Below are 144,179 nucleotides of genomic sequence, written 5' to 3' on the forward strand. Positions count from 1 at the left end.
TGTCTCTGCCTTGCCGGTTCCCCTCTTTCCACTGGGATTCTCTGCCTCTAACCCTATTACAGGGGCTGAGTCACTGACTTACTGGTGTTCTTCCATGCCGTCCATGGGAGGGGTGCGTCACTTGAGTGTGTTGAGTCACTGACGTGGTCTTCCTGTCTGGGTTGGCGCCCCCCCCTTGGGTTGTGCCATGGCGGAGATTTTGTGGGCTATACTCGGCCTTGTCTTCGGACGGTAAGTTGGTGGTTGTAGACATCCCTCTAGTGGTGTGGGGGCTGTGCTTTGGCAAAGTGGGTGGGGTTATATCCTGCCTGTTTGGCCCTGTCCGGGGGTATCATCGGATGGGGCCACAGTGTCTTCTGATCCCTCCTGTCTCAGCCTCCAGTATTTATGCTGCAGTAGTTTATGTGCCGGGGGGCTAGGGTCAGTCTGTTTCATCTGGAGTATTCTCTTGTCTTATCCGGTGTCCTGTGTGAATTTAAATATGCTCTCTCTAATTCTCTCTTTCTCTCTTTCTTTCTTTCTCTCGGAGGACCTGAGCCCTAGGACCATGCCTCGGGACTACCTGGCATGATGACTCCTTGCTGTCCCCAGTCCACCTGGCCATGCTGCTGCTCCAGTTTCAACTGTTCTGCCTGCGGCTACGGAACCCTGACCTGTTCACCGGACGTGCTTGTTGCACCCTCGACAACTACAATGATTATTATTATTTGACCATGCTGGTCATTTATGAACATTTTAACATCTTGACCATGTTCTGTTATAATATCCACCCGGCACAGCCAGAAGAGGACTGGCCACCCCTCATAGCCTGGTTCCTCTCTAGGTTTCTTCCTAGGTTTTTGGCCTTTCTAGGGAGTTTTTCCTAGGGAGTTTTTCCTAGCCACCGTGCCTCTTTCACATGCATTGCTTGCTGTTTGGGGTTTTAGGCTGGGTTTCTGTACAGCACTTTGAGATTTCAGCTGATATACGAAGGGCTATATAAATAAATTTGATTTGATTTGATTTGATTTGATGAAAGAAATAAAAGCTGAAATAAGTAATTCTCTCTATTATTATTCTGACGTTTCACATTCTTAAAATAAAGTGGTGATCCTAACTGACCTAAGACAGGGAATTTTTACTAGGATTAAATGTCAGGAATTGTGAAAAACTGAGTTTAAATGTATATGGCTAAGGTGTATGTAAACTTCCGACTTCAACTGTATATGTGCACTTTGGTTTCCATTGGGGGGTCGATTATTGTTACTATGTCCGTTGGTCGTGTGAGTACCTGTGCTGTGTGTTTTGGCTTTCGTGCCATTGTGGATTGCGCAAATGGTTACGCTGTCTCGTCCCGTGTGATAATCATTGTGCGTGTGTGTTATCTATTTGATGTACTCCTCGCTCTTTTGTTTGGGTTTCAACCCTGTGTGTTGTATACGTTTATGTTTGGTCCCTGTGCCTTTACATGGCATGCTGTAATTTGGGTGCAATAAAAAAACTATTACGCATTCCTGCGCTTGTCTCCCGATCCTTCATGCCAACGTGACAGTTCCATTTGTAGCTCAGTTGGTAGAGCATGGTGCTTGTAACACAAGGGTAGTGGGTTTGATTCGCGGGACCACCAACATGTAAACTGTATACACGGATGACTATAAGTCACTTTGGATAAAAGTGTCTGCTAAATGGCATATATTATTTGGAATAGGGTGTCATTTAGCACTCAAAGGCTGACTCCAGGGATGGAAGTGCAGAGTGTTGGCCCGACAGGGTGACCAGGGATGATCCAAAGGTCTGGGCCAAGAATACACATGCATGGATGATGAGAGCAGAGCTCCCTGAAATCCTTCATGGACCAATGCATTCCTGTTACTCACTCTACTGTAGGTTGGAGGCCTAGCTGTGTTGATACAGGAAACACCATAATCACAACTGGATCTGTAGAGGCAGCCTCTCTCTGTCCAATTAACCTCAGCAGCAATAGACCTGATGACAATAGACCTGATCACGACCTGGCCTGATCAATATATAACCATTCACCCAATGCTTTTCACATAAGCATCCAAACAGAGAGATTTTTCTCGCTGACTCTGAATGACCTTTATCCATATTCTCTACGCCTTATGGATCTTGACCTGTGTTGAACCTGTGCTGAGTTAGCGTTCACACCAATGTTCACACAGTCCTGGTGTCTATCTACGAGTGTGATCTATGGTGCTGATTGCTGATGACAGCCCAGTATAGGTTTGAGAGGCAATAGTTCTAACCCCAGCCCTACCTCTCCGCTCCCCATCCTCCTCTCTCCAGGCTACAAGCCTCATCCACCCTGGATCATTGTTGATGGAGCCATTGATCCCCTTAATGGGCCAAGGTTAATTAAAAGCAATTAGTCATGTCCTGCACCTATATTGTGAGGAATAACCTATAGTCAACTCTTATCTATGCCCGAGGCTCTGATCCTGTTGAAATCTATTCTGCTACTTCATACAATATGTGCACACACATATTAACATCAAATCTAACATAATAAATAATAACTATGGTATGTTAAATATGAAAGATGTCGTCAGACAGTGATATGGTAATACTGTATGTTTTGTTTATATTGTAGATGTTATACAGTACCAGTGTATGATATAATTTGTAATATTCCGCGTGAGACAGGACAACAAGGGTAATCCTTTTATAGCCATATAATGAAAAGAGCTGCAGTCAGTCAGACCCTGTGGATGGTCTCTCACCTGAATGTCAGGCTAAATGTCACTGACTGTGAGCTTTGGCGCCATATCAGAGGCAGGCCTGCAATCCATAAATAAACTCCATTATTCCCCAGGCCCACCACACCATTAAAGATAAGTACAAACAACACCTTCAAAACAGCCTTAACAGCCCTAGAAAGGTTACAAAAGATTGGGGTTCATGTTGTCCTTGAGACACGCTAAGTCAGTGTAGGAAATGAGGTTAATGATTGAGAGTCATGTTTCAGTGACTAAGTGCCTGGCAGTAGAAATTGAAGATGTTTAAACTGAAATAATAACCTTCAGTGAATTTTACAGTTTGGGTTTCTTTAGCATACAGTAGATTGGATAGTAATATGCCTGCCGCCATTTTTAAAACCTGAGAGAGGATCTTTATGATACAGTTGTCGTGTCTTTGGCTATGCCGGATTAAGTGATATGACATGCTATCCTATAAAATCCTTTCTCTGTAATTAATATCACCTGATTAGCTAATCATGTAAATGTAATTAACTAGAAAGTCAGGACACCACAGAAGAGTGTTATAGAGCCGTTATCTTCCGAATAAACTCTTAAAAACTTAGTATTATTTTACATCAATAGCAGTCAATATTAATCGTCACCTTATTTTCAGTCTCATAATGAAAGTTGTAAATTCTTGGTTATCTTCACGAACCCTGGCTAACAAGTTGAATCAGCAATACAAAATTGGGTTTAATTATTTATTTACTAAATACCTAACTAATCACACAGAATTACATATACACAGAATACAAATTATGTCATACAGAAAACGCCCCTGGTGGACGGAGCCGACATGGCAGCTTGTTACACAAAGAAAGGGGGTTGGGCTTGAATGAAAGAGCGGGAAGACTGAGGAACAAAAGAAACAGCAGCTATGCTATCGTAAATACATTATCGTATGCATGCTAAATTACCGCCCATTTGGAAAAGGAAAATGCAATAAATATTTACTCTGAGCTGCGCTTCGGTAGGTTGGTCGTAGATGCTGGCCGGGTTGGCCAACAGATCTTCCTGTCCTCGGAAGAATGTCTCTGGTGGTAAATTGGATACGTGGTGGTATCTTCGTCGTGTGTTAGACTGGATCCGTCGTCCGTCCTTTCCTAGCCCACGTCTACAGTGGCCGCTGCTAACTCAACGGCTAGGAAGTATCACTTCTGTAGTGAATAAGCGTTCAAAGTTCATACCATTCACAACCAAAGCTCACGCCGAGGTTGGCTTAGTTCTGTACTTGACATGTGTGTCCTTTTAACGCAGAGGCTGCAGACCTCACGTAGTGGAACTCTGGTTACATTGTGTCATTGTCTTATATAGTGGCGAGGGGAGGAGGGTGTGTTTCATCGTTTATAACCCCTGTCTCTTCACAGGGGTGGGCCACTGATTAAGCAGGGCACTTTTGTTATGAAAACCCAATTCTCTCATTTGGAAGCTAAAATTACATTTAATCTCCTAACAAACAATGTCAATATCAAACATTTAACTTGCACAACAATTCCATGTGAATTTGATAACTAGAATATGTAGACTTTCCCAGGTACAGTTTATGTCGTCCTGTCATCAGTCATAATGTCTCAGATGACAACCGAACTGACATCCATACTCATTAAGTTCCAACGCATATTTCCAACTGGTTTTATTACCGAAATATGGTTCCTTTTCCCCATTTGTTTGATGTTCCCAGACTCTCTATATTTAACAAAGGCTATTCAACAGTCCTTCAGTAGGGTCAGAGAGAGAGGGGAAGGGAGAAAGGTATTTATGGGGGGTCATAAACCTTACCCACAGGCCAACGTCATGACACAGTTTATGAGATTCATTCCAGTGGCATTGGATTGCATCTAAATTCTCTCAAACAACTTGAAAACCACTTAAATGTGAAACGGGAAATTGCACTTTATCAAAGAATTGGATGTGTCTTACTAATACAAACAATGAAATGTAAAACGAAAATGTAACAAAAATGTATTTTCCACTTAGCAACTATTTCAAAAAGTGGCAACCAATAAAAAATTGCTTTGTTTTATTGTACTTGAGAAAAACTCACGAAAGGAAACATCAACCGAAGACGTTGTTGTTCTAGTGCTGACTATTAACTAAAGGCTTTGAATTATCCCCATAACAATTTAGAACCACTAATTACTGTAAAAGACTGGTCTAAATGAATATGTCACTAGAAACAAAAAACAGCTTTGTTCATAGCTATAAAATGGAGAAAAAAAGTGCTGCAGAGTTTGAAAGCTAGAATCCTTAGTTGCTACATCTATTTTTGAACTTATAAATTAATATATATCCATCTTGAAGAATATCACTTATAAATGCCTCATGAGCTTAGTTCAACTGTTGTACCCCTTCAGAAACCAAAACATAAGCTTGTTTGTAAACAAAGTACATGTACACAAACACTGTATGGCCTCAAAACATGGTTAAAACTAAAATTTCTATATCTTGGATGATTACAGTAGTCCTTGCCTCCATATCTCTGTCTATGAATTTGAGAAAGGTTACATTTACCCAGGCACATCCTTCAGATTTTTACCAAAACAGAGGTGTGGAGTCCGCTTTGTTATTGTTTAATTTAAGGATTCTAACTTTAATTAGGTTATAACTAAAGAATAAAGTCCTATCAAATCTTTGTTCATATGGATGTGAAATGACTAGTCACCCAGGAGAATCATGTTGAGGAGGAATCAACACCCATCCCCCAGCTCTGAAAAAACAGCAGACCTTGTCACAGTTGGGTGGCCCTGCCTGGCCTGGCGCCCCAACCTCCTCTGGCTACTCTGGCTTTACTTGACCGCTGTGTCCACACTTCCACGCCTCTCTCTCTCCCTCTCACAATGTATCAATAATGACTCCACATTCAGACTCAGAGACACACATCTGCACAAAGCCTGTTCTCTATTGCAGGGTTTCCCAAACTCGGTCCTGGGTCCCCCTTAGGTGCAAGTTTTGTTTTTTTCCCTAGCACTACACAGCTGATTAAAATGATCAAAGCTTGATGAGTTGGTTATTTGAATCAGCGGTGTAGTGCCAAGTTTGGGAAACCCTGCTCTATTGGCCATTGAGTCTGACTGGGATGACCTGTGTCCCTAGCAACATAGTTACTGGAGTCATGGTTTGGTACAGTAGACATGCAGAACCTCATTAAAACACATGGGCTGCATCTGAAATGGCTCCCTATTCCTCTATGTAGTACACTTCAGACCAGAGCCCATAGGGATCTGTTCAAAAGTAGTGCACTATGTTGGGAATAGGGTGCCTTTTGGGACACAGACATAGGACTTTCTCTCCTCTATAATTAGTGACTCACTTCTGTCCAGTGTCTGCTTAATGACGTCCAACATCAAGTAAAAAGAGAAAGAAATAGGCACTAAAAAGTCACATTTTTGCCACATAATAATCTTAGGGGCTCAACATTTTCAGTCAATAAAAAAGGTCTGGAGCCAGACATGGTGGCCAGATGGTTTTATTGCCTTCTGCGATTATAGAAGCCAGGCTGAAAAATGAAAGTGCATCGTCACGGTTACCAGCTAGCTACCAGTCCTCTGATCCTCATTGCTAGAGTGACACAGTCGTGGCCAAAAGTTGAGAATGAGACAAATATTAATTTTCACAAAGTCTGCTGCCTCAGTTTGTATGATGGCAATTTGCATATACTCCACAATGTTATGAAGAGTGATCAGATGAATTGCAATTAATTACAAAGTCCCTCTTTGCCATGCAAATGAACTGAATCCCCCAAAAACATTTCCACTGCATTTCAGCCCTTCCACAAAAGGACCACCTGACATCATGTCAGTAATTCTCTCGTTAACACAGGTGTGAGTGTTGACGAGGACAAGGCTGGAGATCACTCTGTCATGCTGATTGAGTTTGAATAACAGACTGGAAGCTTCAAAATGAGGGTGGTGCTTGGAATCATTGTTCTTCCTCTGTCAACCATGGTTACCTGCAAGGAAACACGTGCCGTCATCATTGCTTTGCACAAAAAGGGCTTCACAGGCAAGGGTATTGCTGCCAGTAAGATTGCACCTAAATCAACCATTTATCGGATCATCAAGAACTTCAAGGAGAGCAGTTCAATTGTTGTGAAGAAGGCTTCAGGGCGCACAGGAAAGTCCAGCAAGCGCCAGGACCGTCTCCTAAAGTTGATTCAGCTGCGGGATCGGGGCACCACCAGTACAGAGCTTGCTCAGGAATGGCAGCAGGCAGGTGTGAGTGCATCTGCACGCACAGTGAGGCGAAGACTTTTGGAGGATGGCCTGGTGTCAAGAAGGGCAGCGAAGAAGCCACTTCTCTCCAGGAAAAACATCAGGGACAGACTGATATTCTGCAAAAGGTACAGGGATTGGACTGCTGAGGACTGGGGTAAAGTCATTTTCTCTGATGAATCCCCTTTCCGATTGTTTGGGGCATCTGGAAAAAAGCTTGTCTGGAGAAGACAAGGTGAGCGCTACCATTAGTCCTGTGTCATGCCAAAAGTAAAGCATCCTGAGACCATTCATGTGTGGGGTTGCTTCTCAGCCAAGGGAGTAGGCTCACACAATTTTGCCTAAGAACACAGCCATGAATAAAGAATGGTACCAACACATCCTCTGAGAGCAACTTCTCCCAACCATCCAGGAACAGTTTGGTGACGAACAATGCCTTTTCCAGCATGATGGAGCACCTTGCCATAAGGCAAACGTGATAACTAAGTGGCTTGGGGAACAAAACATCGATATTTTGGGTCCATGGCCAGGAAACTCCCCAGACCTTAATCCCATTGAGAACTTGTGGTCAATCCTCAAGAGGCGGATGGACAAACAAAAACCCACAAATTCTGACAAACTCTAAGTACTGATTATGCAAGAATGGGCTACCATCAGTCAGGATGTGACCCAGAAGTTAATTGACAGCATGCCAGGGCGGATTGCAGAGGTCTTGAAAAACACTGCAAATATTGACTCTTTGCATCAACTTCATGTAATTGTCAATAAAAGCCTTTGACACTTATGGAATGCTTGTAATTATACTTCAGTATTACATAGTAACATCTGACAAAAATATCTAAAGACACTGAAGCAGCAAACTTTGTGGAAATTAATATTTGTGTCATTCTCAAAACTTTTGGCCACGACTGTAAGCTCCCATCACTCTCCACCCTCTCTTTAAAACTTTGTGACAAACACAGCTATCTTCTCATCCAGCAGAGAGATAGAGAGGGAGAGCAGGCTGGGAACAGCACAGCTACGGTAGAGTATAATCTGTGAAAGGCCCTCAGTCTGAAAACCTTCATTGTCTTTGCTCCCAGTCTCAGAGGAGGTGCTCAGTACAAAAGGGCTTTTGTTGTACCTAGTCTTTTACCAAATACAACCCTTTAGCCGAAAACAATGAATATCCACTGATTCATTCAAACAAAAACGTCTGCTTCTTTCTTTCCTAAATTGCCCTGTTCATTTCACAGGTATTTGTCAAAGAAGTTTCATGCATGCAAATTACTTAATGTACTCCACATTCAGCCACATGTATGATTTGAAAAGGTCAAGTGACTAGGGGAGTATAGAAACATTAGATACTGCATGTTTCCAGGCTTACATGATGTCTGCCAAACACGTAAAGAAAGAGAAATGGCCGTTTTATAGAGAAGAGAGGAAAATGGTGAAAAACAAAGGCTTCAGAAGTAAACCCTTAACCCTCTCCATGGCCTGGCCTGCTTTATGGAGTGCACTGAACCAAGTCGCCGTGGAGACAGCACTCCACTGCTGATGTATGGAGAACCTTTTCGCCCCGCTCTCCCCCTCGTCTGGCGCCCCGTCACTCTCTCACGGTCAGAGGTGCAGCACTGACCCATGTGTTCATCTGGGACTGAGAGGCAGTCTTTCCAAACTGGGCAGTATGACCAGATCACGACACCCATCTGACAGACAGCAGAGAGTTGCTTCTCACTCTGCCATGACATCTCTGCTGTAGGTGTTCTGCAGTCCGCAGTCCTCGTTATGGAATAAGGATAGGATAAAGTAATCCTTCTAACCCCCCCCTTAAAAGATTTAGATGCACTATTGTAAAGTGGTTGTTCCACTGGATATCATAAGGTGAATGCACCAATTTGTAAGTCGCTCTGGATAAGAGTGTCTGCTAAATGACTTAAATGTAAATGTAAATGTTACATCACACCAAGAAGAGCTGGCCCGGCCGGCGGCGGCCCTTGACAACATTTTTGTTGTAACTGCGCTGCACTCTCCCACCCTCTGCAGCATTTAGTTATTTCTGAGCCCATGAGCTCAAACAATCTCTCTGTTCAGCTATGTCAGCTGTGGCCTTTGATGTTCTCTCCCTGGCGCTCTGGTTGTGTTAATTAGCTAATAATTGTTGGGTTGTTTATGGCAAGACTCAAGCATAGGGTGGGGTCTACCAAGAATGTTGAAAGCTTGTTGCACCCTCGACAATTACTATGATTATTATTATTTGACCATGCTGGTCATTTACGAACATTTTAACATCTTGACCATGTTCTGTTATAATATCCACCCGGCACAGCCAGAAGAGGACTGGCCACCCCTCATAGCCTGGTTCCTCTCTAGGTTTCTTCCTAGGTTTTTGGCCTTTCTCAGGAGTTTTTCCTAGGGAGTTTTTCCCAGCCACCGTGCTTCTTTCACATGCATTGCTTGCTGTTTGGGGTTTTAGGCTGGGTTTCTGTACAGCACTTTGAGATTTCAGCTGATGTACGAAGGGCTATATAAATAAATTTGATTTGATTTGATTTGGCTGCTGTATAACAAGTTAACAAAAGCAAAACACATTCGCTGACAGATTCATTAAGTGTGAAAAAAACACAAACCAAGAAAAAATACCTCTAGCAGACAGCTGCAAGACAGAGACTGAGCGAGAGAGAACAACTGAAGCCCACCAACAGAGCTATTTACTCCTGCAGCTTGTACAAACATGCAGATAGTAACAATGATGAATTAGGCCAGGGCTATCCCAGTCAGGTAACGTGACGGTAATAGAGCGGGTGTGTTTGGAACGGCCGGGGCCACTGTGGCCAGTCAAGTGATGAACGCAGAGTTAGGCTGTATCGCAAATGGCTCCTTATTCATATGTAGTGGGCCCTGGTCAAAAAATAGTGTACTATATAGGGAATAGGGTGCTATTTGGGATGGACTCCAAGACTGAAAGAGGGGAGATTTCAGTCTGACATACTAGATCTGGTTTCTCTCTTTATCTGGGCTGGAGGGGAGTGAGTGTCACTCTGGCTAAGTTGAATAACAGACAATGATACTCTTCATGCCACCTCCAGAAGCAGGTTAACACAGAGGATTAGATACCAACACTTAGAGTAAGAAGAAGCCAAACTGAAGATCTGAGCTGGCATATGACAGAACGATTATGTAACAAAGGGGCCCCTTTGTGAACATCATGCAGTTTGATACGATACTTTAAAAAAAACGTTTTTTTGAGCATTTAACATGGTAAATAAAAGTGGGATATGAACACATTACACCATATTCTATTTGTCATGGCCGTCGTAAGGATTGGACGAAGGCGCAGCGGGTAAAGTGCTCATCTTCTTAATTTATTTAAAGAAAACACTTAAACTAAATAAACAAACAACGAAACAGTTCCGTAAGGCTATACAGGAAAACAACCACCCACAAAACACAAGTGAAACAAACACAACTAAATATGGCCTCCAATTAGAGACAATGACAACCAGCTGCCTCTAATTGGAGGTCATTGCCAAAAAACCAACATAGAAATAGAAAACTAGATGTAAACAGAGAAATAGAAAACATAGAACCTAAACCAAAAACACCGAAACACACAAAACAAACACCCCCTGCCACGCCCTGACCAAACTACAATGACAAATAACCCCTTTTACTGGTCAGGACGTGACACTATTGAATTCAATCCAAAGTGCAAAGGAAACGCCCACTCTGAAACTTCATGGAATAAGGCTTTATTTTTTCACCAAATCAAGGTCAATAAAAGAATGGGACTCATCTCACAGCAATCACTCAAGACCTCATTAGTGACTAATGGGCTTGGGGACAGGTTCAAGTCAATAAATGAGGAGGAAAACCTGCTAGGATTGTGGGTGGCCAGCAAACAAACCCAACCACCTATCCCAGTACAGGTGTGATCCATTTATCCATCAGAGGGTGGGCCTATTCTGTAGGCCAGTGATAGACAGGGTGCTGAATGGGAGAGGGGTGATGGGAGAGGGGTGATGGGTCAGCAACTGATCAACAAATGTGTGGGCAGTGGAGGCTGCTGAGGATGACAGAGACAGATGGGTTAGGGTCTGAGAGAGGGGAACACCTTTGTCCCTTCAAAGTGGATGCAAATGGAACCCTATTCCCTATATTACATTACATTTTAGTCATTTAGCAGACGCTCTTATCCAGAGCGACTTACAGTAGTGAATGCATACATTTCATACATTTTTTTTTTTTTGTGTACTGGCCCCCCGTGGGAATCAAACCCACAACCCTGGCGTTGCACACACCATGCTGGTGTTGCAAACACCATGCTCTACCAACTGAGCCACAGGGAAGGCTATATAGTGCACTACTTTTGACCCGGGCCCCTTGGGCCCTCCACCCTTTGCTTCTGTCCCATAGGGCAATGGTTAAAAGTAGTGCATTACATAGGGAATAGGGTGCCATTTGAGACACACAGTTCAACCTCTTCCAATGCAATCAGATTACACTTTATGGGCCAAGAAAAAAAACCATTAGTAGCAAAACAAACAACCTGTTCTTATTATACCCATAAAGCTCTTGTTTGTTCCTGATATGTGATTTGAGGTTAAAGATATTGCTGACTATCACTGCAACAGAGATATGAATATAAACCTATGGGTCAACACAGTTCAGTATGATTCAGATAAGATGTTCTTATTACAAACAGATAACTAATTATTTGGCAACCAAATAATTAGTCACAAACCTTTGAGCACAAATATCTGTATAAATCTACTAGCCCCGGCCTGCTAGCTTTTCTGAACGCTGTTTCCCCTGTACCGAACGGCACCCTGACTCACCTATTGCTGCTCTTTTGACCCTATGATCACTCGGCTACACAGCTGATGCCCCCTGGACTGTTCCAATAACACGGTACCTCATTTTGTTTACCTGTCGGCCCCAGCCTCGAACTCAGGTCCTGTATGTACCCAACTAACCCGCTCTGCCCATTCATCGCCATTTACCCGTTGTCTTAGCTCTCCTGATCAACACCTGTGATTGCTTTATGCCTTTCTCTAATGTCAATATGCCTTGTCTACTGCTGTCTTGGCTAGTTCTTATTCTTTTATTTCACTGTAGAGCCCTCAGTCTCACTCAAAATGCCTTAGACAGCTCTTTTGTCCCACCCCACACACATGTGGAGACCTCACCTGGCTTAACTGGTGCCTCCAGAGACAAAAACTTTCTCATCGTCACTCAACGCCTAGGTTTACCTCCACTGTACTCACATCCTACCATACCATTGTCTGTACATTATGCCCTGAATCTATTCTACCACAAACAGAAATCTGCTCATTTTATTCTTTCCCCAACGCACTAGACGACCAGTTCTTATAGCCTTTAGCCGTACCCTTATCCTACTCCTCCTCTGGTGATGTAGAGGTTAACCCAGGCCCTGAAGCCCCCAGTTCCACTCCTATTCCCCAGGCACTATCTTTTGTTGACTTCTGTAACCGTAAAAGCCTTGGATTCATGCATGTTAACATCAGAAGCCTCCTCCTTAAGTTTGTTTTATTCACTGCTTTAGCACACTCCGCCAACCCTGATGTTCTAGCCGTGTCTGAATCCTGGCTTAGGCCACCAAAATTCTGAAATTTCCATCCCCAACTACAACATTTTCCCCCAAGATAGAACTGCCAAAGGTGGTGGAGTTGAAATCTACTGCAGAGATAGCCTGCAGAGTTCTGTCATGCTATCCAGGTCTGTGCCCAAACAATTCGAGCTTCTACTTTTAAAAATGCACCTTTTCAGAAATAAGTCTCTCACTGTTGACGCCTGTTATAGACCCCCCACAGCACCCAGTTGTGCCCTGGACACCATATGTGAATTAATTGCCCCACATTTATCTTCAGAGTTTGTACTGTTAGGTGACCTAAACTAGGATATGCTTAACACACTGGCCATCCTACAATCTAAGCTAGATGCCCTCAATCTCACACAAATTATCAAGGAACAACCCTAAATCCGTAAACATGGGCACCCTCATAGATATCATCCTGACCAACCTGCCCTCTAAATACACCTCTTCTTTCTTCAACCAGGATCTCAGCGATCACTACCTCATTGCCTGCGTCCGTAATGAGTCCGCAGTAAAACGACCACCCCTCATCACTGTCAAACGCTCCCTAAAACACTTCAGCGAGCAGGACTTTCTAATCGACCTGGCCCGGGTATCCTGGAAGGAGATCGACCTCATTCCGTCAGTAGAGGATGCCTGGTTATTCTTTAAAAGTGCTTTCCTCACCATCTTAAATAAGCATGGCCCATTCAAAAAATGTAGAACTAAGAACAGATATAGCCCTTGGTTCTCTCCAGACTTGACTATCCTTGACCAGCACAAAAACATCCTGTGGCATACTGCATTAGCATCGAATAGCCCCCGCGATATGCAACTTTTCAGCTAAGTTAGGAACCAATACACAGGCACTTAGGAAAGCAAAGGCTAGATTTTGCAATCAGAAATTTGCATCCTGTAGCACAAACTCAAAAAAGTTCTGGGACACTGTAAAGTCCATGGAGAATAAGAGCACCTCCTCACGGCTGCCCACTGCACTCAGGCTAAGAAACACTGTCACCACCGATAAATCTACGATAATCGAGAATTTCAATAAGCATTTTTCTACGGCTGGCCATGCTTTCCACCTGGCTACCCCTACCGGGGTCAACAGCCCTACACCCCCCACAGCAACTTGCCCAAGCCGCCCCCATTTCTCCTTAACCCAAATCCAGATAGCTGATGTTCTGAAAGAGCTGCAAAATCTGTACCCCTACAAATCAGCTGGGCTAGACAATATGGACCCTCTTTCTAAAATTATCCGCCGCAATTGTTGCAACCCCTATTACTGGCCTGTTCAACCTCTCGTATCATCTGAAATCCCTAAAGATTGGAAAGCTGCCACAGTCATCCCCCTCTTCAAAGGGGGAGACACTCTGCACCTCAGCCACGCTCAAAGTCCTCAACGATATCATAACTGCCATCGATAAAAAACAATACTGTGCAGCCATCTTCATTGACCTGGCCAAGGCTTTCGACTCTGTCAATCACCGCATTCTTATCGGCAGACTCAACAGCCTTGGTTTCTCAAATGACTGCCTCGCCTGGTTCACCAACTACTTCTCAGATAGAGTTCAGTGTGTCAAATCGGAGGGCCTGCTGTCCGGACCTCTGGCAGTCTCTTTGGGGGTGCCACAGGGTTCAATTCTCGGGCCGACTCAATTCTCTTTTGCTGCTGGTGAATCTCTGATCCACATCTACTCAGACGACACCATTCTGTATACTTCTGGCCCTTCTTCGGACACTGTGTTAACAAACCTCCAGACAAAGCTTCAATGCCATACAACAACTCCTTCCGTGGCCTCCAACTGCTCTTAAATGAAAGTAAAACTAAATGCATGCTCTTCAACCAATTGCTGCCCGCAACCGCCCGCCCGCCCGTCTAGCATCACTACTCTGGACGGTTCTGACTTAGAATATGTGGACAACTACAAATACCTAGGTGTTTGGTTAGACTGTAAACTCTCCTTCCAGACTCACATTAAGCATCTCCAATCCAAAATTAAAATCAACAACAAAGCATCCTTCACTCATGCTGCCAAACATACCCTCGTAAAACTGACTATCCTACCGATCCTTGATTTCGGCGATGTCATTTACCAAATAGCCTCCAACACTCTACTCAGCAAATTGGATGTAGTCTATCACAGTGCCATCCGTTTTGTCACCAAAGCCCCATATACTACCCACCACTGCGACCTGTATGCTTTCGTTGGCTGGCCCTCGTTTCATATTCGTCGCCAAACCCACTGGCTCCAGGTCATCTATAAGTCTTTGCTAGGTAAAACCCCACCTTATCTCAGCTCACTGGTTACCATAGCAGCACCCACCCGTAGCACACGCTCCAGCAGGTATATTTCACTGGTCATCCCCAAAGCCAACTCCTCCTTTGGCCACCTTTCCTTTCAGTTCTCTGCTGCCAATGACTGGAACGAATTACAAAATCACTGAAGCTCGAGTCTTATATTTCCCTCACTACTTTAAGCATCAGCTGTTCAGAGCAGCTGACTGATCTTTGCACCTGTACATAGCCCATCTGCAAATAGCCCACCCAACTACCTCATCCCCATATTGTTATTTCTTTTTTTTCTCCTTTGCACCCCAGTATCTCTACTTGCACATTCATCTTCTGCACATCTACCACTCCAGTGTTTAATTGCTATATTGTAATTATTTCGCCACTATGGCCTATTTATTGCCTTACCTCCCTAATCTTACTACATTTGCACACACTGTATATAGATGTTTTCTATTGTGTTATCGACTGTACGTTTGTTTATCCCATGTGTAACTGTGTTGTTTGTGTCACACTGCTTTGCTTTATATTGGCCAGGTCGCAGTTGTAAACTGGCCTACCTGGTTAAATGAAGGTGAAAAAAATAAAATAATCTAATGCACTGTGACAATTTCAGACCAACAAAATACAAAACATTTGTTTTTTTAATAAAGAATAAAAAAAGCCAGCATATTTACAAAACAATAACATTGACTATGATTCTGGCCTGCTTAGTACTACCCATGTAATTTTCCAGTGAAATACAATTTTCCGGTACATTGTAACTTAAGCTGCTACAAGAGTCTGTGTGTATAAGGCTAAACAATTCACCTTAAGTCAACTGTGCTGGTTTAAAAACAAGCAACAAAATCATAAATATTAAAAAGAATGACATAAAAAGGCATAAGTCACCAACCTTTCTCTCCAGAGGCCTTAAATCAACACATGAATCATCACACATAAAAACCATGAACATATATACATAAGCAGAAGAATAAACCATAAAGGATTCAAATGAAATGAAGGCAGTATAGGCACAACAATAACTTAATCTCTTTCCATTCCAAAGAAGGTCAAGTTGAAAACAAAATCTTTGCCAAAGTAAACATTCAATCACTTTCTTCCACTCCCAATGAAATTACATGTCAAAGGCCAGCCTGTATTTGGACAAATGTTCAAAACAGGGAGTAAGACCAAGCTAACCTCACATTGTGTGTACAGACAAACAGTCAAAAACATGAGAATCTATCCCTGCATTGTATCTAGCCTACGTGCCCACAACCCCTGGGTGGATGTCTGAGCAGTAGCTAAGCTAAGAAAAGTCACCGAGGGGCTTTGTCCATTTTAGTCAGGCACACGCTGGAAGCCTTGAATCAAACAGATAAAAACACATGAGTGTGCTCGCATACACAGATGCTCTATACATCACTGATGTCAAACATTCACCAAGTCCATCCAGGGAAGAGAAGTTAATTAAAATGCTAAAACTTTGAGGTGAGGGCTGGGCTTTGAACATGGCAGGGTTGGAGTGGCCTAGGCAGCGGGTAGCATGTGGAGTGTGTGTGTGATACGCAAGTGTTCCTCCACCCGACCAATTGACTGAAGAGATCTTTCCTTTAACGGCGAGGCTTTGGAGAGGTCACTTTGATCCTTTAGTTTCTCAGGTAGAACGAAGCTACCGGCTGAGCAGGAACAGGAAATGGAAGGTCAATACCAGCTAATGGAGATGGGATCACTAGTGATGTCAACCCTTTAGTAGCTACAACCTCATGTCATGGACTCATTCCCAAATGGAATCCTAATTCCCTATATAGTACACTACTTTTGACCACGGCCCATGCGGCTCTGTTCAAAAGTAGTGCACTATGTACGGAATAGGATGCCACTTGGGACAAAGACCATGTCATGGTGCCTGGTTGTGTACTGGAAAGAATCCATCACAGATCACACTGACACACACTGAGTTTCACTCCTGTCAGCTAAAAACAAGAAGAAGTGTTCACCAACATTGGACAATTGAGGAGTGGAAAAACATTGCCTGGTCTGACAAATCCTGGTTCCTATTGCGTCATGCTGATGGCAGTCAGGACTATATGGGTGTACCTAATAAACTGCATATGGAATACGGTGCCATTTGGGACACAATCTAGAATGTGCTACCAATGCTAAAGAACATGTGCAATACACTGTCCTAAATAGATACAAACCTTGAGATGTATTCCTCCGATGTGCTTAAAAGAGTCTTATCACGTCCCATAGTCCTGACAGTATCACTGTACATCCTGCTCACAACATGTGGATATATTCTATCGTCATCTAGAACCATAAACTTGGCAAATTGCTCCCTTTTTGTCACATTGTTGAATCCTTTTCCCTTTCACATCTGTATAACAGTTTGAAAACTAAAATATAATCTGATTTAGGTGCTCTCAACAGCAACAAGCAATCAGAATGTAACCTTTATGAAAAAGTCATAAAGTCATATGATTACAGGCAATTGTTTTGGGAAATGTCATTGAATATGAGGGGTTTGAATTGATGCAACATATGGGCACATAGTTTAGAATTTTCAAAAGGGATAGAAATATTTCACTAATGAGGGCTGAAATGCCAGACTCATGACGTAAGACAGGTGTTTACATAAAAGCAGAACGACACAACGTGAACCGCTCACATCTGTTGAAACAACGTAGTACAGAGAAACCCTTGCCAAATGAACCCTAGTTCTAAAGTTAAGCAGATAATGACAGCTGATTACTGCCATTCCCAGCCTGCGATCATCTGTTGAGATGCTACGACATTATAACACACTCCATATGGAAGTCAAATGGAAGTCCTTGGGGTCAGAGCACACAAATGAGCCGGGAATGTTCATTCTTGTCTAGAAGAGTCTGTTTATTGAATTGACAAATTCTCTATAATATATCTATTTCAACGCCTGTTAAATTATTGTCTCACCGAGTCATTTTGAGCCAAAAGGTATCTTCCCGCTCCCCTGTAGCTCTCAGACATACCACTCTCTGCGTGAGATCACAGACCCATCCATGTGGGACACATACTCGCTGTCTGTGCCATTGTCATAGCAGTCCTCCGGCAGGTAGGGGGAGCCATTGGTCACAGTGGGAGTGTGAACGAGCGGCCCTTTAGGGTGGTGGATGTTGTGGTTTTCAACAGGGTAGTAGCTGCCCTCCCGGAGGCCCCTGTGGCCGACGCCCCAGTCCTCCCTGTCCTTGATGTCATTGGGGTAAATGATGTCCCCTCCCAGTCCCGGCTTGGGTTTCAGCTCCTGGCTGTCCTTGCAGGTAGAGTTGTGCCCGTCCCCGTCGACCTCCTGCAGCTCGTGGGGCTGGAGCACGTCCAGCTGGGACTCCTTCTGCATGTCGGAGGGGCCCAGGTACTGTTTGGTGTAGTAGTCACCCCTGAAGGTCCTCCGCTGGCGAATGAAGCAAACTCCACCCAGGATCAGCAGCAACCCCAGGAGCAGGACCCCGCCCACAGCCCCGCCCACTATGGTACCCATGCTGCTGTCTGACAGGGAGGCCAGGGTGGGGGAGGTGAAGTGGCCACTTGCTCCTCGCCGCTTGTTGGGGGCCATGCTGGTGTCCAGGAAGAGGGGAGTAGAGGTGGTGGGGACTGGTGTCGTGGTGGGGGGAGGATCTGATGGATGGATAAAGGATGGGTGTGAAAGAGAGAGAGAGAGGGGTTTAATGATGAGGTTTAATGGAGGGAGGGAATGGCATGACAGAATTTTTGTTGGAATGTCAGTTAATAATCTGTAGGAATCAATGTCTTTAGTATGAATCTGATTGGTGACACAGTATAATCATCGAATACAGAACAAATAGAATTCACAAATGTTTATAACCTGTTAGAAAATGACAGTTTACAAAAAAGCTTAATTGAAATTCTTACACGTTTTGAAAGAGCATATTAATTAAATAAGTAACGTGTCTGGACAAACACCAAAGGCTCTGGGCTCTGTAAAGGAGTGAGTGGCTCTGGGCTCTGTAAAGGAGTGAGTGGCTCTGGGCTCTGTAAAGGAGTGAGTGGCTTTGGGCTCTGTAAAGGAGTGAGTGGCTTTGGGCTCTGTAAAGGAGTGGCTTTGGGCTCTGTAAAGGAGTGAGTGACTCTGGGCTCTGTAAAGGAGTGAGTGACTGGTGGAAAGTAAAGAGAAAATGGGGATTTAAGAGGGGAAGACGACTGTGTGTGTGTGAGTGCGCACGCGTCCATGCGTGTGATTTGTTCTTCCCCTCTCTCTGGGAAGTCATGTGAGAAGATGAGGCAGTGTATGAAGCAGTGTGTGATCGATGCGAGGTTCCTGCCTCTGATTTCAGTGGCTAGTTACTGTGATGACACCCAGAGCCAGAGAAGACAGACAAGAGAGACACAGATACAGAGAGCCAGAGAGAGGATTACTGTGTCTGAATATTGACCTCCCTTCAGGACAAAAAGCAGCCTGTATCTCTAGAGACACATGAAGAGCCTGACTACAAAGACACACTGAAAGCTGCACTCGGACTGCATTATATCTCCAATTAACACTGGAATCTAAGCTGCACTAGGACTGCTTTGTATCTCCCCTAAACACTGGAATCTAAGCTGCACTAGGACTGCTTTGTATCTCCCCTTAACACTGGAGTCTAAGCTGCACTAGGACTGCTTTGTATCTCCAATTAACACTGGAGTCTAAGCTGCACTAGGACTGCTTTGTATCTCCCCTTAACACTGGAGTCTTAGCTACGACTGATCAAATGCAACCAGGATGGCAGCAAGCATAGCCTTCAGCTAATTACATTATGGCTGCAATTTACCTGACTGAGTGAGAATCTAACTAACCTGCAATTATAAAGCAGTGACTAAGGGACCAGTGATAATGTAAAGGGGGGATAAGGGGGAGGGAAGATGCAGCTCAAGGTCAGTGAGCTGATATATAACGCCTCCTCCTTAGCCTTAAGACAACCCCCCCCCAACCTCCACGGCTGGACCTCCTCATATCAAATCAAATTTTATTTTTCACATGCTTTGTAAACAACAGTGAAATGCTTACTTACGGGTCCTTCCCAACAATTCAGAGAGGAAAAATGGATAAAAAAAATAAAAATAATACAAGGAATAAATACACAATGAGTAACGATAACTTGGCTTTATACACAGGGTACCATTACTGAGTCGATGTGTAGGGGTACGAGGTCATAGGAAATGATGGCGAAAATATTATGTACAAAAAAAGTTTACGTAAAAAAAAAACACAAAATAGCAGAATTGGTGAGGAGCCCGTAAGACAGCAGCTATCCACTGCCGTGCCATCTCATCCTGGTAGCTAGAGAGGGACATGGTGTATGATGGGGATCACTGAGCACCAGAGGACTATATAGGCTCCAATAGGCACAATATATAGTGCATTCGGAAAGTATTCAGACTCCTTGACTTTTCCACATTTTGTTACGTTAAAGCCTTCTAAAATGTATTAAATCAAAAAAATCCTCATAAATCTATACACAATACCTCATAAGGACCAGGTTTAGACATTTTTGCTAAATTATTACAAATAAAAACTGAAATACCTTATTTACTTAAGTATTCAGACACCTTACTATGAGACTCGAAATTGAGCTCAGGCGCATCCTATTTCGGAAGCTCTTTGCCACCTTCTCCTCCCTCCTGAATCCTCCTCCCTCTCTGCGGATGACTTCGTCAACCATTTTGAAAAGAAGGTCGACGACATCCGATCCTCGTTTGCTAAATCAAACGACACCGCTGGTCCTGCTCACACTGCCCTACCCTGTGCTTTGACCTCTTTCTCCCCTCTCTCTCCAGATGAAATCTCGCGTCTTGTGACGGCCGGCCGCCCAACAACCTGCCCGCTTGGCCCTATCCCCTCCTCTCTTCTCCAGACCATTTCCGGAGACCTTCTCCCCTAACTCACCTCGCTCATCAACTCATCCTTGACCGCTGGCTACGTCCCTTCCGTCTTCAAGAGAGCGAGAGTTGCACCCCTTCTGAAAAAACCTACACTCGATCCCTCCGATGTCAACAACTACAGACCAGTATCCCTTCTTTCTTTTCTCTCCAAAACTCTTGAACGTGCCGTCCTTGGCCAGCTCTCCTGCTATCTCTCTCAGAATGACCTTCTTGATCCAAATCAGTCAGGTTTCAAGACTGGTCATTCAACTGAGACTGCTCTTCTCTGTGTCACGGAGGCTCTCCGCACTGCTAAAGCTAACTCTCTCTCCTCTGCTCTCATCCTTCTAGACCTATCTGCTGCCTTTGATACTGTGAACCATCAGATCCTCCTCTCCACTCTCTCCGAGTTGGGCATCTCCGGCGCGGCCCACGCTTGGATTGCGTCCTACCTGACAGGTCGCTCCAACCAGGTGGCGTGGCGAGAATCTGTCTCCGCACCACGTGCTCTCACCACTGGTGTCCCCCAGGGCTCTGTTCTAGGCCCTCTCCTATTCTCGCTATACACCAAGTCACTTGGCTCTGTCATATCCTCACATGGTCTCTCCTATCATTGCTATGTAGACGACACACAATTAACCTTCTCCTTTCCCCCTTCTGATAACCAGGTTGCGAATCGCATCTCTGCATGTCTGGCAGACATATCAATGTGGATGACGGATCACCACCTTAAGCTGAACCTCGGCAAGACGGAGCTGCTCTTCCTCCCGGGGAAGGACTGCCCGTTCCATGATCTCGCCATCACGGTTGACAACTCCCTTGTGTCCTCCTCCCAGAGTGCTAAGAACCTTGGCGTGACCCTGGACAACACCCTGTCGTTCTCCACTAACATCAAGGCGGTGACCCGATCCTGTAGGTTCATGCTCTACAACATTTGCAGAGTACGACCCTGCCTCACACAGGAAGCGGCGCAGGCCCTAATCCAGGCACTTGTCATCTCCCGTCTGGATTACTGCAACTCACTGTTGGCTGGGCTCCCTGCCTGTGCCATTAAACCCCTACAACTCATCCAGAACGCCGCAGCCCGTCTGGTGTTCAACCTTCCCAAGTTCTCTCACGTCACCCCGCTCCTCTGCTCTCTCCACTGGCTTCCAGTTGAAGCTCGCATCCGCTACAAGACCATGGTGCTTGCCTACGGAGCTGTGAGGGGAACGGCACCTCCGTACCTTCAGGCTCTGATCAGGCCCTACACCCAAACAAGGGCACTGCGTTCATCCACCTCTGGCCTGCTCGCCTCCCTACCTCTGAGGAAGCACAGTTCCCGCTCAGCCTAGTCAAAACGGTTCGCTGCTCTGGCACCCCAATGGTGGAACAAGTTCCCTCACGACGCCAGGACAGCGGAGTCAATCACCACCTTCCGGAGACACCTGAAACCCCACCTCTTTAAGGAATACCTAGGATAGGATAAAGTAATCCTTCTAACCCCCCCCCCTTAAAAGATTTAGATGCACTATTGTAAAGTGGTTGTTCCACTGGATATCATAAGGTGAATGCACCAATTTGTAAGTCGCTCTGGATAAGAGCGTCTGCTAAATGACTTAAATGTAAATTTCCATTGATCATCCTTGAGATGTTTCTTAAACTTGATTGGAGTCCACCTGTGGTAAATTCAATTGATTGGACATGATTTGGAAAGGCACACACCTGTCTTTACAAGGTCCCACAGTTGACAGTGCATGTCAGAGCAAAAACCAAGCCATGAGGTCGAAGGAATTGTCCGTAGAGCGTCGAGACACAGATCTGGGGAAGGGTACAGAAAAATGTCTGCAGCATAGAAGGTCCCCAAGAATACAGTAGCCTCCATTCTTATATGGAGGAAGTTTGGAACCACCAAGACTCTTCCTAGAGCTGGCCGCCCAGCCAAACTGAGCAATAGTGGGAGAAGGGCCTTGGTCAGGGAGGTGACCAAGAACCCGATAGTCACTATGACAGAGCTTCAGAGTTTCTCTGTGGAGATGAGGAAACCTTCCAGAAGGACAACCATCTCTGCAGCACTTCCAGACGGAAGCCACTCAGTAAAAGGCACATGACAGCCCGCTTGGAGTTTGCCAAAAGGCACCTTAAAGACTCTCAGACCATGAGAAACAAGATTCTCTGGTCTGATTAAACCAAGATTGAACTCTTTGGCTTGAATGCCAAGCATCACATCTGGAGGAAACCTGGCACCATCCCTACGGTGAAGCACGGTGGTGGCAGCATCATGCTGTGGGGATGTTTTTCAGCGGCAGGGACTGGGAGACTAGTTAGGATCTAGGGAAAGATGAACGGAGCAATGTACAGAGAAATCATTGATGAAAACCTGTTCCAGAGCGCTCAGGACCGCAGACTGGACCGAAGGTTCACTTTCCAACAGGACAACGACCCTAAGCACACAGCCAAGACAACGCAGGAGTGGCTTCGGGACAAGTCTCTGAATGTCCTTGAGTGGCCCAGCCAGAGCCTGGACTTGAACCCAATCGAACATCTCTGGAGATACCTGAAAATAGCTGTGTATCGACGCTCCCCATCCAACCTCAGAGAGATTGAGTGGATCTGCAGAGAAGAAGGGGAGAAACTCCCCAAATACAGTTGTGCCAAGCTTGTAGTGTCATACCCACGAAGAATCGAGGCTGTAATCTCTGCCAAAGATGCTTCAACAAAGTACTGAGTAAAGGGTCTACTTATGTAAATTTGTTATTTAAGTTTATTTTAATACATTTGTAAAAATGTTTAAAAAATAGTTTTTCCTTTGTCATTATGGGTTATTGTGTGTATATTGATGAGGAAAAAAACAATTTAATCAATTTTAGAATAAGGCTGTAACATAACAAAATGTGGAAAAAGTCAAATGGTCTGAATACTTTCCGAATGCACTGTACACCTTCCATGGTCAAAGGTAGTGCACTGTATAGGGAATAGGGTGCCATTTGGGACACAGTCAATGAGATGCTGCTGGTGGGGAGAAACACTTGCAGCGCCATGTAGGGCACTGTGAAAACATCACAGTGTATCTGAGACAGCCACGAAGGAGAAGGGCGGGGAATGATACAACATGCTCTGCCTGCTACTGTGGCTTAGGCCTAGATGCATCCATGTCCATTGGGGCTTAGAGTGAGAGAAGTGGCATATGCCGGACTCCTCCATGTTGTTGGCTTGGAGAGGCTAGATAATTGTTCAGTGCAAGTCCTTCCTGGACAGGGTGTCAAGCAAGCTTTAGACCACGTCCCAAATGGCACCCTATTACCTTTATAGTGCACTACTTTTGACCAAGGTCCATAGGGCTCTGGTCAAAAGTAGTGCACTAAATAGCGAATATGGTATAATTTGGGGAGCACTCTTAGTTTTCGAGTGAGCAGGACTCTAGTCTGAACTAGACCTACTCACAGATGGAATGTGGTGTAATCATAACAACATACAGGAACTCAAGTCCTTTTGTTCACCTGACCTAGAATTCCTTACAATCAAATGCCGCCCATATTATCTCGCAAGAGAATTCTTGTTGGTTATTGTCACAGTCGAGTATATCCCCCCTCAAGCAGATACCACGACGGCCCTCAAGGAACTTCACTGGACTCTATGTAAACTGGAAACCATATATCCTGAGGCTGCATTTATTGTAGCTGGGGATTTTAACAAAGCAAATTTGAGAACAAGGCTACCTAAATTCTATCAGCATATTGATTGTAGCACTCGCGCAGGCAATACACTGGACCAATACACTGGCTACTCTAACTTCCACGATGCATACAAGGCCCTCCCCCGCACTCCCTTCGGCAAATCTGACCACAACTCCATTTTGCTCCTACCGTCTTATAGGCAGCAATTCAAACAGGATATACCCGTGACTAGAACTATTCAAAGCTGGTTTGACCAATCGGAATCCACACTTAAGGATTGTTTTGATCATGCAGACTGGGAAATATTCCGGGCAGCCTCAGAGAATAACAACGATTTATACACTGACTCAGCGAGTAAGTTTATGAGGAAGTGCATTGGAGATGTTGTACCCACTGTGACTATTAAAACCTACCCTAACCAGAAACCGTGGATAGATAGCGGCATTCACGCAAAACTGAAAGCGCAAACCACCGCATTTAACCATGGAAAGAGGACTGGGAATATGGCCGAATATAAACAGTGTAGTTATTCCCTCCGCAAGGCAATCAAACAAGTGAAAGGTCGGTAAAGGGACAAAGTGGAGTCACAATTCAACGGCTCAGACAAGAGACATATGTGGCAGGGTCTACAGGCAATTACGAACTACAAAAAGAAAACCAGCCACGTCACGGGCACCAACGTCTTGCTTCCAGACAAACTAAACACATTTTTTGCCCGCTTTGAGGATAATACAGTGCCACCGACACGGCCCAAGGACCGTGGCCGACGTGAGACATTTAAACGTGTAGACCCTCGTAAGGCTGCTGGCCCAGACAGCATCCCTAGCCGCGCCCTCAGAGCATGCACAGACCAGCTGGCAGGTGTGTTTAAGGACATATTCAATCGCTCCTTTCCCCAGTCTGCTTCAAGATGGCCACCATTGTTCCTGTACCCAAGGCGGCAAAGATAACTGAACTAAATGACTATCGCCCTGTAGCACTCACTTCTGTCATCATGAAGTTCTTTAAGAGACTAGTCAAGGATCATATCTCCTCTACCTTACCTGCCACCCTAGACCCATTTCAGTTTGCATAACGCCCCAACGGGTCCACAGACAATTCAATCGCCATCACACTGCACACTGCCCTATCCCATCAGGACAAGAGGAATACCTATGTAAGAATGCTGTTCATTGACTACAGCTCAGCATTCAACCCCATAGTACCCTCTAAGCTCGAGGCCCTGGGTCTCAACCCCGCCCTGTGCAATTGGGTCCTGGACTTTCTAACGGGCCGCCCCCAGGTGGTGAAGATAGGAAACAACATCTCCACTTCGCTGATCCTCAACACTGGGGCCCCACAAGGGTGCGTGCTCAGCCCCCTCCTGTACTCTCTGTTCACCTATGACTGCGTGGCCATGCACGCCTCCAACTCAATCATCAAGTTTGCAGACGACACCACAGTAGTGGGCTTGATTACCAACAGCGATGAGACAGCCTACAGGGAGACAGCCACTCGGAGTGTGGTGTCAGAAAACAACCTCTCACTCAACGTCAACAAAACAAAAAGGAGTTGATCGTGGACTTCAGGAAACAGCAGAGAAAGCAACCCCCTATCTACATCAACGGGACAGTAGTGGAGAAGGTGGAAAGTTTTAAGTTCCTCGGCGTACACATCACGGACAAACTGAAATGGTCCACCCACACAGACAGTTTGGTGAAGGCGGAACAGCGCCTCTTCAACCTCGGGAGGCTGAAGAAATTTGGCTTGTCACCTAAAACTCTCAAACTTTTACAGATGCACAATTGAGAGCATACAGTAGTGGCCAAAAGTTGAGAATGAGACAAATATTAATTTTCACAAAGTCTGCTGCCTCAGTTTGTATGATGGCAATTTGCATATACTCCACAATGTTATGAAGAGTGATCAGATGAATTGCAATTAATTGCAAAGTCCCTCTTTGCCATGCAAATGAACTGAATCCCCCAAAAACATTTCCACTGCATTTCAGCCCTGACACAAAAGGACCACCTGACATCATGTCAGTGATTCTCTCGTTAACCTGTTAGGGCTAGGGGGCAGTATTTACACGGCCGGATAAAAAACGTACCCGATTTAATCTGGTTACTACTCCTGCCCAGTAACTAGAATATGCATATAATTATTGGCTTTGGATAGAAAACACCCTAAAGTTTCTAAAACTGTTTGAATGGTGTCTGAGTATAACAGAACTCATATGGCAGGCAAAAACCTGAGAAGATTCCATACAGGAAGTGACCTGTCTGACAAGTTCTTGTTCATCTTGGCTCTTTTTATTGAAGACTGAGGATCTTTGCTGTAACGTGACACTTCCTACGGCTCCCATAGGCTCTCAGAACCCGGGAAAAAGCTGAATGATATCGAGGCAGCCCCAGGCTGAAACACATTAGCGCGTTTGGATAGTGGCCGATCAGAGGGCCATTAGACTAAGGCTCGTGCACGAGGGGATCCCATGCTTTTACTTTCTCTCTCGTTGAATGTAAACAGGCTTTACCGGTCGGAATATTATCGTTTTTTTTGATTTTAAACAGCGGTTGACATGCTTCGAAGTACGGTAATGGAATATTTAGAATTTTTTTGTCACGAAATGCGCCGTGCTCGTAACCCTTATTTACCCTTTCGGATAGTGTCTTGAACGCACGAACAAAACGCCGCTATTTGGATATAACAATGGATTATTTGGGACCAAACCAACATTTGTTATTGAAGTAGAAGTCCTGGGAGTGCATTCTGACGAAGACAGCAAAGGTAATAACATTTTTCTTATAGTAAATCTGACTTTGGTGAATGCTAAACTTGCTGGGTGTCTAAATAGCTAGCCCTGTGATGCCGGGCTATATACTTAGAATATTGCAAAATGTGCTTTCACCGAAAAGCTATTTTAAAATCGGACATATCGAGTGCATAGAGGAGTTCTGTATCTATAATTCTTAAAATAATTGTTATGTTTTTTGTGAATGTTTATCGTGAGTAATTTAGTAAATTCACCGGAAGTGTTCGGTGGGAATGCTAGTCACATGCTAGTCACCTGCTAATGTAAAAAGCTGGTTTTTGATATAAATATGAACTAGATTGAACAGACATGCATGTATTGTATAACATAATGTCCTAAGATTGTCATCTGATGAAGATCATCAAAGGTTAGTGCTGCATTTAGCTGTGGTTTGGGTTTATGTGACATTATATGCTAGCTTGAAAAATGGGTGTCTGATTATTTCTGGCTGGGTACTCTGCTGACATAATCTAATGTTTTGCTTTAGTTGTAAAGCCTTTTTGAAATCGGACAGTGTGGTTAGATTAACGAGAGTCTTGTCTTTAAAATGCTGTAAAATAGTCATATGTTTGAGAAATTGAAGTAATAGCTTTTCTAAGGTATTTGAATAACGCGCCACGGGATTCAACTGGCTGTTGAGTAGGTGGGACGGTTAACACAGGTGTGAGTGTTGACGAGGACAAGGCTGGAGATCACTCTGCCATGCTGATTGAGTTTGAATAACAGACTGGAAGCTTCAAAAGGAGGGTGGTGCTTGGAATCATTGTTCTTCCTCTGTCAACCATGGTTACCTGCAAGGAAACACATGCCGTCATCATTGCTTTGCATAAAAAGGGCTTCACAGGCAAGGGTATTGCTGCCAGTAAGATTGCACCTAAATCAACCAGCTATTGGATCATCAAGAACTTCAAGGAGATCGGTTCAATTGTTGTGAAGAAGGCTTCAGGGCGCCCAAGAAAGTCCAGCAAGCGCCAGGACCGTCTCCTAAAGTTGATTCAGCTGTGGGATCGGGGCATCACCAGTACAGAGCAGGCAGGTGTGAGTGCATCTGCACGCACAGTGAGACAAAGACTTTTGGAGGATGGCCTGGAATCAAGAAGGGCAGCAAAGAAGCCACTTTTCTACAGGAAAAACATCAGGGACAGACTGATATTCTGCAAAAGGTACAGGGATTGGACTGCTGAGGACTGGGGTAAAGTCATTTTCTCTGATGAATCCCCTTTCCGATTGTTTGGGCATCCGGAAAAAAGCTTGAGAACTTGTGGTCAATCCTCAAGAGGCGGGTGGACAAACAAAAACCAACCAATTCTGACAAACTCCAAACATTGATTATGCAAGAATGGGCTGCCATCAGTCAGGATGTGGCCCAGAAGTTAATTGACAGCATGCCAGGGCGGATTGCAGAGGTCTTGAAAAAGAAGGGTCAACACTGCAAATATTGACTCTTTGCATCAACTTCATATAATTATCAATAAAAGCCTTTGACACTTATGACATGCTTGTAATTATACTTCAGTATTCCATAGTAGAATCTGATAAAAATATCTAAAGACACTGAAGCAGCAAACTTTGTGGATATTAATATTTCTGTCATTCTCAAAACTTTTGGCCACAACTGTACTGTCGGGCTGTATCACCGCCTGGTACGGCAACTGCACCACCCTCAACCGCAAGGCTCTCCAGAGGGTGGTGCGGTCTGCACAACGCCATCACCGGGGGCAAACTACCTGCCCTCCAGGACACCTACAGCACCCGGTGTCACAGGAAGGCCAAAAAGATCATCAAGAACAACAACCACCCGAGCCACTGCCTGTTCACCCTGCTACCATCCAGAAGGCGAGGTCAATATAGGTGCATCAAAGCTGGGACCGAGAGACTGAAAACAGCTTCTATCTCAAGGCCATCAGACTGTTACAGCCATCACTAACACAGAGAGGCTGCTGCCTACATACAGACTCAAATCATTGGCCACTTTAATAATGGATCACTAGTCACTTCAAATAATGCCACTTTATTAATGTTTACATCTCTTACATTACTCATATGTATATACTGTATCTTATTGCATCTTGCCTATGCCGCTCGGTCATCCATATATTTATATGTACATATTCTTATTCCACCCCTTTATATTTGTGTGTATTAGGTAGTTGTTGTGGAATTGTTAGATATTACTGCACGGCACTAGAAGCACAAGCATTTTGCTACACTCACATTAACATCTGTATGTGACAATTACAATTTGATTTGACTGCCTGCTTTAGTTTGAGGCTCCTCCAACCTGGTCTCCCGCTGTCCTCACAGTGAGAAACCGGAGAGATCGTGTACCTTGGAAAAATGTGTCTAAGAGTAGCAGTCATTATGTTTGGATATAGATTAGAAGAAAGAGGCAAATGGGGAGCACAGTTCTCATGCTCTATACCTAAAGAATAATAGAGGAGCCAAAAGTAAAGAGAGGAGGAGAGGGAGACGAGAGGAGGGAGAGGAGGGGGGATGGGAAAGCTGCTGGCTGTGTGTTCTCCAAGCAGTGTTCACTTGCATCAGAACAGCCCAGTACTGTGGCCAAGTGAGGCCAAATTTAGAAAAACTGTTTCGAGAGCTTTGGGGGGGGAAATCCTCTGTCTGTTTAGCGAGTCAGACATGAATTATTGTGTATTAAATTAAAGTAAATATAATTAGTAATCTCTTGATGAGTGAACGGAAACTCCATGCAGCTCTTACAGCAGAGCATGGAGCACTATTTCATGAGGAGGGAATATACTAGCGTCTGTTACTGTATCTGTGTGTAATTCATTGTGTCCAACCCTGACAAATAACCTTGGACAACAAACAAGATAAACAAAAAAGGGCTAAATGTCTGCACCCCATGGTCCCATTGACAAGCAGGCATATTGTTGCATATTAGTGCATACTGTGTTCCCAAAAACAAACAGCGTGACACACTCACTCTCTTATCACAGATATCTAATGTTGTCATAACACAACAGTTTGAACCTTTGGTGCTGATAGTGTGTGTTTATGCTGCTGTTTTCTCCTTTGGTGTCATGGTGGGAGAACTCCGTTTGAAGGGTTTAAAGAAGGCCATAGTCTCTCACCTTGTATCCAGACGTGAATGTCATGACTGCGTGGACCGATGTCGTTGTACACCTCACACCTGTACAGTCCAGAGTCATTTCTCTCCAGAGGACGAGTGAAACTAAAAGTGTTGTTCACTATATCCACACCGTCAGGCATCGGCCCATCCAACCTGTTGAGAAATTAGATCATATACAGGGATACAAACATTATCTGGATATTAGTAGCCAGCAATGATCACAGTAGTCGTTTGTCCAAAATGGCACCCTATTCCCATTATAGAGCACTACTTTTGACCAATGGGGTGCTATTTGTGATGCGGTTTGTGTATAGCATGTTGTGGGGTGTAGTGGGTGGGTAAGCTGCTAGCTAGAGGAGCCTGACCTGGTCCAGGAGAAGTGGTGGGCAGGTGGATTTGCTTTGGCTCCACAGTCCAGCTTCACATTCTCCTGACCAACAAACCAGTTTTGATCATATCCCACCACCGTCACCTCAGGAGCAACTGGAAAAGAAGCACAATATCTATGAAAATAATGCTATGATTCTTTATTCTACAATCCTATCATTTTTTATTATTTGTTACTTACTGTAGCTACTTTGTAATAAAGTAGACTAGGGTACATACCATATAGGCCTATTGTACAAGATAGACTATGATCAGGATCCTTTAATAACACAATATTCTTCTATACAAACAGGAGATTCATTTAAAAAATAAAATACCCTAGAGTGCATTGTACATTCTACACAATGGCCAATGTGACCTCTAGCAGTACAGTGATGACAAATGAGCTTTCCCCCCAGGAGAAAAAAGCAAGCAATATACGAACAAAACAAGTGATAATCAAAATGAAAAAGCAGAATTGAAGAATTCTACTGCACAGAGGTTTTGTTGGCTGTGTGAAACCTAGAAAACAAACAACGCATGAGAGAGAGAGACACACAGAGACAGACAGACAGAGAGAGACAGAGAGAGAGACAGACACAGCCTACCTCAGACAGGTCAGAGCGTGGAGATATAGGGGTAATAATCCACTCTCTCCAGCAGCTCACAACCAGACACTACCAGAGGTATTACTGATACCACTGACTGTACTGTAATAACTAAACAATGACTCTGGTATCCAATTTCCCCCTTTTGATTTCTCTGGAGAGTGAGCAGGCAAAACGTATTACAGTACACAGCCGGGCAGGGAACAAGACGTTATCAGTGTGTCATGTTGACCTTTGCACTCTGTTCGTGGTGAAATTGTGCTTCTTTGGCACTTAAAATCCCCTGCCTCTGCATTTGACACGATTTATTGAGCTACAAAGCCTTTCTCTTCCTAACCTTGGCTTTCTGCATCTCCACCCTTCTGCCCCCACCTCTCTTCCACCTGCTGCTGCTGAGGCTTGATCAATATTTCATACAATGCCTTCATTAGCCTGCACTCACATAGTCCAAAATAGATACTACCCACTATTCACCAGTTCAGCTTGCCAAGGAAGCATGCATCAATGATTATAAAATGAAGATGACTCCTTAATGGCCCTTATATGAGCAAAAGAGGGAAGACAGGGAGTCGGTCCGTTCTCTGTGCAAACTGTACTGTAAATCAGGCTATCAATATGATAGGTTATAGATCAGATACAGACAGCATCCCTTCAACGATACATGTGGCAGTTGTCTAAATGTTTATGTAGTCAGAGAGAACATGCTGAAACAACATGAGCAGCAGCTGTCGCTGACAGACAAATCATCAGCCATAAAGCCCACCTATCAGCACAGCAACCCCTCTCAAACAGAACACAAAGATAGCTAGCTACCCCTCTCCTTGTAATGGTGGCACCCATCTCTATATACAAACCATGAAAAAGCTGATCTAGTTGTTCTATTCCAATGACCCTACTGCTCTGCTGTCCTGTACTACCAGGTCCCCCCCAACACTCACACTGCACATTGAGCACGTAGGGTATCCTGATCTCAGTCTGCAGGGCCGGGTGGCGCACCACGCAGGTGAGGGTGTGGCCCTGGGAGTGTCTCCGTGGCTCCAACACATAGCGCACCTGGGTGGTGGAAGCGACATTTTGTTAGACGTGTAAATATTTAAGCATGTTTAAAGAGTGTTAGTGTGAGCTCTGCATGCCTGCTTCATGATCTCTCTCTCGCTCTCTCTATATACATATCCATCCCATGAGGAGGGTGATTGTGTGTGAGACCATGGCTGTGTCCTAAATGGAACCCTATTCCCTATATATTTGGCTTTTGCCTAGAGCCCAAGGGCAAAACTGACCAAAACTGGTCTTTGTCAAAAGTAGTGCACTATATAGGAAATAGGCTGACATTTGGAACACAAAATGACAGTACTGTGGTGTGTTGTCAAAGCAGGAGCTCTGTTCTGTTTGTACCTGGGTGGTATAGGTGCCGTTGGGCTCGTCCTGTATCTGGACTTCAGAGCGGCCAAACAGCTCAGTCTCCCAGGACACCTCGGCTGCAGGCCGGCTGCGCTCCGCTATGCAGGTGGCCGCCACCGACTCATTACCACCATCCACCAGGGCCATTGAGCCGGCAGAGACGTAGACCTTGGGCTCCACTAAGGGAAAGAGAGAGATGAGAACACTAGAATGTTCCCAATGTTGCAATTCCTTTCGCAGCATTGACAATATACATACAGACAACAACAAAAAATTGAGCGAGAGAGGGAGAGGAGAGACAGAAGGAGAGAAAGAAAACAAGCGAGAGAGAGAAAAGGGCATGCAGAGAGATAACAAAACAGAATGGAGAATAATTAGTATTGATATTTTGTATATAAAGATTAATAAATAATGTGCAACATAAAACAGGGACGGAGATGTGGACAGACAGGAGGAAGTGGCCACGATAGACACACGCTGCTGCCAGACTCAGATTGATTTCCTGCATTTCACAGATATCTATTAAAAATTGATGAGCCAAGCAATCTGATACTATAGCAGCACTTTGGAGGGAACTCAACTATTTTTATTGTTATTGTGCTGGAGATGTTTGCGAGAGATGTTTGTGAAAGCAATATTATTATGCAGCATCGACCAAGACATCTCTATTAGAGTGACTTTTGGAGCATCTCCATCAAGCTGTTTGAACTCCATTCCCTTCCTCCTAAACCAAAACAATGGATTTTGTGTTGTAAATGCTGTACTTTCAAACTGCTCCTACTACTCATGGCTTGCTAATATGGTTCATAATGACCTGGAAAGCAGTTTAACACAGACCAATGTCAGACATAATTCTCAGTGCGGTTGTGTGTCTCTGTTTCATTGTGTGGTGTCCTGTCCTGAGCAGGGGAGGTGGGTTGCTGTTAATGCATGCTGCTATTCAGTGCTTTAGATCCACGTGAAAGGAAAGTGACCTCTGTGACATAGCACTCGACCTGTTCCACAAAGCACTACTTGAACTTTTCTAGTGCACCGACAGACATACTAAATATTAGACACCTCTCATAATCACTTACTGTCAACGCTGACAGCCAGTAGGGTTTTCACTAGGAGTTAATACACTGCTCAAAAAAAATAAAGGGAACACTAAAATAACATATCCTAGATCTGAATGAATGAAATAATCTTATTAAATACTTTTTTCTTTACATAGTTGAATGTGCTGACAACAAAATCACCCCAAAATAATCAATGGAAATCCAATTTATCAACCCATGGAGGTCTGGATTTGGAGTCACACTCAAATTTAAAGTGGAAAACCACACTACAGGCTGATCCAACTTTGATGTAAGGTCCTTAAAACAAGTCAAAATGAGGCTCAGTAGTGTGTGTGGCCTCCACGTGCCTGTATGACCTCCCTACAACGCCTGGGCATGCTCCTGATGAGGTGGCGGATGGTCTCCTGAGGGATCTCCTCCCAGACCTGGACTAAAGCATCCGACAACTCCTGGACAGTCTGTGGTGCAACGTGGCGTTGGTGGATGGAGCGAGACATGATGTCCCAGATGTGCTCAATTGGATTCAGGTCTGGGGAACGGGCGGGCCAGTCCATAGCATCAATGCCTTCCTCTTGCAGGAACTGCTGACACACTCCAGCCACATGAGGTCTAGCATTGTCTTGCATTAGGAGGAACCCAGGGCCAACCGCACCAGCATATGGTCTCACAAGGGTCTGAGGATCTCATCTCGGTACCTAATGGCAGTCAGGCTACCTCTGGCGAGCACATGGAGGGCTGTGCGGCCCTCCAAAGAAATGCCACCCCACACCATGCCTGACCCACCGCCAAACCGGTCATGCTGGAGGATGTTGCAGGCAGCAGAATGTTCTCCACGGCGTCTCCAGACTGTCACGTCTGTCACATGTGCTCAGTGTGAACCTGCTTTCATCTGTGAAGAGCACAGGGCGCCAGTGGCGAATTTGCCAATCTTGGTGTTCTCTGTCAAATGCCAAACGTCCTGCACGGTGTTGGGCTGTAAGCACAACCCCCACCTGTGGACGTCGGGCCCTCATACCACCCTCATGGAGTCTGTTTCTGACCGTTTGAGCAGACACATGCACATTTGTGGCCTGCTGGAGGTCATTTTGCATGGCTCTGGCAGTGCTCCTCCTGCTCCTCCTTGCACAAAGGCGGAGGTAGCGGTCCTGCTGCTGGGTTGTTGCCCTCCTACGGCCTCCTCCACGTCTCCTGATGTACTGGCCTGTCTCCTGGTAGAGCCTCCATGCACTGGACACTACGCTGACAGACACAGCAAACCTTCTTGCCACAGCTCGCATTGATGTGCCATCCTGGATGAGCTGCACTACCTGAGCCACTTGTGTGTGTTGTAGACTCTGTCTCATGCTTCCACGAGAGTGAAAGCACCGCCAGCATTCAAAAGTGACCAAAACATCAGCCAGGAAGCATAGGAACTGAGAAGTGGTCTGTGCTTACCACCTGCAGAACCACTCCTTTATTGGGGGATGTCTTGCTAATTGCCTATAATTTCCACCTGTTGTCTATTCCATTTGCACAACAGCATGTGAAATTTATTGTCAATCAGTGTTGCTTCCTAAGTGGACAGTTTGATTTCACAGAAGTGTGATTGACTTGGAGTTACATTGTGTTGTTTAAGTGTTCCCTTTATTTTTTTGAGCAGTATATTTCCTACTAAGTTCCAATACCGGGAAAAAATTCATATTTATCCCGAGAGTCCCGGGAAATACCGCAAAAATCGGAAGTGCCCATTTAAAGTGTTTCAAACCAAGATATGGTCACTATGACAAAGTTCTCTCCAAAGAAGAGCAAATTAAACGGATGATATTTAGTTATGATAGAGCAACTATCTTTAAATCGCCAATGACGTTGTGAATTGCAAAACAGGCCGTTCATAAATTCTGAGCGTTATCATGTTCCTCAATAGCCTAGGCTCTAGGACAGGAGAAGACTGAATTTTCCTCATGCCTCTCTGAATTGTTAACAGACTTCATGTCTGTGACAGAGATACCCATGTAGTGAATTGTGTATAGGCCTATCAAATTTGTGACTGTCTGAAGAGTCACAATGACTGCTCAAAGAGACATGTTCTTGGATAGTCTATACTGTAGGCGTTTCCTGTATTTTTGTTCCGTGTGCAGTCCGGCAGTGTCAATTATGTGTGCACTTTGAATTTATGGCGACTTTGTGTGAAGTAAATACGCTAGGACAAAAGGCTTCCATGCAACAATCTGTTTGGATAATGTGCAATTAAATGTTTTGCTAAATTGATGCTACGCATGTTGTGTATTTGTGTATTTGTGGAACTGCAATAGTGCAATTCCACAGGTTCAGGAGAAGGAAGGTGAGGGAGAGAGGCTGGAAAGCGCTACTCTACTTCACAAATTGGCTCTAGTGGTTAAATCTATGATTCAGGGAGCAGCCAGGCTGCCTTTCTTTTCCATCATTACTCATCTGAATCTATTGCCTGGCTACCCAGACACCTTTCTTCAGCCAAACGCTATGCCACACCCTCTGACGTTAGTTTCTTCTCTGCAATGAGTCTGGATCTGAGACCTCCCCAACCCTTCACTGAATGTGAACACATTTGGGGGAGTTTGATTGGTCCAGAAACCAATGGGTTGGGCCAGAGCCAAAACACACGTGGGTAAAGCGGTGGTTTTAAAAATTGACATTGGCTTTGATACTCAGATTGGTTAGAGGCGACTTTGTTTTGTACAAAGCCCCTCGTGCCACTCATCACCACAAACAACTTCAATGACGGCAGTCTCAGACTAAAGTATGCAGCGAACGACAGAGCAGCAGAATAATTTAGAGTGAGTTGTCAGGCTACTGAACCTCCCCCACCCTGCTCTCTCTTTGCCATGTCCATTTCTCCTTCCCCTCTCTCTGCAGAGGGCAGGGCACTAACAGCTGCTGGACTTCCTGTTACAGTGACAGCGTTGCACACACACACAGATCCTCCAGACAAGGCCATCACCCTCAGACATCTGCAATACCCCTCCTCACAGTGTAACCACACCCCAGAGACTCCCTCTTCTAAAAATATACCCCCCCCCGACTGAGCGTGCACAGAAGCTCTGTTCTGTTAGGGGGGCATCCTGGCACCCCATAGCCCACACCCCTATCCCCTTCCCTCCAGTGAAACAAAATTAGGGGGACATGCTAATTTCGAGAGGCTGTCAGGGAGGGAGGTGAGTCAAATTAATCTCGTTGAGTGCAGATAATGACTTTCCGTCAGACAGGCAGAGTAGGCAGTGGGAGCATTGTCGGCCCCGTCCCATTGCCCGGCTCCTATAGGCTCTGCGCTGGGCGGTATACCATATTTTAACATATACCAGTATTGATGCAAGGACTGGTTTGGATTTTTACTTTACCTTCTGTAAAAGGTATTTGAATGTTTGGTTTGTTAAATGTGATACGCCGTGTGTAACATCCATTTTCATAGTTTACTTCGCTACTTGAATCATCTCTCTCCGCTCTCTCTCTCCATGCCGCTTTCCACACAGACCAAGCTTCGCCCCACCCCTCAAGGAGTACATTTATTGTTCCTCAAATGCGAGACAGACACTTGCGTTCAGTCTGCATAGTCAATACAGCATATGCAACAATGTTGATGAAAACAATGCTGTTTTCACTATGCTTCTTTATATAAATCCACTAGCGTTCTATAATTACACTATTAGATTGTGTTTCTTACATCTACAAATAGCGAGTTTGTCTTTTTTTAGCAAGTTGAGCCTAAATCTTGTTAGCCTCTAATGCTAATCGCTAGTTAGCTAGCTAGCTAATAAATGTACTGAGTCAGAAGAAATGTAATAAGCTATACATACATACAGCCTGATAATACTAGTGATGGTGTAGACCTAAATCAGCATGTTGTTTGTGTAACATTATCTAAATCAAAGAGGAATACGCAAAGTATGAATATGTTAGCTACATCAAATAGCTGTTACCAATTATTTTTGCATTCGATGGAGTTTACCACCTGCTTTGGGCTGCATGAAATAGCTAAGAGAAAACATGCAATGTAGCCAAAGATTATAGGGTCCCCTAGGAAACGCTTATAAACACTTTGGTTCCTACCCTGTCACAATAACTCCTCCCTGGCATTTTTATACATTGTCATGTCAAACAACACTGTATTCAAAGTGCCCACTATTATATTCGAACTATATAATTAGAATAATCGTTGTATTTCCATGATTACAACAGTTCACCCAAGGGTTTTGCTCTAAATCACAAGTCAAATAGCAATTGCAACATTTGGTTAAAAATAAGGCCTAGAGTGTTTGCAAATATCGTGCAGCCCTACGTCGTAGTATGGAAATGATCTCAAATGAGTGCAGGAAATGCAGAAAATGTATGAAAATGCAAAAATACAATTTGGGGTTGAATTGAACAGTATAAAACAATCAGAATGGAAAAAGACCCATTGCAATCACTTACAATGTATGTGTTGCCACTAGGGCTGTTACGGTGACCGTACTACCGCCACACCGGTGGTCACGAGTCATGATGGCAGTCAAATTCCATGTGATCATTTAGTCATGGTAATTAGGCTTCTCCAAGCTCTGATGCTGCTGATGTTCATTAGTATCCTACCAAACTTGCTAACTGCCTGGTACTCCGCACTCAATTGTCCCTCTAATTACTCTGACATCAATGCAAATGTAATCGAAATCTAATCAAACACTTCATGAGGGCCCATGGGCTCCTGTTGCACAACATTTCTATAGGCTATGCAATTGCGTGAGAAAACAGAGTGAAGGACTCTATTAAAAAGAGGATCCCATCAGATTTCTATAGGCTAGGTCTACTATATTTATTTCTCAACCTTCCTAATATTAAGTACATTGTTCATCTTTTCAACAGGAGTATAGCCTACCTGGCTGGCATGAAAATGAACCACGAGAAAAGCGTCTTCCATTCGCTATTTAAGTGCATAGATGACATGTATTTTTTCCCCTGCCCCTGTTTCGAGACAGGTGCATGATAATGGTTCATTCTAAATCAAAACAAATTTCACACATATATTATTTAGTATATGTAAAGACACGATTAAATAAAACATAGTGTGATGGGTGGCAATATTAGCCTATCACTTGCGAATGATATATTATCAATTGTGAATGATGACCAGCTTAAGGCAAACAGCGCAAGATTTTTTTATGCAACTTTTTCCAAATCATAGTCGCACAGCTCATGTAGCTTAGCCCATAGGCCTATATGTTTTGATAAGGTTTGTATCACAATTAAAGCGGCCAAATAACTTCTTAAAATTAAGCACATTAATCCGCTTTACATTGGGTGTAGAGCCCAACTGGCACACACGCAGCGCGTGAGTTCCAAGTTTGGGAAAGATCATTTTCATCATAAAAATACACCTTTATAATAAAAGCATTACATGCATAATCGCATTTGTGTTCACTTTGTGAAAATTGTGTTTTCCTTTTAATGGAACATTCACGCTTATAGCCTACAGTCATGAGCACATTGCTGCGCTTATAATGTGAATAAATATCCTAATAGTTTATCAACACTTTAAGCTAAGCGTTCTCATCTGTTGCATCAGGCTCACTGCTTAAAACAGGGTTTTTTATGCTAGTGGTTGTATTAATTTGTGATATATCGCATCCCACAACTGTCTCAGACTATGTTTGGAATATTTATATCTCGCACAGAATAGGTCAACTTGTATACTATGGGGGATAGTAGATTGACATAGGCTAGTGCTTTTGATGTTCGTTAGGCCTACTCATCTTGTTGACTGACGAAAAGTAAATGTGGACAGTTACATTTAAGTCATTTAGCAGACGCTCTTATCCAGAGCGACTTACAAATTGGTGCATTCACCTTATGATATCCAGTGGAACAACCACTTTACAATAGTGCATCTAAATCTTTTGGGGGGGGGGGGGTTAGAAGGATTACTTTATCCTATCCCAGGTATTCCTTAAAGAGGTGGGGTTTCAGGTGTCTCCGGAAGGTGGTGATTGACTCCGCTGTCCTGGCGTCGTGAGGGAGCTTGTTCCACCATTGGGGTGCCAGAGCAGCGAACAGTTTTGACTGGGCTGAGCGGGAACTGTGTTCCCCTCACAGCTCCGTAGGCAAGCACCATGGACTTGTAGCGGATGCGAGCTTCAACTGGAAGCCAGTGGAGAGAGCGGAGGAGCGGGGTGATGTGAGAGAACTTGGGAAGGTTGAACACCAGACGGGCTGCGGCGTTCTGGATGAGTTGTAGGGGTTTAATGGCACAGGCAGGGAGCCCAGCCAACAGCGAGTTGCAGTAATCCAGACGGGAGATGACAAGTGCCTGGACTAGGACCTGCGCCGCTTCCTGTGTGAGGCAGGGTCGTACTCTGCGAATGTTGTAGAGCATGAACCTACAGGATCGGGTCACCGCCTTGATGTTAGTGGAGAACGACAGGGTGTTGTCCAGGGTCACGCCAAGGTTCTTAGCACTCTGGGAGGAGGACACAAGGGAGTTGTCAACCGTGATGGTGAGATCATGGAACGGGCAGTCCTTCCCCGGGAGGAAGAGCAGCTCCGTCTTGCCGAGGTTCAGCTTGAGGTGGTGAGCCGTCATCCACACTGATATGTCTGCCAGACATGCAGAGATGCGATTCGCCACCTGGTTATCAGAAGGGGGAAAGGAGAAGATTAATTGTGTGTCGTCTGCGTAGCAATGATAGGAGAGACCATGTGAGGATATGACCGAGCCAAGTGACTTGGTGTATAGTGAGAATAGGAGAGGGCCTAGAACAGAGCCCTGGGGGACACCAGTGGTGAGAGCACGTGTTGCGGAGACAGATTCTCGCCACGCCACCTGGTAGGAGCGACCTGTCAGGTAGGACGCAATCCAAGCGTGGGCCGCGCCGGAGATGCCCAGCTCGGAGAGAGTGGAGAGGAGGATCTGATGGTTCACAGTATCAAAGGCAGCAGATAGGTCTAGAAGGATGAGAGCAGAGGAGAGAGAGTTAGCTTTAGCAGTGCGGAGAGCCTCCGTGACACAGAGAAGAGCAGTCTCAGTTGAATGACCAGTCTTGAAACCTGACTGATTAGGATCAAGAAGGTCATTCTGAGAGAGATAGCAGGAGAGCTGGCCAAGGACGGCGCGTTCAAGAGTTTTGGAGAGAAAAGAAAGAAGGGATACTGGTCTGTAGTTGTTGATATCGGAGGGATCGAGTGTAGGTTTTTTCAGAAGGGGTGCAACTCTCGCTCTCTTGAAGACGGAAGGGACGTAGCCAGCGGTCAAGGATGAGTTGATGAGCGAGGTGAGTTAGGGGAGAAGGTCTCCGGAAATGGTCTGGAGAAGAGAGGAGGGGATAGGGTCGAGTGGGCAGGTTGTTGGGCGGCCGGCCGTCACGAGACGCGAGATTTCATCTGGAGAGAGAGGGGAGAAAGAGGTCAAAGCACAGGGTAGGGCAGTGTGAGCAGGACCAGCGGTGTCGTTTGGCTTAGTAAACGAGGATCGGATGTCATCAGCCTTCTTTTCAAAATGGTTGACGAAGTCATCCGCAGAGAGAGAGGAGGGGGGGGAGGGGGAGGAGGATTCAGGAGGGAGGAGAAGGTAGCAAAGAGCTTCCTAGGGTTAGAGGCAGATACTTGGAATTTAGAGTGGTAGAAAGTGGCTTTAGCAGCAGAGACAGAAGAGGAAAATGTAGAGAGGAGGGCGTGAAAGGTCTGCAGGGAGGCGAGTTTTCCTCCATTTCCGCTCGGCTGCCTGGAGCCCTGTTCTGTGAGCTCGCAGTGAGTTGTCGAGCCACGGCGCAGGAGTGGAGGACCGAGCCGGCCTGGAGGATAGGGGACAGAGAAAATCAAAGGATGCAGAAAGGGAGGAGAGGAGGGTTGAATCAGGAGAGGAGGCAGAATCAGGAGATAGGTTGGAGAAGGTTTGAGCAGAGGGAAGAGATGATAGGATGGAAGAGGAGAGAGTAGCGGGAGAGAGAGAGCGAAGGTTGGGACGGCGCAATACCATCCGAGTAGGGGCAGAGTGAGAAGTGTTGGATGAGAGCGAGAGGGAAAAGGATACAAGGTAGTGGTCGGAGACTTGGAGGGGAGTTGCAATGAGATTAGTGGAAGAACAGCATCTAGTAAAGATGAGGTCAAGCGTATTGCCTGCCTTGTGAGTAGGGGGGGAAGGTGAGAGGGTGAGGTCAAAAGAGGAGAGGAGTGGAAAGAAGGAGGCAGAGAGGAATGAGTCAAAGGTAGACGTGGGGAGGTTAAAGTCACCCAGAACTGTGAGAGGTGAGCCATCCTCAGGGAAGGAACTTATCAAGGCATCAAGCTCATTGATGAACTCTCCAAGGGAACCTGGAGGGCGATAAATGATAAGGATGTTAAGCTTGAAAGGACTGGTAACTGTGACAGCATGGAATTCAAATGAGGAGATAGACAGATGGGTCAGGGGAGAAAGAGAGAATGTCCACTTGGGAGAGATGAGGATTCCAGTGCCACCACCCCGCAAACTCGATGCTCTAGGGGTATGCGAGAACACGTAGGCAGACGAGGAGAGAGCAGTAGGAGTAGCAGTGTTATCTGTGGTAATCCATGTTTCCGTCAGCGCCAGGAAGTCTAGGGACTGGAGGGTAGCATAGGCTGAGATGAACTCAGCCTTGTTGGCCGCAGACCTGGAACTCCACGTGGGTCGTGCGCGCTGGGACCACCAGGTTAGAGTGGCAGCGGCCAAGCGGTGTGAAGCGTTTGTATGGCCTGTGCAGAGGGGAGAGAACAGGGATAGACAGACACATAGTTGACAAGCTACAGAAGAGGCTACGCTAATGCAAAGGAGATTGGAATGACAAGTGGACTACACGTCTCAAATGTTCAGAAAATTAAGCTTACGTTGCGAAAATCTTATTGACTAAAATGACGAAAATGCTAGCTAACTAACACAACACTAATCAAGTCGTTCCGTTGTAATGTAATAGTTTCTACAGTGCTGCTAGTCGGTAGAGGTTGGCTATTATACAAAAGCAACTTTGTAGCTAGCTAACATAACATAACACTAATCAAGACGTTCCTTTGTAATGTATTTCGTTTCTACAATGCTGCTCGTCGGTAATAGTTGGCTAGGTATGGAACAATGGCGTCGCGGGGGACGGAAATAGCTGGCTAGCTAACCTAGCTAACCTCGATAATTACTAAACTACACAATTATCAAGCTATGACAAAGACAGCTATGTAGCTAGCTAGCTAACACTGCACCAGTCAAATCGTTCCGTTGTAATGTATTAGTATCTACAGCGCTGCTAGTCGGTAACGGTTGGCTAGCTAGCAGTTCTTCCAATATCTTCAATATGCATTTCGGAATTGGATTAAGACGCGCGCAGTTGTTTTCCCCGATGTGTCGTTCTTCACTTGTAACTTGTAAGAAAGACCCGATCGTGTGAGTGAGAGGTGCTTCGGCACGCAGGGGGGGATTATAATTATTATATTCAGCCCAAGGGCATAATGGCCACTGGCCTCAAAAGGCATAGATTTTGTTAGGGGGCATTACGGCCACACAAAGGGGATGCAGCCTGGAAATTCGAGGCATTATCAAGTGCTTGTCAAACTGTGAATGTGAGACATTGAAGTGTGTACAGCCTGCTCAAAAAACAAAGCAGAGCTCATGCCTTTAATGTAACTTAAAAAAAAAACATCATTAGAGTCGCATCATGCAGCCTTAGAATTAGGGTTGCAAAGGGTCGGAAACTTTCCGGGAAATTTCAAGAAATTTTCCACGGGAAGATAAGCCTGGGAATTTGGGGAATTTTGCTTAAATTCATCAAAACAGCTAGCTTATAACAGTGAACCTTTTTTTGTGGGATACACATAAGGCAATTCTAGGTCTTGTGGCATATATTGGTTAAACTCCCCAATTCAATGGAATTGCAACCCTCTGCATGCACAGTGCATTCTTCCATCACATGTGCAGTGTACTCTACCATCACATGTACAGCTGATTCTCAAGATCTTGTACACGAATGAGATGCTATTGAGCCCACACTACTACACTGTCAGAGCCAAGGACTACATGCTTTCTGGTAAGTTTTGATTACAATACTGGGTGGGGTGAATATTTTTATATGACATACATTTTTTTGTGAACTAGTAAATAGTAGCCTACAGCAAAGTGTGTTTAAATCATTTAACTTGTTAACAATTTCTGCTAGTTAGTTTTTGCTACCATGTGGGTTTTAGCTTGCTTGAGCCTGCTAACTGAGGAGTGTTAATTCACCTGTTTCCATACATGTTTCATTTTAAAACATTACAAAGGAGTTGTTTAATCTAACTGCTTAACTATTTAACTGTACATAGGAATTGTATTTGTTTTTTACTAATTTTTTTCTCATCTTTACAGGAAAATGCCACGGGCACTATCTGATGTGTGGAGACATTTCACTGTAGCTAATGTAGAAGGAAAAGCTGTGTACATTTACAAATACTGTGCCAAATCATATCATATCAAATCATACCCATTGGCTGTGCTGCTCATGCATTAAATCTGCTCAAGGACATCATGGCACTGAAAACAATAGATGCACTCTACAAGAGCCAAGGAAATTGTTATGTGAAGGGTCATCAAGTTATAGCAGCAATCTACCTCACCAAGCAAAATGAGAAGAATAAGAGCACCACATTGAAACTGCCCAGCAACACCCATTGGGTTGGTGTTGTCATCATGTTTGACAGTCTCCTGGAGGGGAAGGAGTCTCTCCAAGAAATGGCCATATCACAGTCTGCCGATATGGACAGCCCCATCAAGAGGATCCTCCTGGATGATGTATTTTGGTAGAGAGTGGTAAGCAGCCTGAAAATCCTGAAACCTATAGCAGTAGTCATTGCACGGATTGAGGGAGACAATGCCATCCTGTCTGATGTTCAGACTCTGCTTGCAGATGTAAGAGAAGAAATCCATACTGCCCTGCCCACTTCACTGTTGCTCCAAGCAGAGGAAACTGCCGTTCTGAAATACATCAAAAAGCATGAAGACTTCTGCCTGAAGCCCATACACACCACAGCATACATGTTGGACCCCAAGTATGCTGGCAAGAGCATCCTGTCTGATGCAGAGATCAACAAGGCCTATGGTGTCATCACTACCGTGTCTCGCCACCTTGGCCTGGAGGAGGGCAAGATTCTTGGCAGTTCTGGCGAAGTACACTTCCAAGCAAGGGCTTTGGGATGGAGATGCAATATGGCAGTTGTGCCAACATATCTCATCAGCCACCAGGTGGAAGGGACTTTGTGGACCTGAGGCTCTTTCCCCTGTTGCCTCCATCATCCTCCAAATCCCACCAACATCAGCCGCCTCAGAGCGCAACTGGTCGTTGTTTGGGAATACACACACCAAAGCACGCAACAGGCTGACCAATACAAGGGTTGAAAAATGTGTGGCCATCCGGGCAAATTTGAGTTTTTTTGAGCCTGACAACGAGCCATGAGGCCTCAGAGTCTGATGTTCAAGAGGTGGACATTGAGGAGGTCCAGGAAGAAGACATGGAAGTCTGAGAGGAAGACAACCCAAGCTTTAGTTTCTAGACTATCATTTTACATATGTATGTTGAAAACGTTTTTGGGAGATGCGATGGATCATTGGGGATCATTCAATATTCCCTTTTGTTGTTCAGTGAAATCATCCCATGTGAAGAATCAACCCATTTAATTAAAGTTCAGTTGGTAACTAAATCGTTTTTTAATCATTTGCAATGTCTACCTATGATACGGTAAAATGTTTCTGTCTCCATATGATACTGTATGGTAAATATATCCAATGCAAAAAACGTCTACATTTAAATGGTATAAATAATTAATTTGCATATATTTCCGTTAATTCCCATATATTCCCGCTAATTCCCATTAATTCCCACGGAAAGTTTCCACCTCTGAATATTCCCCAAAATGTGCAACCCTACTTAGAATGTATTAAAAATCTAAATATATATCCCAACATTTGTATCACAACTAAAGTTACATAAATAATTCTAAATTAAGCATATAGGAGTACCTGTTTCTTTGTTAACCGCTCAACACAGAATAGCTGCATGTGAGCACTCCTTCAAATAATTTGGAGAAAATATCCTTTCTATTTTATTAAGCTATGTTCAATTGTATTCTTCATACTATAAAATCATTTAAAATAATGCTATGGAATTCTAAGCAAATCTTGTCTGCTAAATGAACTAGTGTAGCCCACAGCCATATGGCATAGCCAGATCAGGTATATGCTATTCTGTTCTTCTGAAATAGACTACATTTTCTTCATATCATGTTTCTTTAGACTTGTCTAAAATAAATAATGTATTTATTGTGATGGTGTAGTCTATATTACATGGATTTATTATCCTTTTTAAAATGTAAATGTTCCAAAGGTCTACATCGGTGGCTTGTAGGCTATGAGTGGAAGACAGGAGATCCTAAATGTGTTTATGTTATTAACGGGCCAATTACCATGAGACCAACAGTTATTTGCTTGACAATCACAGGCTGACAGAATTTCATGACCGCCACAGCCCTAGTTGCTACCCTACGGTCACGCACTACTCAAAGCAGATGTATAACTTATATTATTGAAAAAACATAAAAATACCAAAATACCCGGCCTACCATCACTTTTTTCCCCTTCTAAATACGTGATATAATAGTTTGGCCATATCGCCCAGCCCTATGAGCGCAACTGACAAAGCGAGCCAACCAGGACTACAGTTGAACCTTATGGCCAGTGGTCAAACCATGCATTATCGCCACAGTTTTGACAGATCAATCAATCAGTACACTTTAAAATAATCACTGCATTTATGGGGCTCATTGGATGATCAAGTAAATCCTAGAGAATGGATATTTTGACTATCTAATGCAACAACTTCTAACAATAAAACAATACAATTTGACCCTGAACAAGTCTTGCAATGGCACTGCACTTCTGCAAGGTTATGTTCTCTTTAGCTTTTATGACTCAGCTGAAAAGAGAAGATGTTATTGCTCCACATCAAATGCATCTCGGAGGACCTGAGCCCTAGGACCATGCCTCAGGACTACCTGGCCTGATGACTCCTTGCTGTCCCCAGTCCACCTGGTCGTGCTGCTGCTCCAGTTTCAAATGTTCTGCCTGCGGCTATGGAACCCTGACCTGTTCACCGGACGTGCTACCTTGCTGTTTTCGACTCTCTTTCTACCGCACACGCTGTCTAACTCTGAATGATCGGCTATGAAATTTACTCCTGAGGAGCTGACCTGTTGCACCCTCTATAACCACTGTGATTATTATTATTTGACGCTGCTGGTCATCTGTGAACGTTTGAACATCTTGGCCGTGTAATGTTATAATCTCCACCCGGCACAGCCAGAAGAGGACTGGCCACCCCTCAGAGCCTGGTTCCTCTCTAGGTTTCTTCCTAGGTTCCTGCCTTTCTAGGGAGTTTTTCCTAGCCAGTGTGCTTCTACATCTGCATTGCTTGCTGTTTGGGGTTTTAGGCTGGGTTTCTGTATAGCACTTTGTGACATCGGCTGATGTAAAATGGGCTTTATAAATACATTTGATTGATTGATGTCATGAACAGTGAGCTATGCAGAGAGATCTGGGCCGGAGTAGAAGAACGCTTATGGTTTGATGATATAATAATAACTCATAAAGTGAAAGAGGAGCTGGGCCAGACTGTGGAGTTTGCCGCAATGTCAGGCCTAGTAGGATCAGTTGGCATCTTCATTAATGCAGCTTTTTAAGTGTTGTCTTGTTAACTCTTAGAAATCTTAGCAGAAAATCAGTTTCTTAGAAAACTGCGGAAGGTTTCTCACTTCCTCGCCAGCAATAAAAATCCCAAACAAAAGGTAATTCTAATTTTCAGAGTTTCGGTGGTGGTGTATTATTCCTTTTCCATTGTTTACAGGTGGGGGCTTGGGGCTGAAGTAGCAAAGCTCCTCCTACCATTAAAATGTAACCCTGTGCCTTTTGTGTGGTTAGGAGGAAGGGGTGGGAGAGAAAGAGGGGGGGTGTATTACCTGATAGTAGACTGCACTCCTCTTATTAGATTCATATCTGTCCCAGACTACTTATTCTTACAACCGTCAGAGTCCTAAAAAACGTTGTAAGAAAGGGAAGCATTTTTCTTTTACTGCTATGAGCTTTAAGTTTTTATAACAGTGATTATTCTCAGAAGCGGAGCGTACCCACTCACAGTGTTAAGAAATAAAACACCCCCAATAAACAACAACACAGTAAAGGATGGCCGTGGGAGCCCAGGCTCAGTCCCAAATTACACTATTGCCCATGGGCCCTGGTCAAAAGGATTGCACTAGAGAATAGGGTGCCATTTGGGACTCAGACAGAGTAAAGGTAGATGTGGGATAATGGGAGGCTGTGGAGGCCCAGACACTGAGCCGAGTCAGGCAGTGTCCAGACACAGCAGTACTTAATGTAGCCCTCATTAGTCATCTGAGTCTCAAAATGGCACCCTACTCCCTATATTGTGCACTACTTTCACCAGTCAAAAGCAGTGAACTAAATAGGGAATAGGGTGCTATTTGGGACTCATGAAGATACACATGAAGCCTGGCTGCTGCTTTCATCACTGTCCACAGTCCAATCAACCATTATATAGAGATGGAAACATGCTGACCGCATAACAATCTTTGAGTTCACTTTCCACTTTCAGTAAGGTGCTACTTTAATGTTTCCAGACGAGTTGGAACCTTTACGTGTGGATTTGTTTATATTAAGTCTGTAAATCTATGAGGCATTTGGCTCCTACAGTAATAGCTGTATGAATATTTATCAAGGACAAGTCTGAATTGACCTCCGATTATTCATGGGACAGTGAGAAGATTTTCTGAGAAAGGACATTCAGGTAAAATGGAGCTGGTGTTGTATTCTTCATGGTGGATGCAGAGTGTCTGTGTCCCAAATCCCAAATGGCACCCTATTCCCCATTTAGAGCACTCATTTTGACCAGGGCCCATTGGGGCTGCATCCAAAATGTCCCCCTATTTCCTCTATAGTGCACTACTTTTGACCAGGGCCAACGCAGTCTAAAGAGTTCCACATACCTAGTATATTGACGGTGATGGATGCCTGTGTGTTTCCCAATGGGAAAGTTGCCACTTTACACGTATAAGACCCAATGTCCTGAAAACCCACGCCTTCCAGGACGATGGTGGCATCGTGCACAGAGGGGTTCATGAAGGACAGGCGCCTGGCGTAGTCTGGGGAGATGGAGATGCCAAACTGGGGGTTGAAGACGGCCAGGGTGATGGTGCCTGAGGGCAGGCGACGCTCCCAGGAGCTCTGGGTGAGGCTGAGGTTGGTGCCCACCTCCACCCTGCAGCCCAGAGTAATGTTCTTACCCAGCACAGCACTCACCCTCTCTGGGACCAGCACCTCATTACTGCTCACACCTATAGACAGGGGGAAGGGGAGGGACACACTCAGCTAGATATAAACAAACACGGTTACAGGAGAGATCCATGTTGAGAACAGTCATAAAAAGAAAGACTAATCAGTCAAAAAGGAGAACAGCATAGTCTTACTTATTTTCAACTTTTATTATAATTTTTTTTATTCCTCTTTTATTCCTCTTTCATGCTTTTATTCAGAAACAACCACCCCTTCCAAACCATATAAACCAAACCGCCTTGATGAGATCATCCTACATTATGAAAAATACTATATCACGTCAATTCCCTCTCATGTTACTTTTCCTATGGGAATGGGCTGACCTGACTTCTTTCTGGAACAACTAGTCGTGCCGTATGTTTGTGATATTAAGATGGTATTTCAACAGTGTATCAAGGGCTGGGATTGAAGCTTTTTGAGGGGGTTCATCAGGGAAAGGTGTCTGGGTCTAGAACCCCTCAGTGTGTGTTCACTCCTAACGAACAACACGCATTCAGCCTCCCTGTTCACGGTCCCTGCTGCTAATTGTTAGAGCACCTTGCCATATAAAGTCAAAGCATTAACAAGAAAAACATTTTTTTATGGAAGGAGATTAAACATAACAAGCAATTTGACGTTTTTTCCCCTGTTTTTGAAAGTCCCTTTAATCTGTGTCTATGCACACCACATGTTTATTCGGAAGTTATTTTCAGCTTGCTGTAACATGCAAATGTGAGATTTCCATGGGGGCTGGCTGGTTTGGATGCTGTGATTGAGTAAAGGTGCAGAAAGCCAATGGAGAGAGGATGAGCACATGATTATGGCACAATGCTGTCAACAGTGGGAATCAGCCGCTTCAATTGACGGAAATGAGGCAATGACGCCCAACATGATTCAACAGTATTGTGTCCCTCTACTTTTTGTTTTCCTTTGCTTGGAAAGTAGAAGATTCATGATACAAGCCTACTAGGCTTATTTGATTTATAGTAGATAAGACACTAGTCTGTGTAGGGGGTGTACTTGTACATCAAGTTACAGAAACAGGAGACACCGGTAGGCGCCTGCTGCCCTACAGCAGGCCTACTTCTTACTAGATAGGACTAACATCTCATGTTGAATGTTTGCAATAACAAGCTAGTCTAACCATTTAAGAAATTGAGCAACACATGCCTACTGTAACATTTAGAAACACCACAAGCAGCAAACTCTGAATGAATCACTGGCCTACAACTTAATGAGGGAATATGAATTTGAAATAAATGTTAAATTACAGGTTAGTCCTATATCTAGAATCATGGGCAAAATCTATTCCAACAAGGAAAAGACCTGAGTCAAATTTCTCTAAACATAATAACACCAATGAGTTATTGATACCCACATATATTTAAACATTAAGTTTATATGAACTTTTACAACCCTGTCGTCTAGATTGAATTGTTGGGAGCACCCCTCGTTGTAAATCTTGCACTAGCCTTGATGTTTGTACATGAACTGAAAGCCATTCAAACATTCAGTGTAAGGTCTAAGTTTTCTTAACGCAATTTAAAAAGTTATATTTGGGAGATCTAAATTTCCACCTACAAATGTGTGTGGAGTAACCTAATAAAAGTGGCTGGTACGTTGGGATCCTTGGCATGAATATGAGTGGTAAACCACAGCTATGCTATCCTGGCTAAGAGGGAATATAGGCTCTCCCTCTCCCACAATATCAGGGATCATGTACATGCAGACGCACACACACACGCCATCTTTCCACTATAAAAACTGAGGGTGAATGTGTGAGCAATCTGAGCATGTGTGTATGATTATTTGTTATTCTTATCTCTTACTTTTTGGGAGGTATGTTCTTAAAACTGCATTGTTGGTTAAGGGCTTGTAAGTAAGCATTTCACTGTAAGGTCTACTGTTGTATTCGGCGCATGTGACAAATACAATTTTATTTGATTCAGGCATTTTGTTTAGAGGATATTTTCTTACCTTTACTTTATTTAACTAGGCAAGTCAGTTAAGAACAAATTCTTATTTACAATGACAGCCTACCCCGGCCAAACCCGGATGACGCTGGGCCAATGGTACTCCTAATCACAGCCGGATGTGATGCAGCCTGGATTCGAATCAGGGACTGCAGTGATGCCTCTTGCACTCAGATGCAGTGCCTTTGCCCGCTGCGCCACCCGGGAGCAAATGTGAATCATATAGCAAGCCTAGCTGGTGGTGGGGGTGGTGGGGGGTTGTAAGAGCTTTCCATGGCCAAATAGTTGTGTGTGTGTGTGTGTTGCACCACATTGAGTTGTGGTGTGCTGTGTTTGTTTAGCGTCAGTTTGCCATGCTGTCACAGTATCCTCTGTGTGTTTTGGTGTGGTTGAGTGCCAGGGTCAGTGTATGCTATGCAGCCAGTCTCCACTCCACTCAGAACACTGAGCCGGGACAACAGCTGCTCCTGCACTCTGACTATCCCTGGGACCAACGCACCCGGACCACCATGTGCTTCTACTGGCCTACTTACCATAACAATGTCACACATACAAAAGGAGCGTGAGCACACACACAAATACACACGAGCAGGAGCAATACATAACCATGAAAACACAAGCTACTGTAACATGGGAATACATCAGTCAAAACAGACAGGAGGACATGAAGGTAATAAGAATAAATGCATACAAACATACAGCTTTTTCTGTGCAGCAGTAGCAGGAGAGTGAGTACCCTGACATGCTTGGCATGTGTGACAGGCATGACACACGTCTCAGACTGACTGGGACTGGGCCACTACGCTCCGCTAGGCTAGCAGCATGCCCCACATACTGTACCTGTCACACAGTGCCACCATTCCTACATACATAGCTAGGCTACTACAACAAGCAACCAGCAAGACAGTCAGTGTGTCTGTCTGCATCTAGGACTGCCAATTCAATTCCCTATATAGTGCACTACTTTTGACCAGAGCCCTATGGGCCTTGGTGAAAAGTAGTACACTATTATAGAAAAAAGGTTACATTTGGGACGCCCCCACAGTCCAAGCAAGCATCAAGGGAGTGTGTCTTTCGGTTTCAGCCTCTGGGTCCAGGCCTGTCAAAGCACACAGGGAAACTAGACTCCATCTATGTTTGTTTTACAGAACAGCATTTAGGAGGGAGGGGAGAGTTTAGTGCTGCACCCACCCCCCTCCTCCCACCCCGCCACCACAGGAGAGGAGACAGATGGCTTCTGCCTGGGACACCAATACTACAGCCAGGAGAGTGTGGCCGGCTAGGTCGTCTCCCAAATGGCACCCTACCCTGTTTATAGTGCACTAATTTAGTTTTTGACAAGAGCCCTATGGGCCCTGGTAAAAAGTATTATAGAACAGCTCTAGGTCCGCAATCAAAATAAATAATCCAACAATGAAATAGAATATGAAAAAAAAACTGGAGGTAAGTAAATGGGAACTGGGCGTTAAACAAAACAAGGCATGCTGTTCCACCAGGGAGGGAGAGAACCTTTAAAACACAGACACCCCTGCGGACCAGACAGGAGTGGAGGCACTGTAGGCTGCAAGATGGACTGTGTCCAAAATGGCACCCTATGCCCTATGTAGTGCACTACTTTTGACAAGGGCCCTAGGGGCACTATATAGGGAATAGGGTGCCATTGGGGAACGCATCCATTGTCTCTGTCCAATCCACTGCCTCTCTATAAACACATAATCTGTTCACTATTCTATTCTAGGAGAAGTAGGCTACTTTCATTTCAGATCTCACTAAAACAAAGCCATTATCTTTATTACTAGTCCTAGTTTTTATGCCTTACTTACAGCTGATATTTTACTGCATTCTGCACTTCACTCATTTTGATTATCCTCTGTTCCTTAATGTAGGAAGAGAATAATCACTAGTGATGCACCAATATGATATTTTTGGCCGATATCGATATCTGATATTTTCCTTGCCAAAAAGAATGATACCAATATTTAACATTTTAGCGGCCTTTTAAGCATTCTAGTACAGTTAAATAGTTAACACACACACACACACGCAGCGGTCTAAGGCACTGCAGTGGAAGAGGCGTCACTGCAGTCCCTGGTTCGAATCCAGGCTGCATCACATCCGGCAGTGATTGGGAGTCCCATTGGGCGGTGCATTATTGGGCCAGCATCGTCCGGGTTTGGCCAGGGTAGGCCGTCATTGTAAATAAGAATTTGTTCTTAACTGACTTGCCAAGTTAAGGTCACACACACACACACACACACCAAAAAGTTATTTTGCTGGCATTTATGTATGTCCCCATTACCAGTAAAACATAATTAAAACCTATTTCTTTCACTTACTTGCTGTGCTGTTTCGTTGTTCATTTGTTCAGTTGTTTCATTCTCAACCAGGATTTCTATGGAAAGCCATTTGGGTCTTTGCATGTCAAAAAATATACTATTTAAACACTATTTGACGTGTCAAATAACACTATTTGACATGTCAATTAAGTTTGTTGACTAATCAGGACCTGAAGATGACTGCACGTCACATAATAATTTAACACATTCATTAATTTTTACGTAGTTATTACACATTGATTACACTATCGCTCGTATTTCATATGTCACAACGACTCATCGATACGTATGCTATGATGCTGGTAAAGTTGTTTCGCGCATCTACAGTGCTGGTCTTAAAAAAAAGCTAGCTAGCTAGCTCATGGATGCAAACAATGTTCTTCCCGAAAACATAGCAAAACGATAATCTGTTTCAGTAGCTAGGTGTCATCATCTAAAATAACCCTAATTTATAAGACAGTTCTTATTTGATTAATGGTGGGTCATTGATTTGCATCACTGCCAATGACATACTTTTATTTTCAAGGCAAACCGCAAATTTCACTATTTTGCCAAATCCTTCTTGTGGCTAGCGTCACAACACATAACCCGGTCTGGTCAAGCATCACTAGCCAGATGAAGCTAGCTGGCTGCTTATAACGTTAGCTTTGGGCAACAGGGTTAAGTAGCTGGCTTGCTATTTATTTTCATAAACTGAAGTTCATTTTCAATAGGCGAACAACAAGTGACAACCTAGCTAATACTTACGAGGATTCCTAAATCATTGCTAAGAATAATGAAAATGACTGCAGTTTCTACTGGTCATTGTTTTCAGGCTGGTTGTATTAGTGCTAGCTAGGTACCAAGCTAAAGCTAGCTACCCCAGAAGTTGCGGTCGAACAAATGATGCTTTATTACCAACGTGGTATTGAAAACACATCGTTTGTGGCCGGTGTTTACTAGTTTGCAGACTTTTTAGTACAGCTTTGACAGTGCTTCTGTATCTTTTTTGACACGCAAAGACCCAAACGGCGTTCCATGGTATGTATGTCGTGAAGCTAATAGCAGTGACGCTAATACTGTGTAACTCCGGTAGGGCAACATCTGAAAAATAGCGCACTTGGTAGTGTGTACCGGTGCTTAACCAGTCGACGAAAGCCAACATCACCCACGACAGAGAATGGTTGATTGTCAAGGGCAATGAATTCCATTATCTTGGCTTTAATGGATTTCGCCTTTGTCTCGCTGAAATGTTCTTACTCTTTCAAATGACTGCTCGACTTGTTGACTGCTCGATCCACACAGCAGATATTGTGGGCTAAGTTTGGAATGCTGTGTTACACGTGTAGCGCAAAATTTTACGTGGCGTCATTACATCATGTAACTACTAGCTTTGACATCGGTTTTGCACATCGACGTTAAACTAGACATCGGCCGATACCTATGTTGGCATTTTTAGCTAATATAGGCCGATTCCGATATGTTCACCGATATATCGTGCATCCCTAATAATCACCTAGCTCTCTTGCCTCCCGCCTAAAGTATGTTGTGTCTATTGGTTTCAATGGAATGTTTTGGAGTTTACAGCCCTGAATAAGCACGACCAAGGAAAAAGACTAGGGGAAACACTGAAGCCTTCATGCATGGTAGTAGTCCTGGCATCAAATGAACAAGATGACTAAGGGAAAGAGGCCAAACAATCAATTGATGAATGTTATGACTACTAACATATGAGGACTCTCTCAGAGAATAGCCTAAGCCTACTAAAGACAGGCTATTACAAAGAGAAGAAACAGAACTAAAATTGATATTAGGTCCCTATATGGATGGAAAACCTGAGAACCCATCAGGCAGGGTAGGAATGAACTCATGAAAAGAATATGCTATGCTGGCCCTTTGAAGTACACTTTGTTTGTTTCTCTCCCTCCTGACACCACTAATTGTGACAAGCTGCTCTGAACGCTGTAATGGTAAATCAAAACCAGTTTGCTTGGCAACCAGCTTAAAACATTCCACACTGGCCACTTGACGAGCCAAAATCCCCCGCCCACACAGAGCTGACCCGGCCTCGGCCCTGATCTTCCCCAAAGAACCTACATGTTCCCTGGGTTGTTGTCCTCTCCTCTCCACAGTCTGGTCTGGAGGAAGCAAGAGAGACTCGGCACAGAGACAGAGACCCAAAGCTGCAGTACAAACATGAGCAATGGGATAAACACACCATGTAGATGTGGGTAAACTCCATGAATCGATTAGCATGTCAAGTAACACTCACGCAGGACAGAACTAGATCTAAAGACCTCACAGTTGAGGTATGCAGACAAATTAAATCTGTGCAGGCGGGAGTGAGTTTAAAACAAAAACTATACGGAACTAATGTGTAATGTGAGGAGAAAGAAAGAAAGCAAGAGTGAGAGAGGAAGAGTGAGAGCGAGATGAAGGACAGAATTGGTGATTAGACAATACAACGGAAAGGCTATACAAAGGAAAAAATGGAAGAGTTGGGTTAAGATTTGAGAAGAGGAGGCAACAGAGACGTGGCTTTGGCCAGGCATTCAGGCAGTGAGTCAGAGTAGAGGAGAACAAGGTCATGGCTGTGCATGGAGTCACAGGCAGGGAAGACAATAATAGTGAGAGCTTGGCCCAACACATCAGCGAGTCAGCATTAGAGGTGGGGTCAAATACAGATAGACACCCGCACGCGAACACACACTGGCTAGGCTAAATGGCAACATCAGAATTACAACTTGTGTTGTTAAATCATACAATACGGTTTGTATTTAGAACCCTTGTGATGATGAGTATAGCAGTACAGGAAGAAAATGTTGATGTTTACCAGTTTGACGTTAGAACATGCCCGCATACATTTTATGATGCGTTAACAGGTTAGACAGCTTCCAGCTGGTGGTACAAGCTCTACAAGAGTGTGGAGGGGTGAACATAAGTTGAGCCCTTAAAAGGAGAATCAGTGGCAGAGCACTACCTTCCAAGTCTAACCTGGTTGCCATCATGCAATCCGGACAAATGTAGGCCAGTTTTGCCTGTTCCAAAATCATGAAGACAAAGTGTAAACACCATAGAAATAGAATCACTCGAACATTCCACTCATTCCAATTCTTTGGAGAACACAACTAAAATGGGGAACAGTAAGATAAAGATAATTCATGTCATGTGTATTAAAGTAAAATAAGCCTCTTCCTTCATATACAGTAGGCCTACCCCAATAGATATCCTATTAAATTACTAGAGGAGTTTGTAATAAACCCTCAAAGTTCCAGAATGGGGGAAAAATGGCAGCCATATTGATCATGGAGAAATTGGCATTTACAACTTGTCTAAGTCCTATCATCAACTTATTTCAGCCAGTGTATGGCTGTGGATTGACTGCATTGTTTGAATGGAATGTTGGGATATTGGCAGTTAGAAAAAAATTGTGGAATCATTCCTCTAAAACTGGCTAACAAACATACAGTATAGGGCAGATACATATTTTACACAATATCTTATCACAGCACTGGCAAGTCATGGTTGACAAACTCCCTGACCAAAATGGCTAACCTTTATCCCATCATAAGGAGGTTCATGTCCATTCAAGTTTTTTAATTCCGAATTCTGTCTACCCCCACATTGTTTGCTTTGGGAGACATGTCCTCACATTACTGATGAATGACCCACGCCAATAGAGACTGACACATGGAGAAGGTCATCGATTTAAGAACAACAATTAGCAGCCATTGAGCTGAGCTGCTCTACGGTCCTGATTGAATTTGTCATCCCAAAAATCTGTATGCACTCACACACACACACTTCACACTCCCTGAGAGTTGAGTGGAGAGAATCAGAGGGACAGCAGGGTAGGGGAGTACTCAAGTTGGGCGCTCCCTTCACTCACATTAACCTGTGAGGGTATGATGAAACGCAAGACCGTTTACAGAAGGCCCACTAGTAAAAAGAAGAAAAAAGTAGTTTTTTTCAATAGGTTAGCTCAAATGACAGAGACCAATTAATTAATGAATTCAGACAAAGAATGTGAGAACTGAGAATGCTCTACTGGCAAATAAATAACTTCTACAACCAGACACCATCTGTCTGGCAGTGAGTTATTAACCAAGGCACAGAGCTCTCACGATTAATCACTAGCTCTGAGAAGCTTACATCCATTTCCTGTATACTCACTCAATTCTTAGAGTACATGATTGGCAGACCATTGTGTAACAGTTACCACTGTGCCAGCTTTTTCAAATACCATCCAATTCCCCCTTTATCTTGTTTCCGTCATTCTATAATTTTCCTATCATTTTTCATGTCCCCCAAACATACGCCCTACACTAGGCCTAGTGCTGAAACACCAGGTGGTCACAAACAGTCACGATTATTTATTGATGTGAAGGTAAATAATTTGTTTCCACAAACTTGGGAAAGGAAGGAAATGGGACAATACAGAACAACATCTGTTTAAACAAACAATTAACCTACTGTTGGAAAAGTAGAAGGATGCACATTCTAAGATGGTGACATCAGTGCACTGTTGTCAAGGGCATGAATGTGAAGCAAACTGTTCCCATTGACCATCTACACTTAGAATCTGCCTAAATGGCTGACATGCTCTTGGGAAAACCTTTAACTGAAGTTTCCTGTTTCCACCACCCTAAAATCTCCCCATGGAATGAGAGGCAGAAACGTGGGAGATAATCACTTATCTCTAAGGGTGGTTTACTGTCATTTGAGGTTTTTCAATAAATGTGATTATTTGTAGCTCCTTTTACAGTTAACTTGTGCAATACGTTAGAGGAGATAAAGCAGATTGCATTCTGAATTTCACATTATGAAGCTTACCGTAGTTCTCCAGAACAGTTGAGCCAGTCACGTGTTTGTTGGTAAATAGCACAACGGGAGACCGCGGGAGCTGGTGAGTCTATAGCATTCTGTATCTATCGGAGTGCCTCTGGTGTGCGGCACACATGAGGTGATGAAGTTACACTTGTATGCAATTCACTACTAAATGTTTGCCATGAGATATTTAAGTGATTGCCATAAGATACAACAGGTTAACAACATATTCAAATAATTATATTTTCATTAAAAACTTTATTTTGATTCATTTATTCATACTAATTCATCCTTCCACGAGATATAGTCCTGACACAAATCTATGGTTGCTACACAAGCCGGCTGGTTGTTCGTTCTATCGGTTCGGATGCCAGAGACACGACCCAGTCGTTAAGTATTTTTGTTCTGTATCTATGGACGCGACCCAGTCATTCGTTCTAAATGTTCTATTGCCATACTGACTGGCAACGTTCTTATCCTTCGCTTGATAGCTAGCCAACTACGGCTAACTTACAGCAAAGTAGCTGCATTTGTTTAAGCTGTTTTCTTGTGACATTTATTTGGATACATTGATAAGAATGAGCTAATGATGCGCAATTTCACCTGGCATAGAAAATATGCGCTCTCGTCAGGACACTGCTGCTCAGGAGCTTTTGTTTCGTTTTATCTGTTTTCTATTGAATTTTGTTTGTATATGTCCATAAAAATTATGCTGATTAATGATGTTGACTGGCTGAGAAAAGCGGCCTGCCTGTCTTGTCTGTCTCGTCCCGACCCCTACTCGTTACTATGAGACAGCTGGAGATCGAATTTCAATATTGAAACAATGTTGCAAATGTCAGAGAGACAGACTGCAAGTTTTAGACAAATCTCCGCTATTGAAACCCAATTGCTAGTCTAAAAGAAATGGGAGATGATGTCTAGATGCTTTTTACAGTGGAGATCAAGATTATAAAATTGTCTGGCTGGGCTGATGAGACAGTGGATTGCACAGTAAAATGGAACAGAGTAAATAGGCATTTCAATGTCATAGCTTTAACTGGTGGTAACTGGTGGAATAGACACCAGCTGGAATGTGGTTTTAACCAATCAGTGTCCAGGATTAGACCCACCCGTTGTATAATTTATAATGGCTTTCTGCCAGAAGTCAAAAAGCTCTGGATTGGTTGTCTGTACACCTGTCAAGCACTGTAACACTACCACACCACACTTGGCCACTCCTGTCTCAAAATGATATCTGCTGAATAATGGACCATAAAAGATTAAAAAACAAACATCTGTAGCTAGCTAGGCCTTGTCAGTTTTTTTCTCCCTCTGACTGAATTTTAGTGGACTCTAGTTTGAAAAACTAAAAGTACCAGACAAATGGCTCTCAATGGTGGGCTGATATCCATATTTTCATACTGTCATACCGTCCTTCTCTTATCCCGGGATTTACGGTATTACCAGATTTATGGTATTAGCACACAAGGGGCCAATAAAAATGCAAGAAAAGCCCATAGGACCAGAATGTGAACAAAATTATAGCGTAATCACATAGACACTGTTAGATAAATGCTAACGAACGAACACTAACAAACTATTTGCAAAGACAGGCAAATCCAGCTCATAAAGTTATGCAAGCATATCTAGTAGCTACCAAATGTCCTTTTTGGTGAGTGTGAACATTTACAAGCAAAGGTGAATGAGAGAAATTGTGCAAATGAACAAAGTTGTGTTGCGTTCTTTTCTGAAAGAAGAGCAGCCTGTGTACACGGAGCAGAGGGGAGAAGAATGGAGTAGAAGAAAAAAAACACTAGTAGGAAGCACAGGGAAAAAAATGGGACCTGAACAGACAACCAATCCTGGCTTTATTACAGACAGAAATACTCCTCAGTTTCATCAGCTGTCCGGGTGGCTGATTTCAGACGATACCGCAGATGAAGAAGCCGGATGTGGAGGTCCTGGGCTGCGGTTGTGAGGCCAGTTGGACGTACTGTCAAATTCTCTAAAACGACATTGGAGGCGGCTTATGGTAGAGAAATTAACATTCAATTCTCTGGCAACAGCTCTGGTGGACATTCCAGCAGTCAGAATCAGAATTGCATGCTCCCTCAACATCTGTGGCATTGTGTTGTGTGACAAAACTGCACATTTTAGAGTGGCCTTTTATTGTCCCTAGCACAAGGTGCACCTGTGTAATGATCATGCTGTTTAATCAGCTTCTTGATATGCCACACCTGTCAGGTGGATGGATTATCTTGGCAAAGAAGAAATGCTCACGAACAGGGACGTAAACAAATGTGTGCACAAAATTGGAGAGATAAGCTTTTTCTGCATTCAGAACATTTCTGGGATCTTTTATCTTTCACTTCTGGGATCTCATGAAACATGGGACCAACACTTTACATGTTGCATTTATATTTTTGTTCAGTATAGCTATTTGCATGTATTGTCATTTCCAATGTCCTAAAATAACTTTCCACCGGCACTCATATATAACAACAAATGGCCGACACACGGTTGATACGGGTGCACAGTTGATGAAACCAATGCTGCATACTCCGGTTGTGAAACACTTTCTCAAGCAATCAAAATTGGCTAGGATTCTCCTCTATTCAATACTGACCATGTAATGCTGACAAAGTTTATATTCTTAGAAAAGCCTAATTGACAAGTAACTCCTATGCTGTCAAGATCTCCTCTGAACACTGAATATTTTAACCTTACAAATAGATAAACATCTTAGTTAGCTGCCTTGCCATTTGATCCCTGGTTCATTGAATGAGGGAATTATTTCATAAAGACATGAAAAGTATTTGGTTGTAATTGTAATGTTGCTGGGTGGCCAACCATCCTCCATTATATTCCAGGAGAGCTACTGGGTGTGCAGGCTTTTGCTCCAGCCCTGCTCGAACACACCACAATGTAAAAATATCAGCTGCTCAACAGGACCTTGATAAGCTGACTCTGGTGTGTTTAAGCATGGTTTGATCAAAAGCCTGCACACCCAGTAGCTCTCGGGATGGAAGGTTGATGGACCACATGTGTTTTATACAGTAGCCTATCAGTTCAGTATTTGAATTTGTGTGGGGTTAAGTGCATTCCTTGCTCAAGGCCACAACGGCAGGAGACACTGTATAATACATGGGATTAGAGACCAGCAGCCTTCCATTGTAAATACCAGTGATAATAAGGAATGTTATTTTGTGAAGTGGTTCCTTGAGTCATACAACACAATTTTCAGTCACCTTTTTGGCCCATGGTGTTACAGACCGTTACTTTTTTGGGGGGACAAGTGACTTGAGTATTCAGACAAGTAAAACATCTGTTCTACTTGTCCAAAGGACAAGTGGCTAAAAAAGTTACTGTCAAGCCCTGCAATACTACTGCACCACACTTGGCCACTCCTGTCTCAAACAGATATCTGCCGAATAATGGACCATAAAAGATTAACCACACTAATGGACTCGTGTGGTGCGGAAAAACTCCTTCTGATTGGCTGGTCTTGGATCCCAAGTTGGTGGGCTAGGCCCTCCCAGGCCCACCCATGGCTGCCCAGTCGTGAAAGCTATAGATTAGGGCCTAATGAATTTATTTAAATTGACTGATTTCCTTATATGAACTGTAACTCAGTAAACTCGTTGAAATTGTTGCGTTTATATTTTTGTTCAGTATAGTTATGTCTCTCTTACTCGCTCTCTCCTCTGGCAACGGCCCTATGGCACACGCAGGTGACGCACACGCAATTACTTTTATTCCCCAGGATGAGCTTTAACTAGGAAAGTAACTCATTAACTAGGAATGAATATCAACAAATGTGCACACGCAGCTCACTTTGATCTAAATAATCCATCTTGCGACTGCACGATTGAAAGACCGCTCATGCCTGTCAATGCAGGCCTACAATAATTATACTCCGATGCGCTCTGCAGAGATTGGGAAAACAATGTGCAACACATTGCATCCAGAGGACACTGATCCAATTATGATCGGAGTAGCCGAATTGTTTGATAGTGATTTTTGTGTAATTTGTTTTTACTTGTCCATTTGGACAACTTAAATCTATTTAATTTTTTTCCACTCAAGCGGAAAAGGGTTAATGTCAGCCCTGTGTTTCTATTGCTGCTTTTATGACCATGTCTTTATCTCGGGTCATATTTGTGCAGTGTGAAAAAGCCATTTGGCCCAACACTAACTGTAATCTGCCTCCTTTCTTCCATGAATTGTAACTTGGAGAAGGTGTTAGGGTGTTTCAGCCAGTTAATTCACGGCAGAAACAATCACATTGTGGAAGGCAGGGCTTTCAGAGGGGTATGCTGACTCTTTCAGAACAACATTCCCAGTCAGTCCTCTCCAGGATCCTTGGATGCGTCTCAAATGGCACCCTATTCCCTTTACAGTTCACAACTATTGACCAGGGCCGTAAGGCGCTGGTCAAAAGTAGTGCACTATAGAGAATAGGGTGCCATTTAAGACACTGTCCTTTTCTCCTTGCTCCTTCAGAGCACCCCGCCTGACTGCAGCCCCTCTCATCCTGCCACATTTAATTAAAGATCAGCGCTTAAACAGAAAATAGAAATCAATAGTGTTAGCGTACAGTATCAGGGTGGGTTGCAACCTCTCGACACAGTGGACTATATACTCTAGGATTTGTGAAGGACGATGTCTGCCAGTGTCCTTAAGCAATCCCTCCAGTGCTCAGAAGTCTGGGTCGTGTGTTATGATTGGTTACAGGGAGAATGTGGGACACGTTGGTGAAAATATGCAGTAACAGGGATATGAGTATTAGCCTAATTCAATTCCTCAAAGAAAACTGTCCAGACGAATTGTTTGATAGTGATTTTTGTGTAATTTGTTTTTACTTGTCCATTTGGACAACTTAAATCTCTATTATTTTTTACCACACAAGCGGAAAAGGGTTAATGTCAGCCCTGTGTTTCTATTGCTGCTTTTAATAAATAGCTTTTAAAGATAATATATATTGTAAAGAAACACTTGACATTTTGGCAGCTCCAAATTAAGACTAAAGGGATGACAGTTAGGGGGAGTGAAAGGAAGGGAAGAACTGAAGAAGGACTACTTGTGGTCTAGTCTCACACTCTGGTGTTTCTCAACCTGTTCTGTGAATGAGATGGGCTAATTTGGTAGCTGAGGTGTCAGAGGGTCAGGCTAGGACCTGAGTCTTGCTCCATTAGAACACAAGTGTATTCTTATTTGTAGAATGGCGCCGGAGAAGATGGCTGACGTTTTACGTGCTCCTAACCAACTGTGTTATTTTTTAAAAAAAATTTGCATTGTTTGTACCTTCTTTTTTAACTTATTTTGCACATAATGTTGCTGCTACTGTCTCTTATGGGGAGGCAGGTAACCTAGTGGTTAGAAGATTGGGCCCGTAACCGAAAGGTTGCTAGATCGAATCCCTGAGCTGACATGGTAAAAATCTGTCATTTTGCCCCTGAACAAGGCAGTTAAACCCACTGTTCCTAGGGTTAACTGGGAACAGTGGGTCAACCCTAGGCCGTCATTGTAAATAAGATTTTGTTCTTAACTGACTTGCCTAGTTAAATAAAAGTGAAATAAAGAAAATATAAATTATGACCGAAAATAACTTCTGGACATAAGAACAGTGATTACGCACTACGAACTGGTAGAAGCTTTTTCCTTTAACGCGTCCGACGTGAAGGATATACTACTTTCCCGGGAACAGGCCGAAATCCCCGTAATTTGCGTGAAGAAAAGACAGAGAAAAAGGGAACGGAGGTCGGGCTGCCTTCTGAGAATTCGTAGGCGAGCGAGTAAAACCCCACTGCCATCCATTCTATTGGAAAATAAAAATCGATGACCTACAAGCAAGATTAAACTACCAACGGGACATTAAAAACGGTAATATCTTATTTTTCACCGAGTCGTGGCTGAATAACCACATGAACAACATACAGCTGGCAGATTTTACACTGTATCGGCAGGATAGAACAGCAGCCTCTGGTAAGACAAGGGGAAGCGGTCTGTGCATATTTGTAAACAACAGCTGGTGCAGGATATCTAAGGAAGTCTCGAGGTTTTGCTCGCCTGAGGTAGAGTATCTCATGATAAGCTGTACACCACACTATCTACCTAGATATAATATAGAGTTTTCCTCTATATTTTTCGTAGCTGTCTACATACCACCACAGACTGAGGCTGGCACTAAGACCACACTCAATGAGCTGTAAACCGCCATAAGCAAACAGGAAAACACTCATCCAGAGGCGGCGCTCCTAGTGGCCGGGGACTTTAATGCAGGGAAACTTAAATCCGTTTTACCAAATTTCCACCAGCATGTTAAATGTGCAACCAGAGGGGAATAAATTCTAAACCACCTTTACTCTACACACAGAGAAGCGTACAAAGCTCTCCCTCACCCTCCATTTGGCAAATCTGACCATAATTCTATCCTCCTGATTCCTGATTACAAGCAAATATTAAACCAGGAAGCACCAGTGACTCAGATGAAGCAGATGCTAAGCTACAGGATTGTTTTGCTAGCACAGACTGGAATATGTTCCGGGATTTTTCTGATGGCATTGAGGAGTACACCACATCAGTCACTGGCTTAATCAATAAATGCATCGATGACGTCATCCCCACAGTGACTGTAAGTACATACCCCTACCCAGAAGCCACAGGCAACATCCACACTGAGCTAAAGGGTAGAGCTGCCGCTTTCAAGGAGCGGGACTCTATCCCAGAAGCTTATAAGAAATCCCGCTATGCCCTCCGACGAACCATCAAACAGGCAAAGCATCAATACAGGACTAAGATCGAATCGTAATACACCGGCTACGACGCTCATCGGATGTGGCAGGGCTTGAAAAATATTACAGACTACAAAGGGAAGCACAGCCGAGAGCTGCCCAGTGACATGAGCCAAATAACTTCTATGCTCGCTTCGAGGCAAGTAACACTGAAACATGCATGAGAGCATCAACTGTTCCGGACGACTGTGTGATCACGCTCTCCGCAGCCAATGTGAGTAAGACCTTTAAACAGATCAACATTCACAAGGCCGCAGGGCCAGACAGATTACCAGGATGTGTACTCCGAGCATGCGCTGACCAACTGGCAAGTGTCTTCACTGACATTTTCAACCTCTCCCTGTCTGAGTCTGTAATACCAACATGTTTCAAGCAGACCACCATAGTCCCTGTGCCCAATAACACTAAGGTAACCTGCCTAAATGACTACCAATCCGTAGCACTCACATCTGTAGCCATGAAGTGCTTTGAAAGGCTGGTCAAGGCTCATATCAACACCATTATCCCAGAAACCCTAGACCCACTTTAATTTGCATACCGCCCTAACAGATCCACAGATGATGCAACCTCTATTGCACTCCACTCTGCCCTTTTTCACCTGGACAAAAGGAACACCTACCAACAAACTAACATGGTCCAAGCACACCAAGACAGTCGTGAAGAGGGCACGACAAAAACCTATTCCCCCTCAGGAGACTGAAAAGATTTGGCATGGGTCCTCAGAACCTCAAAAGGTTCTACAGCTGCAACACCGAGAGCATCCTGACTGGTTGCATCACTTCCTGGTATGGCAACTGCTCAGCCTCCGACCGCAAGGCCCTACAGAGGGTAGTGCGTATGGCCCAGTACATCACTGGGGCCAAGCTTCCTACCATCCAGGACCTCTATACCATGCGGTGTCAGAGGAAGGCCCTAAAAATTGTCAAAGACTCCAGCCACCCTAGTCATACTGTTCTCTCTGCTACCGCATGGCAAGTGGTACCGGAGCTTCTAAACAGCTTCTACCCCCAAGCCATAATACTCCGGAACATCTAATCAAATGGCTACCCAGACTATTTGCATTGCCCCCCCTTCTTTTACACTGCTGTTACTCTCTATTATTATCTATGTATAGTCACTTTAATAACTCTACCTACACTACGGTTCAAAAGTTTGGGGTCACTTAGAAATGTCCTTGTTTTTGAAAGAAAAGCAAATGTTTTGTCCATTAAAATAACATCAAATTGATCAGAAATACAGTGTAGACATTGTTAACGTTGTAAATGACTATTGTAGCTGGAAATGGCTGATTTTTTATGGAATATCTACATAGGTGTACAGAGGCCCATTATAAGAAACCATCACAAATAAGTTTTCTGAAACTCGTCAGTCTATTCTTGTTCTGAGAAATTAAGGCTATTCCATGCAAGAAATTGCAAAGAAACTGAAGCTCTCGTACAACGCTGTGTACTACTCCCTTCACAGAACAGCGCAAACTGGCCCTAACCAGAATAGAAAGAGGAGTGGGAGGCCCTGGTGCACAACTGAGCAAGAAGACAAGTACATTAGTGTCTAGTTTGAGAAACAGACGCATCACAAGTCCTCAACTGGCAGCCTCATTAAATAGTACCCGCAAAACACCAGTCTCAACGTCAACAGTGAAGAGGCGACTCCGGGATGCTGGCCTTCTAGGCAGAGTTGCAAAGAAAAATCCATATCTCAGACTGGCCAATAAAAATAAAATATTAAAATGGGCAAAAGAACACAGACACTGGACAAAGGAAGAATATATTTTTTTTTTATAGACAGACAAATCTAAGTTTGAGGTGTTCGGATCACAAAGAAGAACATTCGTGAGATGCAGAAAAAAATTAAAAGATGCTGGAGGAGTGCTTGACGCCATCTGTCAAGCATGGTGGAGGCAATGTGATGGTCTGGGGGTTCTTTGGTGGTGGTAAAGTGGGAGATTTGTACAGGGTAAAAGGGATCTTGAAGAAGGAAGGCTATCACTCCATTTTGCAATGCCATGCCATACCCTGTGGACGGCGCTTAATTGGAGCCAATTTCCTCCTACAACAGGACAATGACTCAAAGCACAGCTCCAAACTATGCAAGAACTATTTATGGAAGAAGCAGTCAGCTGGTATTCTGTCTATAATGGAGTGGCCAGCACAGTCACCGTATCTCAACCCTATTGAGCTGTTGTGGGAGCAGCTTGACCGTATGGTATGTAAGAAGTGCCCATCAAGCCATTCCAACTTGTGGGAGGTGCTTCAGGAAGCATGGGGTGAAATCTCTTCAGATTACCTCAACAAATTGGCAACTAGAATGCCAAAGGTCTGCAAGGCTGTAATTGCTGCAAATGGAGGATTCTTTGACGAAAGCAAAGTTTGAAGGACACAATTATTATTTCAATTCAAAATCATTATTTATAACCTTGTCAACGTCTTGACTATATTTCCTATTCATTTTACAATGCATTTCATGTATGTTTTCATGGAAAACACGGACATTTCTAAGTGACTCCAAAGTTTTGACAGTGGTGTACATGTACATATTTCCTCAATTACCTCGACTAACCGGTGCCCCCACACATTTACTCTGTACCGGTACCCCCTGTATAAAGCCTCGCTATTGTTATTTTACTGCTGCTCTTTAATTATTTGTTACTTTTATTTCTTATTCTTTTTTTTGTATATATATATTTTTTTTTTTTGTTGTTTAAACTGCATTGTTAGTTAGAGCTTGTAAGTAAGCATTTCACTGTACGGTCTACACCTGTTGTATTTTGCACATGTGACAAATAAAATGGGATTTGATTTGTATGACATCCCTGACATGCTTCCGGAAGTGTCATCACTCCAAAAGGTGTTTAGCTGACCCCGTTACAGGCCTTTCATACATCTTCCAGAAAATGTACAACTAGTTTCAACACAAAGCATGAGTTCTAAGCCTAACGTGTCAGGCTTAGCCTACACACAGACAATTTTTGGAAGTTGGGTTTTGCTTTTCAGAATCAGAAACTCAGGAGCTGACGTTACTCAGGAGCTGACGTTACTAAAAAAAAATCTCTCACCACCCCAGAGTCAGTCAGACAGCCATGAAATTCTTTGTAACGACATATGAGAGAACCAGTAAATTGAATTGCGTCTATTCACACAGTCTTTGTAGACAAGTGCTTTATGGTTTGTTTTTGATCAATTTACCTGAATCCATAACTGAATAATTCCCAAACATCACATTACAGAGTCGTGACAAGACAAAAGGTATGGTAAGCTGAGCTCTTTGGGCTGTAATACACAGCTGTTGGCAAACTCATTACAATCCAGCCGATCATGCAGGCTTCCATACCACAAACTGAACAACACTATACCAACCAAGCATCTCCCACCCACTACGCGCTGTGTCTCTGAATCCATCCCAAATGGCAAACAATTTTTCCTATATAGTGCACTATTTTTGACCAGAGCCACATGGGCCCTCGTCAAAAGTAGTGCACTATAGGGTTAGGGTACCATTTGGGATGCAATGCTCTGACAATGCTCAAGTGTAAATCCAGCAGTGAACCATGTCTAGAAACACAGACAGACGGATGACACTCCAGGGGACAGTATACTATCTGAGCTAACAAGGGTTGGGCACTTGATTTCCTTCCAAAATTCACACAAAGTCTCCTTTGAAGGACTAGGTACTTTCTCTGGTTCACAAACTAAGTTTAAAAATCACTACCTCAACCTCAACTTGATGCACAATTACACAGACAGAAATAGACTGAAATACATCAAGCCAGAGTCTTAGGGGGATAGGTGGGGACTCACTGTCTGGGAGACAGTGGCCTATACAAATCCTAGCAGTTGGTAATGAGTTAATGTGAAAAAACAAAAACTCATCCACATCCTCAACTAAATAATGTTACTGTAGGTTCATTAATTTCTCAGTTTCCCACATGCCACAGAGACCCTGGAGGAAATTTAATTTTTTGGCTTCTGGCTTTAAAATGATTCCCAGGGGTTTTTCTTACCCTTTTCAGACTTCTTAAACAGTTTTTGCCTGTATTTTTAGTTAGCAGTAGCTAACAAACTCTTTCAACAATCAGTAATCTAGCTGTCCTGGCATTCCTTCAGTCTAAACTGCTACATGACGATGGAGGCAGTCACAAAAACAGAACAGAAAGACGTGAGAGTCGTAGAGACTGAAGACATGCGATGGGGAGACGGGAGATATCAAATAGGAGGAAAACATGATGATTCAATCTTAAAGGGGATGCAAACACTTTGGACAATGAGCGTGGCCGTTGTATTTGAGAGAGACATTTCCTGTGATTTTATTTATGAGCAAGGGGGTTTCCATTTACAAGGGTGTGTTCCAAATGGCAACTTATGGTCCATTCCCTATACTCCCTCCATAGGGTTCCGGTCAAAAGTAGTGCACTGTAGGGAACAGGGTGTCATTTGGGACTTACACCATCTTTTGTACATTATGAGCATTTCTTCTCCCAGCAACATTATGCTAAACTCAACTCTGAGAGCTGTGTCATCTGTCTTTGTGTAACGTCTATAAATGTTGTTTTAAAGGCCAGATTCTAGTCCTTTTATCCGTCTCAAAGAAATACAAATGTCAATAAAGGCTACACAAGCGTTTCACCAATTACTTTAAATCGATGGTACATAGGCTAGATACAGGATGTATCAGACATGTTACTTTGTTATACAAGAAATTACCAAATTATTCAAACACAGAATACAGGGTTTGGAGCTAGGATGATTTGCTTTTGCTCTTTCCTAATTGAAGCCATCCAGCATGGTCATTTCAGCAGAGGAATGGGTCCTGGGAGATAGGATCTGATTTTGTGACAAGCTATAGGCTACACTTTTTACTTTAAATAATCGCTTACATTCACAGGCCTATTAATGATGTCTGCCCTAGCTGTGCCTGGCTATAATTAGAAAATGGTGTTTAAGAATCTTGGCAATGGGGAGGGATTAGTGAGTGAGCAAAACATTACAATCGTTCCCATGCCTCAAGTCTTATTTTGGCCAGTCAGCTTGAGGAGGAGCAGGAACACAAGTCAGTCATCCGATTTGTGTCTATAACCAAAATGTAATTTACTAGTTCAATTTCAAAAATGATGTCATTAAATTCATGTCCACGCTTGTGCAGACAATATCAGGAAATAGGCTACTTTATTTCGCTTCATGTCCTAAATCCATTATGTTGACAACTCTATCGTAAGGGACAACAATAGCATTCCTCTGTGGTGTGGAGGGAGAAAGGGAGCGGTCTTTTCTCTCATTGTAGTTGACAAGCATCCTCTGACAGACACAGAATGTATTGTTTCCTAACAGTACAAGAACATAGTTGATCAGTACATTTAAGTTTCCTTGAGAATGCCTTGATCGTTTAGGCTAGAAATATAGGATATAATACCATGCTTGATGGGATCCATGCAGGCCATTGCTTTAGAGAAACATTTCCAAATAAGAGGATTCTAGTGAAGCTATGAACTTGTTTAAACTTAGAAAGTAAATGGTTGATATAGATCATCACTTCACTTAAGCATCAATTCCTAGCTAGCCAAGTGAGCTGGACCAAAACTGCTGAGCAAAGCTGTCTATTCTTCCTTGCAAACATCCATGGAATCACCAGTAACGATGATAATATGTTTTACCATCTAATTTGTCCAATAGCGGGACCATATTCAGCCACTTAAATTATATACATTTACATTTTAGTCATTTAGCAGACGCCCTTATCCAGAGCGACTTACAGTAGAGTGCATACATTTTATTACATTTTTTTTTAAATACTGGTCCCCCGTGGGAATCAAACCCACAACCCTGGCGTTGCAAGCGCCATGCTCTACCAACTGAGCTACAGTGGGACTATATGATTTACAGTGCATTCGAACCCCTTGACTTTTTACACATTTTGCTACGTTACAGCCTTATTCTAAAATTGATTATTCCCCCCCCCCTCATCAATCTACACACAACACCCCATAATGACAAAGCAAAAACTTTTTACAAATGTATTAAAAATTACAATGTAAAATGTAAAATCACATTGACATAAGTATTCACACCCTTTACTCAGTACTTTGATGAAGCACCGTTGGCAGCGATTATAGCCTTGTGTCTTCTTGGATATGACGCTACAAGCTTGGCACACCTTTATTTGGGGAGTTTCTCCCATTCTTCTCTGCAGATCCTCTCAAGCTCTGTCAGGTTGGATGGGGAGCGTCGCTGCAGCTATTTTCAGGTCTCCAGAGATGTTCGATCGGGTTCAAGTCCGTGCACTGGCTGGGCCACTCAAGGACATTCAGAGACTTGACCCGAACCAATTAGAGGTCGACCGATTATGATTTTTCAACGCCGATACCAATTATTGGAGGACCAAAAAAAGCCGATACCGATTATATCGGCCGATTTTTGTATATTATATATATTTGTAATAAATGACAATTACAACAATACTGAATGAACAATGAACACTATTATTTTAACTTAATATAATACATCAATAAAACCAATTTAGTCTCAAATAAATAATGAAACATGTTCAATTCGGTTTAAATAATGCAAAAACACAGTGTTGGAGAAGAAAGTAAAAGTGCAATATGTGCCATGTAAAAAAGCTCATGTTTAAGTTCCTTGCTCAGAACATGAGAACATATGAAAGCTGGTGGTTCCTTTTAACACGAGTCTTCAATATTCCCAGTTAAGAAGTTTTAGGTTATAGTCCTATAATTCCTATAACTACTTCTCTCTATACCATTTGTATTTCATATACCTTTGACTATTGGATGTTCTTATAGGGTCTTTAGTATTGCCAGCCTAATCTCAGGAGTTGATAGGCTTGAAGTCATAAACAGCGCTGTACATTCCAGCATTGCTAAGAGCTGCTGTTTGAATGAATGCATTCGAGCCTGCTGCTGCCTACCGCCGCTCAGTCAGACTGCTCTATCAAATAGCAAATCATATACTTATTTATAATATAAACACACAAAACTACGAGCCTTTGATAATTTAATATGGTCAAATCCAGAAACTATCATTTCGAAAACAAAACGTTTACTCTTCTTCTTATTCGAACGGGTGGCAACCCTAAATCTAAATATTACTGTTAAATTGCATAACCTTCAATGTTATGTCATAATTATGTAAAATTCTGGCAAATTAATGACGGTCTTTGTTAGGAATAAATGGCCTTTCAACAGTTCGCAACGAGCCAGGCAGCCCTAACTGCTGCATGTACCCTGACTCTGCTTGCACTAAACGCAAGAGAAGTGACACAATTTCCTTAGTTAATATTGCCTGCTAACATGAATTTCTTTTAACTACATATGCAGGTTTAAAAAATATACTTGTGTATTGATTTTAAGAAAGGCAACGATTGTGCTTTTTTTGCAAATGTGCTTTTGTTAAATCATCAAGTTGAAGTAGGCTGTGATTCGATGATAAATGAACAGGCACCACATTGATTATATGCAATGCAGAACAAGCTAGTTAACCTAGTAATATCATTATGTTATGTGAAGATTGATTGTTTTTTATAAGATAAGTTTAATGCTAGCTAGCAACTTACCTTGGCTCCTTGCAGCCACAAAGTCATTTTGATGCTGCACTCGCGTGTAACAGATGGTCAGCCTGCCACGCAGTTTCCTCGTGGATTGCAATGTAATCAGCCATAATCGGCATCCAAAAAGGCTGATTACCGATTGTTATGAAAACGTGAAAATCGGCCGACCTCTACTATCAATCAATCAAATGTATTTATAAAGCCCATTTTACATCAGCCGATGTCACAAAGTGCTGTACAGAAACCCAGCCTAAAACCCCAAACAGCAAGCAATGCAGATGTAGAAGCACGGTGGCTAGGAAAAACTCCCTAGAATGCCAGAACCTAGGAAGAAACCTAGAGAGGAACCAGGCTCTGAGGGGTGGCCAGTCCTCTTCTGGCTGTGCCGGGTGGAGATTATAACAGAACATGGCCAAGATGTTCAAACGTTCATAAATGACTGGCAGGGTCAGATAGTAATAATAATACTCCTACATTGTCTTGGCTGTGTGCTTAGGGTCCTTGTCCTGCTGGAAGGTGAACCTTCGCCCCAGTTTGAGGTCCTGAGTGCTCTGGAGCAGGTTTTCGCCAAGGATCTCTCTGTACTTTGCTCTGTTCATCATTACCTAAAACCTGACTAGTCTCCCAGTTCCTACTGCTGAAAAACATCCCCACAGCATGATGCTGCCACCACCATGCTTCACCATAGGGATGGTGCCAGGTTTCCTCCAGACGTGACTTTTGGCATTCAGGCCAAATAGTTCATTCAATCTTGGTTCCATCAGACCAGAGAATCTTGTTTCTCATGGTTTGAGACTCCTTTAGGTGCCTTTTGGCAAACTCCAAGCGGGCTGTCACGTGTCTTTTACTGAGGAGAAGCTTCCGTCTGGCCACTCTACCATAAAGGCCTGATTGATGAAGTGCTGCAGAGATGGTTGTCCTTCAGAGTTCCTCCACAGAGGAACTCTGGAGCTCTACTGTTGTACCTGATAATGAATTGCACCCACCTGGAGTCCCAGGTCTAAATCAGTCCCTGATTAGAGGGGAGCAATGAAAAAAATGTATTGAGTTCCAGAGTTGAGTTTGAGGGCTCTACACTTACATAGCTTGTTTTGACACAAACTGAAATTAGGCTAACTATAAAAATTTAGCAACCAGGAAATGGCCGGGCGATTCCATTTTGCGATAAATTGCCTGAATTGATGCAATAGCGATACGTTTAACATTAATGTGCACCAGTTTTTTTCCTTTAAACTACTACTACTAGTGTGATGGTTCTAGCCATCAATTGTCCCATTAACAATCTCCCATATTAGCAAACCTATTTCATTTCAAACTTCACATTTATCTAGTATAGGCTCCTTATCATAATAAACAATAACAAAATGCCTGCAATAAGTGATTGATATGGTCGGTGTCAATAACTTTCGGCTTATCGTCCCAGCTCTACTTGCAGTACACAGTGTCAATAATTTGCCAAGACCCAGTTTGGGGTTGAAACATTGTCCTATTAAACAAGTTGGGAGCATTACACCAGTGTGTAGATTTACTTTTTGTTCTGTGTCAATCACTTGACAGCAAAGCAGAGGAGTTTCTTCCTGGTGCTCTGGGCAATCTCAAACAGTCTACATCACTGCCCATGTCAGCAATCAGCACAAACAATCGAGGAGGAAGGGAAACCAAACCAAACACAACAAAAACAAAGCCAGTAAACTGTGTGTACTCCAGTGCTCCATAAAAGCACTAGTTTGGTCAGCGTGGCATCCTACCAGAGGGCGTGTACTTTCTAGCCACTACAACTCTCTCCCTCATGCTCTCTCGGTCTCACCCTTTTCCTCCTCCAGATTAGTGCAGTAATCTGTCTTGATACACTGAACCACCCACTTAGTTTGAACAGTTAGGACGGCTATGATTTGTTTATTCTGCCATTTTTCTTTTAAGGAGGGATGTGTAACTATCTCTTGGGACACATATTAAATAATCAAAACTGTCTGGACTAAAACATTTCCAGAATGACTTCACAGGAAGACAAGTGACTATTTATTATCCTAATCCTGCCTAGCCAAACGCTTACTACTCCTCCCATTCACAGATGGTACTATTGCCGTATCTTCCCTTTAGTCCTCCTTGACATTGCTTAGGGTGATTTGTGGATAAGCCTAATTAGAAATATACCAGCATTCCTTTTTAAACTTCAAATTGAACTGGTCAGTTGTTTTGATCCCTTGCTTTCACAATCCAGAGAGTAAAGTCACAATAAAAACTAAAGCTAACTGACAATCATGTTTGTCGTAAAACAGCAGAGCAATCATCTATCATCCATCTCCCCTGTTTGTAAAGAGTAGCCTAGTGGGGTTGTTGACAGATGGCCCTAATTCATCAACACAATGACAGTCACAGAAGCCTCAGTCTGCACCCTATGTCACCATCAAAGTCTGTCAAATTATATTCAATCAAGAATAGTCTGATAAGTGACAATATTAGCCTATCACTTGTGAATGATGCCCAGCGTGTGTGTAGTAAGGGAAGAAACAACGCATGCCTTTTTTTTTACTTTTCAAAATCATAGTCACACACACCTCATGTAGCCTAGCCTATATGTTTTGACAAGGTTTGTATCACACTAAAGAGGCCAAATAACTTCTTAAAATTAAGCACAATAATTAATCTGGGTTACAAACAGGTGTAGAGCCTAACTGACATACATTCACACCGTGTGAGTTTCAAGTTTGGGGAAGATCATTTTCACTATAAAAATCCACCTTGATAATAAAAGCATTACAACAAGTGCTCAGCATATGTAGGAACTCCTTCAAGACTGTTGGAAAAGCATTCCAGGTGAAGCTGGTTGAGAGAATGCCAAGCGTGTGCAAAGATGTCATCAAGGCAAAGGGTGGCTACTTTGAAGAATCTCAAATATAAAATATATTTTGTTTTGTTGAGCACTTTTATGGATACTACATGATTCCGTATGTGTTATTTCATAGTGTTGATGTCTTCACTATTCCTGTAGCTCAGTTGGTAGAGCATGGTGTTTGCAACGCATGGTGTTTGCAATGCCAGGGTTGTGGGTTCGATTCCCACGGGGGGCCATGTATGAAATGTATGCATTCACTACTGTAAGTCGCTCTGGATAAGAGCGTCTGCTAAATGACTAAAAATGTAAAAATGTAAAAAATGTAGAAAATAGTGAAAATAAACTAAAACCCTTGAATGAGTAGGCGTGTCCAAACTTTTGACTGGCAATATATATATATTTTTCCTCACCAATCTATACACAATACCCCATAATGACAAAGTAAAAACTTTTGTAGACATTTTTGCAAACTTGTTGAAAGTGAAATACAGAAATATCTCATTTACATAAGTATTCACACCCCAGAGTCAATACTTTGTAGAATTACCTTAAAGTTGTGAGTCTTTCTGGGTAAGTCTCTAAGAGCTTCCACATCTGGATTGTGTGACATTTGCCCATTATTCTTTTCAAAAATCTTCAAGCTCTTTCAATTGGTTGTAGATCATTGCGACACAACCATTTTCAGGTCTTACCATACATTTTCAAGTAGATTTAAGTCAAAATTGTAACTAGGCCAGTCAAGAACATTCACTGTCTTCTTGGTAAACAACTTAGTGTAGATTTGTCCTTGTGTTTTAGGTTATTGTCCTGCTGAAATGTGAATTAATATCCCAGTGTCTGGTGGAAAGCAGACTGAATCAGGTTTTCCGCTTGGTTTTTGCCTGTGCTTAGCTCCATTCCATGTACTTTTTTATCCTGAGAAACTCCCCAGTCCTTAACATGATGCAGCCACCACTATGCTTGAAAATATGGAGTGGTACTCAGTAATGTGTTGTATTGGATTTGCCCTAAACATAACAGTCTGTATTCATGACAAAAAGGTTAATGCTTTGCCACATTTTTTGCAGTATTACTTTAGTGCCTTGTTGCAGACAGGATGCAATATTTTTATTCTGTACAGGCTTACTTCTTTTCACTTTGTCAATTTGGTTAGTATTGTGGACTAACTACAATGTTGTTAATCCATCCTCAGTTTTCTCCTATCACAGTCATTAAACTCTAACTGTTTTAAAGTCACCATTGGCCTCCTGGTACAGTGGCTTGCAAAAATATTCACCCCCCTTGGCATTTTTCCTATTTTGTTGCCTTACAACCTGAAATTAAAATCGATTTTTGGGGGGTTTGTATCATTTGATTTACACAACATGCCTACCACTTTGAAGATGCAACATATTTTTTATTGTGAAACAAACAAGAAATAAGACAAAAAAACTGAAAACTTGAGCATGCATAACTATTCACCCCCCCAAAGGCAATACTTTGTAGAGCCACCTTTTGCAGCAATTACAGCTGCACGTCTCTTGGGGTACGTCGCTATAAGCTTGGCACATCTAGCCACTGAGATTTTTGCCCATTCTTCAAGGCAAAACTGCTCCAGCTCCTTCAAGTTGGACGAATTCCGCTGGTGTACAGCAATCGTTAAGTCATACCACAGATTCTCAATTGGATTGAGGTCTGGGCTTTGACTAGGCCATTCCAAGACATTTAACTGTTTCCCCTTAAACCACTCGAGTGTTGCTTTAGCAGTATGCTTAGGGTCATTGTCCTGCTGGAAGTTGAACCTCCATCCCAGTCTCAAATCTCTGGAAGACTGAAACAGGTTTCCCTCAAGAATTTCCCTGTATTTAGCACCCTCCATCATTCCTTTAATTCTGATCAGTTTCCCAGTCCCTGCCAATGAAAAACATCCCACAGCATGATGCTGCCACCACAATGCTTCACTGTGGGAATGGTGTTCTCGGGGTGATGAGAGGTGTTAAGTTTGCGCCAGACAGCGTTTTCCTTGATGGCAAAAAAGCTCAATTTTAGTCTCATCTGACCAGAGTAGCTTCTTCCATATGTTTGGGGAGTCTCCCACATGCCTTTTGGCGAGCACCAAACGTGTTTGCTTATTTTTGTCTTTAAGCAATGGATTTTTCTGGCAACTCTTCTGTAAAGCCCAGCTCTGTGCAGTGTACGGCTTAAAGTGGTCCTGTCGACAGATGCTCCACAGCGGAGATAGGAGTTTTGCAGGTCCTTCTGGGTTATCTTTGGTCTCTTTGTTGCATCTCTGATTAATGCCCTCCTTGCCTGGTCCGCGAGTTTTGGTGGGCAGCTCTCTCTTGGCAGGTTTGTTGTGAAGTCATATTCTTTACATTTTTTAAATCAGGGATTTTATGGTGCTCCATGGGATGTTCCTAGTTTCTGATATTTTTTTATAACCCAACCCTGATCTGTACTTCTCCCTAACTTTGTCCCTGACCTGTTTGGAGAGCTTCTTGGACTTCATAGTGCCGCTTTCTTGGTGTGCCCCTTGCTTAGTGGTGTTGCAGACTCTTTGGCCTTTCAGAACAGGTGTGTATATATACTGAGATCATGTGACACTTAAATAAAGTCCACCCGTTTGCAATCTAACTAATTATGGGACTTCTGAAGGTAATTGGTTGCACCAGATCGTATTTAGGGGCTTCATAGCAAAGGGGGTGAATACCTTTGCACGCACCAATTTTTTGAAATACGTTTTTTTTTCCATTTCAATTCACCAATTTTGACTATTTTGTGTATGTCCATTACATGAAATCCAAATAAAAATCCATTTAAATTACAGATTGTAATGCAACAAAATAGGAAAAACAACAAGGTGGATGAATTATTTTGCAAGGCACTGTATAAACCCTGAGCTGTTTCTTTCATCTCCGGCAACTGAGTTAGGAAGGACGCCTGTATCTTTGTAGTGATATACCATCCATCGTGTAATTAATAACTTCACCATACTTCACCATATTCAATCTCTGCTTTTAAATGTTTTACCCATCTTTCCAATAGAAGCCCTTCTTTGCGAGGCATTGGAAAACCTCCCTGGTCTTTGTGGTTGAATCTGTGTTTGAAATTCACTGCTCGGCTGAGGGACCTTACAGATAATTGTATGTGTGGGGTACAGAGATGAGGCAGTCATTCAAAAATCATGTTAAACACTATTATTGCACACAGAGTACATGTAAATTATTATGTGACTTGTTAAGCAAATGTTTACTCCTGAACTTATTTAGGCTTCCCATAACAAAGGGGTTGAATATTTTTTGACTCAAGACATTTCAGCTTTTCATTTTTAATTAATTGGCAAAAATGTTGAAAAACAATCCCACTTTGAGGTATTGTGTGTAGGCCAGTGACAAACAGATCTCAATTTAATTGATTTTAAATTAAGGCTGTAAAAAGTCAAGAGGTGTGAATACTTTCTAAAGGCACTGTAATAGGCCTATGAGAAGGGGAGACAAATAGAATAATGACATTCGTCTAAACTGGAGGAGGACATTATTGTCCAAAAACAAACTTAAGAGGCACTGACCCAACAATGATTAAGAGTGACTATGCAGTGCGCACTCACCGGAGATATAGCCAATGATCTCCTCTGGTGCCAATAAGACAGGCTATAGGCCAACTGTTAGCTCAATTAAATTGAGAATTTTAATAACTAAAAGAGATTAGAGTCTTTTCATTGTCTTCTCTTTCCAGCAATAGCCATTTGCTTTCCAAACTATGTTTTCCCCCAATTTAATTTAGAAATATTGTGATATGCCTAGCTTGGCCTCTCTCCTTTTTACTGACAGTCACAACTCAACAATCATCTATTTGGTACTTGCAGCGTGCGTTCCCCAAATTGTGTGTGCTTGCAATTCATTTTTTTAAGACTAGGGGAAACGAATTATCCTTTGTGGCCAAATCGTGCTTTTTTGGCCTATTTTGAATGATTAATTTATTCATGTATAGACAGGAGTATGCTAATTAAGCTATATCATTTTGGCAATTCAATTTACTTAGGGAGAGCTTCCCCTAGCCTTATGGATGCGCCGCCTATGAGCATACGTCAATCTACTATCCCCATAGTAGAAAAGTTGACCTATTCTATTGGTCAGCTGGGTAAGAAACAAATAGCTCTGGGACAGCTGTGGGACGATAGATCCCAAATTCACACAACCATTAGGCCTAAGCTACATACATTTTTTTTTTTTAAAACAACAATTAAAACACAATGAATGATGCAACAGATCAGAACATTTAGCTTAAAATGTTGATAAACTATTATTTCTTAACATTCCTAGCCCAGCAATGCACACAAGGCAGTAGACTACGTGCTAATGTGCATTTGGCTACCGGACAATGAAAGAAAGTTGAAAACCAATACTGGTTTCAATGGCATATGGAAGTCCTTATAAAATAATTGCCACTACAGATATGGTTGGATTTTGCCTAAGCTACTTTCAAACAAGGTAAAATGTGCCTCATAATATGTATTAAAACATTCAGGATTCAAACAATTAAGAAGCTATATGTTTTCAAAATGCATACTGCCTCCACCTCATTGCAAAGTGGTGTGTGACACGCTGATGAAGCCTGTCTTCCGTTGCCTAGGCATTTGAATGGCGAATGGGAAGCATGTTTCAATGACCAGTTGAGAAATAAAAATAGTAACTATTTTTAATCGTGGCCAAAAAAACTATTTTTAATATGGATGCATGATATATCGGAATCAGCCGATATTAGCTAAAAATGCCAACATCGGTATCGGCCCGATGTCTAGTTTAACGCCAATGTGCAAAACTGATGTCAAAGCTGACGTGCAAACCTATATAACGTAGGTACATGATGTAATGACGCTAGAGGTCGACCGATTAAATCGGAATGGCCGATTAATTAGGGCCGATTTCAAGTTTTCATAACAATTGGTAATCGGTATTTTTGGCCACCGATTTGCAGATTTTTTTTTTTTACACCTTTATTTAACTAGGCAAGTCAGATTAAGAACACATTCTTATTTTCAATGACGGCCTAGGAACGGGGGTTAACTGCCTTGTTCAGGGGGGATTCGTTTTTGCAACCTTCGGTTACTAGTCCAACGCTCTAACCACCTGCCTTACATTGCACTCCACGAGGAGCCTGCATGGCAGGCTGACTACCTGTTACGCGAGGGCAGCAAGAAGCCAAGGTAAGTTGCGAGCTAGCATTAAACTTACCTTATAAAAAACGATCAATCTTAACATAATCACTAGTTAACTACACATGGTTGATGATATTACTAGTTTATCTAACGTGTGCATATAATCAATGCACTGCCTGTTAATTTCTCATTGAATCACAGCCTACTTCGTTTCACCAATGTACCTAACCATAAACATCAATGCCTTTCCTTAAAATCAATACACAAGTATATATTTTTAAACCTGCATATTTAGTTAACATTGCCTGCTAACATGAAATTGTGTCACATCTCCAGCGTTCATTGCACGCAGAGTCAGGGTATATGCAACAGTTTGGGCCACCTGGCTCGTTATGAACTAATTTGCCAGAATTTTACGTAATTATGACATAACATTGAAGGTTGTGCAATGTAACAGGAATACTTAGACTTAGGGATGCCACCCGTTAGATAAAATACGGAATGGTTCCGTATTTCACTGAAATATTTTTTTTTTCTTTTCGAGATGATAGTTTCCAGATTCGACCATATTAATGACCTAAGGCTCGTATTTCTGTGTGTTTATTATATTATAATTAAGTCTATGATTTGATAGAGCAGTCTGACTGAGCGGTGGTAGGCAGCAGCAGGATCGTAAGCATTCATTCAAAACAGCACTTTCGTGCGTTTTGCCAGCAGCCCTTCGCTGTGCTTCAAGCATTGCGCTGTTTATGACTTCAAGCCGGGTGGGTATAATTTGTGGAACGTTCCAACAGGAATCTATTCCAAAAACTTTGTAAATAACAAGGTTGCCAAAAAACAACGCATACAAAGTTGTATAGCGGCAGAATAAGATTTTTCACTCATCACGTTTATTCTGAAAAATGTCTGTCCTCACTCTGGTTGCCTATGGACAAACATTAAGAATAAGCTACGTGGTGAGTTGATGCCTATTCGGCAGCTAGTTAGCTAGGTTTGTATGCGTTGCTACTTTGTATGCGTTGTTGGTTGGCAACCTTTTACTTTACGTTTTTTGGAACAGATTCCTGTTGGAACGTTCCACAAATTATACCCACCCCTTCAAGCCTATCAACTCCCAAGATGAGGCTGGTGTAACCCATGTGAAATGGCTAGCTGGTCAGCGGGTGCGCGCTAATAGCGTTTCAAACGTCACTCGCTCTGAGACTTGGAGTAGTTGTTCCCCTTCCTCTACATGGGTAACGCTGCTTCGAGGGTGGCTGTTGTTGATGTGTTCCTGGTTCGAGCACAGGTAGGAGCGAGGAGAGGGACGGAAGCTATACTGTTACACTGGCAATACTAAAGTGCCTATAAGAACATCCAATAATCAAAGGTATATGAAATACAAATCGTATAGAGAGAAATAGTCCTATAATAACTACAACCTAAAACTTCTTACCTGGGAATATTGAAGACTCATGTTAAAAGGAACCACCAGATTTCATATGTTCCCATGTTCTGAGCAAGGCACTTAAACGTTAGCTTTCTTACATGGCACATATTGCACTTTTACTTTCTTCTCCAACACTTTGTTTTGCATTATTTAAACCAAATTGAACATGTTTCATTATTTATTTGAGGCTAAATTGATTTTATTGATGTATTAAGTTAAAATAAGTGTTCATTCAGTATTGTTGTAATTGTCATTATTACAAATAAACCCTTTTTTTAAATGAATAAATCGGCCGATTAATCGGTAATCGGCTTTTTTGGTCCTCCAATAATTGGTATCGGCGCTGAAAAATCATAAATCGGTCGACCTCTAAATGACGCCACGTAAAATGCTGCGCTACACGTGCAACACTGCATTCCTAACCTAGCCCACAATGTCTGCTGTGTGGATCGAGCAGTCAACAAGTCGAGCAGTCATTTGAAAGAGTAAGAATATTTCAGCGAGACAACTCAAAGGCGAAATCCATTAACGCCAAGATAATGGAATTCATTGCCCTTGACAATCAACTGTTCTCTGTCGTGGGTGACGTTGGCTTTCTCTACTGGTCGAGCACTGGTACAGACTACCAAGTGAGCTCTTTTTTAGATATTGCCCTACCGGAGTTACACAGTAATTGTGTCACTGCTATTAGCTTCACGACATACTATGGAACGCCGTTTGGGTCTTTGCGTGTCAAAAAAGATACATGTCAAACACTATTTGACAATAACACTATTTGAAGCGTTAAATACGTTTTAAAAATTTGACACGTCAAATAACACAGTTCTATTATAGAATGTTGTGTGATCTGAATTTCCACGTGCAAGCCAAGCGCCACCACTATTATCAGTAGCATGGTCAAAGCTGTACAAAAAAGTCTGCAAACAAGCAAACACCGGCCATGAACGATGTGTTTTCAATACCACGTTGGTAATAGAGCATTATTTGTTCGACCGCAACTTCTGGGGTAGCTAGCTAGCTTTAGCTTGGTACCTAGCTAGCACCAATACAACCAGCCTGAAAACAATGACCAGTACAAAATGCAGTCATTTTCATTATTCTTAGCAATGATTTAGGAATCCTTGTGAGTAAGTATTAGCTAGCCTGTTGAGGCCAGGGGGCAGTATTGAGAATTTTGGAAAAAAATATGTGCGCATTTTTAACTGCCTCCTACACCAACTCAGAAGCTAGAATATGCATATTATTGTTTAGGTTTGGATAGAAAACACTCTGAATTTTCTAAAACAGTTTGAATGGTGTCTGTAAGTATAACAAAACTCATATTGCAGGCAAAAACCTGTGAAAAATAGATTTAAAAAAAATGAGAATTTTGTGACTGTACTATTTAGTGTCATTGTTTTAAAGATACCACAGTGAGAAAGGATTCAGTTCGCAACTCCTACTGCTTCCACTAGATGTCAACGATCTTTAGAAAGTTGTTGGAAGCATCTGTCATGAATACAGACCGAATTAGAAAGCTTACAAGTTGACACGTCATCACTTCATTATTTGCGCCTGCGCATGAATCTGAGAAGAGTGCCTTTGTCATTATCGTTTATTCTAGACACTTGATAGGTTGTGTGAAAATATTACTGATGTTTACTGATGTTTCACGTTAAAAATGGAACAAAAGATTAATGCTAAACAACGTTTGACATGTTTAAACAAACGTAAATAGATTATTTACTAGGTTTTCTTTAGCTTTTCGACGTGACTTTACACTGCCCACCTCATTTTGTGGGAGCCTACTGAACGCTAACTATTTGGACATAAATTATGAACTTTGTCAAAAGAAACCACATTTGTTCTGGACCTGGGATCTCTGGCAGCGCCTTCTGATGGAGATAATCAAAGGTAAGGGGATATTTAGAATGTTATTATCGATATTAGATGATGCTAATGCTAACGGTATAGCTTAGCTTAGCTTAGCATATAGCTTATTGTTGTTAGCATAGTACCCAGTTTATGCAAAATGTGATTTCCCAGTAAAGTTATTTTGAGATCTGGCCATTCGGTAGCAATTACGAGATGATAATATATTATTCTTTGAATGACAATATTATAATTTACCAATGTTTTCGAATAGTAATTCCGTGATTTGTAATGCTGGATTCACTGGGTGCATTCGAGCCGAAAAAAATTCTGAATTTCACCGCGACTGTAAATGCTGTTTTTGGATATAAATATGAACTTGATGGAACTAAAAATGCATGTATTGTATAACATAATGTCCTATGAGTGTCATCTGATGCAGATTGTCAAAGGTAAGTGCATAATTCTAGCTAGTTTTCTGTCTGTTGATGCCCTTCTTTGAATTGGCTAAACATTACACGCAGCTATTGTCAATGTACTCTCCTCACATAACCTAACTTTATGCATTCTCCGTAATGCCTCTGAAAATCGGACAGCGTGGTTAGATTTAGGAGATATATCTTTCAAATGGAGGAAAATAGTTGATTATTTGATTTTTTGAAATGATTACTCTTGCAGTTTTGAATTCCCCGCCATGGTCACATGACAATGAATCCCAATACCGGGATAAGATCGGGATAAGATCCTCAACAGGCTAGGTTGCCACTTGTTGTTCGCCTATTGAAATTGAACTTCAGTTCATGAAAATAAATAGCTAGCCAGCTACTTAACCCTCGGGTATCAGTCTACCCGTGACACCCACAGAACACAACTGTGAAGAGTTTACGCGTGTAGAGTGGGATTGTTTAGCGTGGGATTGTGACTGTGTGAAATCACCTCCCCAGTCAGCCTATTGTGTGTATTGACATTCATATTGCACTGTACAGCTATAGCTAAGGATTGGGGATCAATGAAATGGGGTATCAGTCTACTCAATAGCCAAGATATTTTTTCCAAATGTCCTCCTCAGAGTTATCAGACTCCAAAACATCCACGCAGTATTGTTTTCCTCTGGAATAGTGTTCAATACACATAGGTTGACAATATATGTGGCTCAATTCATAGTTGTATCAGAGCTATGACGCTAATGTTCTAAGTCACTAAGTAGACTGATACCTATGAATTGTGGATCAATGACATGGGGTAAGGCTGTACAGTGAAATAAGTATGCCCCCAATGCAATTCCAAAGTATAATACATCCAGTGTGATTTCAACAGATTTCTGTCAAATTAACAAATTGTCTTTTGTTGATTTTATATACTTTTTTTGTTTAACCTTTATTTAACTAGGCAAGTCAGTTAAGAACAAGTTCTTATTTACAATGACAGCCTACTCCGACCAAACCCGGACGATTCTGGGCCAACTGTGAGCCATCCTATGGGACTCCCAATCACGGCCTGTGATACAGCCTGGATTCGAACCAGGGACTGTAGTGACACCTCTTGATACAGTGCCTTAGACCACTGCGTCCATGTGGGTGTGTGTTAACTATTTAACTGTACTAGAATGCTTAAAAGGCCGCTCAAATTTGAAATATCGGTATCGTTTTTTGGGGGGAAAAATGTAATATCAGTGCATCACAAATTTTTAACACAGGATTGCATTTAGAATTGTTGTGCAATGATTGGGTTTATAAAAGCACTGTCTGACAAATTTTCCACAAAATTATGCCAATTAACCCATAGACCGACAAGCATGACCGGTCAAATGTATTTCCATCAACTGGTATTCCCATCAATGAATAGGCTAAAAAGCATAATTTCGCAATGGGATTTTTCTTCTGTCGGACAATTGGCCGGGGCCAAAAGCTGGCTATTACCGGCTATTGGAAATCCTGGTCTGCACTCACCCCACATGCCTCTACTTTTAGGTCATGAGGACCATGGATGCATCCCAAATGGCAACCTATTCCCATTATAGTGCACTACCATTGACCAGGGCCCATAGGGCTCTGGTCAAAAGTAGTGCACTGTAGGGAATAGGATGCCATTTGGGGGGAGAAACCACGTCAAAGGGGACCCCAGAACAAGACTGATTGTAATCTGTACCCTGCTACCCCTACAGCTCTGCTCCCCAGATAGCTCCCTCCACACGGCAGCCACTCGTTAAAAACTTCCAGCGTAACTACAAAGACAGAGAGGAGCACTGCAAACAAACAAGCTCTTTGTATAATGTCCTTGGTGACAGGGACGAGGACACAGTAGCTCCCTCCCGAGTCATGACGAGTTTGTTTGATTCACATGGCCCTCCAGTACTTGTGAGCTAGAACTGAAGTGGAGAGAAGAGTACAATTGTCATTCATTCGCTTGGGATACATACCTCACATTTGCTAGGTCCTACATAAACTGTCACTCAAAGGAGCTGATTACATACGAAAATATGGACGAAGCTAGCCAACTTTTAATTGATTGAACTTTGAAGGTGTCCCAACTGACACAGAGTAAAGACGTGATTATGATGTTTGGAAAGTGTCGCCTTTGTATCCCAGAATAAAAGTATTTTTACTTTTGGCTTTTAGCATGTGGAAATCAAATCGCTGCAAACAAAAGGTCTGATGTTTTAACAAGCACTGTCTCCTCAAATCACATACATCAACAGAGCATGTCTGCAGGTGTTACCGAGGTCTACGTGACAGAGTTAGCACTGTATGTTTGCGAGTTCATTACAACTGACAGTTGATTGAGTGAAGAAAAAGGAGCCGCACTAGTTTCCCATAACCCATGAGCTCCTATCCTAGAGGGACTACTCTGCTGACTGTGCACATCCTGCCTACACTGCCCTGTGCCACTCTTTAATACCTCACCGTTAAACCACAATGCCCCAATTGCATCAGGTGTTTGCTATGATCTGCTCTCCCAGTGTAAAAAACTAAATTCCTGACAGCGAGGCAGCAGTGGGCAAAATAGTTTAAAGGTTGCCTCTATTCATTCACAGTATGGTCATTAACCATGACGAATATCTGGAAGCCATTTATGCCACCCAGTTATAAATATGGAAGACTCCAAGAAGCCAGAATATAACCTAAGAAGCAATGGCAACACTTAGGTTGCCCGTGTGCCATCATGTAGCCTAGTTACTTTGCATGAAACTACAGTTTAGGTAAATAAGACCTACATGAAAAAGCCTAATGGTTGAATTGTAAGTTACAAACTTAGCTTTGTTACTGTGTAGTTATATGTAAATAGCCTAATGCACACCACAAAATGAAGACGTAAGACAACTAGTTTAATGGATTCTGTACAACTTTATAGAGCGACTGAAACATTCAAGTTGACTTTGTTCATTCCAAAACAACAGAGTGCTTTGAATATAGAAGAAATAAAACAGCACATCACAACAGTATAGTCTACTTCCTAAACAACAGCATGTTATGAAAGACATGAATTGAACATCATGTCACTGAACCTGATAGTGATTCCTTCCTAAAAGGAAAACAGAGCTCTGGAAGAAGTGCTGTGTCACAGCTTCATAGGCAGCAGCATTGCTTACTGTTTAATCCCAGTTAGAGCCATGTTCAAGAGCGGATGTCCCATGATGCCAGGGCTGGAGGTCAATCTGTTATATTCACTAATGGACTTTTACTGTAGTACCGGACGGGGTGCTGCTGTACAGCCTGCATGGCTGCAGTTGCATCCCAAAAGGTGCCCATAGGGATAGTCTAAAGTAGTGCACTATAGGGAATAGGGTGCCATTTGGGAAGCATGGCTACCTCTGTTCTAATAGTCACATCTGTCAGTGGAGGAGGGTGGGGGCTCTGCAGCATGCTCCCCACACAGCCACCCTGCTCCCCACACAGCAAGCCGCCAGCCGCTACTTCCCACAACAAAGCACAACACTCATCTTCTGATGGGTCTTCCTTCAAAAGAGCCTTTTAATGTGATTGGGAGATTTCAGACCGAGTCTGCTGCTGCCTCACAAGTGAGATTAAGAGAGGATCAGATGGGATACAACAGCTGCACATCATAGATGTGCACCCAAAACACAGCTTCTTTCGAAGCCTTGTATAGCTAAGCTTACCAATAGCAATTACGTCTTGCTTTTCCAAAACATAGCAAGGCCAGATTTGGTTTGTCGTGTGTGCACTGTGTAGACTTATTGAAATTGCTTCAAAATAGTTTGGGTGGCTCTGAACTTTAACCAATAAGAGGAAGAAAAATAATGGTAATTTATTATTAACAGATATATGTTGGAGAGAGACCAATAAAGTGCATCAGCAATGGCGCCTTTTTTTAGGCACTAACGGAGGCTAACTCTGGCATGGCTCGTTGGACAAAGCCTATGGGGAAATTCATGTTTTTTTGTGGGGTTTTTGGATAAACAACAAAAATAAGGTATTCGGTAAACACAGGCTTAGGAGATCTTTACTTGTTGTTCAATGAGATAATTTTTATTAGCCAACATCCCCTTGTGAATTTTGACACATTTACAATGCATTCGGCAAAGTATTCAGACCACTAGACTTTTTCCACATTTTGTTACGTTACAGCCTTATTCTAAAATTGTATTAATTGTTTTTTTCCCTCATCCATCTACACACAATACCCCATAACAACAAAACAAAAACAGGTTTTCGATCGGGTTCAAGTCCAGGCTCTAGCTGGGCCCCTCAAGGACATTCAGAGACTTGTCCCAAAGCCACTCCTGCGTTGTCTTGGCCGTGTGCTTAGGGTTGTTGTCCTGTTGGAAGGTGAACTTTCACCCTAGTCTGAGGTTCGGAGCGCTCTGGAACAGGTTTTCATCAAGAATCTCTCTGTACTTTGCTCCGTTCATCTTTCCCTCGATCCTGACTAGTCCCCAAGTCCCGGCACCGACCGGCAGTGTGTCCTCTGCAGCCACAGATGGTGCACGAACTGGAACCCCCTCTGATCTTCCTACGCACCACCCCTCCCAGCTCTATAGGTTCAGGAGAGGGGGTGCGAGGGGATGGAACCACCAGACCCTGATCTGAACTCCGCGGGTAGCCAGCAGTTTGTCCAGACGGATGGACAGGTCCACCAGCTGATCCAACGTGAGGGTGGTGTCGCTGCAGGCCAACTCCCGACGGACGTCCACGCGCAGACTGCAACGGTAGTGGTCGATCAGGGTCCTGTCGTTCCATCCCGCGCCGGCAGCCAGGGTCCTAAACTCTAGGGAAAACTCCTGGGACCTCCTCGTCTCCTGCCTCAGCTGGAAGAGGCGCTCACCCGCCGCTCTACCCTCGGGCGGGTGAACTCGGTGAAGTCCTCCAACGCCGCTTCTCCTTCTCCCCATACGGCGTTGGCCCACTCCAGAGCTCTCCCTGCGAGGCACGAGATGAGGGCGGACACCCTCTCCCTTCCCGAAGGAGCTGGGTAAACGGTGCCTAGGTATAGGTCCAGCTGTAACAGGAAACCCTGGCACCGTGCCGCCGTCCCATCATACTCCCCAGGAAGGGCGAGACGCATCCCACTTGGACCAGTTGCAGAAGGAGTGAGTAGTGGAGGTTCGAGTTGCGTTGTTGAACGCGCTGGTGGATCTCCCTGTCTCTCCCAACGGTCCAGGGTCTGGATAACTTGATCCATGATGGCGCCGAGCTGGTGGATTATGTTCGCTTGCTCCTGGATGCGCTCGTCAACCCCTATACCAGGGGCATCTGCTCCTGCTGACTCCATAGTCTGGTCGGGAATTCTGTCAGGGGTGCGTAACTGGTGGCATGGAAGTCAAACGCAGGAGAGCAGAACTTGGTAAACAGCCGGAGCCGTTTAATGTACATAAGTACCGGCATACAAAAATAACAAAATACATGGGCAACAAAACCCGTATCGCAACAGTCACATAAAGCACACGAACTTACAATAAACAATTCCTGACAAGTACATGGGGGAAACAGAGGGAACATATACAACATGTAATTAGGGTATTGAAACCAGGTGAGTGTGACAACCAGACAAAACAAATGGAACATGAAAAATGGATCGGCGATGGCTAGAAGACCGGTGACGTCGACCGCCGAACACTGCCCAAACAAGGAGAGGAACCGACTTCGGTAGAAGTCGTGACACACTTGATGGTTCCAAACTTCTTACAATTAAGAATGATGGAAGCCACTGTGTTCTTGGGGACCTTCAAGGCTGCATACATTTTTTGGTACCCTTCCCCAGATCTGTGCCTAGACACAATTCTGTCTTGGAGCTCCACGTAGAATACCTTTGACCTCATGGCTTGGTTTTTGCTCTGACATGTACTGTCAACTGTGGGACCTTATATAGACAGATGGGTTCCTTTCCAAATCATGTCCAAACAATTGAATTTAACACAGGTGGACTCCAATAAAGTTGCAGAAACACCTCAAGGATGATCAATGGAAACAGGATGCACCTGAGCTCATTTCGAGTCTCATAGCAAAGGGTCTGAATACTTATGTAAATAAGGTATCTGTTTTTATTTTGAGCAAATTTGCAAAAATGTCTAAAAACCTGGTTTTGATTTGTCATTATGGGGTATTTTATGTATATTCTATGAGGAATATTTTATATTTAAGTCAAAGGGTCTGAATACTTCCCAAATGCACTGTATGTAATCAAAACAAGCACATAGTCTTAATTCATAAATGACTGATATCTCATAGAACAAAACGTATAAGATCTCCTAAGCCTGTGTTAACCTTATTTTTGGCGTTTATCCCAAAACTCCATTCTTTCCCCATAGGAATGGCCAATGAACCCGAGGTAAAAAATGCTAACTCATTGTAACGCCCTGGCCATAGAGAGGGGTTTTTGTTCTTTATTTTGGTTAGGCCAGGGTGTTACATTGGGTGGGCGTTCTGTTCTTTTTCTATGTTTTTGTATTTCTTTGTTTTGGGCCGTGTGTGGCTCCCAATCAGGCACAGCTGAAGTTCGTTGTGGTTGATTGTGAGTCACACATAAGTGCATGTTTTTCCGTTGGGGTTTTGTGGGTAATTGTTTCTGTTCAGTGTTTCACCTGACAGGACTGTTGGCTGTCAGTTTCTCATTTTGTATTTGTATAGTGTTCCATTTTATAATTAAATATGATGAACACTAACTCCGCTGCGTTTTGGTCCACTCTCTCTTCAGACAGCCGTTACACTCATTTCTGTTTTTTAGGACTACAAGCTGGCGCGCTCGATAGTGTGATGTCCTTATACCTCAAAGTTACTACAAACGAAAGGCCAAACTGATGCTGTAGTACCGCGCATTAGACCTGTCCTTTGCATATCTTTTTTCAAATCTATTTTCATCTTAAGCCTGTAATTTAGGTTGCTCCATTAAGAACCACACAGCCCTGAGAGAAGAAACCACACCTGTGACTATCCCCTCCCCTTCTCAGTCGACCTCAGTCTTTCTATACTCTGGGAGCGCTGAAAATGACACATTCAGGAAATTTCGTCTACCCTCCAACTCTATCAAATCTGCTCTTCTTAAAATCCCCCACAGTCCATACAGTCAGAGGAATCCCTAGCACACTGTCCAACACTAGTCTACACACTACATCACATTTTACTGCAAAAATATAGCTCCTAAGCATTGTTTATCTACTGTCTGACGGTCAAGATTTATGAACCCATAAATAATGTTGTCGTAAAGAGAGTGAGAAAGACTGCATACATGCAGGCGTGGTTGTGTGGAAGGGGAGTTATTACCAACCTAGGCTATAATGGGGTCATATCAGATTACTTCAGACTAAAACAACAATAATACAGATCAGTGATTTACTGTTATTTGCTTTGGTTAATGTTTGTCCTGGTTAATTTTTTACTTTAATAAATGGTAGTACAGTATGTGTTGTGTCCTGCTATGAGTATGGGGTATAGTATGGTAGGTTACATCCTAAATGACACCCTATTCCCTATATTGTGCATTATCTTTGACCAGAGCCCTGGCCCTGGTCAAAAGAAGAGCACTATAAAGAGAATATGGTGCCATTTGGGACACAACCACAGAGTGGGGTATAGTATGCCTCCCTCCCCAGCTGCTCTGTTTGTGACAGCGAAACTGGAAGGTGCTCTGGAATGGAGTCCAACTGCAGGTCAATACTTCCAGACTCTGCGGCTGCAGTGCTTTTCCTCTCTCAGTCACTGAAATGTCTTCATTTCCCCTGCCACTACACACACCCAGCCTTAAGAGGCTCCGTTTCTCTCCCCTGCTCCTGACATGTTCCATTCCTTTCTCCTGTTTTTATTTCTCAATTTCCCATTGTATACCAGCCTCCTTAATCCTCACATCATTCAGTCTCAACTCCCTCTTTTTCCTCAAGCAGCAGCATAGGCACGGACATGTGGAATGAGATTGAGGAAATGAAAGTCTGTATTATTAGGAGATTCATGTGAGGTTAAATCAATGCAAGTCATTTAGGATATCATGATTCCAGTAGTTAACTAAATCCCTGTCACCCTTGATATCAAGGAACATGATACAGTGGCAAAAAAATTATGTGGGGAATCTGAGGGGGGATTTTACATTTTTTTACTTTGTTAATATAGAGTATTATAGTATGGAGTCATGATACCCATAAAACCTAACAAGGAAATGGTTTCAATAAGACCCCCAAGCCATAAGACTGCTGAACAATTAAGCAAATGGCCACCTGGACTATTTACTCCTCTTGCACTTTGATGCAGTGCCTTAGACCAATGCTCCACTCAGGAGCACACTGCTGGTACTCACTGTTTATTATCTATGCATAGTCACTTTACCCTTACCTACATGTACAAATTACCTCGACTAACCTGTACTCCCGCACATTGACTCGCTACTGGTACTCTCTGTATATAGCCCCGTTATTTTAATTATATTGTTACTTTTTATATTACTTTATTTAGTAAATATTTTCTTAACTATTTCTGGAACTGCATTGTTGGTTAAGGGCTCGTAAGTAAGCATTTCACAGTAAGGTCTACACCTGTTGTATTCGGAGCATGTGACAAATAAAATTTGATTTTCATTTGATTCGTTTTTCCACCATATATTGTTCCATAGAGGATTTTAGAAACACTTAAAATAAGGGCTGAATTTTGTGTAGTCTTACTGGGGTGACGTTTTGATAACCGTGTAAATCTCTCTAGGACTATGTGACTATTATAAATATATTAGGACTATGTGACTTTCAATAAATATATTATTTAACCTTTATTTAAATAGGCAAGTCAGTTAAGAACAAATTCTTATTTATAATGACGGCCTACCCTGGCGACGCTGGGCCAATTGTGTGCCGCCCTATGTGTCACGACCATCGCATGAATAATTGGACCAAGGCGCAGCGTGAATAGAGTTCCACATTTTAATGATAGTGAAACTTCCAAAACAACAAAGAGATAACGATCATGAAATATGTAGCGCACATAGGCACTCATAGAAAACAATATCCCACATAGCAGGTGGGAAAAAGGACACACTAAGTATGATCTCCAATTAAAGGTAACGATATTCAGCTGCCTCTAACTAGGAACCATACACACACACCAACATAGAAATGTAATACCTAGAAAACCCCCTAGTCACGCCCTGACCTAAAACACCATAGAGAACCCCGAGGGCTCTCTATGGTCAGGGCGTGACACTATGGGACTCCCAATCACGGCCGGATGTGATACAGCCTGGAATCGGACCAGGGATTATAGAAACGCCTCTTGCACTGACGTGCATTGCCTTAGACCGCTGTGCCACTCGGGAGCCCATCTTGCATGATGTCTACTTTTATGCTAATTTGCGTTTTTGAATCTGAGAGTAAATAGATCAGAATATATTGATAAAAGTCACCATGTCTGAGAGAGATTTACATGGTTATCAAAACGTCATGCCAGGACAAGCCTACACCTAGCAAACATTTGCCGATTTCTGTTAGGGAACACCTACTCTGAAGTGGGTGTGTGCACTTCACAACTCAATTCGCCTTTGAACTCCTTCTAAACAACTGCAATTTTTCTTTTACTTTGGAAAAGGGTAAAGTCTACAAAACGTTGTCCACTCTTTTCGGCACAGATTCTAGTTTTGGGAACAGAAAACTGCATTGAGATCAAATGTTTTATTAATGAGAACATTTGCAGAATGATGGACCAAAATCGATCTCGTTCCAAAGCTCCCCCCTGACAGAATTCTCCCCTTGCCTTCGCGTGAACACCCACGCACTCAATTCTTCATTGCTGCGACTTGCTTGAACGCGCACCGTGACTTGCTTGCTAGTTGAGATTTCTGATCACGTTAGGCTGTGTTTCATTTTCTTTTTTGTCAGTTTGATCGCGGGGGAGGCAGTAGTAATGTCTGCAGTTTTCGGTTTGGCTATTTGTTTCAAGTATTAGTCGATAAATAAATCTCTTTGCCAAAATGTGTCATCTCTCCCATGTCTTATTTGACTAGTAGTTCTGAAATGTTTATTGCTTGCCTACATTTTACTCCCTCCTATTTGACTCTGATGTGTGCCACAGAAAGTATTTGATTTGACTCTAGCCACAAAATCTGTAGGGCTATTTTCTTGCCTGCCGAAATTCTCCCCCCCCTTCTATCTTGGGACTGCAAGGCCTGGCACACTTCAGAATCATTTTGTTAGCTCATGTTGACCAGTAGTGTGTGCCACAGAAAGTATTTGATTTGATACTAGCCACAAAATTAAGGAAATTAGAAGGGGGGAGGGAGGGGGGTGGTGCTGCAGGGCTATTTTCTTGCCTGCCGAAATTCTCCCCCCCTTCTATTTTGGGACTGCAAGGCCTGGCACACTTCAGAATCATTTTTGGTGACCTACCATGCCCTCTGGTGTGTGCCACAAGTATTAGACTCCAGTCACAAAAGGAAGTGGTTATTTCAGCAATAATAGTTTTCAGAGCCCTCTACTGTTCTCTCTACCCATCCCTCAATCCCCCATCCCATCGTGCTTTTCCCTCTAATGGCGTTTCCTACATTTCTTTTACACTTTTTCTGTTTATGAATGTAGGTACAGTAGTAATAATAAAATAATAATAACAATAATAAATCAAAAATGTGTACTCGGTTGAAAAATAAATATATTCAAATATATAAGTCAACATGAGTGCATATCCATAATCACAGTAAACTGTTATAATAATAGAAAAAGAAAATACATGTATAATTATATAATTAACAAAACTATGACTGAATCTGCCTCCGTGAAGAATCTCCTCCCCAATAGGACACCCCCAGCACCTCCACCATCTCCATCAACCTCCCCCCACCCGTCAACCACAAAACACAATAATGATAATAATAATAAAAATTAAAATCCAAAATATATATGTACAGTACATAGTGACAGGACACTCAACTTATCTCTTCTCTTTTCCTACATCAGATATGCAGGTGACATTTCCACCTGGATGACAGCACATAATCAGCAAGACGGAGATGCTCTTCATCCGAGGGAGTGCCTGCCCATTCTCAGATGTTAGATAATCCGAGATGATCACATGTCATTTACATTCCAGCCATTGTCAACTCCAGATTTGACTACTTCAACTCACACCCTGCTGGAATCCCTGTATTCTCAGATTCCCTTTTGTTATTAATCTCTATATTGTAATCAATAAAGTGTTTCAAAATGCTGTACTTTTATGAACATATATGTTCAGATCATTCCTGAGAGAGAAGGGGTGTAATATCTTCAGATGGGCGTGTGGTACCCTTCCTCACCCATGCCAACAAGATGTTACTTCTTGAGGGGTCTTTGCCTTGAAAGTAAGTATGAGAGTACAAGTAATGTACTGAAAGTATACTGACTAAAAAGCAAGACAGAACGGTCAAATTATATTATAGCTGTGTCGTTGCATACTTGCGAATTAGAATCTTAAGTATAACATAATTTTGTTGGGGAAAACAAATTTCTTCCCGTTTGCTGAATGTGTCCTGAAGGAGGAGTCAATTGTCTTTTCAAATAGGGACAAAGATGTTAACATCATGAGAGAAGAAATAGCAGTCACTCTCCTCCAAAACACTAGTATGTTCAATTTGTAATTTAAAATCATTGTAGATAAAAAATAAAAAAAACATTTATATGGATCTTTCAAGGTTTACTTTGATCCAACTTCTGACAAGATGTATAAACTACTTGACATTATGTTTTGCTAGATGACCTGCGCCAACTGTGCCACTTCTGTGGGGAGCTGGACAATAATGAGGAAGACACTAACTGAGTAATTGCTTGTTCACTTCTAAAGGCACATTTTTAGGAGTACGAATTTGTATAAGCAGTTGTCTGATAATGAAATAATTGTAATTCAAGAAAATGTACTTAATGTTTTAAATATATTTTTAAAAAATCATATAAATTTCAGATTGGTTGTGACTGCCCGCGATGGTTCCACCAGTCCTGTATGAAGACCATCCCATCATTGGAGGATTATGTCTATGCTGCCTGTCAGGACTAGGTTAGGCTTGAGTTCCAGGCGATGGTTTCACCTGGAAAACATTCCATAAAAAGTGGACTAAATGTTCAGTCGAGCTGTTGCAACTTTCCAATATTTGTTTATGTTATTTATTGTATTTTTGTTTGATTTATTGTAATTTTATATCTTATTATGCAAAGATCGAAATCCCCCCCACACACACCTATTTTCCAACATTTTGTGGCTAGTCAAATACTTTCTGTGGCACACACTACTGGTCAATATGAGCTACCAATATTTAGAAGTGTGCCAGGCCTTGCAGTCCCAAGATAAAAGGGGGGGGGGGGATTTCGGCAGGCAAGAAAATAGCCTCGAATAAGACATGGGAAAGATGACGAATTTATTGCTCGAGATTTATTTATAGACTAATACAATTGAAACAAATAGCCTAACCGAAAACTGCAGACATCACTAGTTCCTCCCCCGCGATCAAACCGACATACAAAAATGTAATTAAACGCAGACTAAAGCCATCAGAAATCCAAACTAGCAAGCAAGTCACAGCAATTAAGAATCGAGTGAGTGCGCATTCACGCGAGGATAGGGGGAGAATTTCTGGCAGGGGGAGCTTTTCCGCGCAACACCGGCCAATGCAATGGGCTTCCTCTCACTACCATATCTGGCAGTGAGTGGAAACGCCAAGTGGATGCTTCACATTTATACGTCGTGAAATATCTGTCTCAGTCATTGTTCTATCACTAAAGTAGCTTGAATAAAAGGTTAAATAAAAAAATAATTTAAAAAACTATAGTAGCTTGCGCAAGTCGAGTGAACTGTCTGTCATTCCACTCAAGAAAGAATAGAAACAGCAAACTTAATTAAAGCGCACAACAAACGAAATGGTCGGACACCTGAGATTAGCTAACGCTAGTTAGTTTTCAGCACACGATATCAGAAAGCTTCATTTTGTTGTCGTAAATTACTGTAAATAGAGCCACACAATAGATCAAACAACATTTCTGTAGTTGCGATGGCAAATTTCGATTCGAATGATGCCGGGGAAAAAGTGAACTTCATTGCATTTGTTAGTAATAACGTACAGTAGCCAATAGGGTAAATACTAGAACGTTAACTAGCATTGTGTTCATACTTTAACTGAGGGACTAAAACCGTAACTCGCGACTTTGCGCGCGCACACACACACACGTCGTTCCCATTCCGGCCATAGAATTAGCATTCCCGTTAGCAAAGCTAGCTAGCTAGCTACAGACTACTTTACCACGTAGCTACCAACAACAACTTCAAATGCCAACTTCAATATCCAGAACTTTAAAATACATTCGTAGATACAGAAGTTAAAGAAAACTAATAACTTACAGGTAACCCCATAAATGAGAAGCAAAACTGTGGCGGCTTGCAGTCCATTGAGCTGCAGAGTCTTGTGGTAATCGAGTAGCAATCTTTTCGCCATGATTTCCCAGTGCACTTTCGTTCCTTACCTCGCTCAGCTTCTACGTCTGTTCTACTGCTGATTGCTTGCTTGCTTCTCTAGCAACTCCTCTCCATAGCGACCGCTTTGGCGCGTGAGCTGTACCACTTCTGGGATTGACAGGGGCACACGCCTTAATCAGTCAACAAATTCCTTTTTTTATGCACTTTGTAAATACATGAATACATTCTACAGTGTATAGCTAAGTAGTTAATGTGTCAAGACTTTATAGACCTTTATTAGACTTAAACCCCTTATTATTGACAAATGACTAAGGGAAATTGAAATGGTGCACTGTAAATTATCTTATATCAGTCATCCATTCAAGTATAGCCCTAATATAATTTCACAATTAGGCATATTTTTGTTGTGATACTGTACTTTCATAGGGTATTTCATTTCTGTCAGTTGTGTAATGGAGTCGATCCTGTGTTTGTGATCACTTTGAGAATGATCGCTTGTCTGACAGACATGAATCAAATAAACATTTAGGAGAGGGCAAGACCTGAGTCAAGATTCCTTAACCAGTGTTAATTAAGTCTAAAAACAACTGTTGGGATTGTTTAAAGCCCCTTTAAAGAAAACATAGCATGTCTGGAGTTAACATTCCATCCAACCAAATAGCATAGCACCATTGCCAGGTTACCACTAAATTAACACTAAAGTCTCCATTTGGATGAGGTCTGATAATCTTCTCATCAATTAGAATGATGGTTTTATCACATACAGTGACTTCAGAAAGTATTCACACCCCTTGACTTTTTTAACATTTTGTTGTGTTACAGCCTGAATTTAAAATGGATTAAATTGAGATTTTTTTTAATCAATGGCCTACACACAATACCCCATAATGTCAAAGTGAAATCGTATTTTTTCATTATTTTTTTTACAAATTAATTAAAATTAATTAAAAATGAAAGCTGAAATGTCTTGAGTCAATAAGTATTCAACCCCTTTGTAATGGCAAACCTAAATAAGTACTTCAGGGGTCAAAATTAGCTTAACAAGTCACATAATAAGTTGCATGGACTCACTCGGTGTGCAGTAATGGTCTTTAACATGGTTTTTGAATGATTGCCTCATCTCTGTACCCAACACATACAATTATCTGTATGTTCCCTCAGTTGAGCAGTGGATTTCAAACACAGATTCAACCACCAAGACCAGGGAGGTATTACAACGCCTTGCAAAGAAGGGCACGTATTGGTTAAAAATAAAAAGCAGAGATTGAATATCCCTTTGAGCATGATGAAGTTTTAAATTACACTTTGGATGGTGTATCAATAGACCCAGTCACTACAAAGATACAGGCATCCTTCCTAACTCATTTGCCATAGAGGAAGGAAGGCCAATGGACTTTAAAACAGTTACAGAGTTTAATGTCTGCGATAGGAAAAATATCTAAAGATTGATCAACAACATTGTAGTTATTCCACAATACTAACCTAATTGACAGAGTGGAACGAAGGAAGCCTGTACAGAATAATAATATTCCATAACATGCGTGAAGTTATTCAGGATAAAAAATAAACGTGATGGAGCTAAGCACAGGCAAAATCCTAGCAGAAAACCTGATTCAGGCTGCTTTTCACAGATCAAATCATATCAAATTTATTTATATAGCCCTTCGTACATCAGCTGAAATCTCAAAGTGCTGTACAGAAACCCAGCCTAAAACACCAAACAGCAAGCAATGCATGTGAAAGAAGCACGGTGGCTAGGAAAAACTCCCTAGGAAAAACTCCCTAGAAAGGCCAAAAACCTAGGAAGAAACCTAGAGAGGAACCAGGCTATGAGGGGTGGCCAGTCCTCTTCTGGCTGTGCCGGGTGGATATTATAACAGAACATGGTCAAGATGTTAAAATGTTCATAAATGACCAGCATGGTCAAATAATAATAATCATAGTAGTTGTCGAGGGTGCAACAAGCACGTCCGGTGAACAGGTCAGGGTTCCGTAGCCGCAGGCAGAACAGTTGAAACTGGAGCAGCAGCATGGCCAGGTGGACTGGGGACAGCAAGGAGACATCATGCCAGGTAGTCCTGAGGCATGGTCCTAGGGCTCAGGTCCTCCGAGAGAAAGAAAGAAAGAGAGAATTAGAGAGAGCATATTTAAATTCACACAGGACACCGGATAAGACAAGAGAAATACTCCAGATGTAACAGACTGACCCTAGCCCCCCGACACATAAACTACTGCAGCATAAATACTGGAGGCTGAGACAGGAGGGATCAGAAGACACTGTGGCCCCATCCGATGATACCCCCGGACAGGGCCAAACAGGCAGGATATAACCCCACCCACTTTGCCAAAGCACAGCCCCCACACCACTAGAGGGATGTCTACACCCACCAACTTACCGTCCTAAGACAAGGCCGAGTATAGCCCACAAAGATCTCCGCCATGGCACAACCCAAGGGGGGGCGCCAACCCAGACAGGAAGACCACGTCAGTGACTCAACCCACTCAAGTGACGCACCCCTCCCATGGACGGCATGGAAGAACACCAGTAAGCCAGTGACTCAGCCCCTGTAATAGGGTTAGAGGCAGAGAATCCCAGTGGAAAGAGGGGAACCGGCAAGGCAGAGACAGGCAGAGACAGCAAGGGCAAGACACTGGGAGATTAATTCACCTTTCTGCAGGACAGTAACCTAAAACACAAGGCCAAATCTACACTGAAGTTATTACAAAGAAAACAGTGAATGTTCCTGAGTGGCCGAGTTACAGATTTGACTTAAATCTACTTGACAATTTATGGCAAGACTTGAACATGTTTGTCTAGAAAGGATCAGCAACAAACTGGACAGAGCTTGAAGATATTTGAAATGAATAATGGTTAAATGTTGTGCAATCCAGTTTTGGAAAGCTCTTGGAGACTTACCCAGAAAGACACAGCTGTAATTGCTGCCAAAGGTGGTTCTACAAAGTATTGACACATGGGAGTGAATACTTACATAAATTTGACATTTCTGCATTTCATTTTCAATAAATTTGCAAACATTTCTAAAAAACATATTTTCACTTTCTCATTATGAGGTACTATGTGTAGATGGGTGAGAAAAATGTATTTAATCAATTTTTTATTCAGACTTTAACAAAACAAGGTGTGGAATATGTCAAGGGGTATGAATACTTTCTGAAGGTACATACCCCTCATACCCCTTGACATATTCCACACCTTGTTTTGTTAAAGTCTGAATAAAAAATGTATTAAATACATTTTTCTCACCCATCTACACATAGTACCTCATAATGACAAAGTGGAAATATGTTTTTTAGAAATGTTTGCAAATTTATTGAAAATGTACCCACTCGCCCTGAAAATGAATGTTGCGCTACTTCCCACCTTTACTACCAACACATTTCAGAAGGTGTTTCTCCAAACAATGTTTCTGTGGCATTTTATTGTCTGTTTTCCTGTGTGCATTCCTGTGTTGTAAAAATACCAAGATAACACAAGAAAGTGGCAAATCCAAATGTTTGTCAGGGAACACCAGTTGTTTGGCAAATAAAGAAATAACAAACCCCAATGATTCCTAGTCATATGAGCAAAATAGTTTGAATACTTATATTGAGAGAACAATATCAGCGCGTAATTGCTTCATAGCAGTGGGCTGCAGTTACAAACAATGACATAAGTATTTCAGACCAACATATACCCAGAAAGTCACAGACTGAAAACGAACACTTGTGTGTAGGCTCGAAAACACAGACATTAAATTCCAAGGCAACAATGGGGGAATGTAAGTGACAGAGTTAATATTAACCTCAAGAGGCAGTTCAAACTCCCAAGGTGTCACAGAAGAATTAGAGCAGTAAACTGGTGTAGTGTCACAGTGCCAAGCAAGACAGGCAGAAAGAGCAGTCACATGTCACAAAGGCATTCCACACACAGATGAAGAATTGCTCGCACTGATACACCAGTAAGGCCTTCACCCTGCACACTCACTAACCAGTAACAGAAACATACTGGAGCACAGCTTCTCTGTGACACACAGCAAATATGTCACTTGTTAGTTTGTAGCACCAGAGACATATTAGGGATCCATAAGAAAACAAATATGAAGCTGAGCTATAACTTTGTTGCAGGCTGCATCTATAAATATGTCCATTCTACCTCTGTATGCACTGGGGCGTGTATGACATCTCCATAGTGAGGCCCTACAACAGCTGTATCTGAAAAATAATTTGTTTTCTTAGATCTTCCCATTTACCCTAATCAATCACTCTCCCCAGACCACTTCAGAAGTTAATTGTATGTTATGTTAATGTTGCTCAGTGCAATGGAAATACTTAAAATAGTAGCTTCTTCATGGGATTATTAATCAAATAATCTATTTCCATTTAATTTTATACTAAATTTATAGGATTTGGTAGTGGTATAGCATAGATCTGGTCAGAATGTGGGACCATTGGCAGCATAGTACTTTTCCTATGGAAAGTATCAACATAATAAGGAACTCACGAGCTAGAATGAAATGGTTTATTGAGCCTTTATGGTGTGTGACCTTGGTAACAGTGGTGACTCACTGAGAGACCTCCCTCTAGACCCCACTAAACATTTAGTTTGATTGTGTTATTACAATTCCTCCCTGGCAGTCAGAGCTGTATTGGCACCACCTTTCCTGTGACCAGTCGGTGCACATCCACAGGCTGATGTTCGAGGCACTTGGTTTTACAGCCTGTAAAAACAACCTTTGTTAAACTTGACATTCCTCCCCAGTCGGTCGCATTGGAGATTGCCAGAGAGCCAGCCCTAGTACACCTCAAACCCCCATGTCCCACACCCGCCTCCCCGCTGTTCCTTCTCCTTCTAAGGCTTGGCCATCTAAGAGCAGTCTGGGGAGGATGGAGGTCACCCCAGGCTGACGCTGCACACTGTTGTTTACAGCTTGAGTGGTGCCTCCCCTATAATGAACTTTCTCTGCAGCTTAACTTGACCTTAGGGGACGCGAGGGAACACAATTAGACTAATATACCTCAGTCACTTTACAGATATGCATTCTCACAGATTATCACTAAAAGGATCTCTTACTGTAAATCATTATCATCACTGACTATTCAGCTGGCTTACTATGAGCAGCTACAGTGCATTCGGAAAGTATTCAGACCCCTTGACTTTTTCCACGTTTTGTTACGTTACAGCCCTATTCTAAACTGGATTACATTGTTTATTCCCCTCATCAATTTACACAAAATACCCAATAATGACAAAGCAAAAACATTTTTTTTTTGAATGTTTGCAAATTGATATAAATATATATATTTTAATGAAATATCACATTTACATAAGCATTCAGACCCTTTACTCAGTACTTTTTTGAAGCACCTTTGGCAGCGATTACAGCCTTGAGTCTTCTTGGGTATGACGCTACAAGCTTAGCACACCTGTATTTTCAGAGTTTCTCCCATTCTTCTCTGCAGATCCTCTCAAGCACTGTCAGGTTGTACAGTTGGACACTGTCAGGTTGGATCGCTGCACAGCAATTTTCAGGTCTCTCCAAAGATGTTAGATCGGGTTCAAGTCTGGGCTCTGGCTGGGCCACTCAAGGACATCCGTGTTGTCTTGGCTGTGTGCTTAAGGTTGTTGTCCTGTTGGAAGGTGAACCTTCGACCCAGTCTGAGGTCCTTAGCGCTCTGGAGCAGGTTTTCATCAAGGATCTCTCTGTACTTTGCTCCGTTTATCTTTCCCTCGATCCTAACTAGTCTCCAAGTCACTGCCACTGAAAAACATTCCCACACCATGATGCTGCCACCACCATTCTTCACCGTAGGGATGGTGCCAGGTTTCCTCCAGAGTTACATTTTGTTTTTATCAGACCAGAAAATCTTGTTTCTCATGGTCTGAGAGTCTTCAGGTGCCTTTTAGCAAACTTCAAGCAGGCTGTCATGTGCCTTTTACTGAGGAGTGGCTTCTGTCTGGCTACTCTATCATAAATCAAATCAAATCAAAGTTTATTTGTCACGTGCGCAGAATACAACAGTGAAATGCTTACTTACAGGCTCTAACCAATAGTGCGAAAAAAAGGTATATGTGAGTGTGCGTGTGTGTGTGTGTGTGTGTGTGTGTGTGTGTGTGTGTGTGTGTGTGTGTGTGTGTGTGTGTGTGTGTGTGTGTGTGTGTGTGTGTGTGTAGGTAAGTAAAGTAATAAAACAACAGTTAAAAGACATTTGAAAATAACAGTAGCAAGGCTATATACAGACACCGGTTAGTCAGGCTTATTGAGGTAGTATGTACATGTAGGTATGTGTCATGCCCTGGCCATAGAGAGGGTTTTATTCTCTATTTTGGTTAGGCCAGGGTGTGACTAGGGTGGGCATTCTATGTCCTTTTTTCTATGTTTTTGTATTTCTTTGTTTTGGCCTGGTATGGCTCTCAATCAGGGACAGCTGTACATCGTTGTTGCTGATTGGGAGCCATACTTAGGTAGCCTGTTTTCCTTTGGGTTTTGTGGGTGGTTATTTTCTGTTTCATGAGTATTACCTGACAGAACTGTTTGGCTGTCGTTTTTGTTATTTTGTTTAAGTGTTCACTAGAAATAAATACATGATGAGCACTATCCACGCTGCGCCTTGGTCTACTCTTTCAGATGGCCGTTACAGTATGGTTAAAGTGACTATGCATATATGATGAACAGAGAGTAGCAGTAGAGTAAAAAGAGGGGTTGGCGGGTGGTGGGACACAATGCAGACAGCCCGGTTAGCCAATGTGCGGGAGCACTGGTTGGTCAGGCCAATGCGCATATGATAAACAGAGAGTAGCAGCAGCGTAAAAGAGGGGTTGGGGGGGGGGGCACACAGTGCAAATAGTCCGGGTAACCATTTGGTTACCTGTTCAGGAGTCTTATGGCTTGGGGGTAAAAACTGTTGAGAAGCCTTTTTGTCCTAGACTTGGCACTCTGGTACCGCTTGCCATGCGGTAGTAGAGAGAACAGTCTAAGACTGGGGTGGCTGGGGTCTTTGACAATTTTTAGGGCCTTCCTCTGGTGTAGAGGTCCTGGCTGGCAGGCAGCTTTGCCCCAGTGATGTACTGGGCCGTACGCACTACCCTCTGAAGTGCCTTGCGGTCAGAGGCCGAGCAATTGCCGTACCACGCAGTGATGCAACCGGTCAGGATGCTCTCGATGTTGCAGCTGTAGAACTTTTTGAGGATCTCAGGACCCATGCCAAATCTTTTTAGTTTCCTGAGGGGGAATAGGCTTTGTCGTGCCCTCTTCACGGCTGTCTTGGTGTGTTTGGACCATTCTAGTATGTTGTTGATGTGGACACCAAGGAACTTGAAGCTCTCAACCTGCTCCACTACAGCCCCATTGATGAGAATGGGGGTGTGCTCGGAGCTCCTTTTCCTAAAGTCCACAATCATCCCTTAGTCTTGTTTACATTGAGGGATAGGTTGTTATTCTGGCACCACCAGGCCAGGTCTCTGACCTCCCTATAGGCTGTCTCGTCGTTGTCGGTGATCAGGCCTACCACTGTTGTGTCGTCTGCAAACTTAATGATGGTGTTGGAGTCGTGCCTGGCCATGCAGTCGTGGGTGAACAGGGAGTACAGGAGGGGACTGAGCACGCACCCCTGGGGAGCTCCAGTGTTGAGGATCTGCGTGGCAGATGTGTTGCTACCTACCCTCACTACCTGGGAGTGGCCCGTCAGGAAGTCCAGGATCCAGTTGCAGAGGGAGGTGTTTAGTCCCAGGTTCCTTAGCTTGGTGATGAGCTTTGAGGGTACTACGGTGTTGAACGCTGAGCTCTAGTCAATGAATAGCATTCTCACATAGGTGTTCCTTTTGTCCAGGTGGGAAAGGGCAGTGTGGAGTGCAATAGAGATTCCATCGTCTGTGGATCTGTTTGGGCGGTATGCAAGTTGGAGTGGGTCTAGGGTTTCTGGGATAATGGTGTTGATGTGAGCCATTACCAGCCTTTCAAAGTGCTTCATGGCTACGGACGTGAGTGCTACGGGTTTACTTGGATTTACCAAATGCAGGGCGAGGGAGAGCTTTGTACGCGTCTCTTTGTGTGGAGTACAGGTGATCTAGAATTTTTTCCCTCCAGTTGCACATTTAACATGTTGATAGAGATTTGTTAGAACTGATTTAAGTTTCCCTGCATTAAAGTCTCCGGCCAACCTCTGGGTGAGTGGTTTCCTGTTTGCTTATTTCCTTATACAGCTGACTGAGTGCGGTTTTAGTGCCAGCATCTGTTTGTGGTGGTAAATAAACAGCCACGAAAAGTATAGCTGAGAACTCTCTAGGCAAGGAGTGTGACCTTCAATTTATCACAATATACTCTACTTCAGGCGAGCAAAATCTAGAGACTTCCTTAGATTTCATACACCAGTTGTTGTTTACAAATATTCACAGACCGCCCCCCTTGTCTTACCGGAGTGTGCTGTTGGTAGGATATTCGTGATCGTACCTCGTCTAATTTATTGTCCAATGATTGCACGTTGGTGAGTAATATTGACGGTAACGGCAGCTTTCCTACTTGCCTTCTGCGGGTCCTGACGAGGCACCCGGCTCTTCGTCCCCTGTACCTGCGTCGCTTCCTCTTGCAAATAACTGGGATGTCGGCCCTGCCGGGTGTTTGGAGAATATCATGTGAGTCTTGCTTGTTGTTGAAAAAATCTTTGTCTAATCCGAGGTGAGTGATTGCTGTCCTGATATCCAGAAGTTCTTTTCTGCCGTAAGATACGGTTGCAGAAAGATTATGTACAAAATAAGTTACAAATAACGCAAAAAACCCCACATAATAGCACAATTGGTTGGGCTCCCGTAAAACTGCTTCCATTTCTTCCGGCGCCATTTTACTGTGGTGGAGTACTGCAGAGATGGTTGTTCTTCTGGAAGGTTCTCCCATCCTGACAGAGGATCTCTGGAGCTCTGTCAGAGCTCTGTCAGAGTGACCATCGGGTTTTTGGTCACCTCCCTGACCAAGGCCCTTCTTCCCGATTGCTCAGTTTGGCCGGGCGTACAGCTCTAGAAAGAGTCTTGGTGCTTCCTAACTTTTTACATTAAAGAATGATAGAGGCTACTGTGTTCTTGGGGACCTTCAATGCTGCAGACATTCTTTGGTACCCTTCCCCAGATCTGTGCCTCGACACAATCCTGTCTCGGAGCTCTATGGACAATTCCTTCAACCTCATGGCTTGGTTTTTGCTCTGACATGCACTTTTAACTGTGGGACATTATTTAGACAGGTGGGACCCTTTCCAAATCATGTCCAACCAATTGAATTTACCACAGGTAAAGTTGTAGAAACATCTCATGGATGATCAATGGAAACAGGATGCACCTGAGCTCAATTTCAAGTCTCATAGCAAAGGGTCTGAATACATGTATACAAGCTATTCTGTTTTTTATATTTAATACATTTGCAAACATTTCTAAAAACCTGTTTTCGCTTTGTCATTATGTGGTATTGCGTGTAGATTTATACAGTTTTCTTTTATTTAATTCATTTTAAAATAAGGCTGTAACATAACAAAATGTGGAAAAAGTCAGGGTGTTATACTTTCCGAATGCACTGTATTTCTGATCTCTAACAATTGATTGTCGTGTTAAAAAAGTATTATGTTAGCTTTGGCTACATAAGGACGTTATCCAGTCACATAAATGTCTCTCTGTCCAGAGCTTAGTGTGCAGCTTTCTACAGAGGTATGAGAAAGTATTGTCAAACTACTATGTAATTACAGTTTTTCTCAATCTCATACAAGCAATTTTGTGATCTATGTTGAAACGTATCTATAGTGGAACGGCAACGATCAAATGCTTAAATAGACTTACAGAACTTCTGATAATTTACTTGCTTTGTACCTGACTTGCATATCTTAAACCACCTTTTACTAAACTTTAAATACAAATGTCATCAGTGAATACAAAAATCATTGTTAAGTGTTTTGTTTAACGAACATTAACACATTGTTTTCATCAGAAGAAAAATGTGTGAAATTGTGTTCACTGTTTCTGGCAAACAATAAATACTACTGTCTAACTAACTCCTACTGTCATCATCTCCAACATTGTGACCTTCCATTTTAGAGCTTTGCTTTAGTGTGGATTACAGCCTATACATTCATATCAGTTGTGTTCCTCCATTGTATTCACCTTTCCTTATTTCTTTTATGGACTGTGTTTCTGGGCGCCAATGGAAAGTCTACAAAACTATGAGCAAACCAGCCTATGTACTGAATACATGGATTTGGATTGTGATGAAACCGATTGAGGAATTCTGCACACAATGTGCTTATTAAGAGTAATTAGCCATAATTCTGCCCGTAATAGTTATACTTCCATTTTTTTATCCTCTTGATTTAGTAAAATCAAAGTTTACTGGTCGCGTACACAGTTTAGCAGATGTTATAGCGGGTGCAGCGAAATACTTCTGCTACTAGCTCCTAACAATGCAGTAAAATGGCAAACAAGTGCACAGATAATAATAATTTTAAACAAGAAATCAAGAAATCTCGTAACGTATCCAATTAACAAACCAAATAGCACTGTAACAGTAATACAAATACAATCTACACGTATAAACACCAGATTAATTTACACAAGATATACAGTAAGAATGATATGTACAGCAGTAGACATACAGTACAGTATAAAGTGGGAAAAACGGTATATAAACATTATTAATAAAGTGACTAGTGTTCAATGACTCTATGTACATAGCGTAGCAGTCTCTAAGGTTCAGGGTAGAGTACTGGGTGGTAGCTGTAAGAATATAGAGCCGAGACACCATAGTGTTAGCTTTAGCAAACTGTTTAGTAAGTTAACACTGGATATCGTTACAGAGCATTATGTGTCCTGTAGTACATCATGCTACAGTCGGCGGCTACTGACGGAGTCTGGCTAGTGGTGACTGTTTAACAGTCTAATGTCCTGGAGATAGAAGTCTCTCGGTCCCAGCTTGGATGCTCCTGTTCTGTCTGAGACTCTCCACCTTCTAGAATCTAGATGGTAGTGGGGGGAACAGGCTATGACTAATGTCCTTGATGATCTTTTTGGCCTTCCTGTGACACCGGGTGCTGTAGTTGTCCTGGTGGGCAGGCAGTGTGCCCCCGATGATACGTTGGGCTGAAGGCACTACCCTCAGTAGAGTCCTGCGATTGCAGACGGTGCAGTTGGCATACCATGAGGCAATACATCCATACAACAAGCTCTCAATGGTGCATCTGTAAAAGTTTGTGAGGTCTTAGGGGCCAAGACAAATTTCCTCAGCCTCCTGAGGTTGAAGAGGTGCTGTTCCACCTTCTTCACCTTGCTGTTAGTGTGAAGTGACTGCAAAGAAAATGTATTGATCTACTAGGAGTTTAAAGACAGAGTTCTGTCATTGTTCCAAAAAATGCTCACACCCCATTGAGAAAAACGGAAAATACTGGAATTCCAGGTTTGATTGAATTGAGCCTTTTATTGTATTTTATTATAGATTTAGACCGCCATCTACAGGTACATTTTTACACTAAAACAATATTACACATGAAGATCAAACAGTAAAGAACACGCAGAGCATGCTATACAGTTATCTATGTTTGGGGATTTTCTGTTTCAGTTCCATTTGATTCCATAAAACCTCATAAAGATAGTTATATCAAGATTTAAATAAATCCATACAATTACCACACAATGAGACAAAGTAAAACATTAAATGTCTATACAAAAATGCCTTATTAGAATTCACAGAGCAATCCGTAAAGCTGCTCAAATGTTTCACGCAGTCCAAAGAGCTCTTTTATAGTCTAGTGAGTTTTGCTTTGAACTGCTTCCCACATCATGAACTTTGACAGCTGACACAAGTTGTCTTCAGCTCATTCATTCACCTGTTCACATGTCCCCCCAGCCTTCTGTGTGTCGAATGGACAACACATTACACTCTCATAGATTGAGAATTGTTTTTGTACCATTTCCTTTCTCTTCTTCACAAAACATAAACAGTACCAGACATTACACACACGATCACTGGTTTGCCTTATGTTCAAGGTAATATTAAAAACGAAATAAACATGTCAAATAAACAAACTGACCTAAAAGAGAAGCCAATTCAAGTATCAACCTGTTTTCCAAACCCATTGACCTCGTATCTTAATGTTATTTTGTGTTGTCAGAGCCCTTGGTTTAGGTGACATGGTGGATTGGGTGATGACAGCAGGGGTTAACAAAATAGACTAAAAGCTGTGAGGAGGAAATGTGTGCGGATTATTAGCAAAGAATAAAAAGTGTTGAAAGGGCAGACATAACTAACAAAGACATGGTAGAGGGGCAGATCCAAGTACCAAGAAACATTATGATATTTCCTCTTTCAGAAATCCTGAGAAATTAGTGAGGAAGAAAAAAAAACAGCACTTTGCCATCAACTACTAGATGTATAAGTTCTTCTAGATGTAGGTTCTTCTTGGCATAAAAAGTACCTGAAACCCTAAAAATAGTTGGCACCTCGTTTAGATTAGTCAATGTATGTCTCAAATGACGTCACTGGTTTTATGCAGAGTTAAGAGGGAAAAACAGCCCACTTTTGTAAACAAAATATGTCCCCAAGAGGACCACAAGTGGTATTTTTCTATCCAGGTTGGCAGAGACACAGTTCCCAACTATGACATCTAGTCTCACCCACAATTAACAGTAAAGAAGAAAAATCCTTACTGCCAAATACCACATTTTTACAGAACTCACAGACTCTCAGGCAACCCTATAACATGCAGATAAATATTAACTTCCCTCCTCTGTAAAAGTTAGACAATTGTAAACTTTGAGTATTCAAATCCATACTGACAAGTATATTCACTCTGAGAAAATGTCTAATAAACCAAAAGAAACAGAATACAATCCAAACAGCTATACGGAAAATATATTTTTTATTATAAAGTTATTTAATTTACATATCAAATACAAATAAACAAATGCCACCATACTGTACTGTTATGTTGACCATAGTCCATACAATTCACTTAGGATACCCTGATTGTCAATTATTCTTTTCAGTTTAAAGACTTGAAGATGTTATTCAAAGCTGTATTCAAATAAATATTATAATTTAGTGTTACAGTTCAAATAAGTGCATGAAATTGTAATCAACTCAGCTTTATAAACAAGGAAGCATGACATTACATTCACTAAAATATAATAACTTTGTGTTATTAAACAAGATTGGTGTTATTCAATTCACCACTAAATTCTCTACATGTTTTTTGTTTATCTTAATAATTTTATATAAACAACAACCCCAATGACTCAAAGCTCTTGAGCTTCTCAAATGATGGACTGTGTACTGTCTACTTGTTGAGGATTTAAACCACAATAAATTACTCAAACTTGTTTTACTCTCAGGATTAGTCTTAGTCCTCTCTGAGGTAAGCCTCATGCACGTCATCACCGCCACTCTCTATGAAGGCATACTCCGCCATCCTCTGGATCTCCTCGGCCTGGGTCTCAGTCAGCTTCCTCTCAGCATCCACAGATATCTGCCGGACCTCCTCCACCTGAACCTTGGCCACCTGCAAATTGGTCTTGGCTGTGACGGATGCATGCTCAGCTCCTGGGAAACAAACATAAGACGGTGGTCTTAGTCAAACTTAACAGTTTGACCATAACAGAGAAAGGGGCCAAAGATGAAACCTTCAATCCATGATGATAACGGGTGACACTGAGCAGGTGCCCTTGTCCATCATTTCTCTATTGTGCTGCATCATGGGAATTAGAGTACATGGTGACCTGGAGGTTTTAGTCTTCTTTACCATCACAAAGCTGTATTCACTAACAGCTACTGATCCATACATTGGCCAAAGTGTGAGACTGACAGCTCTTGAAAAAGAGGGGGCACAAACAGCAAACTACAAAGTAGTGAGACGGAGAAAAACAAACATTATGGGGGCCTTTATTAGAGCTCGTAGGTTTATTACTGCACTGACAGGTTAACGTCTGTGTGAGAATAACAGTAATGACTGAGGAATGCTAACTGATTGGGAGCAAGGAGCATCAGGTTGTCGTTAAGTTCCTCAATTTAGTGATAAACAGGTTGTATTGGTTTATTCGAACCACATTGTCTTTTGCCGAAGCAGCAGCTATTCTTCCTCGGGTCCAAACAAAAACATGACAAGTAACAAAACACTGATGGACAGTCACACACATTTAACACAACCTTTTTAGTAATGTCACTGGTAATAAACATACCTGTGTTGTACGCTGCCTCAGCTGCCATTTCACAAAGGTTGACGGCATTAATCCAGTTTGACTCGAAGCGGTTGCATTCATCTAGTCTGTCACCAACCTGACAGAACAGAGAGAAACCCATCAGAACATTTCATTACTTTCTTGAGAAGTTTATAGAACTCAAACCATATTTACTTTTAGAACATCAATGACAAACATTGAAAGGCAAACAGGAGTGACTAAAGCGTTTACTATTTTAGATTGTTAATCAAGTTAAAAGTTCTTTGGAAATAAACAAGACACCCTAAAGACATAGCTTTTCCAGATGGCTGGATACAAAAATACAGGAACATATATTTTTTCTGAAAGATGACTTAAGACAACAGTGTATTTTTGGTTTATTTTGAGTACACATTTCATACACCTACTTCAACACGCTGGGCAATGATCACTTGCCAAATGGCATCCTCCTCAGCAGTGGAGAGTTTTTCTAGTGAAGCCAGATATCTCCTCTGAAGAGAGATGAGGGTATGGAGAGCCTGAGGACAATGCAAACAAAACAAACAGTCAAAAACATGAAGGGTCATTTAGGTAGCATGATGCCATTGCCTTACTGGTTAAATTCACATTTGATATTTATGGATATAATTAGCACACTGTACATCTTAGCATACACGATAACAAAAATCCACTATGACCCCTTCAGGTACTGACTTTGGCATATTGTGTGATGGAGTCTACGAGAGCCTGAGTGGTCTGGGAGAGGTAAGTGTTTGCACTGTCTGTAACCATAGAGGATGCGCTTCGGATCAGGGATTCATGAGAGAGGTTCTCCACTTGCTGGATAGGGAGAGAAACAGAAAAAGTTTAATATATGAGCTGAAAGGGGGGATTTTTACAATTAAGTCATTCATGTACAGTGCATTCGGAAAGTATTCAGACCCCCTAACATTTTGTTATGTTACAGCCTTATTCTAAAATGGATGAAACTGTTTTTTCCCCTCATCAATCCATACACAATACCCCATAATGACAAAGTAAAAACAGGTTTTCAGATTATTATTATTAAAAAATATATTTTTTTAAATAACTGAAATATTACATTTACATAAGTATTCAGACCCTTACTGAGCACTCTGTTGAAGCACCTTTGGCAGGGATTACAGCCTTGAGTCTTCTTGATTATGACGCTACAAGCTTGGCACACCTGTTTTTGGGGAGTTTCTCCCATTCTTCTCTGCAGATCCTCTCAAGCTCTGTCAGGTTGGATGGGGAGTGTCGCTGCACAGATATTTTCAGGTCTCTCCAGAGATGTTCAATCGAGTTCAAGTCTGGGCTCTGGCTGGGCCATTCAAGGACATTCAGAGACTTGTCCCGAAGCCACTCCTGCGTTGTCGTGGCTGTGTGTTTAGGGGCGATGTTCTGTTGGAAGGTGAACCTTCACCCCAGTCTGTGGTCCTAGGCGCTTTGGAGCAGGTTTTCATCAAGGATCTCTCTGTGGTCCTAGGCGCTTTGGAGCAGGTTTTCATCAAGGATCTCTCTGTACTTTGCTCCGTTCATCTTTCCCTCGATCCTGACTAGTCTCCCAGTCTCTGCCAATGAACAATATCCCCACACCATGATGCTGCCACCACCATGCTTCACCGTAGGGATGGTGCCAGGTTTCCTCCAGACGTGACGCTTGGCATTCAGGCCAAGGAGTTCAATCTTGGTTTCATCAGACCAGAGAATCTTGTTTCTCATGGTCAGGGTCCTTTAGGTGCCTTTTGGCAAACCAAGCAGGCTGTCATGTGCATTTTACTGAGGAGTGGCTTCCGTCTGGCCACTCTACCATAAAGGCCTGATTGGTGGAGTGCTGCAGAGACGGTTGTCCTTCTGGAAGGTTCTCCCATCTCCACAGAGGAACTCTGGAGCTCTGTCAGAGTGACCATCAGGTTCTTGGTCACCTCCCTGACCAAGGCCCTTTTTCATCGATTGCTCAGTTTGGCTGGGAGGCCAGCTCTAGGAAGTCTTGGTGATTCCAAACTTCTTCCATTTAAGAATGAAGGAAGCCACTGTGTTCTTGGGGACCTTCAAGGCTGCAGAAATGTTTTGGTACCCTTCCCTAGATCTGTGCCTCGACACAATCCTGTCTTGGAGCTCTACAAACAATTCCTTCAACCTCATGGCTTGGTTTTTGCTCTGACATGCACTGTCAACTGTGGGACCTTTTATAGACCGGTGTGTGCCTTTCCAAATCATGTCTAATCAATAAAATGTACCACAGGTGGACTCCAATCAAGTTGTAGAAACATCACAAGGATGATCAATGGAAACCGGAGTTCAATTTCGAGTCTCAGCAAAGGGTCTGAATACTTGTGTAAATAAGGTATTTATGTTTTTAATTTTTTTCTACATTTGCAAAAATATCAAACAATCTCTTTTGGCTTCGTCATTATAGCTTATTGAGTGTAGATTGATGAGGATTTGTATTTATTTTATACATTTTAGAATAAGGCTATAAAGTAACAAAACGTGGAAAAAGTCAAGGGGTCTAAATACTTTACGAATGCATTTTATATGATGTCAGCCTTATTCAAGTTGTTCAGCATTATTCCATGACACTAATATAAAATGATGACTGACCTGCGGGTGGGCGCAAGAGAGAGAAAATGGTCCTTTACCTGCATGAAGGGGACAGCGCTCAGTCCACTGCCAACACTCAAAGAGACCAAGCTCGTTCTGGTAACAGCTCTGCAACGCACGAGCCTCTGGCGCAAGGGTTTCCTACTGTTGAGGACACTCTCTGCTGTGCTCCTGCAAGGTAATGAGAGTAAACAACAACACTGATATTAGCAAGCTATAGTGATTACAGCAATTCGATATTTATCTAAGACGAAACTGTTCTGTTTGCGTACGAATACAATGCATTAGGGTGCAATGATGCAGTTGTTATTATAAAGATATTTACCTGAAGAAATTGAGACATGCAACGCTTCTTCTGAGCGCGGCCATATTGGTCAGGAGCAAAAGGAAGTCCGTCCCCCAGTAACACAAACAGAGCATTGTCTAATAGCTTGCATTTTACTTGTAATGTCGTTTATTACCCTTCAACTAAAATAAATTATATGAGGTTACTTTTGTTATGTATTAAAGTCTCAATAAATAATTTTAAGCTTTACCAGAATTCTTTACGACAAAAAGTAAGTCTCTGTCGTCACCTAGTGGTAAAATAGACTCACATTTGTATGCTGTGTTTCTGCTGTAGTCTTGTATTCCTTTGCCCAACTGTGCTTCCTGAATCCTGTAGAGTCCCAGTGGTATTTTTAAGGCCACAGAACAAGCAGCCTCCCACCACACAGTTGTACTGATTTGTTTACTTTCTCCTGAAATGTGCCAACTAGACATTGCCTGAAGTTCCAGGAGGGGGCCCAAGCACAAGGTTACGTAAATTGAACTCATCTGTCCACACAGAGGTTTTTTTCTGGTAAAACAAATATTTCAATATCATCCTCGAGTTACTTTACTGATTCATTTACTGATAAATCAGTGTCCCTCCAATTAAAATTAGTGACAGGCAGTTCACCCCAAAATGTATTAGACATTCACATCAAAAGTGATCTAATGTTGAGAAGAGTCCATGTTCCCCCACTACATCTGTTGTGTAGATCTAGCTATACAATATGTCAGACACAAATAAATGGTAAAGTTATAGGCACCATCTAATTGGATTATTTAATGGTGGTTTGATCTATACATATCCACAAAATGGTGCTCCCAACTTCAGGCTGATCCTGACCTCAACCATTATGTGTGGCCAAATTGATTTGGTATGTAGTGACAATGAACATTATACTGGTTTTCAAAAGCCAGAGATAATGGTTAAACATATAGGCTGGAATACTATAAGGAGAGTCATCTTGTTTGTGTTTGAGATATTTTCTAATTGCTAAATTAAATTGGAATGTGTCTTTGGTCTTATTATGGTCATAATTTCTCAGTAGTTTGATCTACACACATCGTAGATCAAACTATTGATAAATGATGTGACTCAACAATAATAATAAACTCAACAGTAATAAGAAGAAACTGTATTATGAGTTTCTGTATTATGAAGCCAAGATCAATGATATAAATAATGATGGAAAACATTTTTTTTTTGTACTTTAAAGGAAATTATGGGCAGAAAGACAAACTCAACTCCATCTTTCATCAAATCAGATGGCTTATTCATCACAAAACCATTTGATGTTGCCAATTATTTTAATTATTTCTTCATTGACAAAGTTGGCAAACTTAGGCAGGAAATGCCATCAACGAACAGTGAGCCATCATATTCCTACCTGTCATATCAATATTTATATATATATTTTTTTACCCCATTTTTCTCTCCAATTTAGTGATATCCAATTGCGATCCAATTACGATCTTGTCTCATCCCTGCAACTCCCCAACAGGCTCGGGAGAGGAGAAGGTCGAGTAATGGGTCCTCCGAAACATGACCCGCCAAACCACGCTTCTTTTACATTTTTTAACCCGTCCACCACCCCCCTTCTTCGGAGGACAAATATCTTAGTTTTTTTTTACAGCTTTTTTACTACATATAAATACTTTTTACATATACATTTTACATATGAGCCTTTCATAATAATCTACTGGAGAACCATTTTGGGTTTAAGAATAATTTATGTATGAGTGAAGCTTTTAGTGAGAGGTTTAAAGCTTCAATATTGAATAATTTAGGCCCCTCATATTCATTATATAAATAGGCACGTTTAATTTTGTCTGGTTTAGCATTCCAAATAAAATGAAATATTTTTTGCTCATATGATTTAAAAAACAGGTCATCTGGAGTAGGCAGTGCCATTAGTAAGTAAGTAAACTGTGATAAGACCAAAGACTTTCCATAAATAGACAAGTATTTACCTCTCCATGGTTGCAGAATCTTATCTATTTTTGCTAACTTTCTATTGAAATTAATTGTGGTAAGTTCATTTATATTTTTTGAGATGTGAATACCAAGTATATCTACAAGGTAGTGTAAACTACAAGGTAGTTTTTGTAACGATCCAATACGTAATATGGTACACTTGTCATAATTAGGTTTTAATCCAGAGAGGCTAGAAAAGTTATCAAGATCTTCAATGAGACTGTGCAGGGATCCAGATTGCGGACTTAAAAACTAGAGTCATCGGTATACATTGACACTTTTGTTTTTATCCCCTGGATTTCTAACCCCTTGATGTTCTTGTTGGATCTAATTTTAATAGCTAGTATTTCAATGGCCATAATAAATAGATGTGGAGACAATGGACAGCCTTGTTTTACTCCTCTTAAAAGCTCAATACTTTCTGAGAAGTAACCATTATTTACTATTTTACATCTGGGGTTGCTGTACATAACTTTAACCCATTATATAAGAGATTCACCAAAATTAAAGTAATATTATATTATATATTATATATAAATTCTAGTCGTACTTTATCAATCGCCTTTTCAAAATCTGCTATGAAGACCAGGCCTCGTATCTTTGATGTTTCATAATGTTCAATTGTTTCCAAGTAATTGTTGTATCTTATCTCGAATATATCGTCCATGTAAAAAACCTGTCTGATCAGGATGAACAATATCTGTTAAAAACCTTTTTTATTCTATGTGCTATGCATTTCGCCAGGATTTTCACATCACAACATTGAAATGTTAGAGGCCTCTAGTTTTTTAAATGGACTGGATCTGTATACTTACCACCTGGGTCCTGTTTTAGTACTAATGAAATCAAATGTTCTTGTTGAGTACCTGAAAGTCTACCATTTGTATAAGAGTAATTAAAACATGCTAATAATGGTCTTTGAGTACATTAAAAAGGTCTGATATACCTCTACTGGTATACCATCAAGCCCTGGTGTTTTTCCAGACTGAAAATATTTTATTGCCTCAAAGTTCCTCTTCTGTAAGTTGGCCTTCACACAGGTCTTTCTGTAAATTTGTTAATTTTACATTATTATTAGGAAAGAAATCCTTACAGTTGACATCATTCAGTGGAAATGGAGGAGACATATGCTTAAAATATTTTGCTTCTTCTTTCAAAATATCAAATCAAATCAAATCAAATCAAATTTATTTATATAGCCCTTCGTACATCAGCTGAAATCTCAAAGTGCTGTACAGAAACCCAGCCTAAAACCCCAAACAGCAAGCAATGCATGTGAAAGAAGCACGGTGGCTGGGAAAAACTCCCTAGGAAAAACTCCTGAGAAAGGCCAAAAACCTAGGAAGAAACCTAGAGAGGAACCAGGCTATGAGGGGTGGCCAGTCCTCTTCTGGCTGTGCCGGGTGGATATTATAACAGAACATGGTCAAGATGTTAAAATGTTCGTAAATGACCAGCATGGTCAAATAATAATAATCATAGTAATTGTCGAGGGTGCAACAAGCACGTCCGGTGAACAGGTCAGGGTTCCGTAGCCGCAGGCAGAACAGTTGAAACTGGAGCAGCAGCATGGCCAGGTGGACTGGGGACAGCAAGGAGTCATCATGCCAGGTAGTCCTAGGGCTCAGGTCCTCCGAGAGAAAGAAAGAAACAAAGAGAGAATTAGAGAGAGCATATTTACATTCACACAGGACACCGGATAAGACAAGAGAATACTCCAGATGAAACAGACTGACCCTAGCCCCCCGACACATAAACTACTGCAGCATAAATACTGGAGGCTGAGACAGGAGGGATCAGAAGACACTGTGGCCCCATCCGATGATACCCCCGGACAGGGCCAAACAGGCAGGATATAACCCCACCCACTTTGCCAAAGCACAGCCCCCACACCACTAGAGGGATATCTACAACCACCAACTTACCGTCCGAAGACAAGGCCGAGTATAGCCCACAAAGATGTCCGCCACGGCACAACCCAAGGGGGGGGCGCCAACCCAGACAGGAAGACCACGTCAGTGGCTCAACCTACTCAAGTGACGCACCCCTCCCATGGACGGCATGGAAGAACACCAGTAAGTCAGTGACTCAGCCCCTGTAAAAGGGTTAGAGGCAGAGAATCCCAGTGGGAAGAGGGGAACCGACAAGGCAGAGACAGCAAGGGCGGTTCGTTGCTCCAGCCTTTCCGTTCACCTTCACACTCCTGGGCCAGACTATACTTAATCATAGGACCTACTGAAGAGATAAGTCTTCAGTAAAGACTTAAAGGTTGAGACTGAGTCTGCGTCTCTCACATGGGTAGGCAGACCATTCCATAAAAATGGAGCTCTATAGGAGAAAGCCCTACCTCCAGCCGTTTGCTTAGAAATTCTAGGGACAATTAGGAGGCCTGCGTCTTGTGACCGTAGCGTACGTGTAGGTATGTACGGCAGGACCAAATCGGAAAGATAGGTAGGAGCAAGCCCATGTAATGCTTTGTAGGTTAGCAGTAAAACCTTGAAATCAGCCCTTGCCTTAACAGGAAGCCAGTGTAGGGAAGCTAGCACTGGAGTAATATGATCAAATTTTTTGGTTCTAGTCAGGATTCTAGCAGCCGTATTTAGCACTAACTGAAGTTTGTTTAGTGCTTTATCCGGGTAGCCGGAAAGTAGAGCATTGCAGTAGTCGAGCCTAGAAGTAACAAAAGCATGGATTAATTTTTCTGCGTCATTTTAGGACAGAAAGTTTCTGATTTTTGCAATGTTACGTAGATGGAAAAAAGCTGTCCTTGAAGCAGTCTTGATATGTTCTTCAAAAGAGAGATCAGGGTCCAGAGTAACGCCGAGGTCCTTCACAGTTTTATTTGAGACGACTGTACAACCATCCAGATTAATTGTCAGATTCAACAGAAGATCTCTTTGTTTCTTGGGACCTAGGACAAGCATCTCTGTTTTGTCCGAGTTTAAAAGTAGAAAATTTGCAGCCATCCACTTCCTTATGTCTGAAACACAGGCTTCTAGCGAGAGCAATTTTGGGGCTTCACCATGTTTCATTGAAATGTACAGCTGTGTGTCGTCCGCATAGCAGTGAAATTTAACATTATGTTTTCGAATGACATCCCCAAGAGGTAAAATATATAGTGAAAACAATAGTGGTCCTAGAACGGAACCTTGAGGAACACCGAAATTTACAATTGATTTGTCAGAGGACGAACCATTCACAGAGACAAACTGATATCTTTCCGACAGATAAGATCTAAACCAGGCCAGAACTTGTCCATGTAGACCAATTTGGGTTTCCAATCTCTCCAAAAGAATGTGGTGATCGATGGTATCAAAAGCGGCACTAAGATCTAGGAGCATGAGGACAGATGCAGAGCCTCGGTCTGACGTCATTAAAAGGTCATTTACCACCTTCACAAGTGCAGTCTCAGTGCTATGATGGGGTCTAAAACCAGACTGAAGCGTTTCGTATACATTGTTTGTCTTCAGGAAGGCAGTGAGTTGCTGCGCAACAACTTTTTCTAAAATTTTTGAGAGGAATGGAAGATTCGATATAGGCCGATAGTTTTTTATAATTTCTGGGTCAAGATTCGGCTTTTTCAAGAGAGGCTTTATTACTGCCACTTTTAGTGAGCTTGGTACACATCCGGTGGATAGAGAGCCGTTTATTATGTTCAACATAGGAGGGCCAAGCACAGGAAGCAGCTCTTTCAGTAGTTTAGTTGGAATAGGGTCCAGTATGCAGCTTGAGGGTTTGGAGGCCATGATTATTTTCATCATTGTGTCAAGAGATATAGTACTAAAACACTTTAGTATCTCCCTTGAGCCAAGGTCCTGGCAGAGTTGTGCAGACTCTGGACAATGAAGCCCTGGAGGAATACCCAGATTTAAAGAGGAGTCCGTAATTTGCTTTCTAATGATCATGATCTTTTCCTCAAAAAAGTTCATAAATTTATTACTGCTGAAGTGAAAGCCATCCTCCATTTGCGAATGCTGCTTTTTAGTTAGCTTTGCGACAGTGTCAAAAAGAAATTTCGGATTGTTCTTATTTTCCTCAATTAAGTTGGAAAAATAGGATGATCGTGCAGCAGTGAGGGCTCTTCGATACTGCACGGTACTGTCTTTCCAAGCTAGTCGGAAGACTTCCAGTTTAGTGTGGCGCCATTTCCGTTCCAATTTTCTGGAAGCTTGCTTCAGAGCTCGTGTATTTTCTGTATACCAGGGAGCTAGTTTCTTATGACAGATGTTTTTAATTTTTAGGGGTGCAACTGCATCTAGGGTATTGCGCAAGGTTGAATTGAGTTCCTCGGTTAGGTGGTTAACTGATTCTTGTCCTCTGACGTCCTTGGGTAGGCAGAGGGAGTCTGGAAGGGCATCAAGGAATCTTTGGGTTGTCTGAGAATTTATAGCACGACTTTTAATCTTCCTTGGTTGGGGTCTGAGCAGATTATTTGTTGCAATTGTAAACGCAATAAAATGGTGGTCCGATAATCCAGGATTATGAGGAAAAACATTAAGATCCACAACATTTATTCCATGGGACAAAACTAGGTCCAGAGTATGACTGTGGCAGTGAGTAGGTCCAGAGACATGTTGGACAAAACCCACTGAGTCGATGATGGCTCCGAAAGCCTTTTGGAGTGGGTCTGTGGACTTTTCCATGTGAATGTTAAAGTCACCAAAAATTAGAATATTATCTGCTATGACTACAAGATCCGATAGGAATTCAGGGAACTCAGTAAGGAACACTGCATATGGCCCAGGAGGCCTGTAAACAGTAGCTATAAAAAGTGATTGAGTAGGCTGCATAGATTTCATGACTAGAAGCTCAAAAGACGAAAACGTCATTGTTTTTTTTTTTGTAAATTGAAATTTGCTATCGTAAATGTTAGCAACACCTCCGCCTTTGCCGGATGCACGGGGGGTTTGGTCACTAGTGTAACCAGGGGGTGAGGCCTCATTTAACACAGTAAATTCATCAGGCTTAAGCCATGTTTCAGTCAGGCCAATCACATCAAGATTATGATCAGTGATTAGTTCATTGACTATAACTGCCTTGGAAGTGAGGGATCTAACATTAAGTAACCCAATTTTGAGATGTGAAGTATCACAATCTCTTTCAATAATGGCAGGAATGGAGGAGGTCTTTATACTAGTAAGATTACTGAAGCGAACACCGCCATTTTTAATTTTGCCCAACCAAGATCGAGGCACAGACACGGTCTCAATGGAGAAAGCTGAGCTGACTACGCTAACTGTGCTAGTGGCAGACTCCACTAAGCTGGCAGGCTGGCTAACAGCCTGTTGCCTGGCCTGCACCCTATTTCATTGTGGAGCTAGAGGAGTTAGAGCCCTGTCTATGTTCGTAGATAAGATGAGAGCACCCCTCCAGCTAGGATGGAGTCCGTCACTCCTCAGCAGGCCAGGCTTGGTCCTGTTTGTGGGTGAATCCCAGAAAGAGGGCCAGTTATCTACAAATTCTATCTTTTGGGAGGGGCAGAAAACAGTTTTCATCCAGCGATTGAGTTGTGAGACTCTGCTGTAGAGCTCATCACTCCCCCTAACTGGGAGGGGGCCAGAGACAATTACTCGATGCCGACACATCTTTCTAGCTGATTTACACGCTGAAGCTATATTGCGCTTGGTGACCTCTGACTGTTTCATCCTAACATCGTTGGTGCCGACGTGGATAACAATATCTCTATACTCTCTACACTCGCCAGTTTTAGCTTTAGCCAGCACCGTCTTTAGATTAGCCTTAACGTCGGTAGCCCTGCCCCCTGGTAAACAGTGTATGATCGCTGGATGATTAGTTTTAAGTCTAATACTGCGGGTAATGGAGTCGCCAATGACTAGGGTTTTCAATTTGTCAGAGCTAATGGTGGGAGCCGTCGGCGTCTCAGACCCCACAGCGGGAGGAGCAGAGACCAGAGAAGTCTCGGCCTCCGACTCCGACTCGCTTAACGGGGAGAACCGGTTGAAAGTTTCTGTCGGCTGAATAAGCGACACCGGTTGAGCATTCCTACAGCGTTTCCCTCCAGAAGCCATGAGAAAGATGTCCGGCTGCGGGGACCGTGCGAGGGGGTTTATACTAACGTTACTATCTGTACTTGCTGGTGGCACAGACGCTGTTTCATCCTTTCCTACACTGAAATGACCCTTGCCTAACGATTGCGTCTGAAGCTGGGCTTGCAGCACAGCTATCCTTGCCGTAAGGCGATCGTTCTCCTGTATATTATGAGTACAACGACTGCAATTAGAAGGCATCATGTTAATGTTACTTAGCTTCGGCTGTTTGAAGTCCTGACGAACCATGTCCAGATAAAACCTCCGGGGTAGGAAAGTTGAATGAAAAAAAAAGTTGAGTGAGGGAAAAAGTAAAAATATACGGTAATGAAAAAGTAAAAACCGTCAGGTAGCAAAGTAAAAACGGCAACAAAAACGCACAACAGCGTAAACAAGTCTGCAAGTTGTGACCGGAAACAACAAATATAATTTGGTGAATCATGGATAACTTGATTATTTGTAACAAGTTTCTGTAAATTATTTTTGGTAGAATTTCTATGTTGAAGATTCAAGAAAAATGCTGCATTTTTCACCATATCCCATCAAATTCGCTTTATTTTTGTAATACATTACACTTGATCGTTCTTGAATAAGTACCTGCAATTATTTTTGTTTTTCCTCTAACCTTTTTTGTGCCTCTATAGTACAGTTTCCATTACCATCTACCTGCTCTGTTACTACCTCTATTTCCTTTATTAGTCTAATCTCTTTTGAGCTAAACTGCTTTTGTTTTAATGATGAGTATTGTATTGAATGGCCTCTAAAAGTACATTTGAAAGTGTCCCATACAATAAGGGGATCTGCTGTACCTATGTACTTATTTCCCCACTTTCCATAATAATACCCAAGTTTCAATTATACTTACCACAACCAATGTTTGTAAACTTACCATTAAAAAGCACCATGATTATTAATTGTCCATGTAGTTGTACCATAATAATTTACACTGTAAAGCATACTATAGCTGCAACTTTGTAAACCTCCAATTGTCCTAATATTCCACCCACTAAAACCTCCCCCCATATCTAGCTCTGTTGTCACTAAGACTATCAGATCATCTCCCTGACTCATGATGCGCCTTTGCTTGTAAGTAAGCATTTCACGGTAAGGTCTACACTTGTTGTATTCGGAGCATGTGACAAATATGAGCAGTCCCATGATAACATAAATATCTATGAGGATGCTTAAGAGAACTAACCAAATAACATGGAAACCAGTCAGAAATATAAATAGTAACAATAATAGATCATATTAATAGAAATAATAACAGCACAATCTTATAAATGCATGCTCATATTTAGAAAGGCCTAGCAAGTCTATAAGCATGTCAGCCCAGCCTGCACAGTTCATTGGATTCAATTGTTAAAAAGAAAAAATAATGAAGAGAAAACAACCTAAATATATCGTAAGACCAGTCCTTTGTTATGTACATTACATGCAAGACATATTTCATGTAGTCCTCATTGTATCCTGTTGTATTCCGACATAAAAAGGAAGAAAGATTCTAACAGCCGCTAATGACTAACTAAATATTTGTCTTAGGTATCACATTATATCCTGTTGTTTTGTGCCATGGCTGTGCCAGAGCCGACCGCAAGCCAACCCCGGGCACTCACTTATGGGAAGGCATACCCATCGATTCCGACACAGCCACGGCACGAAAGCCAAGAATACATGCAGTACTGACAATCCAGAGCAAGTAAACCTGTAAAACCAACCCTCTCTCCACCCACACACATTTTGTTTTTTATTCCAGTGTCGTTGCTTTATCATCAAGGCTGTTTTACACCTAGGGTTTATCATTAGGATCAAGAATATAAAAGGTAGCATAAATGGCTAATATAGAAATATATACTGTAACCTTTCTCTCGCTTTGAGAAGTGCTTCCATAAGCCAGTTATTGTATTAGTTCTACCGTTAACTTTAATCACTTTATCCCAGTGTTAACCAGCCCACACACACTAGAGACAACAACCCTGTTGACAATACCTCATCCATCCATTTGCCGGTGTGTATCGGAAGAATAATCATCCTTTACATTTTTCATATTGAGATTTATTTTAGGATCGTATAGGCCTATTCCAAAAGAGAACCTAGGCAGGTTTTTAATTATATAATCCTTTATCTTAGCCCTATAATAAATCTATTCATATTTATTAAGTTTTATCTTAAAAGCTAATCCTTCCGATTCACATAGGCGAGCAGAGACCGCACTATATAACAGCTTTAAAGTCATAATAAACCCAACCTCTACAATTAGGTCCTATCATATTAAACATTAAAAAAATGACCTTGGTATTTATAATGTACAATCTTCTATTTAAATACATAAAAAATCATAAAGGAAAAAAAAGTGAGCCTTACCCATCCTTTCCTTCCCCTAAATCAAAACCTGATATTACGTCCATATAGTCCAAAGTTCCATATTGCCTAAATAGAAAAAGGATAAGTTCATCATACCCATTCTGCATTACCATAAGTCCAACCTTATTTTAAATCCACATAGTCCATGGTTCCATACCACATGAAAAAAAAATGAAAAAAGTTGTTCAGGCAAAAAAAAGTTTTTGTAAAAAAAAAATGAATCCATATTTGTACAGTGTGATGCTGTGCAAATATGTGTCGGGGACTACTTCAACAGGAGGTAGCTATCACTCACAGCCATGTTGTAATCTTTGAAACCTCGAACATTTGGTTGTTTACACACAGTTGAAGTCGGAAGTTTACACTTAGGTTGGAGTGATTAAAACTCATTTTTCAACCACTCCACAAATGTCCTGTTAAGAAACTATAGTTTTGGCAAGTCGGTTACGACATCTACTTTGTGCATGACACAATGAAATTTTCCAACAATTGTTTACAGACAGATTATTTCACTTATAATTCACTATATCACAATTCCAGTGATCCAGAAGTTTACATACACTAAATTGACTGTGCCTTTAAACAGCTTGGAAAATTCCAGAAAATGATGTCATGCTTTAGAAGCTTCTGATAGGCTAATTGACATAATTTGAGTCAATTGGAGGTGTACCTGTGGATGTATTAAAAGGCCTACCTCAAACTCAGTGCCTCTTTGTGTGACATCATGGGAAAATCAGAAGAAATCAGCCAAGACCTCATAAAAAATATTTTAGACCTCCGCAAGTCTGGTTCATCCTTGGGAGCAATTCCAAACGCCTGAAGGTACCACGTTCATCTGTACAAACAATAGTACGCAAGTATAAACACCACGGGACCACGCAGCTGTCATACCGCTCAGGAAGGAGACGCATTCTGTCTCCTAGAGATGAACGTACTTTGGTGTGAAAAGTGCAAATCAATCCCAGAACAACAGCAAAGGACCTTGTGAAGATGCTGTAGGAAAGAGGTACAAAAGTATCTATATCCACAGTAAAACAAGTCCTATATCGACATAACTTGAAAGGCCGCTCAGCATGGAAGAAGCCACCGCTCCAAAACCTCCATTAAAAAGGCCAGACTATGGTTTGCAACTGCACATGGGGACAAAGATTGTACTTTTTGGAGAAATGTCCTCTGGTCTGATGAAACAAAAATATAACCGTTTGGCCATAATGACCATCGTTATGTTTGGAGGAAAAAGGGGGAGGCTTGCAAGCCAAAGAACACCATCCCAACCGTGAAGCATCCGGGTGGGCAGCATCATGTTGTGGGGGTGCTTTACTGCAGGAGACACTGGTGCACTTCACAAAATAGATGGCATCATGAGGTAGGAAAATTATGTGGATATATTGAAGCAACATCTCAAGACATCAGTCAGGAAGTTAAAGCTTGGTCGAATCAGTCAGGAAGTTAAAGCTTGGTCGAAAATTGCCACTAAGCCAAAATTTGGCTTAGTGGCAAGCATTTTAAATTATTTATTTCAGGTGAACTTCAGTAACTACAATGCTGTCATGAGTTTCTTCAATGTGAACCAGAACCACTGGAAGTTCATTGTGAGTAAAATCCTTTTTCCAAAATTGATTTAGGTACATTTTTGTGAAGGGGTATGAGGGTTGTGATATGGGTCATTTAATAGTAAAATCATTTAAGGGATCAATTCATTTCTATATTGCTTCCCCAGTATCTGCATGAACCATCAGGCCAAGTGTTTTTGCTTGACCCTGCTGGACAGAAAGATAAGCAGGAATCGGAATACGCTGCATTCAAATTCAGGTCTTATTTATTCCGTTGTACTGGATCTAATACATATTAGCATTTTACATGCATTCATAAGTGTAATAATTTTAAATTTTTTACATTTTAGTCATTTAGCAGACGCTCTTATCCAGAGCGACTTACAGTAGTGAATGCATACATTTCATTTCATGCATTTTTTTTTGTACTGTGAAACTTATGACATACTGTGAAAAACTCTCTTGGCTGCTGGCTCTGTCACTTTCTGTCACGACTTCTGCCGAAGTCGGTCCCTCTCCTTGTTCGGGCGGCATTCGGCGTTCGACGTCACCGGTCTTCTAGCCATCGCCGCTCCACCTTTCATTTTCCATTTGTTTTGTCTTGTTTTCCTGCACACCTGCTTTTCATCTCATCACCATTACTGTCACGATTCTCTAAAGCTGAACCCAGAAGCAGACCAGAACAAGGTGAGTAAATTGAAGGTGAGTATTTATTTACAGACTCGAGGTGAAAATAGAATAATCCAGGAGACGGAGCGGCAGCGGAGGTGAGTTGATGAGAGTGAGTAGGCAGATCCAATGATGTCACTGAAACCACCGATGACCAGGCAAGGAGGGTGAATGTTCCGGGAGGATGACTGTAGACAGAGTAAACGGGGGTGAGTAACCGGCAAAAAGTACAGAACAACAAAACGAACTCTGGTAACATGAGGCTGATACGCTGACACAACATACTGTTCATTGCTAACGATCCGGCAGGGAATGGATGTCAGGTCAGAGCTTATGAAGAGAAGAGGTGATGATCAGGACCAGGTGTGCAGATGGCTGATGAGATGCAGCTGCGGGTAATCGAGAGATCACCCGCCTAGCTTCGTCGCCCGGCAACCAGACGGGGTGTGTTCAGAAACCTCTGGAAACAACTCCAAAACAGAAAACAGGCAGCTCAGGCAGAAAACAGACTCAGGAAGCGGGATTCATGACAATTACTATGTATATTTAGCCCTCTGTTCCCTCCATGTCTGTGTGGGGTATTGTTTATTGTCAAGGTTGGCACGCTTCCGGCTGGTTTGCGCCGGGTTTTGTTTTATACCCGTGCTTTGTGGCAGCCGGTACTTGGGTTTTGTACTTTGTGCTGCCTTGTTCTTTGGGCATTTGTTTTGTGACGCGGTTACGTTCTGTTCATATGATTGCCAAAGCAAAGTGCTTTGTCCACTCATCTCTGCTCTCCTGCGCCTGACTTCCATGCACCAGCTACACCCACCATTGACACTTTCAGACATGTGCAGAGCAGACTGAAAGGGGAAGGGTAGCTTTTGACTTGAACCGCAGGGGTTCTCTGTAAAGAGAGAGTAATCCAAAAGGCACAGGCGCACCCCTTGACTTTCAGTTGGCACCCTTGACCTGTGTATTCTCCCCTGATTGTCTCTGTGGTGTTTAGTCAATGGGAACTCTGTTGTCGGCCCCATCATACATTTTTTTACACATTCTGGCAGTCTGACTAAAGTGCCAGAGGTATGAGGAGAGACATCCTCCTTTGTATTTATGGGAACAAATATTTCCTAACACTTTGGATCCTATTTTTGGACAGTGCGTCAATGCAACAACAAAAAATAATTACTAATTACTGTCCATGAGTAACCTCAACCTTGTGAGTCTATGGGTGTTTGGGCCAATAAAGTGCCAACTCAATTCTACCACTGACTAGTCTCTCATGCCCCTATGAACTGGGACACAGGGCAATAGTTTTTAATCTAAACCAGCCCTTTTTTTACTGGAGTACACAAACCCCTAATTGGGCCTCTTTTCTTGACAAACAGTAGCAGTTTACCAGATAAGAAGATAAAAAAGTTGATTGTTGTAAGGGTGTATTACGTATTACGTCCTGTGCTGGCCACATTGTCATATCCATTCTGGATTCTGAGTGGTAAAATCATATTTGAAAAATGCCTCTATGTATGCATATACTGTAAGTGGGAATGTCCGTCCTACATGTAGTGTTGGTACATGGAATATTCCATAACTGCATATATCATGAATTGCTATTGCAATTTGTTCAACAACTGACATTTATGTTCAAGTATTATGTTCAACAACTGACATTTGCAGATATTATTTTGACAAACACACTTTAACACACTTTGGTGCTTACAATACATTCTCTATTGTCATAGATTTGGTGGGCACTGTCATCTGTGATCTTTGTGATATGACTTTCTAAAAGCACGTACTGATGAAACAGTCACTTAATATTTTTTTCTTAAAGTCTATAAACGCTCTAAATTTATTCACTCTGTAATAGGATTGGATCCTATATGCTACTTTTATTATTGTCCTGTAAATGGTTCAGTGCCTATAATTTAGGCTGTGTGTAGAATGGGGCATAAAGGAAATTACTAGATTATAGTGATTAGGAAAACAATTTTGGCCTGTGTATTCTTTTGCCTATAACTAATTAGAATTCCATTATCTTTACATAAAAAAGAGAATATTTCAAAATGAAAAGATCATGCCATGGAAAAGACGACTGGGTGGATATAAAGTAGAAAGGAGGGGAAATAACTCACACCATGCAGCAGGACACCTTCAGCTGTGGGGTCTTTGTAATGCAGGTTTGATAGTTATATTTTCAATAATGAATGGTTAGCTGTAATGTGACAATTAGGTCAAAAACTCCATTTTATTTTTTGGTGTAGATGGCCAAGGGAATTGCACAGAACTTCCCCAAAATCCCCTCTCAAATTGATATAGAACCTTTACAAAAACACATGGAGCAACTGCGAAAATGAATGGCTGAGGATATACTAAAAATGTCTGGTATGTAATGACGTTTAATTCAAAGTAAATGTAAATTATTTATTTTTATGTTGTTGTGTGGGACAGCCGTATGTTCAGTTCATGCCTATGATTTCAGAGTTCAACAAAGCCAACAACTGCTCCATGTGTGCCACTGAAAAAGAACCTGGATGTGGCCCAAAGACTGACTGGGTTAGTAACTTTATTTAACATGTTTATAATCTTTTGACAACAGTGACGGCATGCAAGACAATTTATGATATAACACAATGGATGGCTGATTCGTCATACTGCATTGAAATTTGATATTATTTATAAAGTGTTACTCTTTGTTTTGTTTTAGATTGAATGTTTTGCATGCCAACGGTGGTTCCATGTGCTGTGCCTAGGAATGAAGACAGAATAGTTCAACAGAGCAAAGAACACGAACTGGAAGTGCAGTCTGTGTTGTTGAAAATGTCTGCTATACCCCATCCACACTGAAGAGGCTCTGAAATGTACATCAACCAGGAATAAAGAGAAAGTTAACACTGAAACGTTTCGTACTTATTTGAAATAAAGTGTCTGTTGACATGTTGGAAAATATTAAAGGTCTACAATTTCTGTTTAAATTGTCAATATTACATTTTTATTCATTGATTTACTGGCCACCATTACTGTGGTTACATGTTCAGTATATGTATTCACCAGCAAACCCACTGCAGCCTAGCTCACTCTCCATCCCTGCTTTGGACAATTAATAACATGACTCTAGTACTTTGTCATTTTCCTTTATGGTTGATATTAACAATGAAAGGAGATATCTGTCTCTCTCCTATTGTGTACCGCTGTTAAGTTCTGTGGAAAAATAAAAAACAGGGAAATAAGTACTTAGAACTACCAATTATTATAGATAAATATTAAAGAAAAGGATAAACACAACACTGGACTGACCCCCCTAATTGTCAAACTAATAATAATGTACAACAATATAGAAGATACATGACTAGAGGTTATGCAATATGGGTGTATATCCACGGCACGCTTCTTAGGTGTGTAATTGACATGACCAAGGAGCTATTGAAATTTAAAACTATGAAAAATGTACGTTACACCACGGGATTTTACAATACACAAACAAGAGTGTGTGCAATATCGAAGGGAAGTCAGTGGACATTCTGAACCTTGTTTGAAGTCAATAGGTCACATGACAAAGGAGCTATTGAAATTTGAAAGTTTGGAAAATGAATGTAAAACGTGTGAGATGAAAATGGACAAACTAAAGGGTGTGCAATGTGTAGGCCCACTGAGTGGACATTCGGAACCTTGTTTGAAGTCAGGTCACATGGCCAAGGACCTATTGAAATTTGAAAGTTTGAAAAATGAATGTAAAAATGTGTGAGATGAAAATTGAGAAACTAAAGGGTGTGCAATACAGAAGGGTAGTCAGTGGACATTCTGAACCTTGTTTGAGTCAAGTAGGTCACATGACCAAGGAGCTATTGAAATTCGAATGTAAAAAAAGTTTGTACTTGTTTATGCTCCCTAACTAATTCAACTAGGAATACAAAATGCTGCTCACATTTCCACATGTTTATTAGCTTTGGAAAGTGAATTAATGTCCAACTCGTGAAAATAAGACCTGTGCAATGTTGTGTGCAATTTTTCCAACATCATGACACTTATTTGGAGTCTGTGGCTGAAGTGGTTTGAAAGCTATTGAGGTTTGAAAGCGCTAATATCCGTTGAATATCCTACTTGAAACTGTCTTTACCTCAGTCCTGTGTGTCTGTCATCTTGAGATTACGTTTCATGAACACCTTGACTATTTCCTCCGTTGACTGATAGTTTTCATTTTCATCCTCCTTTATTCCCATTATAACAATATTATTTTTCATTCTTCTGCACTTTAGATCAAGTCATTTGGCTTTCATTTTTTTATTATCATACCGTAGCGCCTCTGTAGTGTCTTTTAAGGAGTCCACGGTAGTTTTCAATATATTATTTTCTGCTCATTTTTCTACCATCATTTTATTACTGTAATCCATTCCTGTTTTTAAGGCCTCAACCTCCCCCAGTAGCCCAGGCAATAGATCCAGTTTCTTTTAACTGCTCGCTCATGCTTGTAAGCAATGCTCTATCTTCTGGAGACAAAGTTATAAAAACGTCCCCCTTCAATGTTAAATTTGATATTTTAGACGGCGGCTTCCCTCCCGTTTCGCTCCAGAACCCGAGGAAAGGTATTCTCTTGTTCACTTCGATATATGTTTATTTTTCGAGCATATCAAAATGCTGATCAATAAGTAGTTCCAGATTCTCTATATTATCCAGAATGTTTGTTTCGTAGTTATCAGCTAATCCTACATTTTTGTGATTCATTCATGGAACAAGATGTGCCTACCACGCTGCCACCTGCCACGTCATCACGGAACCCAAACCGCGCTTCTTAACACCTGCCCGCTTAACCCGGAAGCCAATTGCACCAATGTGTGGGAGAAAACACTGTTCAACTGACAACTGTGGTCAGCCTGCAGTCGCCCCACCCGCCATAAGGAGTCCCTAGAGTGCTATGAGCCAAGTAAAGCCCCCCTGGTCAAACCGTCCCCTAACCCGGACAAGCCTCACTATGGGACTCCCAGTCACGACACAGCCTGGGATCAAACCTGGGTCTGTAGTGATGCCACTGCGATGCAGTGCTTTAGACCGCTGCGCCATTCGGGTGGCCCCTGTCATATCTTACATTTGAGCCTAGAGAAAGTTATCTGTCCTCAGGCCTGGAGGGAAGCCAAAGTCATTCCGCTACCCAAGAATGGTAAAGCAGCCTTTACAGCAGACCTATCAGCTTGCTGCCATCTCTTAGCAAAATGTTGGAAAAAATGGTGTTTGACCAAATACAATGTGATTTCTCTGTTAACAAATTAACAACAGACTTTCAGCATGCTTATAGACAAGGGCACTCAACATGTACTGCACTGACACAAATGACTTACGATGTGTTGAAAGAAATTCTGTTAGATTTCAGTGCAGCCTATGATATTATTTACCATAACCTGTTGTTGAAAAAATGTATGTGTCATGGCTTTTCAGCCTCTACCATATCGTGGATTCAGAAAGCATTCACACCCCTTTACTTTTTTCACATTTAGTTGTGTTACAGCCTGAATTTTAAATGGATTCAATTGAGATTGTGTGTCACTGACCTGCAGACAATACCTCATAATGTCAAAGTGGAATTATGTTTTTAGATTTATTTTAACAAATTAATAAAAAATGAAAAGGTGAAATGTTTTTGAAAGAAAAGTAGTACCCGCAAAACACCAGTCACAACGTCAACAGTGAAGAGGCGACTCCGGGATGCTGGCCTTCTAGGCAGAGTACCTCTGTCTAGTGTCTGTGTTCTTTTGCCCATCTTAATCTTTTATTTTTATTGGCCAGTCTGAGATATGGCTTTTTCTTTGCAACTCTGCCTAGAAGGCCAGCATCCCGGAGTCGCCTCTTCACTGTTGACGTTGAGACTGGTGTTTTGCGGGTACTATTTGTACTTGTCCTCTTGCTCAGTTGTGCACCGGGGCCTCCCACTCCTATTTCTATTCTGGTTAGAGCTAGTTTGCGTAGTTCTGTGAAGGGAGTAGTACACAGCGTTGTACGAGATCTTCAGTTTCTTGGCAGTTTCTCGCATGGAATAGCCTTCATTTCTCAGAACAAGAATAGACTGATGAGTTTCAGGAGAAAGTTATTTGTTTCTGGCCCTTTTGAGCCTGTAATCGAACCCACAAATGTTGATGCTCCAGATACTCAACTAGTCTAAAGAAGGCCAGTTTTATTTCTTCTTTAATCAGCACTACAGTTTTCAGCTGTGCTAACATAATTGCAAAAGAGTTTTCTAATGATCAATTAGACTTTTGAAATTATTAACTTGGATTAGCTAACACAACATGTCATTGGAACACAGGAGTGATGGTTGCTGATAATGTGCCTCTGTACGCCTATGTAGATATTCCTTAAAAAAACAGCCGTTTCCAGCTACAATAGTCATTTACAACATTAGCAATGTCTACACTGTATTTCTGATCATTTGTATGTTATTTTAATGGACCAAAAAAAAAATTTTCTTTCAAAAACAAGCACATTTCTAAGTGACTCCAAGCTTTTGAACGGTAGTGTAAATTGTAAAGTATTTGATCTGCAATGTATTTTTTGTTATGTGTTGGACCCCAGTAAGACTAGCTGTCGCCATCGGCTAATGGGGATCCTAATGAAGTAAAATAAAAATAAACCCCCCACTAAGCACGCACCGACGGAGGCATCTTTTGGGAAACTTTTTTTTGGTGCGGCCCAGACCGGCCTTGATTTCAACGTCCTATTTGGTCTGGATCGGACCAAATTGGAACCAATCATAAGCATACAGTACCAGTCAAAAGTTTGGACACACCGACTCATTCCAGGGTTTTTCTTTATTTTGACTATTTTCTACATTGTAGAATACTATGCCATCCCATGTCATTCCTCAGCCAGCTCGTCGGGCTCCTACGCCTCAGCTGGCTCATCAGGCTCCCATCCCATGTCATGCCTCGGCCGGTCCGTCAGGCTCCCACATCTCAGCTGGCTCGTCAGGCTCCCACGCCACAGCCGGCTCGTCAGGCTCTCACGCCTCAGCCGGATCGTCAGGCTCCCACGCATCAGCCGGCTAGTCCAGCGCCCATGCATCGGCCGGGCCCATCAGGCTCGCCCAGGTGGGACGCCGGGTGACGCCCCTAGTGGGAGGGGTACTGTCACGCCTGCTTCCCCTCTCTGGAGCTCGAGGGCACCAGGCTGCCCTTCTTTACGCACACCTGTCACCATCATTACGCGCATCTGCGCTCATTGGACTCACCTGGACTCCTTCACGTTGTTGATTGCCCCCTATTATATCTGTCTGTTTCTCAGTTTTGTTCCCTGTGTCAGCATTATTGTCGTAATGTCGTTTTGTTCCCCCTGTCCAGACGCTGTCCGCGTTTTATTTTATGTCCATTTTCCACTAAATGTTCACTCCCTGTACTTGCTTCTCGTCTCCAGCGTCTGTCCTTACATAGAGTAGATAAACAACAACATATCACAGTCACAGCAAGAAAAAAATATTTTTGTAACCATTACTGAAAACATTGTAGTTGAAGTGGTCTGTTGGTTTATTCTATAAATTGTACTACTTTGGGCATCATCACTGCTAGTTTTAAAGGGAGGAAATGTTCACTTTCTTCATCCATTTTAAGACTTTTAAATTAATTATAAATACCTATTGATTCTGGAAGAATATAACTTATAAATGCCACAGGAGCTTACTTCAACTTTCTTTCCCCTTCAGAACCCAAAACATAAGCTTGTTTTTACTCCGTTGTTTGTAAACAATGTAAATAGAAACAAATACTGCTTGCTTCAAACATGGTTAAAACTATAATTTTATATGGATGGTCAGTCCTTGTATCCATATTTCTGTCCATGATTTTGAGAGTAGTTACATTTTTCCAGGCCCATTCCTCAACTGTTTACAATATCAATGGCGGGAGCCTCATTGTTATAGTTCAAACTGCAGATTGCCCCTTTAAAGCATTTGAAAAAGCTAACATAAGTGCCTGTGACATTGGGAACACTAATAAATATTCTATGTTGCGATCTTCTGTTGGCTCCTCTTTCCTATATTAAATGGATAAAAAAATATTATTGTGATATGAAGCTTACTTCATTGAGAATGCATGTGCAGTTGAAATGTGGACATAAAATCAATGACCAAAACATTTTGTATTTTCAATGTCTGTAAATGACGTCTTTTCAACTTTCATTAGGAACTGAAAATGAGCTTGATTTCAATGTCCGGAGAATATGTATTTTTAACTTTCCTTCAGAACTGAAAATTAACCTAATTTCAACGTCCGGAAACTATTTATTTGAAACATCTGGAAAATATGTATTTTCAATGTCCAAAAATACGTATGTTAAACGTTCGAAAAATACATCTTTTCACCTTTTAATTCAGAACCTAAAATGAACCTAAGTTCATCTGGATAAGGTGTTTTTCTATGTAATTTTGCTTACCATACATGGGCGATACATAAAAGAGCAATGCAACTTGACCTCTATGGTATGAGGTCATATTATAGGACGTACAGTAGTGGCCTAGTAGTTGTTGATACATTTTTTTATAGAGATATACAGTATATCATTATGAGACTTATTGTCTGAGAAGGAGTGTCAGACGTGTGGCCATTGAGCATCATCACCACCAGCTGGTTGGGGGCTGAGGGGCTCATTAGGACAACTCAGATCTCTCTCTACTTTTCGCCTAATTAAACCTGATATTAGAGAGCAAATACTGAGCCCTGGCTCTCCCTGTACAGCAACGGATTGTTGTTGCTTTTCAAAACAAACAATGATCATAAGGCACTGCAAAATGATGAATAATTCATGTTAATTTTTAATGACTTTCAAAAAGAGCTAATTAGCCACAAAGGAGTTCTAGCAAGTATTTCATCACCATTCTCATTATGAGGGACCAGCATGGAGAAAAACAGATCAACAGTGAAGATAACAAAAGTCAGGCCCAGAGAGGATATGTTTTGGCTAGGTTTTGGTCAGTCACAGTATGATGTCTGCCTATTAGCTACTAACAGTCAGGTACAGCAGGCTATGTTTTGGTCAGAGGTTGTTTTGCCGGTTGTCTTCCCAGCTGGCTGATGGGAAGATGGATGGGAAACTATCTAGCTGTGTATTAGAAATGATAATCAACAACATGTGCAGAGGAGTTGTCACCGAACCTGGTCCCAGAGCAGCATGGTACAGACATTGTGTTGCAGCAGCTAAAGACCAAAACAACTAATCAACCCATGGTCAAAGCTACACTACCGGTCAAAAGTTTTAGAACACCTACTCATTCAAGGGTTTTTCTTTATTTTTACTATTTTCTACATTGTAGAATAATATTGAAGACATCAAAACTATGAAATAACACATATGGAATCATGTAGTAACCAAAAAAGTCTTAAACAAATCAAAAAATATTATATATTTGAGATTCTTCAAATAGCCACCCTTTGCCTTGATGACAGCTTTGCACACTCTTGGCATTCTCCCAACCAGCTTCACCTGGAATGCTTTTCCAATAGTCTTGAAAGAGTTCCCACATATGCTGATCACTTGGTGGCTGCTTTTCCTTCACTCTGCGGTCTGACTCATCCCAAACCATCCCAATTTGGTTGAGGTCAGGGGATTGTGGAGGCCAGGTCATCTGATGCAGCACTCCATCACTCTCCTTGGTAAAATAGCCCTTACACAGCCTGGAGGTGTGTTGGGTCATTGTCCTGTTGAAAAACAAATGATAGTCCCATTAAGCCCAAACCAGATGGGATGGCGTGTCGCTGCAGACTGCTGTGGTAGCCCTGCTGGTTAAGTGTACCTTGAATTCTGAATAAATCACAGACAGTGTCACCAGCAAAACACCCCCACACCATAACACCTCCTTCTCCATGCTTTACGGTGGGAAATACACATGCTGAGATCATCTGTTCACCTACTCTGCGTCTCACAAAGACACTGCGGTTGGAACCAAAAATCTCAAATTTGGACTAAAGACCAAAGGACAAATCTCCACTGGTCTAGTGTCTATTGCTCGTATTTCTTGGCCCAATAATTTATTTATTGGTCTGTAATTTCTGAGGCTGGTAACTCTGATGAACTTATCCTCAAATAGGGCTATCTTCTCTATGTGTGTGTGTGTGGGGGGGGGGGCTTAAACTGACTGGCTTAAACGTATTAAGGGAAGAAATTCCACAAATTCACTTTTAACAAGGCACACCTGTTAATTGAAATGCATTCCAGGTGACTACCTCATGAACCTGGTTGAGAGAATGCCAAGAGTGTGCAAAGCTGTCATCAAGGCAAAGGGTGGCCATTTGAAGAATCTCAAATATAAAATATATTTTGTTTTGTTTAAGACTTTTTTGGCTACTACATGATTCCATATGTGTTATTTAATAGTTTTGATGTCTTCACTATTATTCTACAATGTAGAAAATAGTAAAAATAAAGAAAAACCCTTGAATGAGGAGGTGTTCTAAAACTTTTGACCTGTAGTGTTTATGACCAGCCTAAGGTGTTTTATTGCTGGGTTAGAGCAAAAATATGCACACCCTATTGCTCTCCAGGACCAAGTTTGGTGACTTCTGGTTTATAGCATTGAAACTGTTTTCTGGGAAAGTGAGCACAAGGCAAGAGAATCTGCCTTGTGAATCTGTGCTGCAGGTGATCACACAGCCATGCTCGTTGTGACCTCAACAAACTGTGCAGGTTCAGTTCCTGAGAATGACATCATACGCCTTTTAACATGTGTATTCTCCAAATAACATTCCCTCAAGGCTGTCATATAGCAGTCCATTCAGAAGTGGAGTAGGCCTCAGCAAGAAACAAAACAAAGTTTTTAAAGTGCATTCAGAATGTATTGTTTATTTTCCCTGTTTTGACTATTATAGAGCATGATAGTTTGCACCATAAATCCAGAACACGCTGCATGTGAGTGAAGAGAACTTGCCTCTGTGTTTGTATGTGTCTGAGGAATAAGAACCCCCAATTGAGGCCCAAAGGGCTATCTACTAGTGATGCGCAGGTCAGCTGTTTGACACCCGCACCCGCCCGCAACTGCTAATAACCCATCTGCAACCGCCCAACTATATGTGATTAAGTGAAAATCTGAGGCCGGCACCCATCCCTAACACGCAAATAGGCCGATAGAAATGGCCCTGTAATGCGTAATACTTTGTTTATTGTTAGAATTTCCGACATTTTGGTAGGCCATTTTTTTTGTCAATAACAAAAATTGCTCTAACGATGGAAATACATGTCCTCAAAGAAGGAAGGCAGGCAGGAGGAGGCGAGATCAGGTGGGCCCATTCTAGCCAATGAGAGGGCAGATACGCATGTGAACAACAGGCCATAGAGATAGATGGAAGACTCCTCTTTGTATCTGTGTCATTATAGCGTCTGTGACAGCATGGGCAGTGCCATTGAGGCTATCTCCATTTAAAGTAGACAATTTCCTTCTTCTTCATTGGCTGTAGATGAAGGGGAGGAGACAGGTTAAAGATGCCTTGAGACAATTGTGACCATTATTTTTATTTTTTTATTTCACTTTTATTTAACCAGGTAGGCTAGTTGAGAACAAGTTCTCATTTACAACTGCGACCTGGCCAAGATAAAGCAAAGCAGTGCGACACAAACAACAACACGGAGTTACACATGGAATAAACAAACATACAGTCAATAACACAATAGAAAAAAAGTCTATGTACAGTGTGTGCAAATGAGGTAAGGTAAGGGAGGTAAGGCAATAAATAGGCCATAGTGGGGAAATAATGACATGGATTGTGTATATGTGCCATTCAGATGGTGAAGGGGCAAGACAAAAAAGTGAAGTGCCTTTGAACAAGGTATAGTAGTGCAGTTGAAGTCGGAAGTTTACATACACCTTAGACAAATACATTTAAACTCAGTTTTTCACAATTCCTGACATTTTTAGCTCATGGATACAAACACCGTTCTTCCCAAAAAAACATAGCAAAACGACAATCTGTTTCAGTAGCTATATAGTTAGCTAGCTAACTATATAGCTAGGTGTCATCATCTAAAATAACCCTAATTTATAAGACAGTTCTTATTTGACTAATGGTGGTCGGACCCATCTACAGTTGAAGTCGAACGTTTATATACACCTTTGCCAAATACATTTAAACTCAGTTTTTCACAATTCCTGACATTTAATCCAAGTAAAAATGTCCTGTTTTAGGTCAGTTAGGATCACCACTTTATTTTAAGAATGTGAAATGTCAGAATAATATTAGAGAGAATGATTTATTTCAGCTTGTATTTCTTTCATCACAGAAGTTTACATACACTCAATTAGTGTATGTAAACTGGACTGGGAACCCCCGCTGGAGGCTCTGGACTGCCGACCATCGCTGGAGGCTCTGGACTGCCAACCGTCGCTGGAGGCTCTGGACTGCCGACCGTCGCTGGAGGCTCTGGACTGCCGACCGTCGCTGGAGGCTCTGGACTGCCGGCCGTCGCTGGAGGCTCTGGACTGCGGACCGTCGCTGGAGGCTCCGGACTGCGGACCGTCGCTAGAGACTCCGGACTGCGGACCGTCGCTGGAGGCTCCGGACTGGGGACACTACAGGCTCTGTGACAGATATAGATACTTTTGTACCTGTTTCCTCCAGCATCTTCACCATGTCCTTTGCTGTTGTTCTGGGATTGACTTGCACTTTTCGCACCAAAGTACGTTAATCTCTAGGAGACAGAACGCGTCTCCTTCCTGAGCGGTATGACGGCTGCGTAGTCCCATGGTGTTTATACTTGCGTACTATTGTTTGTACAGATGAACTTGGTACCTTCAGGCCTTTGGAAATTGTTCCCAAGGATGAACCAGACTTGTGGAGGTCTAGAATTTTTTTCTGAGGTCTTGGCTGATTTCTTTAGATTTTCCCATGATGCCAAGCAAAGAGGCACTGAGTTTGAAGGTAGGCCTTGAAATACATCCACAGGTACACCTCCAATTGACTGAAATGATGTCAATTAGCCATTCAGAAGCTTTTAAAGTCATGACATAATTATCTGGATTTTTCCATGCTGTTTAAAGGCACAGTCAACTTAAGTGTATGTGAACTTCTGACCCACTAGAATTGTGGTAGAGTGAATTATGGTAGAGTGAAATGATTTGTCTGTAAACAATTGTTGGAAAAATAACTTGTGTCATGCATAAAGTAGATGTCCTAACCGACTTGCCAAAACTATAGTTTGTTAACAAGACATTTGTGGAGTGGTTGAAAAACGAGTTTTAATGACTCCAACCTAATTGTATGTAAACTTCCGACTTTAACTGTAGATGCCAGGGGCACTGGTTTGTGTCAAGAACTGCAATGCTGCTGTGTTTTTCACGCCTAATTTCGACACTCTCATACAACATACAACAATTCGTCATTTTGTGAACGGATTATTTTCTTTACAGATTTTGGGCGGATTAAAACCTCTCGCTTTGCCTCTTCCTCTCTCTCTATAATTAGACAAATGCAGCTTCTCTTCTGTCATTACTTGTTGCCCTGAAATATTAAATAAACTCTTGCTCATCAGAATAATGTCATAATTCGCTGGAATTATTGCTTTAATCTAGTTGACATCGGTAAAGTTCTCTTTCATCTCTGCTTCTCTCATGCACCAAAGACATTTAGGGCGGAAGGGAAAATGCAATAATTTCAAATGACATCAGCTTGACCGGATTTAAGTAAATTAAAACCTGTTAAAATGACCCAACATGTTTCTGATAAGATTTCAGTTCGGCTTAGATGCATATTTTGTGTGGTTGAAATACTATTTGATTTTATGATGCTAATAAATATAGCACCTTTACAGACGTCGCTAACCGTGCACTCTCAAGATGCTGAAAGAAATAAATAATATTTCTCAAAATGTTCATTTGGAGTTAATATTATATTAGGCTATGTGAGAGGTTATAGACTGACAGTCAGTGTCCAGATTTCAGGCTACAATTCAATTTAACCCATCTGAATAGTAGCCTACAGTTCCCTTGACGTGCCATTTTTAGGTCTCTGTCTTGTGATTGTCGAATTTGTATAGCGCCACACAATCATCACACATAACATAGCCGCAGCACTGCTATCATGCTCTTTTACCGTTTCACCAAATATTTCGCAAACATTAGGCTACTTGGCCCTCCCTGCTATTTATTTTCAACCCTCCATTTCGCAGCTTTTCTCTTATTGAATTAAACTCTGACATTGTCTTTTTTGCCTAAGTGGATCGACATGAACTTTTTCTGTTGAGGGCGTGACACACACATAGGCATATACCCAGAAAACATGTTGAAATGTTATAATCCTATGAGATTACTGTGCATTACAGTAATTATATGGTTGGTCTAAATATAGGAATGAGGTGTATCTGAAGTTTCATGACAACATTCCTTTGAGAAATCCTCCATAAATAAAATGTTCTATAAAGACTTCATGCAGAGCGCTCTGTCAGTAGATCTTTGCCTGAGGATTCAAGAGGAGACTGAGAGAATACCTGTTTGTACTGTGCTGCTTCAGTGGCATGATTCCTTTCTAAGGCAACCTGCCATATTTAAATCTATATCCTACAAGAAGAAACAAATCATTATGTTGGAAATGTGCTTCTGCGTTTTTAATTTCACCTAAGATTTTAAATATATTTAAATATGTTATCTATTGCTAGAAAGTTGATGATTGCATGTTTAAATTTCATCCTTTGTAACATGTTTATGAAATACAATTACTGTACATAACTTCTTGTTATTGGCTATTCCCTTGTGTGATATGGCTAACAACAATACAACAACTGCAGATGATGGTAGCAGCTCCTCTGTGCAACAAGTTAATGACAGGATCATAATAGTCCAGCTGATGAATGCAATCTTCATTTACATCATCTGCCTGCTCATCTTCACCTTCTTCAAAAAGGGCACCTTTCTCTCAAACACACGTTATGTTTTCTTTGCTCACACGCTGCTGGCTGACTGTCTGTACCTAATCATGACTAATAACTTGCTCCTCCTGACTTACTTTAGTGTCACTGTGCCAGCTGCTGTGTGTGTTGTCTTCTGTGTGTTGCTAAGTGAGTTGACCTTTGTCACGCCGCTGACACTGACAGCCATGAGCCTGGAGCGCTATGTGGCCATCTGCATGCCCCTGCGCCACGGAGCGCTCTCCACTGTACGCAGAGCCATTCACTGCATCCTACTCATCCACAGCATCAGCGCCATACAGCCCATCATAATTGTCTCCATCTTCTTTGCCTCAGTCCCTCTGGGCTTCTACACGCAGTATAAGCTGTGTTCAGCAGAGATGTTTATTGCACACAAGTGGCAGAGACACCTTAGATCAGCTATAGGTCAGTTCTACTTTCTGGTTATGTCCATCACCATTGTGTTTACCTATGCTAGAATAATTTCAGTGGCCAAAGAAGCATCGGACAATAAGAAATCTTTATCTAAAGGTCGTAAAACGGTGATTCTCCACGCTATCCAGCTGTTCCTGTGTCTGATCCAGCTCTGGTGCCCGTTCATGGAGGCTGCCATCCTGCCAATTAATTTGAAATTGTACATTAATGTGAGATTCTTTGATTACATTGTTTTTATTCTTGCCCCGCGATGTCTTTGTCCGCTTGTCTATGGCCTAAGGGATGAAAAGTTTTTCCTTGCAATTAAATATTATGTATTTTTTGGGGTGAATAAGAACATTTCCCCAATACTTGTTGATAACTTAATTACTGGTCATATGAAAACATAATACTTGCTTAACAGGCAAGGCCATTGGTATTGTTATTATTTATCACATGATTTTGTGGTATTGAAATGCATTTTGGTTTTCAAAGACCACAGACAATGATATATTGTGTTAATCTTAAGGTATATTTTAATGAACAGCTATGTTACATATGCTTATGTGTTTAAGCTAATTATAGTATATGCATTGCAGCGTGTCTTCTAATTAGAAAAAATGTAAACGTCTCAAACAACATTAACCATGTGTGTAATTTCAAAGATGACCTGATTGAGAGAAATAAAACATTCCTTCCACCTCCCAAGCAAAGTTGCAACAAAAAAAAATCTGTAATAAGTGGCTTTTGCAGTGAGTTACAGTTGTGATTAGCTCCAGGAAATGTACAGTAACTGTATCAATGACATGAACCTTGACTGTGGTGTGCCAGTAGATGCATCTAAACAGACCTGTGAAAACCTGCAGTGAGGAGCTATAGACAGGTTTGAAAGATTACAGTAACAAAGTATGAGCTGATACTCAACTCTGCCGATTCTGAAATTCACTCAACGGTTATTGTGACAAACTCTTGGGGTTCTATTACTCACTGGGTCGTCTTCCCAATTCCCATCAAACTACATTAGTTCGTGAGAATTATGTCATAGGCCGTCATGTGTGTTCTCCAAATAACATTCCCACAAGGCTGTCATATCAATCCATTCAGAAGTGGAGTAGGCCTCACAGCAAGAAATATAACAGCAAGTTGGAATAGCCTATACTTTTAAAGCATATTGAGAATATCTATAGTTTGCACTTTTCTCATTAACTGTAAATCACACTTATCCTACAATACATTCTCCATGAAAGGGACGAGAGCATGCATCTGTGTTTAAATGAGTCACAAAGTTTCAAGTTGTATTGTCCCATGCACAAGTACAGTGAAATGCCTTTCTTGCGAGCTCTTTTCCCAACAATGCAGTAATCAATATCAATATATATTACTATAAATAAAGTAAAGTAGAACAAAAACACATGAGAAATAGACATTAAGAAGAACATGAGAAAGCTAGTAAGCTATATACAGGATCAGTTCCAGGGTTAGTGCCAATACCATATTTATAATGTTCAGGTATACTGGAGTGGTAGGGGTAGATATGTACAGTGCATTTGGAAAGTATTCAGACCCATAGACTTTTTTCACATTTTGTTAGGTTACAGCCTTACTCTAAAATTTATTAAATTGTTTTTTTCATCAATCTAC

General features: G+C 42.1%; 3 protein-coding genes across 3 annotated transcripts; 1 reads left to right on the forward strand and 2 right to left on the reverse strand.

Moving 5' to 3' along the window:
* Positions 1 to 15,443: 15,443 nt before the first annotated feature.
* On the reverse strand, positions 15,444 to 97,685 carry LOC115206320 (nectin-3-like protein). Its single transcript, XM_029773120.1, has 7 exons — positions 97,488 to 97,685; positions 48,678 to 49,025; positions 32,608 to 32,792; positions 32,151 to 32,265; positions 30,604 to 30,721; positions 30,240 to 30,391; positions 15,444 to 18,453 (listed from the first exon to the last, which is right to left on the reverse strand). Exons 1-7 carry the CDS (start codon positions 97,579 to 97,581, stop codon positions 17,801 to 17,803), a joined length of 1,665 nt encoding a protein of 554 aa, XP_029628980.1. The 5' UTR covers positions 97,582 to 97,685; the 3' UTR covers positions 15,444 to 17,800.
* A 12,742-nt stretch (positions 97,686 to 110,427) lies between these two features.
* Positions 110,428 to 114,939, reverse strand: LOC115206321 (diablo homolog, mitochondrial). The gene is made up of 6 exons (XM_029773122.1): positions 114,689 to 114,939; positions 114,402 to 114,534; positions 112,453 to 112,578; positions 112,167 to 112,277; positions 111,760 to 111,856; positions 110,428 to 111,124 (listed from the first exon to the last, which is right to left on the reverse strand). Exons 1-6 carry the CDS (start codon positions 114,781 to 114,783, stop codon positions 110,925 to 110,927), a joined length of 762 nt encoding a protein of 253 aa, XP_029628982.1. The 5' UTR covers positions 114,784 to 114,939; the 3' UTR covers positions 110,428 to 110,924.
* A 27,037-nt stretch (positions 114,940 to 141,976) lies between these two features.
* LOC115206817 (odorant receptor 131-2-like) lies at positions 141,977 to 143,006 on the forward strand. Its single transcript, XM_029774006.1, has one exon. The coding sequence runs from the start codon at positions 141,977 to 141,979 to the stop codon at positions 142,946 to 142,948; it is 972 nt and encodes a 323-aa protein (XP_029629866.1). The 3' UTR covers positions 142,949 to 143,006.
* Positions 143,007 to 144,179: the final 1,173 nt, after the last annotated feature.

This window comes from Salmo trutta, chromosome 13 (assembly GCF_901001165.1).
Source record: "Salmo trutta chromosome 13, fSalTru1.1, whole genome shotgun sequence".
NCBI lineage: Eukaryota > Metazoa > Chordata > Actinopteri > Salmoniformes > Salmonidae > Salmo > Salmo trutta.

Bases quoted from the DNA above. Each gene is read 5' to 3' on its own strand.
- LOC115206320 (XM_029773120.1), bottom strand. From the start codon at position 97,581: ATGGCGAAAAGATTGCTACTCGATTACCACAAGACTCTGCAGCTCAAT. The intron at 30,722-32,150 runs GTGAGTGTTGGG...CTTCTTTTCCAG, and splicing joins CTACGTGCTCAATGTGCAGT to TTGCTCCTGAGGTGACGGTG. The intron at 30,392-30,603 runs GTCAGGCTCCTC...ATTTCTCAACAG, and splicing joins CACCACTTCTCCTGGACCAG to GTTGGATGGGCCGATGCCTG.
- LOC115206321 (XM_029773122.1), bottom strand. From the start codon at position 114,783: ATGCTCTGTTTGTGTTACTGGGGGACGGACTTCCTTTTGCTCCTGACC. The intron at 111,857-112,166 runs GTAGGTGTATGA...CTGTTCTGTCAG, and splicing joins TCATTGCCCAGCGTGTTGAA to GTTGGTGACAGACTAGATGA. The intron at 111,125-111,759 runs GTATGTTTATTA...TTTGTTTCCCAG, and splicing joins TGAGGCAGCGTACAACACAG to GAGCTGAGCATGCATCCGTC.
- LOC115206817 (XM_029774006.1), top strand. From the start codon at position 141,977: ATGGCTAACAACAATACAACAACTGCAGATGATGGTAGCAGCTCCTCT.